Raw genomic sequence first — 124800 nt, forward strand, 5'->3', positions numbered from 1 at the left:
CCAGGGACCCACCACACAAGACCATGGACAACGAAGAGCCCCGGAAAGTTGAAAGAATTACGAGAATTACCCTGCTGCGGTGTTGGAGATCATAGTGCCCTCGCCGATGAGAAAGCCACCGCGCGTGGATCGCTGCGCGTAGTACTCTGCCAACGCCGGCCCCGGAACTCCGTTCAGAGCTCGGCACCTCGTCATCGGTGCCAGCACCACTCTGCACCCAGCCCGTAATTAAACCACTCCCTCAAGGTTATTTTCGTCCAGATCCGTTTACAGGGAAGTAATGGAAAGAGAAAACAAACACACACAGAAAGGAAAGGAGTAGAAGAGAGACTGACCTGTGTGAGAGATCAAACTTTCCCATCTTGTATGGAGTGAATAAAGTAACGCCTTCTGATGAGCTCGTCTTATCCATGGCTTTTTTTTTTTTTTTTTTTTATATAAATGATAATTCTTCGCTAAGATCCTCCCTTGTCTATTAGGCACGGACTGTATGCTATTTATTCTCCCGAAAGCGCTTCAATTATTTTATTGGTCGGTTTGGTAATTTGGAGGAATATTATCTGTATACGCTGTACGATATCTATTTTTTTCTAAATGTTTTTGTTGTGGTCAGCAAGTTAAATACCACGTGAGGATTGTGTTCTTTTACAGAGGGAATGAATTTATGTTGACGACATTAGTCAACTTAGACCGTGTTGACCATATTGAATTAGTTCATACCTTGCCATTTACAAAGACTAAAATAATAGATGATGTTTATGCGATTTTTAGTATAATATTCATAGCACACGTGTCGGAGCGTGAACTTGCAACGTGTCTCGTTCTTAGATAGTTGGGATCACGTTTCTGTGGGTGTCGGAGAGAGTGACGAAGTTTTACTTCCTTTTGAGAGTCATTTGGATCGGTGATATCTTTTCTTCGTCTTCTTCGTTGTGTTGTTCTTGTAGTACTCGTCTCCTCTTGTCTTCTTTGTTGTGCTTATCACACTTGTCTCATCTTTGTCTTCTCTTTGTCTTCTTCGTTGTCCCGTCAGAATAATCTCTTCCTTATCTTCTCTTTGTCTTCTTCGTCATCCTCGTCGGACTTGTCTTCGTCCTTCACCTAAATAAAGTGGTTAAGATGAGCTAAAGGGGCGCAGAGGGTTTTACCCCGTCGCGCGCTGTGACACTGAACATTAGTTCTATTTTTAGTAAGTATGTATTTTGTGTGTTTTGTGTTGCTTTGAGATGAAAGAAAATAAAGAATTAATTTGGTAGCCTTTTAAAAAAAAAAAATGAGTGAAGTATTTATAGGAGTTGATTGAAAAAAAAAATCATTAATGGGGTCAAAATGCTTGTTTGGGGTCGAGAATCTCTTTAAGGAGTTGAGAATCTCTTGAGGGGGTTGACAATCTCTTCGGAGGGTTAAGAATCTCTTTTTCTGGGGGGGGGGGGGGGGGGGGGGGGGGGGGGGTTCGAGAATCTCTTGCTGGGACCGAGAATCTCTTTGAAGGGGTTGAGAATCTTTTAGTGGGTATTTGAGCCATATTTGTTTCTTTGGGGCATGATTTATGGTCTTTTTTTGTCGAGAGGGTGTCGTTTTCTCTTTGAGAAAGTGACGACATAACATATGCTAATAAAGGATTATCCCCAAAGTATGATTAATTAAAATATTTGTTTTCTTATCATATCCAAAGAGAAGGTTTTGTTTCACTTTTATGATCATGATTGTCATTAAATGTAGTTTTTCATAACACATTTTATCGCTAAATGTTATTGAATATATTTTTCATGTTATTCTTTTGAAATAAATGACTCTATTAGAAAATAGGGAAAAACACTACCAAATAATCATAATTTTGAAATAATCCCAACAATCAAACTAAGATAATTTTAAAGTCCCACATTATAGTAACCAAATAAGTCTTCTGCTTTTGTTCATCACATCAGTAGACATTGTTACCTTAATTAGGAACGAAATCTGAGTTTTTTCATGTTATGATGTTTTTGTTGTTTCAGATGAAAACGTCAATTTTTTATATCTTTTAAAACGAACATAAAGTGGGAATTTTATCATTATCTCACGTCAATATTAAAAACTCATTAAACCATTGTCATGTTTTTGGGCGGAAAACTAGCTAGAAATGCTGGGGTTGAATTTGGTCTCGTTGTAATTGTGCTTGTATAAAGCATGTTTTAAAGAAACAATTTCCGGAACTATTTTTTTTTTTTTAAGAAACGTGGTACCACAAATTTTTTAATAATGGTGGAAAAATATCTTGGATATCACTTTATTTATAAATATATATATATATATATATATATATATATATATATATATATATATATATATAATCAAAAGAAGGCTAAAAGGTGTAAATTGAAAGAACATAAGCCGGCGGCACTATTCACGAAATAATAATAAAAACAAACTTAAAATACATCTTATTATGTAATGTGAAAATATCATGGGGTTCCATTTCAAAACCAATTGGTAATGAGAGGAGTAACCCAATCACCCTTTTAAAGCTCTTGTTAGTTCTCATTCACTTTCGATGTGGGATTCCTAACACGCTCCCTCAAAATGGCGGCTCTTTACGTTCGCTCATCTTGGACCGAATCCCAACGATTGGATCGGATACCCGTTTGGGCTTAATGGGCTCTGATACCATATAGAAATTATAGGATCAATAAAAATGAATGGTGAACAGCTCTGCTTATTCTTTCATTGATACTTTCCTTATATAAGCCAAAAATAAGGACTGCTAGGGTTACAAGAAAATATATGAAAAGATAATGTAAAAGGTAATTCTATTTTACAGCTGTCTATTTTCCTAAGATTCCTTTTCTATTCTAACGGTATCATTCTGATGCAGATAGGATTGCCACATCATCAAGGAGGCTTTAAGATAAAATGACAATCACTCATGTATGTCGTTTATTTTAACATTCTCCCTTGATTCGAACTCCCCCGAGATGTTACACCTAGTCGATATATGAGATCGGAGAAGAAGGTCTGAGATAGCGGTTTCGTTAGGATGTCAGCAATTTGATCAGTGGCAGGGATATGGCGTACTTGGAGAGTCTTATCAAGAACTTTCTCCCTCACAAAATAAAGATCCAATTCCATGTGTTTGGTTCTTGAGTTTTGAATCGGATTTGCAGAGAGGAGGACCGTGCTGAGGTTGTCGACCCAGATGATGGGGCTTCTGGAAGTGTTGACGCGTAGTTCTCGGAGGAGCAATTTCAGCCACAAGATTTCCGCGGTGGTGCTGGCAAGACTCCGATACTCTGCTTCCGTCGATGACCTAGACACGGTCGGTTGTTTCTTCGAGCTCCAAGTTACCAGATTTCTACCCAAATAGACATACATACCACTTGTGGATCGACGGTCGTCTACATCAGTTGCCCAATCCGAGTCTGAGAATCCAGTGATATCTAGGGATTTGGAGTGGTGTAAGGAGAGGCCAAACTCTTGCGTGCCTTGAAGGTACCGAAGAATCCGCTTTACTGCTTTCCAGTGTGGCTCACGAGGTAAGTGCATAAATTGACTTATTTTGTTCACGCTGAAGCAGATTTCTGGTCTCGTTATTGTAGTGTATTGCAAAGCTCCCACTACACTACGATATAGAGTTGCGTCAATCACCGGATCTCCATCGTGAGCCGACAATCGCAGACCACTCAGCATTGGCGTAGGAAGAGGATTTGCCTCTACCATTTTTGTTCGTTGGAGGAGTTCTGTTATGTATCTCTGTTGGCACAGGTGAATCCCTTTCTCCGAGTATCGAACTTCGACTCCAAGGAAATAACTCAAAGGTCCCAAATCCTTCAATGAGAAGATGTGATTCAACATTGAGATTAGATATTGAATTTCCTTAGTGTTGCTTCCTGTGATGATAATATCGTCGACGTAGACGAGCAGGTGAATTGTCGAAGACTTCATGAACTTTACAAACAACGAAGTGTCTGCTTTTGAGCCAATGAACTCGAGCTGGATGAGAGTTGAGCTGAGCTTATCGAACCATGCGCGTGGTGCTTGCTTAAGCCCATAGATGGCTTTGTGGAGCCGACAGACTTGGAGAGGGTTGGTGGAGACCTCAAAACCTGATGGCTGCGCCATGTACACTTCTTCGGTAAGCTCTCCATTTAAGAATGCGTTATTTATATCCAGTTGATTTATTTTCCATCCTCGCGCCAGAGCAATTGTCAGAACCACTCTTATCGTGACAAGCTTGACGACCGGTGAGAAAGTGTCGGTGTAGTCAAATCCCGCTACTTGGTCAAAGCCCTTTGCGACGAGCCTAGCTTTGTACCGAGCCACTGTCCCACACGGGTGTCTTTTCACTTTGAGCACCCATTTTGAGCCCACAATCTTTCTGTTGACGGGTGGCGCTGTCAAAGACCAGGTGTTGTTGACTTTCAAAGCTTCAAGTTCAGCAAGCATGGCTGACCTCCACTGTGGTGCTGATAGGGCAGCTTCTACCGAGGATGGTTCTGTTTCAAACAGGTTAGGTACAACAATATTATAGATTTTTGGTTTCTTTATTCTTGATTTCCCTCTTGTCACCATGGGGTGTTGATTTTGGGATTCAGGTTGGTTAATTGGTCTACTTGTTTCTATTATTGGCTGTTCTATTTCATGAGAAGGTGTACTTGATTGAGGTGTTTGTGGTGCATTTTCTGTGTTATCAGGTGTAGTATGAGAGTTTGCAAGGTGAAAGGATGAAGAGGAGACTGGTGTGTGTTCATGAATAGGGAGAGTATGAATGTTTGTTACCTTCACCGAGGGTTGGAGCTCCATCAAGGGCCGCTGAGCCAGGTTTGTATCTGCTTCTTTATTCACCAAAGATGACCTGTTTTGAGTTAGTTCATAGGGAAAACTGACTCATTGAACGACACATCCCTAGAAATGTAAATTCTCCCATCTAAGGCCAAGCACTTATACCCTTTGTGTTGTGGTGTGTATCCGATGAAAGTACATGGCTGGGACCTAAATTCCAGTTTATGCTTATTATAAGGCCGTAGGTTGGGAAAGCATTGACATCCAAAAATCTTAAGCATATTGTAGTTTGGTTTCCTAGCCATGAGTTTCTCATAGGGGCTGATGAATTGTAGAACACTCGAGGGTAATCGGTTTATGAGGTAAGTGCCCGAGAAAAAAACATCGTCCCAGAATTTTGAGGCATGTGAGCTTGTGCAAGAAGGGTAAGCCCAGTTTCTACTATGTGTCGGTGTTTTCGCTCGGCAAGGCCATTTTGTTCGGGTGTGTGTGGACATGAAAGAAAATGTTCTATTCTTAGGGTATCAAAAAACTTTGTAAGTGCTCTATATTCTCCCCCCCCCCCCCCCCCCCCCCCCCCCAATCTGATTGAACTCTCTTGATTTTTTGACCTAATTGAAGCTCAACTTTGGTTTTAAACTTTGAGAAAACTTCATAGACCTCTGATTTTGTTTTCAGGAAGTAGATCCAGGTGTACCTAGTGTAGGCATCAATGAAGCTTACATAGTAGCGATAACCATTTCTGGAAGTGATGGGTGAGGGTCCCCACAGGTCAGAGTGGATTATTTCAAGGGGTTTTGAGACATTGGTTTCTCTTTTTGAGTAAGGTAATTTGTGAGATTTTCCCTGTTGGCAAGCTGAGCAGAAATAAGAATTCATTGAAATAGAAAAGTTACATAGAGATGCAATTTTTTTGATAATTTGAGTTGTAGGGTGGCCAAGACGTTTATGTCACTCAATTACATCATGTCTATTGTAACTAGAAACTGACTCAGATTTTTTAACCATGTAAACAGTGGGTTCATTGACATTTAGGGAATTTAAAGACAAACTACTAGACTTGGTGTTAGTGAGGACGTTGCGAAAGTGTTGGAGATGATGAACTGGTGAAAGGTCGAGCTGATACAAACACTGACTAACCGTCCCTCGAAGAAGTACATGCCCTGTTATTGAATCCTTCACAAGACAGTAAGTTGAATGAAACTCAAAGAAAACATTATTTTCTTTAGCAAACTGTGATACACTGATAAGATTTTTAGTAATGGAAGCAACATGAAGCAAGTTTCGAAGGATAAATAATTTTGGGGTTTTTGAATTTTTTTTTGTTTGTGTAAGGGTAGAACAACCAATATTAGAAATGAGTAGACCTTTTCCATTCCCGATCTGAACCTTGTTGTTTCCTCTGTACTCGGATCCCATATTCAGGTTGTTGAGATCGCTTGTGACGTGGTTCGTTGCTCCCGAGTCAGGGTACCAAGCTTCATCAGCAGCTTGATCATTTGAGGAGAACATGGCAGCCATGGCAGATGGGTTGTGCGCCGAGAAGGTATTGTTGGTGTTGTTGTTGTTTCCACTGTTGTTGGTGTAGTTTTCTCCTCCGTTGTTACCCATGTATGAGCTGTTGTAGCGATTGTAGCATCTGTTCGCTGAATGACCTTGCTTACCACAGATCTGGCATTGAAGGCGATTGTTTGGATTGAAACGTCTACCTCTGCTGGTTCTACGTCCGCCACGCCCTGAGTTAAAATTGTTGCCAAAGCTTTGGTTGACAGTGTTTGGCTTCCTCTGATTTGTTGTGAGATGGACACTGGGAAGAGATGAATCTTGAGTTGTTGCAGAGGACCTATCAAGCCGAGCTTCAAAGCTGAGAAGGAGCGAGCCAAGATCATTGGTGGTGAACGCCTCAGATCTGGTGGTGATAGAGACTACAACTGGGTCATAGTCACTCCCAAGGCCGGCAAGGATGTAGAGGACTTGATCTTCTTCTTGGAGCTTGTGACCTGCAGATGCCAGAAAATCCATACAGGTCTTCATCTTGGTAAGGTATTCTCTCATTGTCATGGCTCATTTTTTCATTGTTTGGACCTGCAGTTTGTACTGCAGTATTTTTGCCTTTGATTGACCTGCAAAAGCCTGTTCAAGGGCTGACCATACTTCGTGAGAAGTGTTCAGGCCAACAGTGGTGACCAGAACACCTTCACTGATGGAGGCAAGAAGCCAAGAGACTAGGAGTTGATCCTGTCTTTCCCAGTGATCAAAGACAGGGTTTGGGAGCCCATTTAGGGTCTCTGGTGGTCATCTTGCAGAGCCTGTGCGGAAGGCAGTGAGGCCATGGCCTCTAACTGCAGCTGAGACTTGCTGACGCCACAGCAGGTCATTTGAATCAGAGAGTCTGATTGTGAGGACCTGATGGCCAGGGTTTATGACTGGTTGATTTTGCTGGGGTATTTCTGGTAGGTTTTCTGGATTGTTTTATGGGATAGGGTCCAGGACTTCTTGGTTGATTTCTGGGTTTTGTTCTGCCATTTCTGTTGAGCTGTATTCAGCTCTGATACCATGTGAAAGTATCATGGGGTTCCATCTCAAAACCAATTGGTAATGAGAGGAGTAACTCATGAGCTTTATAAGCTCTTGTTAGTTCTCATTCACTTTCGATGTGGGATTCCTAACATCCAAAAATAAGAAAAACCAAATTAAAATAAATTGCAATGAATATTACTAGAGGTATCGGAAATTTTAATTTCGTGAACTTCCAAGACGAAATTTATGATTTTGTGAACAATGTCGAAAATTCTGGATTTCTTCCATTTTGTTTGCTCAAAATTAGATCAGACCCGCATCTTTATAATTAGTTCTTTTCATTAATTTGGAGAGGGTAATTTCTTAGTAATTCAAATCTATATTAATTAGTTCTTTATAATTACGCAACTACTTCGCTGAAAACTGTTTTGCTTAGTAGCAGACTATCCAGTTTGAACATTTTCTATTGAATAATTTATTGTAGTAACAACTTCGAACTTCATCGCATTTTCCTCTAGGCTCTAAATGCAACAATGCATTATAGAACATAAGCATGCACTAACTGGTATTATTTATCAGCGCATTTAGCGACAATACACTAAATTTTTATAGGAATATACTAAGACTTTTTCATCAGAAAAATCATATAATACTAAGGTACATATATACATCTTCAAACAAAAACAAAAAATATGATAGCATGTCGTGTGTACGCTTCATGCAAACGGAAGATAAGACAGCACTAAATTTAGAACAACATCATAGCTCTTTTACAATACTTTCGAATGTTAATGGATGAATCAAAATGTTCGAAGAGTACGCATCATGAAGAAAGACGTTTGAGAACATGTATCCCCTAAAACTCTAACAAATAATAAAACATGAGACAAAAAAAAAAGACCACAATAAAAATGTGACACTAACAAACCAAAACCAAACTAAGAATCAACAAAATTTTTCTAAAAGAAATAACCAAAAAAAAAAACAACAAAATAAAACACAACTCATCCCTCCAATGCCAAACACCCGAACAGCCTGCATCAGTGAATAGTCATGCAACCAGGGACAAAGTCCACTATGGGATCCTAAAAAAAAAAAATTAAACTTTTTGCCAATTTTATTTCATGTTTTTAGCTTAAAAATTTACAAATTAGCTTTTTGAACATTTTTTTTTTCATATTAGCCCCCTTAATTCAGGTTCATGGCTCCGTCCTTCTACGCCCAACCTAAATGCGAAGAAAACCTGCCCGTCGAAACGAAGCACGTAATGAAGCCGTTGGACGAGATGAAACTTTCACCGTTGGATTTTGATCCCACCGAGATCCAGACAGAGCGCCCACTTTAATAAAAAGGATTTATAAGAGGACGGCGAAAATAACCCGATAAGGTTGAAACAACCACCGAAACTCAACATATCGGGCTTCAGAGGAGAAGCTTTCAGGCGGTGATCAGGTTGAGAGCAAGAGAAGGAATATTTACTAGAGAGAAAACGTTAGTGGAGAAGAGAAAAGGTATTTAGTTGAAAATTGAAATTAGCAATACCCCTATATAACGAGGACAAATTATTTTAATCCATAGCTTATAATTAAGTACATATTTACTGTTTTTTATAATTACCACTCCATACTTTTTCAGCGTGAGACGCAGAAACGTGATACATTTTCTTTAATGCGAACAGTCACATATATATATACTTATTAAAGAAAATCACATATGATAAATTTATTGACACTACTAGTTGATAGATAGACTTTCTGGTCATCAAAAACAAACAACCTATGACCCTGAGGATAACAGATTTGACCGCCGCGGAGAAGAGAAAGACATGGAATAGAGCCACCCACCCACTCAACAATATATCACCTCAACAATATTTGGTGCAATAGTGTCTTTTTTTTATCCACCCAAAGTGGTTTTGGATTAGATCTGGCCATTTAAAACGGAATTTCAGTTTTTTTTTTTCACTGTACACTTTCATAGAACTTCCAATTCCGTGATGATTAAATGTGAAAATTTCATTTTCGTGTGGGGTGCAAAAATATTATTTCCATTCTAATTTTAGTTCCTTTCAAGTTTCAACACTATTTTTTCTCATGTTATTTACTTTTTAATTTTTTTTAAATATATCTGACATTAGAAGTTTAATTTGTTAGGTATTACCTGCCAAAAAATTAGAAATTTCAGCAATTCTAGTGAAATAACTATGAAAATGAAGAAATAAAAATTGCTCAAATTCTTAAATTTATTTACGGAACATAAACAAATTTTTCTTGAAATTGCAACAAATTTTCAAATGATTATGTTAACTTGTATGTTGGGGTAGTAACTCAAGTCCCATATCGAAAGAGTAGGCAATAATTACTTTGGATATAAGAGTCACACCAACTCCATTAGTATGAGTTCTTTTGGGAAAGTGCTCAAAGACAAAACCGTGCGGACTTGGGCCCAAATCGGAGCCCAACACGGTGGAGAACGGAGATCCTACAAGTGATATCAGAGCTAAAAGTTCAAGAGCACTGAGAGTTTGGGCTGTATTTGCAATGTGGAAGGAGAAGCCCTCGATGTGATGACCTCGCGATGGGAATGCCTTGTGTCGAAAGTCTTCCTGATAATGATGATGGTCGGGCAACGTGTCCCGTTGGTGCCAAAAGATGGTAGAAGATGATTTCGCTAGATGGGAGACCACGTGTATGTGATTCTTGGTTTGAGGGGAGGATTGTTATAGCAGCCCAAGTCCCACATCGAAAGAGTAGGTAATAATTGCATTGGATATAAGAGCCACACAATGATGATGGTCGGACGACGTGTCCCGTAGGTGCCTTGTGTCGAAAGTCTTCCTGACAATGATGATGGTCGGGCGACGTGTCCCGTTGGTGCCAAAAGACGGTAGAAAATGATTTCGTTGGATGGGAGACCACGTGTATGTGATTCTTGGTTTGATGGGAGGATTGTTGGGGTAGCAGCCCAAGTCCCACATCGAAAGAGTATGCAAGAATTGCCTTGGATATAAGAGTCACACAAAATCCATTAGTATGAGCCTTTTTGGGAAAGTACCCAAAGACAAAACCGTGTTGGTTTGGACTCAAAACAGATAATATCATACTAATGTGGAGTTATAATAGGGGGCAGCCCGACACAGTGGAGAACGGGCCCTACATTATATTAGTCCAGTTCATTACGCTTTGAAATTTTGGAATCTTAAAAAAAAAAAAAAAAAAAGAGATAAGCATGATCAAGCAAATCCTAATAACTTATTGATATATAATAACTCATTTTTAACTTATTGAGAAAAATAAAACCAAACCTTTAACTCAAAGACACGTACAAGAGGAAGGATACACAAACAACTACGTCACTGTTTTATTTTTTAAAGACAACAAGCCCAAGGGACCTTCGAAGAGTAATTATTATAGTCTAAACAAAGTAGCCAACAAAGCTTGTTGAGTTTATCATGGTGTCATGTTGGTCATCGACCCATAGCTAACGATAGTGGACCCTCCCATTCCCATGCTTATGTGAGAAAGGAGAGGACAATTTGGAAGGAAAAAAGCGTCACTTTTTTGTCACCCACCATCATCCACACAACTATGCGCCTTAATAGATTACATTGAAACAAAATATCTTATTTGATTAATCATGATTTTACTATCCAATGTGATTTACTATCAGCCAGTTTGTCGATCATTCTTTATCCATGGGAAAGTCAGAAGTGAAACCCAAACGCAAAGGGGAAAAAAGTGATTTTTTTCAAAAGAGGAATCAAAATAAACTTCAAAAAGGTTAAATTTTGAATTGCTAAAGAATTTTTACATATACCACTATACGAGTGTATAAGAGCATCCACAATGGTAAGCTAATGTCAAATTAGCTTACCATGCCACATAAGCCATAGCAAAATATAATTTATTTAAGCTAAATCATCCACAATGGTAAACTAATTTATCATCTTGCTTAAGTTTATCCCACTTGTCATTTTCTATTTTTGTTTATTTTTTTATTCAATTTCCACTTGTAAAAACAATAAAATAATTACTAAAATATTGTATTGGGTCCCATGTAGTTTGCTTAAGCAATTAGCTCTATAGAGCTAATTTCACTAGCCAAACACATAGCTAAAATGCCAAATAATAGTTAAGCAAATAGCTTAACATTTTTCCTAATTGCAAGCAAGTCCTTAAATTGTTAAGCTAGGAACCATTAATGTTGCTCTAACCGCTTTGGAATCAGCTAAGATTACTGTTAAGTGTCAATGACAACTTCAAATGGTTAAAAATATACATTATCATTTGAATATTTTTGTGTAATCTTCTCTTCATTTTGTATTTTTAATTACTAAAGTATAATTTTTTTTTGGTGCAGTAGCTAAATAACCATAATAAAATATAGAAATTGCATACTAGCCGAAGTTTGGTTAATAATTATAAATTAGTCACTACTCATTATAAACTAGCCAAAAACAAAGATTATGTATGCCATTTAACCAATTAAATTTTAAAAAATTAAATTAAAAAATTAACAATCTTTTAGTTATATAGCCATTTGATTTATAGCGTTTGTATATTAGTCAACTTTTTTGTAAATTTTTCTGTAAATAGCATTCTCAACTTATTTACGACGCTCAAAAACACAAAAAAAACCCCAAATAAGTGGAAATATTTTTGGGTATTTTTGTCTTTATGAGTGCCGTAAATAAGTTGAGCCGACTATTTACAAAATGTTAACTATCTAACAATTATTAGACTTTCGGTGACTTATTTGACTAATTAATTGCATGGTCATTTATTTTAGAAATAATATTCTCTTTTTCTCTCATGCAGTTACTTGATAATATTTGACTTTATTTTCCATGATTTTCTCCATTTATCTCTCTCACTTCCGAACATCTATTTTCGTTCCTTAATCATATATCGATTTATAATTGTTTATATTCATATATCAACTTCATCAAACACTAAATTTGTTTCTATAAAACGATAATTTACCAAACACCTATCTAGTTTTAGCTACAATTTTTTCGTTTAGCGAATTTTTAAACACTTATTTTAAAAGCACATCAATGTCAAACTAACATAATAATATGAAAAATTCTTATTTTTCTTTTTTATTAATTTTTTGGTGGAATATCATCAATAACGAAGTATAATTTTCATTTCAATAATAAAAATAAAATTAATGCTAAATTTTTTTTTATATATAATTAGTGACCAATTATTGTAATAAATTTAATTATAGTTTGATGTAGTTTTTATTTATTATAAATTTAAAAAAGAATCTCGGGAAGTCGTCAATGCTAACTTTTTTTTTTTTTTGAATAGAACGGATTTTCCATTAAAATTGGGTAAAAAAACCCATCAAAACAGGAGAAAGACACCTCAGTACATGAGTCAACAAGACCTAAGTCAAGTGAATCTAACACTAAGTTCCGGTAAAAGTACGTTATGTGCAAACTTCCGACAACGGGAAGAATTACAAGCACAAATAGAGCACATAAGAGGCTCGTTCAAAAACCCAAAGATTGGCGATGGAGAAATCCAACCAACCTTGGTCCGATGGCCACGAATAAGATGACTCTTCAACCTGCATAGATCAAAACCTAACAGGAAATCCACTACGGGAGATGAGACTACGGCTAATCCGAGTCCAAAACAAACCAAAAGTGCTAATCCGAGTCCAAAACAAACCAAAAGAGACCAAACAGAAAAATAAATAAGTTTCACACGCCGATTAAAACTGAAACTAAAAAGAAAAACTAGCATCAAAACCAGGGTTCGACACACGAGATTCAACACCGAACCGATGGGAGGATGTTGACCACGAGGAGCCACGTAGCACTGTTGTTGCCGAAGAGCCATGTAGCACCACTGTTGCTGAGGAGCTGAGCCCTTCCGTAGTCGTCGAGGCACCGAGTCGCCCTGTTGTCGTCGAGGGAGGAGCTGCATCACCGTCGAGGCTCCGAGGCGCACCGTTGACGACGCAGGGGAGACGAGCCGCACCGTCGTCGCCGAGGGAACGAAGCTCCATCGACGAGAAACCGAGCCGCCACGCCTCAGCCACCGAGAACCCGCGACACAAAACCAAGCAACAGAAAGGTGGGGCATACCTCCCATCTTCCAGGATCGACGCCGCGAAGAGCCCAATCGCAGCCAAATCCCCAAAACGAGTGGCGGAGAAGGACAACCGTCGTCGGAGAAAGAGACCACAAAAAGCCACCCAAAGACGGAAGCCCGAGGAGAGCGCCGGAAAGACGGAAGCAAGACCGTGAGACGCCGACCAAGACGAAGAAGAAAGTCGGAGCAAGGACCCCAAAAGATGCAAAGAAAATCTGAAAAAACAAACAAGCAAAAACTGAAAAATAAAAGAAGAGAAATTTTGTAAGCTCCCTCCAGGAACACACCACCGCAGCGGCGGCCGGGTCCTGGAGGGGCGGCGGCGGCGGCGCCTTCAACAACTAGGGTTTGCTGTTTTATTTTTTTTACAGAGAGGCGAAACGCGTCGTCAATGCTAACTAAACGATGTCTCTATGATGCCTCATTTATAACAAAAATCCACCAACCTCATAATTAAAGGTATTTACAATGATTCAATGACTATTATTTACATCAAATAAGTAAAAAAAATATATGATTTGTATGATAACTCATTATCCTCAAAATTAAAACAACCGTTTTTTTTAAACAACCGCTTTGACTAATTTTTAGTAAATTCATAAACATTTGGACAAAAGAAAAAAAAATGAATGGGACTGTTTAATAATTAAAAGGTGTTAACTGGTATGTCTAAAAGTAAGGGAAGTAAAATGTCAGGAGTAATAAATGTGAATTAGGGATGAATTAATAGTATCTTAGGATTTTTATATTGTAGAAGTATGATTGTACTTTGTATTTGCTTATCTCATAATGCTAGAGAGAGCCGCATACAATAATATTAGTACACTCCTCCATCAGTCTAAAAGTGACTATGAATAAACTGTTGGTTATTGTATTAAGAAAAATGTCAACCAATAAGTTTTTTTTTTTATAACTTTAATTATGAATAAAATTAGATTAAAAAGAATCATTTATGTAAACAAATTGAATTAAACTAGTAGAGAATCGTATCATTTTGGTGAAATTGATATATAAAAAAAATCATTTAAAAACTGTTATATAACATTTTGTGGGTCTCACGCCCTCTCTCTCATTATCTTTATTCGAGAATTTGCAAGTGGGTCCCACTCTCTCTCTCTCTCAGGCATCAACAACGACCGTTGATTAATATCATTTTCGAAATCATTTACATATTTTTGTTCGCTCTCTTCCAGCAAAAAAAAAAAAAAAAAAAAAAAGTCCAAAAGCCTATGCATAAATCTAAAGAGTTCATTTTTGGAGTGTTTTTTTTTTACTTCTAATAAGTTTGGGCTTCATTTAACTAATCTTCAGTAATGTTAATATATTTTTTTTCACTAAAAACTACTTATATAGTTTTTGTTGTTGCTGCTGCTTGAATACCTATTTAGTTATTTAAGCGGAATAGAAGGGTGCCCAAGTAAATTTAACAAAAATATTTCAATAAAATAACTCGGTCAAAAATAACGAAATGAGAGAGAGAGAACTAGGGTGGGGTCTGTTAGAGGTTTTTTTTCTTTCCCAAACTCTCTTCTAATCTCAAACGTAATAAAAACTCCGATCCAAACAAACACGAACCAAGAAAGAAGGAATAAATTAACTGAAACCAAAGCATTTCTTTTTCTTCCCATATCTCTCTCTGTTTCTCCGGCGACTCGCACGAGGGTTTCGTTTTTTTATCTATAAACCCTTCCTTAATTATTATTAAGTTTAATCGTTTTCCGTGCTCTTCGCTTTTTGGGAGGACCTTTTTCCTAAACCATCACTACAGACGAGCTTTTTCGCTGTCGCTTAAGCTTTTCTCTCTCTCTCTCTCTCTATATATATATATATACATACACACACACTCGCATATATATATATATATATATATATATATATATATATATATATATATATATATATATATATATATATATACACACACATACATACGACCTTGTTTCGTTTGAGAAGTGCCTGGCTTTTGTTTCAAAAGTGAGTTTTTCATATCATTTGTGTTTTCCTATTTTTTCTTCTATTAAATCATTTCGACGAGGTTCTCTTTCTGTACAATTATGTGATCTGAATATTACTTCGTCTTTGATACTATCTCTCTCGACTGCTTCAGTTGCGAAGTCCTTGCTTTGAAGAGTTTTCATAGTTCATGATCTGTTTGGGTAAAAAGAAAAAAATCAGACATCGATTTCGCGCTGAAAATTTGCTTGAATCTACTACTCCTGGATTGTTACCAATAGCTGTAGGTAGGAATCGGAAACCTTCAAAAAAAAAGTTAAGAAACCGAGAAAATAAGTGTAACTCTGTCTCCGTGTGCTTATATTTATATTTTATATTTCTGGCTGGTAGGTAGATTTGGGGCGTATTGAATTGAATTTTGATAGCATCTGTTTTGTTTTTTTGATTGATAATTCTAGTTTATTAAGAGTGTCCCACTGGTTGGCTATATGCAGAAATAAATTGTTTAGGGGGGTAGGTGGGGAGATTAGAAAATGGCTAAGAGCGAGGGGACGGGAAGCCCGGGTTGGGGGGCTTCGTTTTTCATGCAGACGACGGAGGATGTTGCGAGGGCAATGGCGGCGGCGGCGGCCGCGGCCACCACGCCTTCGAATTCGCCAAAGGACGACGCTTCCGGCGGTCAAATTCAGAAATTGCACCGCCAATTCACGAGGTTCCTGAAGGGCTTTTCTCAATCGGAGGAGGTGAAAAATATTGCGTACAACCCCGAGGTTCTGACCAGCCTGAAGCGTCAATGGGCGAGCTTTCAGCTTCAGCACTTGGTAAAGCTAAAAGACCTTTTTGGATGTCGTTGAGTTTGAAGGAATTTTTTTTTTTAATTAACCTTTAAGCATACTTTAATCTTGTCTGTGATATTCGCACTTGTCTCTGTAAATGCAAAGGACCATAGGTCTTTAAAGAAGCCAACGAAGCTTTTCGAGAGCATGGTAGTTGTTGGACTACACCCGAATTGTGACATTCAGATGCTGGAGCGGCAATATATCGGTAGAAAGTCTGAAGGGTCTGGCAAATTGCGGAGCACGCTCAGTCAAAATCAATCTCGTGTAGAGCCCAATATTGAACCCCAGGTTGGTTGTTGTCAATTTTATTGTTAACTCATGTGAATATGATTGATTGTTTTGGAATTGTTTTGGGTGGTATGTATGAACAATGAATGCATTTATTTGGGTCCAGGTCTTGTTTGTTTATCCCCCGGAAAAGCAGCTGCCACTTAAATATAAGGATCTTCTTTCGTTTTGTCTCCCCGGAGGAGTGGAGGTTTGCTTTTTCTTTTATCTCCTTACCATTTCTATTTATAATTATATAGAAACCAGAGACCTACATAATAGAATTGATATTCCACAAATCGTTCCTTCAGATTATGGCAGCCAGCGATTGAAAATGTGCAGATAGTCCTGAAACTTTTTTTTATTCAATTCCAGGTTAATGCCGTCGAAAGAACTCCTTCAATGAGCGAATTGAATGAGATTCTTCTTGGGCAGGTATTACTTTCCAGCATCTGCTTATAATTTCAAATGAAAAGGGCTTTGAAAAATGGAAAAAAAATCTTCTTCTTCCATCTCTTTGGGGGGTCTATTCATGGCCATTCCCTGTTTCATCAAATTTACCATTAATCTCGAAGTGCCAGTTATGGATTTTAGTGGGTTCAAAGGCTTCTGAATATGCTATGCTTGCCAAAGAAACTTCAATTATAAAAAAAATAAAAAAATAAAAAAAGTTGGGATCTAGATTTTTTTTCTTCGCGAATTAATTTTGTTATCAGTTGTCTTGAATCCATAGTACTGATTCATGTATTGCATACAAAACTGACCTCAATGGCAATGTGATAATGCAGGAACACCTTAAACAAAGTGACCTGTCCTTTGTATTCAGATTACAGGTAAGATACAAGAAGATATATTTCATTTCTTTTACCTTTAAAGTATCAATACCTTTTGACATGGCTCTATGCGTCCACATTTATAGGTTGCTGATGATTCAACACTATATGGTTGTTGCGTGTTGGTTGAAGAACTTGTACACAAGCCGTCGGGGTTACTTTCCATGATTTCGGATAAACAACCATCATATCCTACTTTGAGCCGACATATGCTAACCACTCGAAGATGTTATTGCATACTGTCAAGACTCCCCTTTTTTGAGCTACACTTTGGTGTATTGAACAAGTGAGGAAATTTCTGAAATGTGTTAAAGAGTTGTACACGTTCTTGATGTTAACTTTTCCATGAATTTCACTCTCTTTCTCTCTCTCCCTCTCTCACATATTTGGCTAATTTACTGCAGCATATTCACGGAGGAAAGGTTAGAACGACTTACAAAAGGTGTTTCTGCTTTGGATTTAGAATTTCCTGAGGAGTATGGAACAGAGGAAAATTTAGATGAAAGTGCAGAAGAAACATCAGACAGTGCTTCACTGGATGACAAGAGTGCAGAGGACACGACCAACGGTTCACTCAGATTTTCTCAAATAAAAGAGGCTGATCTTGGCGCGTATATGGATGAAGGAAATAGCTTAGAGCATCAAACACCAGACAAGGTCGTTGACTTGTTGAAGAAACAAGCTGACGACGTTGACTTGTTGAAGAAACAAGTTGACGACGTTGTGACTCCACTTGATAATGGAAGCGAGGTTGCTTCAGAAAAAAGAGATTCTGGTGCTGATAATGAGGAAAATTATGATGTCTGTGTTGATGATGTTGTCGCAAATAAGGAATCAGTAGAAAGGCCTTTACCCAATGCTGTTTTGCCCCTCCTGCGGTACTATCAGTATGAAAGCTCAGAATCCTCCTCCAGGTAAATCAGTGAATCTTTAGCTTACTTCAACTTCAATTACAACTTTAGTACTTAGAATGTTGTGTGATTTCTTGATTGCTATCATGTTCATATGTTTTTTTTTCCATTGCCATCCCTTTGTGGAACTGCACTAAGGAGTGTCGGAGAGTGAATATATGTAACCAGGCAGTCCAAAACTGTTTTATGCAGTCTTCAGGATTCTCCGTGTGAGGATAGGTATTTCCGGATTGATGTTGATGATACTGAGACGGAAGAAGCATCTATTTCTGGCCAAGATGACTCTAATGATCTCTTAGATATTCTAGAATGGGCAAAGGTACCTTTCTTTTGGTCTATCTGCTTGGTTTTTGTCCTAATGCTTTTTTTTTCTTTTTTTTTTTTTAACTTGTGTTACTTCTTGAAAGTTAATTTTATATTTGTACACCAATACAGGCCAATAATCGTGGATCTCTGCAAATTATAAGCGAGTATTATCGCTTACCTTGTCCCAAAAGGGGTTCCACGCTTAGATTTCATCCTCTGGACCACTTGCACCCTTTAGATTATCATAGACATGAAGAAACTGTAATGCATGATATAGCAGGTTCAACTATTGATTTGAGGTCATGCAGTACAAGTTTAGAATATGCGGAGGTAACTTGTGATTGATTACAATTACTCTTTTTCTTTCGTCGACATTTAGTTTTTTTTTTATCCATGATTCTTATGATATATTTCTTCAATGTAAGACTTAGCATCATGCTACTGTTGTTCTCCCAGGCACGTAATGAACTATTGGTTGAAGAGGAAGCAACTGCACTATCTATATGGGCTATTGCCAGCATATGTGGTTCTTTACGACTTGACCATGTAAGTCATTAGTTATAGCTAGTAAAGAATCCATTTTTACGATTTTAATGCAGAACACCATATGATAAATTTCCAAGGATTTATTGAATAAAAAACTTTGTTTCTCCTTAAAAAAAATTAATAATAAAATCTAAGGATTAATTGCCCTTGTTTGCAGATTTGAATTATACAGACTAGTTGCATTTCTGATAATAGGAATGTTTTTCCCTACAATTATATCTCCTGCTATGTGGATTTTCATGACTAATTCTTGTGCAATTTTGCAGATACTAACGCTGTTTGCTGGAGCACTTTTGGAGAAGCAGATTGTGGTGATCTGTTCCAATTTGGTATGTTTAAATCTGCCTGGAGTCTATATCACTATGTTAAAATTATGTCTCGATGGATTGTCAGTTTTTTGCAAATTAATTCAATGGGAACCGTGTATGATAACAAGATGCTGCATGTTTGTAGACTATTATTAGATCATCGTCTCTGAGTGATACCTTTTTTTTTTTCTCTCGTTGGCTAAAGTCTGCAATTATATTATTTTCTTTCTTTTCGAATGATTAACCAGCTTTGGCATTAAAATACAATGCAGGGTATCTTATCCGCAATAGTATTGTCAATTATACCTCTTATTCGCCCATACCAGTGGCAAAGCCTTCTGATGCCGGTATGTATTCCAATCCGTGTATTAAGCATCTCGAGTTACTATTGTAAGTGCAATCTTGATATTGACCGTTTTTGTGATATTCCAGGTTTTACCAAATGACATGCTAGACTTTTTGGACGCGCCAGTTCCTTACATTGTGAGTTCAAAAACCTTTATTATCTTGCAACTATTCATTTATTGATAGTAATGCTTTTCCTGTTTCCACATTTCTGCTTCTGTAGGTTGGTGTAAAGAACAAAACCTCTGAAGTTCAGTCCAAGTTATCCAATTTAATAATGGTTGATGCCAATAAGAACCAGGTAAGAAAGCATCTTTAATGGAGACACAATCAAAACATTTCTCATCTTTCTTTGGGTATTTGGATTTTAACTGAGATGTGTGTGATTGCTCAGGTGAAGTCACCTACGATACCGCTGCTTCCGCAACAAAGGGAATTACTTTCATCTCTAAGCCCTTATCATTCAAAGCTTGTTGGAGAAAGTTATTTGGGGAAGAAGAGGCCTATATATGAGTGCACGGATGTACAGGTTTGATCTTTCTTGCTTTCGGTAGAAAGTCATTGCTGTTGCTTATTGCATAACTAATGTCCATATGAACTTGATATTTTTCATTATATAATGATGTGAGATCCTTGGAATGCGACTTTTTGAGTTCACTCATCTTGGGCCGGATCTCAGTATCTTTTTTTTTTTCATGTTGCTCGTTTGAGTTCGTGGGCGCTCTGATACCATGTGAAGTAACATATAGTTCCATCTCAAAATATTCACAATTAGAGAACCTTACCCATCATCTTATAAGTAGTAGTCCGATCCATTCTTTCAATGATGTTATTGGCTCTTGAAAAAAGTAGCTCCTTGCTAAATTTTTTGTTCATGGAAACGTAGAATTTGATAATTTCCATGGTTTTTATGTGGCGTAGGTTGAAGCTGCCAAGGGATTCCTTTCAGTGTTGAGAGCGTATTTGGATTCACTTTGTTCGAACCTCCGTTCCCACACTATTACAAATGTACAGTCCAATGATGATAAGGTTGGTTCGCCTTTGCATGTTTTGCAGCAGAATATTCTGTAGAAACTGGACACTGATCAGTCACGTTTTCATGGTAAATCCGGACTTTGCTTATGAAATCTATTATGCCTTTTCTTGAAAATGTTTAGGTATCTTTGCTTTTGAAGGAAAGCTTTATCGACTCCTACCCAAGTCGTGATCGACCGTTTATGAAGGTAAGTTCTGTCATTTCTGTTAGGTTTATAATTTACATTTGCTAACTATGGACCTTGTACTGTGAGCCTTTGAATACATACAATGGAATTTCTTCCGCAATATATAAATTGTTTGTTTTTTGCCCGCAAAAGATTAAAAATGTTAATCCATTACTCAAGTGCGTAGAATTGTAGGATATGCATGTTCATCTTGAAGTGTCTTAGTAACAAGAAGCTGATACCGATATTTACTTGCAGCTTTTCGTAGACACGCAACTCTTTTCCGTACATACAGATCTCGTGCTCTCTTTCATTCAAAAGGAATAATTATAAGATTTCGCTCCAGGTAGTAGCATCGAATGTAAGTTCATTGTTACGAGTTTCTCTGCAAAAGTTTTAGGACTCAGTTCAGCAATTATAACATTTCTGAACATTATTGTATATTTATAATGTGGAATCAAACATAGTCGTCCAGTTTTTGTAATTTTTTTTGTTTACACGATGCAAAGATGCGTTGTAACAAAATGAAAGAAAAAAAAACAATTACTGTTGCCCCTTTCGGTTTTGCGTAAAATTGATTACCTGGGACGACTGCATATATGAAGCAACAGAAAATGCTTAAGCAAGACCATTGGCATATGTTTTCTTCCGACCTTCCTCTAGTGAGGTTATATACTAAATGGAATATTCTTACTTGAATACCTCAAAACAATGTGTGACGTATCTGGACCGTAATAGAAGTTTATTTCGGTTTCATTTCAAACAAGAACATTTCGGTTATGGAAACAGTGGCTCACGTTCCTTCCAAACTATTTTTATTTTTTGTTAAGATTGTTCTGATTTTGGCTAGAATTCAGGCCATTTTTTCAATTATTGAGTAATCAAAATTTTGGTTCGCTCTCTTGCCCTAATTTACTCATATTGTTACCACGATCTACTTTTATTAAGATGTCAACTACAGAGTGTTATACTGGTAGAAACTTCAGAAGCAACTGATATTCTATAAAATAGTATTAAGTACTGATTTTGGGTCTTTTTATTATTAAAAAAAAAAAATAGCATTCTTGACGCTGATAGATACTAGGTCTACAAGTTTATTCAATTGAATGAGATCCGCTTTGATTAAAATGTGGTCTCCTACGTCCTAAGTATAGAGAAGAGACGACCAAGGTCTTGATGAGGTAAGTGGGCTCGTACTGTGTTTGAGAACTTGAGTTTGGCAGTGTGGGCTTCCTCAGCCATTCGTTTGGTGCCATACGAACAAGCCAAGCATAATGTTAGTCCGTCGTTTGCAGTTCATGCGTGGATGCTCTCCCATAGTTGCTTTCAAGATCGGGTAGTTGTTTGAGTTGTGCACTCGGGATTGAACCCGGGCAAACGTCTTGGTCGAGCGAAGTGTGGATCTAACCCATCCCACGGACCAATTATCCTCGGACGTGTCTAATGTTGGATGGAAAAATTACATAATTAGACTAAAACGTGCGTCACTTTTCATATCTCACTCATGTTTTTAAAATGTTTTGGAAGTAACCGTTTCTTTTTATTTTTTGCGAACAAAAATATCATATTAGTTCCAAATTTGATCAACAATTACTAATATCTGGTCAACGGTTATTGAACTCTAGTCAACAGTTATTGAAATATGATTAACAGCTTTTGAAATATAGTTAACAACTATTGAAATTTGGTTAGCAGTTATTAAAGACAAAAAATGGACACTTCAAAAATAATGATTATTTATGAAAACTAAAAAGCTCAACGGATAATATTGAAAAAAAAATACGAAAAACGGTTATTGAAGACTATTTTCACATGTTGGATTATATGTCGGTCATGTCCTGAGACGGCCTAAATCAGGGCCAAGCCGGTTGTGCCATTGGCTGATTTAATGAGCCTTACGATAGACTGTTGGCTTTAGGCGCTTCCTACTCCGGGCCTAGCGTGAGACTTTACAAGAAAAAAGATGATTGAAGCTAAACTAATGACATGTACTGCTTATTATTTACTGTAGGAAACTTTAGCCCTAAAACTGATAACCTAATCAACAAACTATCAAGATAACAAACACCACGAAAACAGAACTGTGCAAGAAAGTAAACAACACAACAAGATTACCGAGGTTCAGACCCAAATCAACAACGTGTGGACCTGCATCCTAATCCTCGTTGAGCTCCAATCAGAGAAACTCAGTCACTATCTTCAGTTCTTCGATTACACCCTCCGAATCTCTTCTCACAAACAATCTCTCACTCTCACAAGCAATATTCACTCAGTGTTTACAACGAACCAATTACAACAACTCACACAAGGAGCTCACGATCAAGGCGATCGAACAGGCTCTATTACACACTCAGAATATTCAGAGATGAAGAGAAGAATCACTCAAACCCTAGCCGAGCAAACATAGAAGAGATTAGGTCTAATGAATGAAGACCTCGGTCAAAGCTTCTTTTATAACACTCAGCATTGCTTGGATGAGTCTCATTCGTCGGATTAGACCAGATCCAACGGCAATCAACAATTCGCTCATAACACACTCGTCTCAACAGACTTAGTGTCGTTTATGTGACGACTTGTTACTACACGTCGTATCTGATCTAATGGGCTGGGCCTCCGGCAAATGATGTTGGGCTTCAAATCCAACAATCTCCACCTTGAAGTCCAACAGCCCATGCAATCGAAGTCTTCATATAGTGTCTGGCTTCTTCAACGATTATCATCACTCGGTACCTGCAAAACAATCATTCAATAAAGAGTAAGTCCAGGCAGTGCTTGAACTTAGCAACAGTCACAACTTTAGTTCCCATATCAGCTGGATTATCCTCAGTATCAACTTTACACAATTTCACAACATCAGTGGATATCAAGTCCCTGATGAAATGGAACTTGACATCCACATGTTTAGTTCTTTCATGATACACATGATTTTTGCTCAAGTGTATTGCAGACTGACTATCTGAATAGACCACAACATTATTCTCAATCAACTTAGCCTCTTTCAGAAGGCCTTGGAGCCACACTGCCTCCTTAAAGGCATCACAAACTGTAATGTACTCTGACTCTGTGGTTGACAATGCAACTAGAGATTGCAAATTGGATTTCCAAGAAATGCAATTCCTGCTCAAAGTAAAGCAGAAAGCAGTGGTTGACTTCCTTGAATCTCTGTCACCTGCAAAATAAGCATCTACATATCCAGTGAGATCAAAAGGTCCAGGTCTTTTGCAATAACACAGTCCAAGATCAACTGTGCTACTGACATAGGCAATAACCCACTTAAGGGCTTGCCAATGTTCAGGACCTGGGTTAGACATAAAACGGCTAAGCAATGATATAGCAAAGGACAAATCAGGTCTAGTGCTTATCATGGCATACATCAAAGAACCAATAGCATTAGCATAGGGAACACTTTCCATTCTGAGTATCTTAGCTCTAGAAGCTGGACACTGAGTCTTACTCAGAATGAAATGTGGAGCAAGAGGCATAGGTACACGCTTACAGTCCAAACTTCCAAACTTGGACACAACCTTTTCCAAGTAGGATTTCTGATGAACTTTAAGCCAAAAGTTCTTTCTTTTTCTTTCAATCAACATTCCAAGAATCCTCCGGGCTTGACCCAAGTCTTTCATATCAAAGACAGTGTTCAGCTCCTGCTTTAACCTGTTGATCTTCTCCACATACTTGCTTATAATTAGCATATCATCAACATATAAAAGTACATAAATAGGATCAACAGACAAGGATGAGTAATAAAAACAACTATCATAATTACTCCTGGTAAAGCCAATACTTAGAATGAAAGAATCAAACTTTTTATACCATTGCCTTGGGCTTTGTTTGAGCCCATACAGAGATTTTTTCAGAAGGCACACTTTTTCTGGGTGAGCTTTGTCAGTGAAGCCCTCAGGTTGTCTCATATAAATCTCTTCTTCCAAGTCACCATGTAAGAAAGCAGTTTTCACATCTAACTGCTCGAGTTCAAGATCCATACTTGCAACAAGGGACATCATGACCCTGATAGTCTTGAACTTTACCACAAGAGAGAAGATTTCTGTAAAATCTATACCTTCTCTCTGAGTATAGCCCTTTGCAACCAACCTGGCTTTAAATCTGGGAGGGTCTGTGTCAGATAGACCCTCTTTGATTTTGAAAAGCCATCTGCACTCCACCAGTTTCTGAGTGCTAGGTTTCTCAACCAGAATCCAGGTCTTGTTAACATTCAGAGAATTCATCTCCTCAACCATGGCTCCATGCCACTTAACCCTCTCCTTAGAACTCATGGCATCCAGGTAGGTTTCAGGTTCAGAGTTCTGGGTTTCATGAGCTGCAACTAGGGCTGTAAACACAAGGTCAGCATAAGAGAATCTAGAGGGTGTCTGATATCTCTCCTAGTTCGGTCTCTAGTCAGCTGGTAGGTTTCTAGACCCTCTTGAGCAGACCTCTCAAGCTGCTCCACCTGATCAGTGTGCTCAGCATTATCATCAGGCTCCTGATCAGGTGGGGCCTGGTGGCCTTGCTCAATAGGATCAGGCTCAGGGTGAGGGTCAGGGTCATGGTTTTCTGGATTGGTAAGCTCCACCTCAACAGGGTTGCCTAGGGTTTCAGGTTCAGGAGGAACACTAGGCTCGGTGTTGGTCTTACAAGGGAAAAAACTCTCATAAAAAACAACATCTCTGCTGATTATGATTTTAACCCCTTGAGAGCTCTTATCCCAAAGCCTATACCCCTTAGTACCACTCTGTTGCTGGTAACCTAGAAAGACACATCTCAGAGATCTAGGGTCCAACTTCCCATCCCTAGTGTGAGCATAAGCAGCACAGCCAAAGATCCTAAGGTGCCCTAACTGGGGTTTTCTGCCACTCCAGATTTCTATGGGACACTTAAGGTCAAGGTTCCTATTTGGGCTCCTATTGATAAGGTAGGTAGCTGTGGCTAAGGCTTCCCCCCAAAAGGATTTACTGAGACCCGAGGTGAACAGCAAGCTTCTAACTCTCTCTAGAAGGGTCCTATTCATTCTTTCAGCAACACCATTCTGCTGAGGGGTTGACCTAACGGTTCTATGTCTAAGGATGCCATGGTCCTTACAGAAAAGGTCAAATTCAGCATTACAGAATTCCAAGCCATTATCAGTTCTTAGAGCTTTCAGAGTTTTGTTCATCTGATTCTCTTCAAGGGTTTGCCACTCTTTGAATTTTGAAAAAGTTTCATCTTTTGTTTTTAAAAGAAAAGTCCAAACCCTTCTAGAGAAATCATCAGCAATACTCAGAAAGTATCTTTTCCCACCGTGAGACTCATGTGACTCAGGACCCCATAGATCAGCATGAGCATAATCCAGGATTTCCTTAGACAGATGAGTCCCAGTTGGGAAACTCTGCCTGTGTTGTTTTGCCATAACACAAGGCTCACAAAAAGGTAGATCAGAGATAAAGTCATTACCTAACAAACCTTGTTTGTGTAGGGCAGTGAGACCCTTTTGGCTCATATGGCCAAGCCTCAGGTGCCACTTCTGAGTGCTTGACAGATTTCCTTGAGCCACTGCTGCACAACTTTCCTGCATGTCAAGGGTAATGCCATCCAGAATATACAGACCAGCAACCTTAGTGCTGCTCAAGATTTTCTTACCTTCCCTGTAGACCATTAACTTACCCTTTTGAGCAGAATAAGTGCACCCCTCATCATCCAGGACTCCAAGTGATATCAGATTCCTCTTGAGTCCAGGGATGTACCTTACCTTGGTCATGGTGACCAGCTTACCATCTGCCATCTTCAGGGTGATTGACCCGATACCTGCAGCATCACAAGCATTATTGTTACCCATGTACACTATCTCATTAGAGACCTCAGAAAGATTGGTAAACCATTCTTTCTGAGGGCTCATGTGAAACGAGCAGCCTGTGTCAAGAATCCACTGATCAATCCTGGACTTGGTGGTCACATTCAGGACTTCAGAGGTTTCTTGAGCTCCACCAGAACTGGAGGCTAGATTGGTCTCAGGGTTCCCCGGGGGCTTGTTCTTCTCAAGCCACTTGAAGCAGTTCTTCCTCAGGTGTCCGGTCTTTCCACATTGATAGCATTTCCTGGTCTCAGCCTGGGTCTTGTTGTCCTTCCCCTTTCCTTTCTTTCCCTTTTCTTGATTTCCTGTCTTAGACTTAACAAACAGGTTAGATCCAGACTTAGACTTATGATTCTTGAGTTCTTGTTCTCGAGTCTTGAGAGCAGAACTGTCACGACCCGCGAGCGTCGTCACCTCGCCCGCAAGCCGCGACTCGACGGAACCAACATCACGTAGCGGGAGTATATCACATATGAATAATATAATGTAAACAAAACATTTAAAGTAAATACATAATTTACAAAACATATAATATACGAAATACGATATTATTAAAAGTGCGGAAACGTTTACAACAAAAGTGGTTATCGGAAAATCTCGGGAAATTTTTCGTTTTTCTTTTAGAACTAGAAGTCGTATATCGACCCTTATACATACATATATATGTACATAGAAGCTCCCGACTTTACATATATACACGGGATATTATTTAAGGAAGAGTCGATATTATTCAAAACATTATATATATAGAGGTCTACTTCCCGAGCCAGAACCCATAGCCCGTAGGTCAAGAGATACGCGTTCCGTCTCAGTTTCCTTCTCGGTCGTCTACATTGCCGCCTTGCCCTTATCTACATTACCAAGGGACATAAAACTATGAGTCGAATGACGCAGCAAGCGGGAGTCTAGCCTATGAAAGAAAAGCAGCTAATGCAAAGCATATGACGTGCGAACAAGCAAACAAGAATGCAGGATGCAGCTATCACCTAAAAGTGACTAATGAGCGCGCATCCTAGAATACTAGCCGTCCCGCAAGGTTATACACTCCACACTGCTATAACCTCTGGTCCGACTAGAGACCAGTTTTCAACTTCGAGCAGCAGTCGTCAACTGATCTAAGTTTTAACACATGTCTGGGATCCACTAGTGGTACTTCCTTCATCATGACGTCAGCGCCACTGGTCTCTGGCATAGTGAGCTCGCGAATCGCGACCATCACCCACTACGCCCCGGTGTGCTCAAGGCAGCTTCCGGTGAGTCTTCCAGCAAGCAATGAGCTCGCGATGCGCGACCTTCACCCATTGCTTCGAGTACTCGGCGCACGGACCGACATGGCCCGCCAAGCGCAAGTCAGGGACTTGTGAGTACCACCGACACGAGTTTAAAGTTTGGGTGCACTGCAGCTAGCAGCATACACGTTAAACTTATATACGGAAGAGCGTGACGGGATAAACCCCGAAAGAAATTATTGTTTCCCTTTGAAGCTCGTTTAGTGTTTTAAGTTGAAAGCTCGAAATGTGACTTTCGAACTCTCTACTCTCGATTGAATTTGAGAGTCTATCGCTCTTCCGTCCTCTCGATTCTAACCTACTTCCTAGAGTTAGAAGAGAAGTCTAACCACACACAAAGCAAACAAGGCTGGTTCAAGTTAGCGTTTGAACCTAACGGGCGAACCCGAGCTAAGGTTTCAAGCAAGAGTGGCCGAAGCCTTAATCTTCGAGTTTATTCATTTTTAGGCCTTTACCTACTCTTGTTTACTAGCAAGCATATGCACAATCAAGCAGGATTATACCCTTGGTAAGTAGTTGACTTATGTCTCCACACTTACCCGGAATTGTTCGATGGAACGCTTGACAAGTCCTGAAGACGTCTTGCTTCACACGTTCTTTGAGGCACCTGGCGCTTGTCGAAACGTCGGAAGAACTAGCATCCGGAGTTGAACATTCATTAGTTATTGGATTCGAGTTTACTTAAAGAGAGTAGGGTTCGTTGTCGGGATTAGAGTCGGTTCGGAATTCGAGAATTTAATTTATTATTCCCCGGTTTTTCGGAGGTTTATTCAAGACTCGCGTATCCCATATCGAGAGTGATACGAGATAATGTTCAACGAGTAATCACGAGTCTTAAATAAATTAAATAATCCGAAATTAAAAATAACCGAGAATTCCAAATGAATAATTAAATTAAATTCATAAACATTATTAAATAAATAATTCTAAATTATTTATTTAAATACTGAGAGTACATATATAAGAGTATTTAAACGCTGTAAGCGATTTAAAACTCACGAGTTAATCGAGCTTTATTTCGATAACTCTATCAACTTGAGATCTTCAGAGGCTAATCTCAACGCTCTCGACTCGTCTGGTTCCCGTCCGTCCGTCAATGTCTGTAAATCAAACCTGGAACCCAACGACGAGTTAACATCTTAAAACCAAATTCCGATATCACATAACTCAAAACCCGAACCCATAACTCAATCAAGCGAACTCAACATAAATCCAACTGACCGGAAACGACCACAAAACTCAAATCGAGGCTCAGAAAAATCACGAGCAGTGAGACCGAGCCAGCCAAAACCAAGCTCACGGTCACAAACAAACATAAGCTTTATGGCCAACACTAATACCAACCAAACAATCGGCCAAACAACATACTCAGCCAAAACAACCACTCAAACCAACATAAACAGGTTCTCAACCTATCATCACAGCCTCTTATTGACAGCAACTATCAGACTTTCAACCAAACAGAATTCCAGATAACAAACACACACGGCCAAGACAAGAATTTCAATGAAAATTCGTCCAAAAATTCAACAAAATTCCAAACAGCTATATTCATCAAAACCCAAGCTTCAAACAGGTTCAAAAACGTCTCAGAAACATCAATTGAAACGCAGAAATTCAAAAACCCCAAAACAAACCCTAGCTCATCACATTTTCGGCCAAATCCATACCAAACCAATGAAATTCAAATCCAATCCTTAAACTCGAACCATAAACATCAACAATCGAGTTCAAACATCGATTAAAAACAAACAATTTCACTGAATTCAATCCGGATCCAAAATCCCCAATTTTGAATCTAAGAACCCTAGCTCATGAGATTTTCATTCAAGGAAACGAAATTCTCACCTTAACCCGTGAGATTAGCTTCCTCGGAGGGTTCTCGCGTCCTTCCCGGTGTTTTTTCCTTGCTCCGGCGTCACGGCGGTCCTCGGCGGCGTCGTTCTTCTTCGACCCGGAGCGCGCGCAGAGGCTCGGTGCTCAGTGACGCGCGAAGGAGAGGGAGAGAGAGGAAGGCGAGTGAGAGGTGGCGGTGGCGACGTCGGGGGCTCGGCGGTGCTGTGCTTCCTCGAGCCGGAGCGCGCGGTGGAGCTCGGTGCTGGGTGATGGCGCGCGAAGGAGAAGAAGAAGAAGAGAAGGAGAAGAACGAGGGTGATGGCGGTGATGATGGTTGTCGGCGACGAGCAGAGGAGCGGCCGAGAGAGAGTTCTTTTTTTTTCCTGGTTTGCTTGGTGTGGGTTTCGGCCGATTGAAGCGTGAGGAAGAAGAAGAAAATAGAGAAGAGAGAGAGAAGGGTGAGGTGGCAAGGATTTGAGGAGGAAGTGGCCATGTGACACCCTCATTCATTGCCACGCGTGCATACGTGGACCAATCCCATCCTGCCACAACTCTCTCAAATCAACCCCAGCTTCTCTTTTTCTTTCACTTTCGTCCTTCAAAATATTGCATATAAGTCCTTTCAAAATAAACTCTCACAATTCTGTCCTTAATTAATTAAAAATAATCCTGAAAAATAACCGAGAAAATTATTATTATTTCTCGTTATTTTGAATATATTTAAGGGATTTCGGAATTCATTCTTTACTCTTGAGATTTTTAAATCTCCGAGTATGTTTCGAATAATAATATTGGATTACTCGAATATTCTCATTCCGAAATTTCATCGACCTTAAATATTATCATATTCCAAGATATTTAAAATTTAAGAACGTCTCATATGCAACAAGAATTTGAATTAAAACTCGTCCATTTTATTCAAATTCACAAGTCGAGCGGTTACAAAAGTTTATACATTACAAGAACAAAAGAGATCATAAGTTGGTACAGTGCCAGTATATTGAAAAGCATCTTTGACAACTTGGAAATTGTCTGGCATAGAGTTCATAAAGATCATAACGGTACTGACATCATCTAACGCATGGTCAGTTCCTTTAAGCACCAGGGTAAGCTTAAGGAACTCATCAAGGTTTTCATCGACAGATTTGCCAGCATCCATTTTATAAGAGAAAAGAGAGGCCTTAAGATATGCAAGATTAGGTGCAGACTGATTAGAATAGAGGGATTCGAGTTTACTCCATAGGGTGAGGGGAGTAGTACACCCAAAAACCTTTCTGATTACCCCATCGGCAAGATTGAGAATGAGGAGATTGTGCGCCTCTTCATCGATCTCCGCCTTTCGTTTCTTGTTCTCCTCAGACCAGAGCTCGTCTTTGGGCTCTAATGCTATAAGCACTTTGTGGTGAGACAACAGGGCACGGATTTTGGTACTCCAAACACCAAAATCTGACTTTCCATCGAACGCAGTGACTTCAACTCGTCTGACCCCCATCGTATCCTGTCAAGAGAACAAACACGTGTGCGAGTATCAAATAGTTCGAGAAACGATTAACAAGAAAGAAAAGAATTAGGTTTAGGGCAAGGATCTGAAGCAAAAACAACCAAGAAACAAGGCTCTGATACCACTGTAGGAAACTTTAGCCCTAAAACTGATAACCTAATCAACGAACTATCAAGATAACAAACACCACGAAAACAGAACTGTGCAAGAAAGTAAACAACACAACAAGATTACCGAGGTTCAGACCCAAATCAACAACGTGTGGACCTGAATCCTAATCCTCGTTGAGCTCCAATCAGAGAAACTCAGTCACTATCTTCAGTTCTTCGATTACACCCTCCGAATCTCTTCTCACAAACAATCTCTCACTCTCACAAGCAATATTCACTCAGTGTTTACAACGAACCAATTACAACAACTCACACAAGGAGCTCACGATCAAGGCGATCGAACAGGCTCTATTACACACTCAGAATATTCAGAGATGAAGAGAAGAATCACTCAAACCCTAGCCGAGCAAACATAGAAGAGATTAGGTCTAATGAATGAAGACCTCAGTCAAAGCTTCTTTTATAACACTCAGCATTGCTTGGATGAGTCTCATTCGTCGGATTAGACCAGATCCAACGGCAATCAACAATTCGCTCATAACACACTCGTCTCAACAGACTTAGTGTCGTTTGTGTGACGACTTGTTACTACACGTCGTATCTGATCTAATGGGCTGGGCCTCCGGCAAATGATGTTGGGCTTCAAATCCAACATTTATATTACATAATCTTTGTTATGTTTCTCAACGAGTTAAAGGGCTATAACAATTTAAGAAAGAGGACAATTATGTCGGGCTTGAATACTCCAGCATGCCACGTCAACAAATGTACATAAGCAACAAAGTAAGCCCAAAAGAGAAGCAGTTTTGTAATTAGACTGAGATATCGCATTAGTCTAATTTTATGATCCTTATTGTATAATGGATCTCTCTCCATACATACAATCAAGTTCTTTTTTTTTTTCAACCTAATCAAAGAAAAAAGAGCAAGTTAGTCATCCCGTTTTATTGTTTGTTCGGAAGTTCATCTTTGTGCACAAACAATACTATAAATATAATACTATAATGTTGTACTTGTACTTATATGCTGGTGGGGGCATAAAAAACAGATTTTATAGAAAGGAGGGTGAAGATGAAGCTAAATAGTATTTTACTATTAAGACCCCCCACGCTAAAGTGGGACCTTTTGTTGCCCAAAAAAACAAAAGTCAGTTTGCATGTGTTAACGCCTGTCAATGGAATACCAACAGTTCCCACACAGTGCACTGCTTTTGTACAACTGCCAAAAGTTTGCATCACTTAATTAGTTACCGCAATATATTTTACTTACATAATTTCACAAAAATAATATTTATCATATTCATCGCCACCATTAAAATATATGTACTATATCAAAATAGAAAGTACTCTGCATACAACCAGGTTTTAACGTGATAAACCTGAAATTTTGACAAATAATAGAGAAGCAACCTAATACACAAGACTGTCACATTTGATTCCCATAATTAGTTTTTCTTTTTTTCTTTTTTCTTGCCCACCACACGATGAATAAAAAACTTTACATGCTCATCCACTCCCTTTTTTTTTTTTTTTTACTCTCTGGTCGAGCTCACTAATTAGATTGTATAACTTACATAAATTCGTCACGTGCAAACTCACTATTTAGATTGTCTAACTTGGAAGGAAAAGTATCAATCTTTACCTGAAAAGAAAAGAAAAAAAAAGAGATATATATATATATATATATATATATATATATATATATATATGATAATTTTTCCATCCACACATGCTTGAAGAATAAACAAAAGTTATTATATAATATATTTATCTCGTGGTTGAATCTTTCGAAATTCTTCCCAAAATTCAAGGACGGTGGTACTTTGCGTTTGTTAAGTGACAATCTTATTAGATGAACAAAGACACTAATCAATAAATTATGAGGCCCAATTTATGTGTCATGTAATTATTCTTTTTCCTTTTAATTTTTTTATATGTTCCTTCAAAAACAAAAACAAAAAGATTAAACATGTTAGTACAAAATGGTATGTGTGAAAGTATCATGAGGTTCCATCTTAAAACCAATTGGTAATGAGAGGAGTAACCAATGACCTTTATAAGCTCTTGTTAGTTCTCATTCACTTTCGATGTGGGATTCCTAACATGCCCCCTCAAGATGGCGGCTCTTTGCGTTCGCTCATCTTGGGCCGAATCCCAACGATTGGATCGGATACCCGTTTGGGCTTAATGGGCTCTGATACCATGTGAAAGTATCATGGGGTTCCATCTTAAAACCAATTGGTAATGAGAGGAGTAACCAATGACTGTTAGTTCCCATTCACTTTCGATGTGGAATTCCTAACAGTATGAACTCTATTTAAAAAAAAAATTAAAAAGAAGATAAGAACATCCGAATTGTGAACCATGACATTAGACAGTTCAACTTTAATTTAAGCAAATTAATACACATATCAAATTAAACTATTAAATGAGAAGCGTTTTGACTTCATACCACAAAATCGCTTTAAAAAACCATATATTTTCATATTCGTGTTGAAACCACATGATGTACTTAAGTCAAAACAGTTATGATGAGAAAGCCCTATGAAATGACAATGGAAGTAAGTATATACATATATATATATATATATATATATATATATATATATATAGAGAGAGAGAGAGGGAGAGAGAGCGCTAAATTGCCATGAATGCATGGTCTCTCGTCTCGTGGAGCAAAAAGTTGCCACGATCATATGACCACAAAGATTGAAAAATGTGTCTTATTCTTATAACTATTTTGCGGGGTGATAAAATTAACGTTTCAGTCAAAGTTACAATGTGGATGGTTTGGTTCACATAAAAAGACAAACAAAGCAACGAGCCAATATCAGTTTCACACAGGCATAGCACAACCATTGAAAGCCAAACTGTGGAAAGGAGAAAAAGATAAATAAAAGCAAATCTGCAATAATTAACAAGACAGTAAATAAGGAAGCAAAAGTCTGAGACTTGTGAGGGGTCCGCTTATTTTAGTGCTCAAGACATTTCATCAGAACTCCCTGAAACAGCACATACCTGCTCTGAAAGTCTCTGGATTTGCATTTTATAAATTTCCCAAATCGTAAAAAGGTAAAATTGTAAGTGAGCCGAGCTCTACTGGCTACTGAGGTAAAGGCAACAAAAAAAAAAAAAAAAAAAAAAAGAAGCAAAAGGGTACGAGATGAGAAAGAGTTAGTAAGTAGTAATAGTGCTATTGTGAGTTGTGACTGATGCAAAAAAGAAAAAAAAAAAAGAAAGAAAGTAAGCAGTAGTAAAAGCCTCAGAACCGTACCGCTCTCACACAGACCAACTCTTGTAGTCTGATATATATATATATAGTACACAACCACCCAACATAATACATGATAGATAGATATATGAGTGATGCTATTCGGCCCGATTCACGAGCCCGAACGATCTTCTCACGTGATGACACGTGACAATTTGTTGTCACGTGTCATCACGTGAGTGGATCGTTCGGGACTCGTGAATCGGGCCGAAAATCAATTTCTATCTATTGCATTTGTATTGCAAAAGGGAACAACTGAATTAGTTATTAAAAAATAATTATCGAAATATTTACAAAAAAAAAAAATTAATATAATTTGTAGGGTAATTATTTAATTTTTATTTTATTTTTTTTTACCAATCCATTTAGTAAATGTTAAAAAGAAATGATATAGTTTTATGGGTTTCCGTAGAGGTGTCAGGGACAAGAACTGCTTAGAGTGCAGAATGTGGCAGAAGGGAACCAGAGGCGTCAGAGATGGTTCAGAGTCATCACAATATATGAGAGCAGAGAGGGACAGACAGAAATATATAATAAAATAATAATAAAAAATATTTAAAATTTGAGAGAGAGAGAGAGAGAAGTGGGCACTGGGCATGCAAGCAGTATATGATATGATCAGAACCATTAGTTCCATCCATGTACACACACACAAGATTCTGCAGCTGAATGGTCCCTGAAATAAATATACCTATTCTACTCTAAAACCCTTCTCTTTCTCTCTCCGTAGATGTAATAATCACAACACACATACACGGAAACACTCTACTGTTTTCCTCTGTTTCATTTCAGCAAGTACCAAGCCTTGTCTTCTTATCTCTCTTTTCCTTTGCCTTTAAATCAAAGCCTTCTTCTCCTCTGCTTCTTCCTTCTGCATTGTATAAGCTTTACAATTTACATATCAAAAGTTGAAAAAAAAATAAAGAAGAAGAAGAAGAAGAGAAGAGCATGAACAACAAGTTCCCATTCACATCGACGCAATGGCAAGAGCTTGAGCACCAAGCTCTGATCTTCAAGTACATGGTCTCAGGGATTCCCATCCCTCCAGACCTTCTCTTCGCCATCAAAAGAAGCTTCTTGGACCCAAACAACAACAAGCTCCTTCTTTCTCACCACCCTAACCCTCAACATGGTATAACAACTAACCCACTCAACTCAAGACTCTTTTAACTGTCTTATATGATACGATGATACGATTTAGTAATATTATTCTGTGGTTGTGTGCTCAACAGTTGGGTGGAACTGCTTTCAGATGGGTTTGGGAAGGAAAGTAGATCCTGAGCCAGGACGGTGCAGAAGAACAGACGGCAAAAAATGGAGGTGTTCGAAAGAGGCGTTTCCCGAGTCAAAGTACTGCGAGAGACACATGCACAGAGGCAAAAACCGTTCAAGAAAGCCTGTGGAAGTTTTCAAAACTACGACCAATACCAGTACTAATACTCCTCCTCCAATGCCATCCAGCAAAAGTAATAGCAACAGTTTCCATTATTACCCTTGCAACAACAGCAACGGAGAAGTCAACGCCCATGTCGTTGACCAAAGCCCTTCTTTTGCTTACCAATACCACACTTCTTCTTCTTCTTCTTCCTCTTCCGCGTCGCGGCCGAGCGGGGTGAGCAATAATAATAGTACGTCCTTGCTTTTCGACTCCGATGTTGGTATGAGGTGAGTGAGTGAGATTATTACAATGTTAATGTCTCTGATAGTTTGTTTGTTTGTTTGTTTGTGGTGATTGTTACGTTGTGTTTATTTATTATTTTATTTTTTTTGTTGGTCGGAAAAAGGAGGAATAGATACGTGTACAACAATGGTGGGGTGAAAGAGGAGGTTGACGAGCACGCGTTTTTCTCGGAAGAGCCTTCGAGAGATCATCGGAATATTATTGACGATTCTTGGCAGCTCACACCGCTCACGATGAGCTGTTCTTCTTCGACTCAGATCCGCGATCACGGAAGAGAAGACCATTCTCAGAGGACCATCCACTTCTTCGATGACTGTCCGGTCAAGGAAAAGGGCTCGTGGCTTGACTTAGACGACAAGTCGTCTAACAATACCACCACACAGCTCTCTATCTCCATGCCCAAGTCCTCCTACGACTTCCCTATCTTTTCTAGCGCTCGTAATGGTAAATCATTTGTGATTTAACTCACCTTTCTTCTACTCTTTTTGGGCCCTTTGTTTGCGTTGGACGGAGAATCATGGCTAAATGTATTTTTTTTTTTTTGGGTGCAGGTGATTGATTGAGTTATGCTGTACTGGTTTGTCTCCGAGGGATTCCAAAATTGTACTTAAAGACTGGTCGTGGTTTTTTTTTTTTTTTTTTTTTTTTTTTGGCTGTGAGAGGTTCGGGGGAGTACTTGGTCTCTCCTCCTTGTCTTTTCCTTCTTTTGTGTTTCGCTTATCTTCTTTTTAAGTCTAATGCATATGTTTTTGCGTTCTTTTTTTAAATTTAAATTTAAATTATGTTTAGTGAAGAATCCAATGTGGTCAATATCTATGTATGTTTATGTTCCACTGTTATTTCATTACAATATATTTTGTCTTCCCTAGTCTTATCAAAGCTTTCCGTCTATTATTCTTATAGCTAGAGCCACATTTGAGGGTTCCTATAGCCCCACGACTTTGCTAGTATGTCAGTTCTGACCCCTACTGGGCTCAATGAAGTTATGTTGACAATATATATATATATATAAGATCTAAACTCGCTTCTTTAAAAAAAAAAAAAAAAAAAGAGAGAGAGAGAGAAGACTCAAACTCGCTTTTGAAATTAGGCATTAAATTCTCTTTTATCGATTCTACATATCCTAAACAAGAGGACTGTGATCCAAAAATACATGGGGATAGCCTCTATGGTTCGTGTGAAGTCATTTAACTCTTTTGTACGAAGTATTGCAGCGTCTCATAGATGCCATAAGAAAGTACATTATACAATACATTTCACAATGAACTTGCTTATGGAGGTTTGATGAGTAGAAGTAGAACTAGAAGTAAAAAAAATCTCATTTCGGTGATAGTGATAAATAAGCATTTAAAATATAAAATTTATGTCAAAGGAAGAAAAGGGTAGATAATAACTAGGGAACATATCTAGAGTACCACTCGTGTTTAATCGAAATGCGAGATTTATCCCCTCTATTTCTAGAAATATCAGACATATCCCTTCAGTTTAATATAAATGACATATACATCCCTTAAAAAAATGTTATATTATAAATATCACATTTTTCGTTTATTTTTTACAAAAATAATTTGAACTCCTCAAAATACCCTTAATAAAATAAATATTTATTTACTATTTTCTTTAAAAAAAAATCAAAATCTCTTTTTATAAAAAAAAACCTTAACTTTTTATAAAGAAATTTTTTTAATTTAATTTTTTTGTATATATAATAGAAGATAAAAAATTATTTCATTAAGGGTATTTAGGGGATTTCAAATTATTTTTTTGTAAAAAATAAACGAAAATGCTTATATTTCTAATATAACATTTTTTTAGGGGATATATTTGTCATTTATATTAAACTGAAGGGATATGTCTGATATTTCTAAAAATAGAGGGGATAAATCTCGCATTTCAATTAAAAACAAGGGATAGTCTTGATCCCTAATAACTATTAGAAAAAGTAGGTATGAAGTTACAAGACTATACATGTGGTGCAATAAATCTAGACTGCAAAAATCAGTAGTAGTACAGTAGAGTGCACGACAATTATTCGGTCACTAACAGCGCAGAGGAGATGTGTCTGACACAAAAGCAGACAGTCCAAAATGGTATCAGACTCAGAGAGAGCAAAGTGAGTGGGTCTGTCATCTGTCATCTGTCATTTGTCATCTGAGTGGTTGCGTTAATCCGAAAAGAGCAAAGAAGTGATGGCAGACTTCAGACTTGCACAGCCTTTGCAGCTTCAAAAGACTTCCACTTTAGTCAGTCACCAGAGAACTAATCTGCTTTCCTTGTCCTCAGCCTCACTCACTCACCCACCCAACATGCCTCCTCTTGTCAACACTAACAATAAAGACACAGATTAATTTGAATTTTCAAGTCCAGTTTTTTTTCTTTTGCCCAAGGAAATGAAACCCTTTGCTGACATGATAAACCCCAGTTACACAATATCCTGCTTTTAGGTAAACAGTCTCTAGAGAAAATGAAGTGTAATAAAATCCAGAACGGTGAATGACTCGCTCATTCGTCGTCGCCATTGATGGCACCTTCTTGGTCCTGATTTGCGAAATTTTCCGTAATCTCACCGGGCTCCGTCTGCTGGGGCCCTACTTGGTCCTCGTCATCGGACTCTGACCATGCACGTTTCCGTCGATTTGCTGGCGCGGCCGCCTTCATTACAAAATCAAGGATTTGTAAAACACACCACAAAGTTCGGATGGGAATAAACAGACCCAGTTACAAAATTATGCATTAACCCACTTATTTAACCGAGTATTGAATTGAATTGAATCCTCTTTCTGTTTTAATCAATTAACTATATATATTGTGGGTTAAAAATGAAAGCAGTTTAAGCAAGAAACGAAAGAGTGTATTTGTCTGGTTCAGGCATCTCAGATTTCTATGTATAATTTATTGCCTTTATTAAGCAAGAAACGAAAGAGAATATGTACCGGGTTATTTTTATGTATGTATTTATTGCCTTTATTAAAACTTTAAATAAAAAAATAAGGATTTCTCACCTCTTCCTCTGCATCTGAATCTTCTAATCCAGTTGCTGCAAGAGGATCAGGGGCATTTTCTTCGGCAAAATCGTCTTGATCATTGAGCCGACCATCGGACTCCCCGTAATTTAACTTGGCGTCTTCATCTTCTTGTTCATACTGGTCGTCCATCGTCTCAGCTTCGGCGTCCTCTGGCTCGTACCGTGACCGTTTGTCCTTCTTTCTCCTCTTTCCACCTTTTCTCCTCCTCTTTTCACTTTGCCCACCTTCTTCATCATCGCCTTCTGCTCTATCCCTGCGCTTAGACCCAGATGTGCTGCTCTTCCATTGCTCCTGGTGAAATTAACAAATTAATTATAAAAAAACGTCAGAATGGATGACCTCGAACGTATCTTGTCAACCACCTTGAACGATACAAAATTTCCAGCAAACATCTCATTACATCTTTAGACTTGTCAAAGCAAAGTGAAGTGAAATGCGCATGCGATTAAGATATATCACCATTCAGGAAGAGCTAACATAAGTGCAAATTATACAATAAGCAAGGATCAGTGACTACAGTTCAGTTGAGATTTTACCTTTATTCGTTCAAAATGTTCCTCTTGCTGCCTCACCTGCTTCAGCTCATCCTCTCGCAATCTCCTTTCCAACTGATTCCGACAAAGTAGTCATTTTTCTAAAATACTTAGTCAATTGCACATTTATCATATAAAAAAATTACGGGTAAGAGCTTGATCGAAAGACCTGAAATTTTCTTTGTTCTTCAGCTTTACGACGGGCTTCTTCAGCCAATGCCATCTGACGGAGAGCTTCTTGTTTGTGCCTGTTTTTCTGCTCTTCGTGTTCAGCATTTTTCAGATGAACTCTTGCGGCTTCCAGTAAGTGCTTGCAGTAATCGACATGAGTTTCAATTTTCTTCTCATCAAACCCATAAAAGTGAAGGTTTGAAGCAGCAAAGGCAGACAACTGTTTAAATACACGAACAGCATTCCCCAACTCCGACACTGTTAGACGCACCTATAAATTTTCATACACAGAAAGTAGAAGAAAAAAATATAAATAATTTAGAAATAAATTCTTCAAACCCAAAATATAAAAGATTGCCCATATACAAGTTAACAAACATTCAATGGCCACCCCTAAAGACAACGAAGCTTTGTTTCTTAGAACTATCTGTTAAGATGACTATCACTTTTCTATTGTCTAACATTGCCCACGGTATCTTTTGACCATCGTCAACTGTATTCTCTTTTCTTTAGCATCTCCAATTTACCTCTGCCTGAATTAACCATATAACCTCTTCATGAACGACGCACCTCATTTTTAGTTTCATTTAAGAGTCGATAGCCACAAACTCTAGCATGATTTTTTTTTTTTTTTTTTACTAAGCCCACATCCAAGCATTCCTACCCGCTAGTCCAACCCATTGGGGTTATATTATAACAGTCCCTAACTATTCTGTGGAAAACGGTGTGTAGCTGCTCCAATCTTAATGTAGCATAAATCATCTAAATTAACAAGATCTCAACTTAAATTATAATCAATGGCAGGGTCGCATAGCCCGCAAGTCCCTAGCTACGTGGGTCGAGCTTTATACGAACTAGAAATCATGAATAGAAATTTTGAAAAGCATTATTTGAACAAATAGGCAGTTCAAATCCCCCTCTATAATTTATTTCCGCTTCTTAGGTCACTGCTTAAAGCACATTTGAGCATGTGTATGGGAAATCTGGTAGAAAGTGAGGAATGTTTTTGGACAAGAAAATCTATCACAAGCAAAGAAGAGGAAGATAAACCTCATCCGCAGTCCTCTTTTCCTTTTGCAAGGTTAAAGCTGAGAACTTCTGCATCACAACACCGGCATCAAACCTCAGTGCATAATTTGATGGATTCAAATGGATTGCTCTCAGCAAAGTCTTTTTGCACTCTTGCCATTGTTCAGCTTCGTAATGTGTACGAGCTAGATAGAGAAAAATCTGAGAGTCCGTGTTGTAAAAAAATTTCCTGAGGCAGTTTTGATACTGCAGTAGCATCAACACACCCAAATGGTTACGAAAGAGAACAAAGTAAAAAACATTGAGATGTACAATGTAAATACAAATGACCAACCATTTTGACAGCCAATGCGAAATTTCCTTGAGCGAAATAAACATGGGCCAAATTTATCCAAACATCTGGCATTTGGACAAAAATGCTTCCACTGGCAGCTTCTTGAACCTAGAGCAGTAAACATAGGTAACGATAACGCCCTTACAAATTAAAATCAAACATTTATCCGATGATAGTTAAAAGAGTGGAGGTTAAAAAAAACATGAAGAAAACTACACGTGCCTGAGTGAAAATATCTTTTGAAACATCAAAGTGACCCTTTTCAGCAAATACAACTCCCGCACCGTTAGCAGCATATAAATTGGCAGAATGTTGGGCCAGAACCTGCAAGCATGTAAAGTTTGAATACCTTACAGACCTTATCCTCTGTTCTTTTAACACAATAGAATACACGAAGAAGAAAAAACTATCCTACTGAGAATTCAGGAATCTGGAGGACACATTCTATATCACCACTAAAAGGCACGACTTGGAATACTTAAGGGAAGAAAATGAAAGAAAAAACGGATACAAAAAGAATGCATCATTTACCTTCGTGTAAAGTTCCTTGGCCTTTTCTAAATGAGTCGCTTCCAACTTGGGATTTCTTTTCTCGTTACGGACAGCAGCAAAGTAGTTCCAGTTACCCTGAATTATAAAAAAAAAAGGATCCAGTGACTATCTAGCCATATGAAACGTTAGAAATTTTGAAATAATCAACGTTTCGTTAATTTTTTGTAAATACCCACGTAAATCTATTTACGCTATAAAAATAATAAAAAACGCAGAGTAAATTTCTAGTAAATATGACTATCTACGAAATATTTACAACAGTTTTTGGCTATTTCCGAGAAATTTACAAAATGTTGGCTAAAACGCAAACGCTTATGTTTATGTGGCTTATATCGCTAATTTTTTGTAAAAAAAATGTGTGAAACAAAGATTATATACTTAACTACAACATATTACAAGTTTCAGAACATTTTTAGCTCTAGGATAGTAAAAGTTCTAAGAGCTCTCGAGCATTGACAGACCAGAGAAAGTGTATCATATGAATCCTTTCCCTCTGTAGCTTCACTAGCCGAACGGAGAGTTTCTTTTGCCTTAACCCAATCATCATTCTTCAACTCCAAGTCCCCAAGCATAGCTAATGCTTTTGGGCACTTTCCATTCACCTTTAGGGCATCATTTACCTATTTAAAGAATTTATTTGAGTGTTTCATTAGAAAGAGAATGAGAAACAGAAAGAGAAACTGAAAACAGGAAGAGTTCTAATGGGTAACCAACCAATTCAATGCTCAGTTGAGTGTTGTTTCGAGCTTTTGCAATAGCAGCGAGCCTCAGGTAAGAGTCTATGTAGTCTGGATACTGCAGAGATATTATAAATGAGTTGAGCAAACAAAACCTCAAAACACAATAGGAGAAATACATTAACTGGAGTACCAATTGAAGCATCCGCAGGAGAAAAAGAAAATATGTGTGGCTACTAAAATCAAGTTAAGATCTGTAGTCTACTTTAAGGTAAGAAAAATCTCTTTGCACTAGACCAAATACAAGGGCATAAGAATACCTTGAATAAAATAAGACGGTACAAAATGCTTGCAGTTTCACTATTATGTAACTGCTCAAACAGTCTTGCCATGTTAAATAGTGCTGTAACTTTATTCCAAGGCAAATCGACAGCATGACCTTCCTTCTCAAGTTGCTGAAACAAATGCATGTGTTTGTGTTGAAGGATAGATGCCCTAGCCTCGACAGGTGGGAAGTTTTCTTTGCCATCAATAAAAGCAAGCCAAATTCCATCACCTAGTGCCTCCCTAAATGTTTGTTGAGCAAGCTGAAACCAAAAGAAGAAGAAAAAAAAATCAAACCAAATTTTAAGAAAAGATGTTCAAACGATATCGCTTTGAGAATCTTGTAAGGAAATTTTAATTCACCAGACTCTACTTCAGTGAGTATTCAAACCTCGAATTCTCCCCTTTCAAAATGGAGAACTCCAATATTATTGAGCACTTCAATGGGTATATCTTCACCTGCCTTTTTTAGAAGCGTACGGGCCTACAACAATTTTCAGAACATTGATATTTCCAAATGAAAAAAAGGGGGTGATAAAATAGAGAAATGAGCCTTGATAAGTAAATGAAGATAAGTCTCTCGTTAGGAAGTAAGAGATAACTTCTTACAGTTTTTAAAGAATCCAGAGCAGCTGCTGCATCTGATGAAATTAATAGCTCCCCTAAGTCAAGGAATGCCTGTATTAATAGAAGTCAAGTCACTAAAATGAACTACAGGAACACAAATTTCAACGAGTCGTCTTTAAACATGTATCACGTACAACCATGATCTATATGCATGGTGCTAGCATAAAGTTTTTTTTCCCCTTTTTGGTGGGGTTATAGAAAAGTTTTTACGTGAGTTTTTCATGACTGAACCCACAACCACATCTAATACAAAGATTCAAAGGCCACCAGATAGCCATTCTTAGAATGACTCTATCGACATGTTTATCAGCTATTCATATGTGTATACCCCAAACACAACAAGAGGAATATATGATCACCCAGAGGAACCTTGATTATCAATAGAAACATATTATCTCATTCATTTAAAACAAGCACCAAAAATACATAAGTGTCAGGACTCCGATAGCATCAGAACAAGTACGGGACTTGAGGGGGGCTTTGATATCGTATGCAAAAACGCTCTAAACATTCCACAATCTGCCCAAAGCAATATAACAACGCGATAGATCACCTGGGCATCACGTGGGTCATTTTTTGTAGCCTTCCTTACATATTCCTGGGCCTTTTCTGTTTGACCCAACTGCATATATATCTGTCCAAGAACCTATTGGGAAAGGGGAAAAAAAAAAAAAAAACAATTAACTGCAGTCTCTTGGATAGTGGGCTCAACTTTAGATTGATAATGCTCTTCAACTTCAAATTCCAATAGGACTCGCTATTGTAAATCACCTTCAAAGTCTCACAATTGTCGGGGTAAGCCTCCAAAACCTTCTCAAAGTTTCCTAATGCACTTTTAGAATCTCCAAGCTCCAATTGTACCTGCCCTAGGCCTGAGGAAAATGCCATCATTATAAAATTAAAATCATCCTAACTGTGCATGTGTGGTTATACAAATATTCTTTTACATAACATATTAGATGTTTCGTGATAGAAAACTAAATAGAGTGATGTTACCAACCATAATAAGGAAATACAAATTCAAGGGGCTTATTGATGCCCTTTACAGATCGCATGTAATAAAATCCAGCCTTTTCATAGTCCCCCTGAAATCCAGCAATAAGAATGTCAGCAGGATAGAAACATGAAATGAAAGGTTCAAGCAAAGGGTAAAAGGAAAAATGAAAAGATATTTTACTCGAAGAAAAAAAAATGAAAAGATATATAGGGAATATGTTAAAGCTGAAAACATAAAGTTCCAAAAAGAAAATATCCTCTACCATCACTTGAAAACAAACTTCGTAGAATTTTATGGCCAGAGACTTGTTGTCGGAAAGCAAATATGAGACCAGCATTCTTATTAATCAATTCACAAAGCTAATTTTGAATGTTATTTCTAGCTGTAAAGAACATAAGCATTTTCTATAATTTATTCAAGGCTGGAGTGGTATGCAAAAGAGAATACAAGAGTATGGGTATTTCTTGTCCCACCTTGCTGTGGTAACACCGCGCTAAATTATAGTAGGAATGTGACTTTATGAGTACATGATTGCTAGCAGCGAGTGCAGTTTCAGTCAATTGCTCCACCACGAAGTGTTGACCCGTGAAGAAAAAATGATTTGCTAAATAATTTAGAGCTATTGCGCAGTATGGATATATCTCAAAAGCTCTCTGCATATATACCATCCCTTTCCTAATTCCAGAAGCTGAAGATATATAGGACTGCATTAGAATCAGACTGAAAGGTTTTTAAGTAAATTATGACTACGGGGCACATTCAATTAACAAAAGGGTCGTTTTCCTAAGTATTGATAAACGGCACCTTCATGTGTGTTTAACTCCATAATCGCCAGTGCAACAAGAGCCTCAACATTTTCTGGATCTAACTGCAAGAATTAACATTAACCATAGCCAATGGGATCAGTTAGAAAGATGCAGAGTATGAGTCATCCTTGCACATCAACAATTGGCTATAAGTGCTTGCCTGCAAAACACGTAGAAATGCCTGCCGGGCTTTTTCATGTTGACCCAATTTATAACGACAGAGACCGATGCCAAGTCTTACAGCAGCTGGACAGCCGGGATTAACTTGCAGTGCCCTCTTTCCAGAATTTAAATGATAAAGTCAGCAAATATCAATTTTCACCATGATAGGGTGTGCATACTTATGCAACGAATTTCGTAGAGAAGTTCACAAGAAGTTGCAATCAATGTTTTCTTTTAGTACTATCAGATGGTAAAAACAATAAATGCAAACCTTGTACAGCTCCAACGACTCGGAAAACTGCCCTCGGTTATACTGAACACATGCCTGCATGATTCGGAACAAGACAAGTTAAAGTAAACAAATAAAGAATTCCACCAAAAACATATCTTCTCTACTCAAGCTAGCTTTAGATTAAGTATACAATACTCTACGCTCTATTTTAACCATAAGTTCCCAGTCCTTCAGTATCACAGAAAGAATTTCCTAATCTAGTGATATTAGAAAGTATCAATTATATTAGAAAGTATCAATTATCAATAATTGGGCATAAATGCACAATTAATAACTATTCGTACAAAAATTCGGTAAAAGTTGGGCTTTATCACCAATGTGACGTACCTGACCCAGTAGCGCAGGTACACTATCACGATCTCCATCTAAAACAATCTTGAATGCAGCAGATGCTTGATCTACTTCACCTTTTGCCAATAAAAGCTGTCCTGTGAATAAAAACAGGCTAAGACCTTTAAAACTCAGACATAACTTGAACGTGTTACCCAATCAAGGGACAAATAAATTATGAGCATTTACTGAAAGTTCAGGAGCATAGGTTTGTAAAGCCAATCAAGAGTTCACTAATAAAATTTGGAGATCAAATGAGACTTATGATGATATATCGATTTTGAATTGATAGTTTATATTGAATGTGTTCAAACATGTAGAAATGAATGAATTCATCTCTGTTTTTCTTTTGTGATAGGAACAACAACAACAAAAATGTATACTTTTAAAATTCAACTCATGGTCAGACCTCCATTTTCAATCTTGTTCGACAGCATTAATTTTTTTAGAACTAGGGTTTAGTCCCTAAGTCCCCCGCCTGATTTCACAACATTTGCTAGGTGGGCACCTATAGAGGGGCTTGAACTCGGGAACTCTTGGAAATAAACCAAACGGTCTCACAACTACACAAACAGCTCTTATGTTTTGGTCTATAACATGAATAGAATCGAGCATAAACTTTTTAATTGGGGTCACCTTTCAAACAACAATTTTGTTAAAATTCGATTCTACATGTACATAATTGAATTGAGGTGAACAAACGGGGAGCTTAGTTTGGCAAAACTAAACAGTTTACAACGCCTAAGTCATAACAATTCCAAAATTCATACTAGTAGACTTCTTTGGGGTCAATAATTTTCTTACATATCTATTCTAATTAGGTTTATTGAGATGCACAGATCAAAGAAACATAAATGAGACAAATTATGGTTGTTAATGGAGCTATAATATGCTTCAAAGTTTGACTACCTTTTCCAACCCAAGTGGAAGGTTCATGCACATCGATTCTTGACGCTTTGTTGTAGTACTTCGTTGCCTGAATAAAATGTTCCTCTTTCTCTCTTTGTTTGGTCTCAATCTTACCAAGATAACTATAGTAAGCCCCTAAAGCGTTTAAAATAGCAATCCTCTCATATCGAATATCAGCATAGTATTCATCGATTTCTGCCAAAGAGATCAAACACAATCGAACCCTCTCAATAATTACAAAAATAACTAGATAATAAAAAAAGGCAAAATAAGACTTTAAGAGATCCAACATTACCAGGACTAGAACCTTCTTCCAAAATTTGGCAAAACTGTTCGCTTTTTCCTTGCTTGAAGTACTCTCTCTGTAGGTTTTATAGTCGCAACTGAGAATTGAACTTAAACGCAAATACTTAATCTGCAATAAATAAATAAATAAATAATAAAAATCGAACCGCGATGATGAGCCAGAGATCGAGAGGAGCTTGCTCAGCCTTGAGGATGTCAAGGATATCGGAAGCGTCTCTGGGAAGCTGATCAAGAGCCACTCTCACTTCCTCCTCCGAGTTCTGCACCGGTATGTACACGCACGTCATTGTTGTACGGTCTTCGGAATCGGAACCCTAGCTCTGTCCAGCTCTCGAACGTAGACGTTGCCAATATTTAAGAAAAACGAAACCAAAGTTAATAATAACAAGAGAGGACTCGTCGGATGCGTGGGCGAAAATTTGGATCTCTTCCGTTCTCACGCTTTCCCCTTTTGTTTTCTAATTTTTTTCATTGTCTTAAACGACGTTATAAATAAATCTATTGTTTTTCAGAAAAATCGTGTCGTTCGCATACATATCGTCGTTTAAGAGCAACATTTATAAGAGATAGCTTCGTCTGTTACCAAATCACTAACTTTTTCCAATTTCCCACTAAAGTCATAATTTGGCCACAAATGCCACTAACTCAAATGTACAACTACCCTTTTACCTTCCACTTAAATTTTTCTTACAACTTACACCAACTCTCCATATCCCGCTCATATCTCACATTAATCTCTCTCTCTCTCTCTCTCTCTCTCTCTCTCTCTCTCTCTCTCTCTCTCTCTCTCTCTTTCTCTCTCCGTCGGTCTCTAAAACCCTCGGTGTCTCTACCCCCACGACACCCAAACGTCACGCAGAGCCAAACGCCTACGAGACCCAAACGTCTACGAGACCCAAACGCCTACGAGTTCGTCGTCCAAGACCAGCCCGCGTAGAAGATCGTCGTCCAAGACCAGCCCGCGCAGAAGATCGTCGTCCAAGACCAGCTTGCACACAAGGTTTGTCTCGCATTTCTTCATTTCCCATAAATTTCGTGATTCAAAAAGTTCAAGTTCTACGTCATTTTGATAGTTTAAAGAGATTCAAATGTTCTCTTTGGTCTGGGTATGTTCACCAGTTAGTATGAAATCGTCAACATGAGTTCATTAATTGTTGACTTCAGATGTCAACAGTGGACGTCAACTGTTGACATCTGAAGTCAACAATTAATGATTTTGTTGACTTCAGATATCAACAATAGACGTCAACTATTGACATCTTAAGTCAACAAATAATTAATAACTCTGCCTATGCTTTTTGTACGCAGTGATGGCGGCTATTTATTTATTATTCAAGCACAGTGGAGCTTGGGTTGAACCTGGTTTTTATCATGAGAATGGATCTTTCGGAATCATGGTGCCGTATGAAGTTAACTTCGCTAGTTTGATGCAAATCATTTACGCGAATTTGGGCAAATCACCATCCACTCATACCATTGGTGTTGCATACGCGATGGCTGGTGCCATGAAACCTGTTGAGATAACCAATGACGCTACGTTAGAAGTTTATTTATATTTGAGGAAGAGGAGAGAATATGACACGGAGAAATTACAATTGATATTGGAAATAAATGAAATTCCATCCGGGCTCGATTCTCCAGGGGTTGGATCCACTCGCAACAGCCGTGATAGTGGTTGCGTTGGAAACCCGCCTAGAAGAGTTTCCGACATGCCATCCATACCCGAGGAGGGGTGTGGTTCGGTTCCAACTCCTGATTTGGTAATTCGTGGTACGTTCAGATTGGATGACATTAAGTTGCCAGACTATGAGACACAACGACAACGACAATGCTCTCCACCACGAAACTCGCCTCCACCTATAAATTCCCGATCCCCTCTTCCACCACGAAACTCTCCTCCTCCACCACGTAACTCCCCTCATCCACCACGCAACTCTCCTCCATCACCACGATCTCCTCCTCCACCACGCAACTCCTCATCCACTACGCAACTCCCCTCCGTCACCACGATCCACTCCTCCACCACGCAACTCCCCTCATCCACCACGATCTCCTCATCAACCCTCACAAAACTCTCTTCCTTCATCACCGTCTACGCCGAATTCACAGAGCGTCCCAAGTTCATCTACTAGGAAAGGCGCAAACATGGATGAGGCTATTATTTTATATGGTCATTCCCCCGTATTTATTGAGCGACATGCATTGTACAAGGATAAAAACTTTACTTGTTTTAATTTTCATGTTTTGGGTTCGACAACGACCACAGTTGTGCCCTGAACGTAAGACAAGGACGTCACCCGCAAGCAACGAGTACTGTAATAGGAGAGGTTGTGAAGCATAAGTGTATTGATCCAAGCGTGGGTATGTGCAAACCGAAAGAGATAATTAACTATATGCAAATGGATTACGGGGTGTCTATGTCTTACAAAAAAGCTTGGCGTTCCAGAGAGCAGGCTCTAAAGTTCCTCTACGGCAATTCCATAGAGTCGTACGCATTCTTACCTAAGCTAAGGTACATGATCGAGACTAAGAATCCATGTTCTTTATTTGACCTCGTCACTGGTGAGGGCGGCGTATTTATTAGTTTTTTCATGTCACTCGGCCCATGGAGAACGGGGTGGAAGTACGTAAGACCCGTGATTATCGTCGATGGTACTCATTTGAAGAACTATTACAAAGGAACGTTGTATACGACCTGTGTGATGGACGGAAACAAACAAATTTTTCCACTAGCCTACTGTATTGGTCTTTCAGAGTCTAACGAAACTTGGATTTACTTCTTCGCCAAATTGAAGGATGCAATTGGGGAACGGGAAGAGCAAGTATTTGTATCTGATAGGCACGCTGGCATAATCAATGGCATCAAGACGGTATTTCTGAACTATGATCATGGTTTTTGCATGTACTATCTTCACGGTAATTTGAAGACTACTTTAAAGGGGATTACGAAGGAGGTGAAGTTGAAATTTTACGGTGCCTCGAAGGCATACACTCAGCGGGAATTTGAAAGTTTCATGATCATGTTGGACGCTGAAAATCCCGAAATACGACGATACTAAGCTAAGGTACATGATCGAGACTAAGAATCCAGGTTCTTTATTTGACCTCGTCACTGGTGAGGGCGGCGTATTTATTAGTTTTTTCATGTCACTCGGCCCATGGAGAACGAGGTGGAAGTACGTAAGACCCGTGATTATCGTCGATGGTACTCATTTGAAGAACTATTACAAAGGAATGCTGTATACGACCTGTGGGATGGACGGAAAAAAACAAATTTTTCCACGAGCCTACTGTATTGGTCCTTCAGAGTCTAACGAAACTTGGATTTACTTCTTCGCCAAATTGAAGGATGCAATTGGGGAACGGGAAGAGCAAGTATTTGTATCTGATAGGCACGCTGGCATAATCAATGGCATCAAGACGGTATTTCTGAACTATGATCATGGTTTTTGCATGTACTATCTTCACGGTAATTTGAAGACTACTTTAAAGGGGATTACGAAAGAGGTGAAGTTGAAATTTTACGGTGCCTCGAAGGCATACACTCAGCGGGAATTTGAAAGTTTCATGGTCATGTTGGACGCTGAAAATCCCGAAATACGACGATACTTAGCTAATGATGTCGGGTATCAAAGGTGGGCACGATGCATGTTCAGGAGAAAGAGGTACGGTATCATGACGAACAACAACGCGGAAACATTGAATGCATTAAATGTAAAAGTCAGACAATTTCCAGTTTCGAAGTTGATGGATTGGCTGAGAGAGAGAAGTATGAAATGGTTTATGAACGTCGAGACGCTGCGGCAAAAACAAACACGCTCCTAACAAAAGTATACCATGCCAAAGCAGACAAGTACATTGCATACGCTGTTCGAATGGAGGTAAATGGTTTCTGACTTGTTTATTTCATACGCTAATTGTGATCTTCGACTTGTATTGACATGTATTGTTGCACATCGTATGGTCAACAACAGATATCAACAGTTGACAGATTTTGTTGACTTCAGATGTCAACAATTGACATCTATTGTTGACATGTAAAGTCTACAATTATTGTATGTTTCATGTTTTGTACAAGATTTTGATGAAATTATGTTTTCTACTAGGTGAGGCCATCATCAGTCGACGAGTTTGAGGTCGTAGACAGAGAGGGGATTGTATATGCTGTTAATTTAGAAGAGAGGACATGCTCATGTGGGCGATGACAGGCTCATAATTTTATTTGTGCACACGCAATCGCAACATGTCGAGTACGTAACCGTTAAGTTGAGAACTACATTTCCGAATTCTACTCTACGGAGTATTTGCGGGAAACCTACGCAGGTGTACATCATCCTCATGGCGACATTTCGAGTTGGAATATTCCCGCCGAGGTGGAGAATATCAAAGTTCTTCCGCCTCAACACAAAACACGTGCCGCCGGTAGGCCAAAAAAGAGAAGAATACCCTATCAAGGTGAAGATATTATTAGGCGCAAGTGTACGCGTTGCGGGCAAATCGGCCACAATCGTCAAACATGCAATAGTGCTACTCCTTTGTCCACGCAATAATTTCAGACTTCTTTATGATTTCCACCATTTCAGTGGTGACTCTTGTTGATTTCTTAGTTTATTGAGAACTTTATTTGTGATCTCCGACTTGTATGCAGATTTCAGACATCTAAAGTAAACAATTGACGGTAACTGTTGACATCAGATGTCAACAATAGACGTCAACTGTTGACATCTATACGTCAACAATTGACGTCAACTATTGACATCTATATGTCAACAATTGACGTCAACTGTTGACGTCTGATGTCAACAATTGTTTGTGATTTCTTATTGTTCTCCATCTAGATGTCAACAATTGATGTCAACTGTTGACATCTAGTGGACGAATTTAAATTTAGTTCTTCACTTAGGCATGCAATTCATAACATTACACATATATAAAACATAGTGTAAATAGACATATTAAGCAGTTTCAGGCATTCAAGTCATACAAAAACTCATACACAAATATAAATATTACGAAGTTTAGACCAATGATGTGGGGAATTCATCGTCAGAGTCATTTCTTGTTAATCTTCATCCTCCTATAGTAGAGGAGTTTCTCTCTCTGGATTTTCAGCATAAACAGTCATGTCCCCTTGGGCACGACTTCCATAAAATCTCATTTTTTCTTCAACTGAGTCTCTCAGTCGTCTCCGAGGATTTCTTTCATAACCCTTTCGAGATACATGATCGGATCCGATTCAGTCTCACTACAAAAAGTATTCAAGTACCATATGTACTCAGCCTGGCTCATTTGAAACTCCGTGAGTTGTGCATCACCGAGTTCCGATCCGCTTGCCTTATTAACATCAATTGACTACAATTTTAGTAATTGTCTACAATTATAGGTATGAATGTCTACAATCATAAAAAATAATAACAAAAAATCAGCTTTGCTTGGCATCAAAATGTACCTCATTTTTAGAACATTTTCTCTTTCGGGGCTCGAAGTCGTCATAGCTTGTCACCGGAGATTCAATGGAGTGTTTTTCTAACATTTCTGCATTTTTTGACAATATTAGAGTCAACAACGTTCATTAGTTGTTGACATCAGATGTCAATAGTTGACGTCCATTGTTGACATCTAATGTCAACAACTGATGAGAGAAAATTACATCTAAACTCTACAGAGTTCATCAGTTGTTGACATTAGATGTCAACAATTGACGTCCATTGTTGACATCTAATGTCAACAACTGATGAGATAAATTGACTTCTAAACTCTACAGAGTGCATCAGTTGTTGACATTAGATGTCAACAGTTGACGTCCATTGTTGGCATCTAATGTCAACAACTGATGAGAGAAATTGACTTCTAAACTCTTCAAAGTTCATCAGTTGTTGACATTAGATGTCAACAATGGACGTCCATTGTTGACATCTAATGTCAATAACTGATGAACTTTTAAGAGTTTAGAAGTCAATTTCTCTCATCACTTGTTGACATTAGATGCCAACAATGGACGTCAACTGTTGACATCTAATGTCAACAACTGATGAACTCTGAAGATTCTTAACATACCCAAACAATATCCTAAAATTTTAACCACAAAATTTAGGGAAAAATCGAAACGAACCTTGTGCGCGACTTGGTCTTGGACTAAATCTGGAGTTTTGAGTTTGGCGTTTGGATCTCGTCGGCGTTTGGGTCTCGTCTGCGTTTAGAGAGCTGGTGCGAGAAAGATAGCTGGTCCTCGGGCTCCTGGGTTTCTTGGGTCTGGTGGCTTTGGGGTAAAGAAAGAGAAAGAGAAAGAGAGATAGATCGGGAAAAAACAGTCTGACGAGGGGACAGATAGAAGAGAGAAGAGAGAGTGAGAGAAAGAGATAGATTGACGGGAAGAGAGAACGAGAAAGATGAGAGATAAGACTGACGCGAAGAGAGAGAGAGAGAGAGAGAGAGAGAGAGAGCCAAATAGAGTGTTGGTGAGAGTGTAAGAATGTAAGAAGTGAATGGTAAATATGTAGTTTTGCATAGATGTTAGTGACATTGGTGTCCAAATTATACTTTGGTGAAAAATAGGAAAAAGTTATCACATAGGTAGTAGATGGGGCAATTTCTCTTTTATTAATGGAATACCATTTTTATATTATTAATGGATAATATTTTTACAAAATACTTTAATACAAGAATCCTTTAAAAATTATCCACTATAAAATTATTTTAATGTATATTATTTTTTTATTTTTTATTTTATATCCACTTTCTAATATTTTTGTATAAAAATACTAATGAACACTAGTGTCATAAATACATATAACTGTAATATATAAGAGAAATTAAGAATATAATTAATTTAATTAACGGAAGAGTTAAATTAATTAACTTCGATATGATTGATTATTCTCCTAATAAAATGAAACTTATGCTAAATCTTTAAAAAGAGGTATATGATGATGGACTATTCTCAACAAGTTTCGCTGCACCAGTCATCGCGTATGCAACACCAACACCAGCGGTATGAGTGGATGATGATTTGCGTGAATTCGCGAAAATAATTTGCATCAAACTAGGGAAATTAACCGCATACGGCACCATAATTCCGAAAGATCCTTATTCTACGTACATACCAGCTTCAACTCAAGTACCACTATGTTTGAACAATAAATAAATCTCCGACATCACTACGTATAAAAAATCATAGGCAAAGTTATTATTTGTTGACTTTAGATGTCAACAAATGTCATCATTTGTTGACATTGAACTCTACAAAGTCCATTATTTGTTAACAATAGTTGCCAACAGTTTATGACATTTGTTGACATCGTTGTCAACAAATAATGAACTTTGTTAAGAAAAAACAAATATCAGGTTTTTCCACAACGTACAAAAAACACGGCACCTTTAAACTACCTTTAAACCACAGAAAAGTTTGAAAGGGAAGAAAACACCGAACATTGATCTTCAACTTGAGAGAGAAAACGCAAATCTAGCCGTCGAATGTTGAACTAGAGCTTGGGCGAGGGTTTCAGAGACAATGATGATTTTAGAGACGTGAGGGTTACAAACAAAGAGAGAGAGAGAGAATAGAGACGCAGGAGTATCAGGAAGGACGCGCGATTTAGATGAGAGCCGATGGTTTCAGAGAAGAGACGCGATTTAGAGGAGATAGAGAAAGGACAATATAAATGCATAGCTGAATTTATTATCTTTGTTAAATGGTATCGCTATTAAATACTCATTAAAAGAGTGGTGGGGGATTGTAAGAAAATATTTCCATGAGGGTAAAAATGGTTACCAAATAGTCTCTCTCCAAAATTTAGTAGTACATTTGTTCAAATTAAGGTTTTAGTGAAAAATATGAAAATGATATGAAATGGTGGTAGATTTGTCAATTCCTCTTAATTTTATATATATATAAAAAAATTACTTACATATTTGTTATTTTGATTAAAACTGTGTGTTTTTTTTTTAATTTTTAAAAATATTTTTATATTTTTTATGATTATAATTTGGGCTTTTTGAGACACAGCTTATGCATTTTTCAAGCCCGGGCCGGGGGTCGGCGTTCGGCTGCGAGAGTCAAGGGCTTGATCCTGATTAGGCCTAAAGTCATATTTCTTAGCCCTTTCTGGCCCTCCAATAAAAGGGTTTGAGTCGGGCTCGAGCCCGAGCCTGGGTCTGGGCCTCGTTTGAGCTTGAAGAAGAAGGACCGAGCCGGCCCGACCATTTTGACATTGTTACTGTAAAGTGACATGTTGGGCTTTTTGCTCCATCATCTGATAATTTTTTTTTTTTTTTAATTATTGGAATGTAACGGAAGGTGGAATGTAAGAGGCCCAGTTAGGGCTTTTTCAAGCTTGGGCCCGGGACCGGTCTTCGGCCCCGAGAGTCGAGGGCTTGGTCCTGGTTTGGGCCTAAGGTCATATTCCATAGGTCTAACCTGGCCCTCTACTAAAAGAGTTTGAGTCGGGTTCGAGCCTGAGCCTGGACCTCGTTTGGGCTTGAAGAAGAAGGACCAAGCCGGTCCGACCCTTTTGACACTTTTACATTGTAAAGTGACATGTTGAGTTTTTTGCTCCATCGTTTGTTAATTATATTTTTTTTAATTATTAGAATGTATCGGAAGGTGGTGTGTGTAGGAGTGAAGTAGATCTCGGAGGGAATCGAATTGCGTTTATGCATGACTTTTTGTCGTTTTTGGATTGCGGGTTCATGTCGGAAGCTTCGAAAAGATGGTGGTTTAATTGGATTGCGAGGTGGTGGTCAATCTCGTTAAGGCGAAGATGGTCCCAACGACCTGATGCGGGTTTTATTATTGCGGATTTATAAACTTTGTTGATTGATTTTGTTGGTGTTATTTTATTTTTAGGAAAATTAGTATGAAAGGGCCAATTCAAACTAATTGTTTAGTAAAATAGCCATAGTTTCATTAGTTTGGTAAAATAGCCTCAGCCCCAACCTCGCTCAGCTCTCGGTCCTCAGCCCCGTCCCCGATCTGAGGAGCCCCAGCCTCGACGAGATCGACAACTCCGACCTCCGCCAGCGCATTGCCGTCATCTGCCGGAGCCACCACACTAGCATCGTCAATCTCCTCGGCGCCTCCGTCTCCGACTTTCTCGCCGGAGTCAGCCTCGCCGATTGCCTCCGAAACCCAAGAAACCCTAACTTCACCGTCCTCGACACTTGGATCTCGCGGATCCAGATAGCCGCCGACCTCGCGCACGGGATCGATCCAGATCCGGCGGAGGAGGTCTCGCATCAGGCGGCGATGGCGGATTTCAGAGCTAGGTTCGGGATCACGGAGGTGAAATCCGCGCTGGAGGAGTCGGACATGGTCGGAGAGAAGCTCAGGGTCCTGCAAGCATCGGCGCAGGCTCGCTCGAACGTGTGGCCTGAGAAGACTATCGCCGGTTCCGCCATTAACGCGTCGGTGTTCATGTTGTTCACGAATTGGATTTCCAAATTATCATTAAATTTAATTATACCTTCATTAATTTTAATCCTACTTTCATTAATTTTAATCGTGCCTTTATTAATTTTAGTCATGTAATCATTGACCATTTTGCATATACTTGACAAATTTGAATTATTTTGCAAATCTTTTAAGTTCTATTTAACCATTTAACCGCTGGACCCTTATTTTTATTCTAAGGTTTGTAATATGTTGGCTCATAAATTTGCTACAAATAGCCTTAGTCGAATGATGAGAGCATCTCATACGCAACGGCAAAACGCCAAATTTGGTGTGAAAACAGCTCCAATCACACGGGATACCCAACACCAAATTTGGTGATTTAAACAGTGGCACGGCATATATGCCGTGCCACTGTACAACACGGCATTGTTTTTTTTTTTATTATTTATTTTAAATTTAACATATTAAATTCAAAGGTTTTTTTTTTTCATATATTAACCTTATAAATGTTTATAAAACACAAAAACTCATAAATTGACTACAAAAATATCAAAACAAAGTTCAATTAAAACATACAAATTTAAATATAGGTTACAAAGTTCCAAATGTTGAAGTTGAGATGTCAGCCGATGAAGATGCTCGATTTCAACAATTCTTAGCTCGACACCGACAAATCAAGAACAGAGACGCTCATATTGAACTTCGAAATGCATTAATTGAGCATTTGTGGAATGAATATACTAATTCTGATAATTAGTACGATGTAATCTATCTTTCAAATGTATGTTTTTATGTTGAATTATTTAAATGTAATATTTTAATTAGTAATGTTATTTTTATTTATCTTTTTTTATTTATCTTAATTTTTGTTAAATATTGGTAAGTACTAATTTTAATCACTTAATTAAAAAATATCACCATTATAATTATTTATTGAAATATTTTTTAATAAAGAGATTGTTTTATTTTAATAATATAATAATGGTGAATAGTATTTTTAGTGTGAAATTTGGTGTTGTGGTTGGAGTTGGAAAAAAATTTGATGTTAAATCAACACAAAAGTTGTGTTGAATTAACACCAAATATAGAAATTGGGTTGGGTTGCCCTGATGCATGTTGGAATTCCACGTTGGCTCGATGGTTACGAGCTACCTGGGGAGCGCTAGAGGCAAAGTTTGTGTTAAATTTGTTATTTTTGCCTTTCGAAATAACTATGGGAAACTGAGTTTTGCACTGAACTCAAACATTGCCTTACGAGTCCCGTCACTCTCACCTCTTTCATCGTCCATTTGTTTTCGTCCTCTCCTTCACTGATTTCATTTTCTCCTTCTCAAGTCTCTGCACATTTTCGCATCTCAAGTCTCGAAATCGAAGACGATGCCAGTCAAATGGTTGGTGAACCTCTTCCATCTTCGAATTTCTTAATGAGTTTAACTTCAGTGTGGCCATGGTTCGTTTTTAATTATTATTATTTTTTTTTTTTTGCTTCTTCTAGGGTTTTGCACTGGCAACCAAATGCGGGAGCAACAGCGAGTGGTCAAATCGTCAACGAAGTTACTCAGTGCGTTGAGAGTTTGAATGGAGTCAAAGACGGACGTTGGAAAGCGACTCTCACATTTTACAGGCCAATCCTTCGAGGTGAAAGCTTTCGCTTTAGTGAATTTAGTCTGAACGATTTCAGCTTTTAGTCAAATTCGTTAATTTTATTTTTTTCCGTTTTCCGTTTGGAACAGACCAGACTTCGGCTGCGGATTACCCTCGCGATTTCACAGGGCTTTCTGTGCCTGAGCAACCGAACAAGTACTATTTCATAATTCGAGGCCAGAGATTGGTTCTTGAGGCTGATTCTTCGATTCAGACTATAATGGACAAGTTGCAGTCTTACAAAATGAGAGTCTCACTTAATTTCGAGGTTTTCAATCTCACAATTCTGACAGGGAATTTTAATTTATGGTGCCGTGGTCAAGTTCTGCGATTAGTTTTGTTGTTCATCATTTTTTTTTTTTGGTATAGGGCTCTCAATACCAACTTGGAGACTTCCAACTGAGGGTTGGGAAAGTTTCTCCCAGTCATTCTGAAACTCTGAGAGGAATAGTCATGGAGGTAACTTCTTTATCTCATAAATGATATCATTTATGCTCACCAGAGTTTTGCCTTTTTTTTTTCTTCTTTTTTAAATAACATTTTTTACACTGCAATATGGAATCTAGAGTTGACTCTCTCTCGAACCATTGAAGTGTGAAGAACATAACAAGTAGCAACTTGTAAGCACTAGGATCCGAGTCAAACCTAAGCCCTGATCAACTACAGAGTTTTTTTTGTTAATACAGTTTAGGCATTCACTTCTCATTTCCAACTTACAAGCATTTTCGCTACATTTGATCTGTTTCTCGGTGTCATGTGCAAAAGAAATAAGTTTTCATCTTGCTTTGATGCGTTTGTTCATGTAAGTATGTGCGTGTGTGTGTGTGTTTTTTTTTAATTTTTTTACTTATCTGTATTCATTGAAGAAAATGTGTGTGGCTATCTCAGGTCGAGTATCGCCCTGTATCTTCAATGGAAAAGTCAAGGCAAGTGATGGAAGAGTTTCTTGATCTGTGGCAAGAGACTGTGTCGAAAAGATCATTACCAGGCCAGTTCATGCATATGGAGCCAAACTTTGCGGATTTCGGCCTCGGCGATCGATACACATCGCAGCATACGGCGGTCCAGTACGCTGTTGTTGTGGCTCAAGTAATGGCAACTGTCCAACAAGGACAAGCCGTGAGAAATTAGAGCACGGATGAGAGGAATTATTTGATCATCTATTTGGATGCTTTGGCTTGTATGACATTAATCAACAGCGTGTATGATTCTGAATATTATTTAATCAAGTATACAGATTCCTAATAACAGTTGGTGTTAACTGGTTTCAGATGTACGTGCTTTAGACCTGACATACTAGAATCAACTTTATAATTTCACACATTCAGTTTAACGGTCCTTTGATCCTATACCTGATCTAATAGGTCTCTCCTAGGTTCACCTAATTGCTGATGTGGCCTGCTGTGACGTGGCCAACCGATGAAGCAGGAGGTAATCTGTGTAATCTAAGGATCCTAAAATGAGACCCTCTTGGGGGTGTGGAAAAGTAACAAAAGGTATCAGAATGTGAGAAACGGTGAAATTAGAGGTATGTAGAATTGTAGCTGTAACCAAATACTGAAAGACCTCCTTACCTTGTGATTCGTTTACTCTTTTTGTAATTACTTATGATTAATTTTGCTTCAAGTTAATAAAGATCACTGCTAGGCTGTATAGAACTTTGTTGCGTGTAAACGAAGTTCCATCGTTTTTTTTCTATATGAATACTTGAGAGCTACAAATGGGAGAGAATGCTAAAATTACACGACACCTCGAGAAGTAGAACGATGGATAGTTTTTTTTTGTTCGTTGGCAAGTAGCTAGAATTTACTGAGCATGAATCAACTCTTGATAAACCATTACGTGGAGCTTGTTACATAGTACTCCACACTCGATAAGCATGAGCAGGCCCTCTGAATCATCGAAGAACACCTACCGGCTCTAGCATTGAAACTCACCTCCGACGACACGAGCGAATCAGAACTGAATATCACAATAATGTCTAGTCTTTTCATCCTCGATGACAAACCGTTTCCACTAAACCCTAAACCAAAAAACTCTAATTCGTACACGCTCCGTTAAATGGTAGATGAATTCTCTTAATATTGCATTGGTTCATGAAGTATAATGTACTTAAAATTATCCTTTGTGACTGCCTCGACAAGATGAATATATAAATTAGAGTTTAACTCTCCCAGTTATTTTTTCTCATCGACTCTTTTTCGTTTGTGAATAAAAAGAAGCGCGGTGTGGGAGGAAAAAAAAAAAAAAAAACATCGGCCTACTCTTATTTTGCCTTTCCTTTTAATACCAATGTGATCGTCAATATCATTATATTGAACCCAGATCGTCTGTCACTAATCTTGTTTTAAGCCATGATATTGATCCCAGATCGTCTGCCACTAATTTTGTTTTAAGCCGGAAATGCCCCGCAGCTCGACGATCTCCGTCCGCTCCACTTTGAAAGACCTCTCTTCTCATATTTCCCATTTTTCCATGCAGAAACAACTAAGCATCTGAACAAAATCGAGTTGTATTCTTAATTAACTAATGAAATCTGGGTTATAAATCTGAGTTTTATTCGTAAATAACTAATGGAATCCGGATAATAAATCGACGCAATCCCCTTGTCTGACCCGATAGCCGCTTCATGGGGCCCACGGTGATGCTTGCCACGCAGCTCGACGACCTCCGCCAAAGTACTGGTTGGACTGATGACATCATTAGTCACAAATAAGGAAATCGAATAAAATAAAATGACTAACAGACCCCTAAAATGGTTGAATTCACACGGTGATTGCTAACAGAGGATAAATACTTGAAATTGGTCGATTAACAAAATATTGAGAGCTTATAATGGTCAATGGCCTTAAATCCTTTGCTGAATTGTAATAAACAAAAATCTCAATTAAGTTCACAAGGCCACTATTTTTATGGGCAACAAGTGATCAGGTGTACAGATATACCACTGATAGTCCGAAGATATCTGTAATAAGGATTTAAAAAATATATTATGAATATAAAAGAGGAATACTTTTTTAGGGAAAAAGAGGAATACTTTTTTAGGGAAAAAGAGGAATCTTGACGACGAAAGAACAAAGATAGACAATCGTTGCTGAGATGGCATCTTTTTTTCTTCTTTCAATAAGACGTGGATCATACTGATCCTTAGACTATGAGCTTTTATAATAAATGAATGTTTTAGCGATAAGACACTACTGAAGTATAGCACAATGATGTTTCTCTATCCTTAAAACAGACTTGTAAAAAAGACACATAGCTGGTTTTTTTTTACCTGGTTGCGATTGATCAATCTAAGTGAACTCTGAAAACTCTTCCAGTTTATCTATAGCCAAAAGAGTTAAACTATAGTTAAATCTTGTCTAAAAGTTTCAAATACACAGCAAGAGATACAACAGATCTTTGCCCATCACCATCTTCCTCTGCTTTCATGCTTGCATTCTATGTAAAATTCCTTTAGTATTTGTGATAGATCAGACAATGGTAACATTTATAGACAGACCTTTGGACACCATAATTGTGAAAATTGAATTCAAACAAACCATCTTTTTCACTTTCACAGGCCAGGAAAGATGAAGTTGTTGAAAACTTAACCTGTTTTGGGCATCGGTAGAAGTGAGCCTCCCAGCCAAATTGAAATCCCGAATCCTGAATAAAAAGGAAACACAAAGCCAGCGTTATAAAAACAGACTTCGTAAACAAGTTACCTTCAAATCCCAAAGAGATTCTCCTCGCGCTCATCAGACGGCCGCAAAAATTCCAAACAAATGGTGAACTTGGATGGTGCTCATGACCAACGAGAAAGTTGGTCTGTTCAACCTAGACCTGAACGTCCATAGTGGAAAACATCTTTTGATTCGCTTCGAGAGAGTAAAAAGAAAAGAACACATTGATAACATTTTGTCAACTCAATAAACCTTTGTCCCAAATTGTGATTCAAAATTTTAATAAGGGTATACGTCCTTTTTATATTTGCAAATTACCTCGCTCTGGCATTGTACTGTGCAGCCATGGATGCCGGATATTAAAACTTCATGAATAATCGAAAGCAAAACCCTCTTGTTGTAGTTCTAACCAAGGGAGGATAGTTATTCCACAACTGGTCCAGCACGGGACCAATAGTTACTTTGCACCTGCAGCAGAAACAAAACATAGTCGAATTAATACAAAACAAACAAAAGCTTCAACATCAGTTTCGATATCATGATTTTTCACATGCCATTTCAAGGTCACGACTCATCGAGCAAGGAGCACATTTCCTAGCAAACTCAAACATTTCAAAGCAAGCCGCGAAGGTGAGAATAGCAGCACTGTTGTCAGATACATAGCAAGAGACCATCATTGCAAACTGTGACGGGAACTCCTTCTCGATCATATCTTCGAGTTCATGATTTTATATAAATAGTTGGGAAATACAAGATAACCAGGCATTGGATCATGAGTTGCCTCAGAGATTCAAGATTTGTTTTGCGGTTGAAGGGCAGCCAATTGGGGTACCGGTCGAGAATCCAGAAGATGGCTACCCAAATCTCACATACGACCAGAGTATAAGAATTATCCACAGGGTTTGTGATCCAATAATAAGAAAAGGATATTGAGCAAGAGCACAATGATCATTCGATAAGAATTTACCCTCGAAGAAGGAATGTACCAGCGGGGATTTCAACTCAAATGGGCCTCCTTTTCTGGGAAGGCCAACCCCAGCTCGAGCCCTGAGTGCCGCCTGGAGCACAAGGTTGAGTTTGCAAAACCGGACTGGTTCTGCAGCCATATGGTTCTGAGTTAAAAAGTATTTGCTGTTGCGAATGGAATGCTCAATCACTACGTTACATACACAAAAAATTAAACACATACCATGGTGGTGTTAAGAAAATCTTCAGATCTACTGATTAACGGAATTGGGGAACCAGTGGCTATATCAGACTTTCACAATCAAATAAAGCTCCAATCTTTCGCCTGTAGCAGAAAGAAAACATAGTCACAATCAAACAGTTAACGAGTCATAGAAAGGAAAATAAAGATTACTTGAATCTCCCATGGCGAGCCTCGGCAGAGGCGAACCTGACCAGTGATGGCGAACATCTCTCTCTCTCTCTCTGTATACCTACACACACACACACACATATATATATATATATATATATATATATATATAATTATACATATAGGTATATATAAGGAGATAGAAAATACACTCTGGATAACAAAAAACCAGAAAGGGAAGAGAGGAGACGAGTACCGTACAGCAGTCAGAGGAGGCCACCCAGTCCATGGCTGGCACAAAGTGATGCCACACATCAGCATGGTATTTCAGTTCTAGTAATTCCCCACGCTTTTGACACTGGGAAGGACGTAATAAAATGATCGGATACAAGACTCTACTCACTAAAACTGCTCATAAGGTCCATAACACTCAAAATCAAAACCAACAAAATATATAAATGAGAAGCTTGCCTTGCTTGCATACTAAGGCACACGGGGTTTCCACATCGGACTCGAGTTATTGTCAAACGCTTGGGAGTTTCAAATGGTGACTCAGCCGCCACTTTCCATGACTCTAGATAGTCGTGAGAATGGTTCCTATAAGAGAATGGAAAACAAGAAAACAAAAGGTAAATGAGTAATGGTACAGATATCAAAACCACCTTGTTTGTCATGAAATAAATACACACGTTTTTAGAAAATAAATACAAACCCTTCCTGAGCCTGCCTCAGGTTGGAAGGCTGAGACCAGTGGGGACATCTTGATGAGCGAGAGGGGTTGGCTGATCCTTGTTAGACCAGCGGGGATTTCACCTCAAATGGGCCTCTCGAGCACAAGGATGAGTTCGCAAAATGGGACTAGTTCTACGGCCATATGGTCAACAGTGGCTATGACAGACTTTCACAATCAAATAAATCTCCAATCTTTCGCCTGTAGCAGAAACAAAACATAGTCACAAACAATCAAACAGTTAACAAGTGATAGAAAGGAAAATAAAGATTACTTGACCAGTGACGACGGTGAACATGTTTCTCACTCTCTCTCTCTCTCCTTTGAAAACTTGCGGGCAACAATCAGTCGGGCTGTTAACTTTGATAAAGCTGTCTCCTAGGGTGATCCTGATTCCTGACAAGCGAAACTGATCGCGCGCGACTTTCTCCCACGGTACCGTCGGAACTGAGACGATTTCTTGAGCCCAGAGACAGGGATTGAGATGAAGGTAAAAAAAAACGCGGCATGAAAGAAAGGAGTTCAAGAACAGGAAGGATTTCAGGAATTATGTTTATCTCTTCGCAAAATGGTCGCTAATTTCCATGAAAGAATGGGTTTCAAGAACAAAACAATAAAAACAAATAAAGAAAAAAGAAAAGGCAAGGGAACGAACAGGAGTTTCATTTCACTTCTTCTCCGATCGCACCGACGAGGCTCGCGAAACCCTAGATCGGAGGAGAAAAAAGAGAGGGAGATAGTGAAATGAAGGAATAAAGTCCCGCCAGTGGTTATATTGTATATTCTCTCTCCTGGGAACTTGCACAATTAGCTGAGCTGTTAACTTACAGCTGTCCAACGGATACAAATCTCATTATAACAAGCCGTTACAATTCTCTGTTTCCTTTTTTATTTCAGATAAAAAAAAATTACTATATTCTTACCAATGAAATTAGCTGAGCTGTTAACTTACAGCTGTCTCGTTAACTAATCGTTACAATTCTTTGTTTCCTTTTTTTTTTACATGGATTAAATTTAAAAGACATCGATTCCCCTTTAACTATTACACTCGTAACGACCTATCCTTCGATGTTTAAATAGTCTAATCTGTGCTTTTGTAGTACGCAACGGTCAAAAATCGTCCTTATGTTGAATATTTTTTTGACGCCATCCAATTTAAAGTCACGTGCGTGATTTGTGTTTGAGAGTGATTTGGTAATATTACGAAAATAAAATAAATTTAATATATAAAATAATTTAAAAATAGAAAATAAAAGAACCGATAAATAGAAGAATACGAAATAGATGATTCAAAGTTTCAACCACACCAGCCACGTAATTATAACCTCCCTACTCTTCTTTCTCCGTGTCGTCTGGCCGAGGAAATCCGACCCATGCAATGGGAACACACCATTGAAGCCCATGTAATGACATTTTAAGGACCAAAAATATATCGACCACATCACTTTAAAAAACAAAAAATTGACCCGCGCGCTCTTTTAGTATAATAAGGGTCCGTAAAAGTTCGTTTGGAACCCAAAAAAAATGTGACCCGACTTTTCATATAGTAAGGCTCCGTTTGGAAACCGGAAAATAGGAGGGAAAGGAAAATGAAAATCCCTCCTATTTTACTTAAGTTGTTTGGATTGAGGAAAATATGGTAGAAAAAAATATGATGGAAAATGCGAGGGAAAGTGTATAACTAAAATGAGGATTTCATTTTCCTTCGAAAATCAAATGGAAAATGAGAATCTCACCACATTTGTCTATGAGGGGATCACATTTGTCTAGGGTAAAAATGTAAAACTTTTTAAAAATGGGCAAAAAATGTAAATAAAAAATTTTTAGGGGGGCTAATAAATAAAAATCATGGTAAAAATGAATTTTTTTTAAAAAAATGGGTCAAAAGTGTAAATTTTTTAGGGTAAAAATGTAAAACTTTTTTAAAATGGGCAAAAAATGTAAATAAAAAAATTTAGGGGGCTAATTAAAAAAAATCATGGTAAAAATGAATTTTTTTTAAAAAAATGGGTCAAAAGTGTAAATTTTTAGGGTAAAAATGTAAAACTTTTTAAAAATGGGTAAAAAACATAAATAAAAAAATTTAGGGGGGCTATAATTAAAAAAAATTCATGGTAAAAATGAAATTTTTTAAAAAAAATGGGTCAAAAGTGTAAATATTTTAGGGTAAAAAAATGTAAATTTTTTTAAAAATGGGCAAAAAATGTAAATAAAAAAAATTTGAGGGGGAGGGGGTTAGAGTCCACCCTGGACTTGAGTTAGCTCCGTCTTTAGTCTCATCGTTACTTTCCCATCAATTTTCTCTCATATTTTCTATGACTTTCAAACACAATTAGAATTTTGACTTTTTCTATTATTTTCTCTTACATTTTCATTTTCTCTATTATTTTCACTTTCTCTCTTATTTTCCGGGTTCCAAACGGAGCCTAAGAGTTCGGTTGAAACCCAGAAAATGTGACCTGCTCTTTTAGTATAGTAAGGGTTTGTGGAAAAAAAAAATGTGATCCGCTCTTTTAGTATAGCAAGGATTCGTTTGAAACCCAAAAAATTGGAGGAAAAAAAATGAAAACCCGTCGTGTTTTTCTAACTTTGTTTGAATTGAGAGGAAAAAAAGGAAAAATTTGATTTTCACAACTTCTAAACACGTAATAAAGAATTTCATTTTTCATGCATTTTCTATTTTTTATTTTCTTTTAAATTTTGATTTTCTCCCACACTATATGGGTTCCAAGCCAACTCTAAAGGATTAAGGAAAAAAAGCCTTTAATATCATCGGATAAACCTTTTATTTATTTACAAAACATCAAGAAAAAAATCCCAAATGCAAGCGTACGTGTAGGCTCTCTTATTCATATGTAGTACTTTGTTTTCTCAGAATTTCTCAAACAAAGGAAACACAACCATATAACACGGTCATTTAAATTAAACACACTATATCGCAAACGCTGAAAAAAAACAAATTAATTGATACTAATATATCGATCAAGTATCACTGTCCACCTAACAAATCAGCTGCCAACCAGTCTGCTTCGCTATCTCCACCAATGATCAACGAGCTTGAGAAATTGAATTCCGGGCCCACAAAAATATTTTTCCCATGCTCTAATTTCAGCGCTCCATCAACGTCGCTATTACTAGTCGAATCAAGTACCGCTGGTTCCTCGGAGAACAACAGACGATCGTGATCACGATCATTCTCCGACGTATTAATATCATTAGTAGTACCACTCGATATAATATCGCCGCAATATTTGGTGACGTCATCGCCACCGTAATCAACTAAAAAATCATCCACGCAAAACTTGTCCGACTCAAAATCTACACCAAAACCCGCGGGCAGATCAGATTCGACGTTGACTGGGTCGACACAATCGGAAATGCCAAAACTGCCCTCAGAATCACCGATGTGGTAATTTACCGCGGCGGTTCGTACCGGTACCGGGCTTTGCAATGGCATTGTGGTAATTTCACTGGAGGATTGTTTTTTGCTGAGGACGTGTACGGCTCTTTTACCTAAATTGGTGTTCCAGTAGTTCTTTATTTCATTGTCTGTTCGCCCTGGAAGTCTTCCTGCTATTAAAGACCATCTATAAAAAAAATAAAAAATAAAAAATGTTAGAAGTAGAACTACTCTTTGAAGAAGAATGATATATTGATGTTGATTACTATTATTATGATATATATTATTGTTATTATTATGACCTGTTTCCCAAAAGCTTGTGAAGCCTTATAATAAGTTCTTCCTCGTCCGGTGTAATGTTCCCTCTTTTGATATCCGGTCTGAGATAATTCAACCACCGAAGCCTACAGCTTTTCCCACACCGTTTCAAACCTGCATATATATTATATATGTACACGTAGTGCTTATAAATATATACGTAATTATTAGTCGTGCATATATATATATATATATATATGCTTGTAAATATACAGACCTGCTTTTTTGGGGAGGTTTGTCCAACGACCCTCACCGTAGGTTTTGATGTAATCCGTGAGAATTTTGTCTTCCATGGCAGTCCAAGCTCCTTTGTTCATGCTCTCCTTTGAGCAGCAAGGGCTTCTTCCCATAAATACTCTCTCTCTCTCTCTCTCTCTCTCTCTCTCTCTCTCTCTAAGGACAGAGAGCTTCAAGTTTCAAGGATCTGTGCTTCATAACTATATCTACTACGAGGTTTATATAAGTGTAGAATATAGCAGAAAGTTAAGAGTCAATTTCGTAAGGGGGAACTAAAGGATATCAGTAGCCAATTTTGAAAATTTAATTATTTAATTTCATTATCATTATTATTATTATATTATATGTATGATTTATTTTTGTCGCTTTCTAACTACTCACCACTCTCCTCGACAAAAAGGAAATGGGAAGTGTGAATATTTTATACATTACAGTCAAATTGATTACGACCGTAAACTGATTCGTAATAACGTGTACTAGAAGTTTATATAAGCGTAGAATAGTTGCAGCAAATTTAGAGGTCAGTTTAGTGAGGGGGGGTTTTGAATCGTTTAATTAGCTTTCTAAATACTTACTACTCTCCTCGACAAAAAGGAAATGGGAAGTGTGAATATTTTATACATTACAGTCAAATTGATTACGACCGCAAACTGTTCAACAGCATTATATATATATATATATATATATATGTATATATATATATATGTATATATATATATATATCTCACAAGATTGGAAGAAAAAGCGAAAACTTATCAACTAAAATAATTTAATAAACAGAATAGAATGGTTGTAATATTACCCGACGAAATAACGCTCACGAAAAAAAAAAGTTGTTAAATCTGTATTTTTCGGTATCTGAATTTTCTTGATTACTTAAGGGTCGTATTTAATAAAAATATGTATATATATATTTTTTTTAAAAATTCAGGACTGTGTAAGAAAAAAATTCAGGGGGAAAATATAAAAATTCATGTAATTTTGAACTAAAATATAAATAAAATAATAATAATAGGAGTGCAAATATAAATTTTTGTCTCCCCGTTCTCAACCTTCCTCTTTCGTTTAAACTATATACACGCTAGAAAGTTAGAAACATATGAAATAATTATATATGTCTATGTTGCTGAGTTTAATGTTTGTTGCCGAGTTTAATGTTATTAATTTATTTTTTTTAAGCAAATACGTGCCTTTTTATTCAATAAAGGTAAAATTACGAGTACATACTACAACACCAAATTATAAAGAAAGTTGGGATCTCAAGCTGTAAAATAGATACAAAATTAGCATTAATTGACAATACCTCGCGTGTAATCTCTAACAGCGTCGAAAGACAATCACACACACTAATTTCGAGCAACTTTATGACTCATTAAAAATTCCTTAGAATATTGATGGATAAATAAAAACGTCCACAAAGTATAAAATATTGAAAGACGGCATTGCCATCTTCAGAATTAAAAACTGTTGTTACTTTGAATTGGTTGTTTTTGTATCTTGATAAAATTGATGTTCTCTACGATGCTTGAACATCTCTACTTTAACATGTGCTGATTAGTAAAATTCAGGTCAATCTCAGTGACGTAGATTTTATGTGTTTGCTCATTTTTGTCTGATTCGCTTCTGTTTTTTCTAATCATCCGATCGATCTTCAGCGATCTGCTGTGAAACTCTAACAAGGCGTCAATCACGAGGTTTAGTCACATATAAAAAGGAGCAACATTGAGTAATGGGTGCATACTTAGGAGTAAGGTTATAAACTTAGCATTTTTGTGAAGTTTGTATGAGCAAAAAACATTGTATGATCCCTTCAGATGTAAACACGATTGACTGAACAGGGTTACCAATTCTTTTTCTCTTTATTTACAGCTTTAATCGTCATATTAATATGCTAAATTTGATTGGTGTTATATAATTCATAAAAACATCATTAAAAGACATCACGAAATAGGGAATACACTTTTTCAAAAATCTACAATAAAAATGTGAAAACATGAAACAAAAATCCAAACACACCATAAAAAAACACCCAAATAAAAAATAAACACAACACCTTGTTTTTTATTTTTAACTTAAAATAAAAACCACCCATAAAAGACCCCAACCTGAGGGCATTCTCTTATTCACCATTCACATGCGAAGGAGAGTACCACCGAAGATCAACTATACAAATCAAATTGCTGAAGATTCATAGACATCAACAGCTATAAACTTGAAACCGAGGTTGTCGGGGTCGTCGCGAGCCTCAATATTTTTACTTTTTTTTTACTTAAATGTAAAGATCAAGGTTAATAACATATATCTTTAAATTATTTCCAAGTAGTTTAATTTAGTTTTTGAAATTTTTTTATAAATAAATAATACTATTTTTGGTGGACAACAAAAATATGTTCAAGTTTTCAAATAATTAACAGGAAATAATAATCTCTAGTGTATCCTTTAATATAGTTTATATATGCAAACGATGTGTTCGTGCGCGTGTGTACATTTGATTTTAGTATAATTACCTAGTAATTGGCTGCTCACAACTTCCTTTCAAATAATACCAATATGCTACGTATTTTGCATGTTTTTATTATAAAGCGATTCTCTATCTTTTGATACTATAATAATAAGCTGTACACTAGTACGTAGATTGGTATGCACATGGGGTTCATAATTCTATACAATTTCACCAAACTAACTTTCAAACTATCATGTTGAAAGTTCGTTGGTCATTTCACTTCCTTATTAGTTATGACCAATTCCAAAATCCAGGTCAACTGTTGAGATCCGGGTATTCCAAATATATACAAACATATTGTATAAAATGTCACTGTTGCATATGTTCATTTCAGTGTCAAATTTCTGTGGTGACATTTTAAGAGTCCATGCAATTGCTTCCATTTATATCCATAAAACCCATACATGTTTATACACCATCCCATTGTCTATATCTCATGAACATACATGACAAAATTAGCTACTTATGTGGCTACTTTTTGAGTCTCCTTATTATCTCTTTCTAAGGAGATAGCAATATAAACAGACAGGATTTTTTAAAAAAAAAAAAAAAAAAAAAAAAAAAAGGGTAAGGTTTGTAAAGATAAGTTAACTACTTCACACTTCTAATATTCAATCGTACCAAAATTGTATCGCACACCATATCCCAGACATATGTATATTAGAACATACTCTCTATTGACCTTACAGTAATATGCACAATTAAGTGATCGTCGGACAGTTTACTAGTTTTACCTTCGTAAAAGGATCTACAAGGCTGTTTGGTCTCTTGATATCTTCATGGCCTATAAACCTTCTACCACGTTGATAATTTCCAACATCTCATTATTGGGAAGGTATACAATAAAATAATAAATGTTAAAAGTATTTGTATGTCAAAATATTCTTGAAAGTGTTGTTCATATCGTTGCTATTGGAGATTCCACGCAATTCATCTTCTAAATTATTACAATCAGGGTGATCTACATAAAAGTTAAATTGTTCATCAACATTTAATTTTATTTACGACTAACACACTAGTACAATAGAACACAACATTCCCAATATTTTCCTCACTTTCTCAAATTCTTCTTGGCCGACGATTTCTTAACGCCCGTTGACTTCTTCACTAAAAACCTTATTTGTCATCAATGGAGTTGATTTTGCCTCCGGATTTGAAACCTTATGCTTTGCCACCGCAAGCTTTGCCTTCATAGTCTCATATGCCATCGGCTTTAGCGGCCACTTCCGACTTGGCCTTTGAGACCACACGCTTAGCCTTTGAAATGAAATTTAAATTCGAAATGAAAGATGAATGAAATAGTTTGAGAGAGAACAAATCGATTTATAGGAGACAAATATTATCAAAAATTGTGAAATTATAAAATGAAACCGCCACAAAGTGTCAAAACTGTACCGCCTAATAAAATTGCCGTGTGTTTTAAAAATAAATATAGACCGATTGTATTAGAAGGGCTGAATCGATACTGATTTTTGGCTAAAATACCATATTGCAAAATTTAGATTATTGAAAAGTTGGCTTAGATTGTGTGATTTTTCTTTTTTAAGAAATACAAAAGCTTATTTTCTATCTAGTTTTGAATTGTTTTAAGAAAGAATATTTACCATCATGCACAAAACTTTTTGAATGATGGTAGGACGGAGTTGCAGTAGGCTGAGGTCAAGCCCCCCTCAATTTTTTTTAATACCACCCTTTGTTAAATTGAACATTTACACTTTTAACTTAATTTTTAAAAAAGTTACAATTTTTACTCTGAAAATTTAGGAATTAGTCCTCTCTGAAACTTTTTTTTCAAATTAGTTCCCCTAGTTAGCTTCTTTGGCTCCGTCCCTGAATGATTGTACTTCGCGAAAATGAGGTCGTCACCGTCTCTCCTCGCAAAAAAAACTTTAACCGTCAGGAATCCCGCTCACATCTTGTTTGTCGATATTTTTTTTTCTTATGAATAATGTTTTCTTTTATCTTTTTTTTTCTTCTAAAACACTGGTTAATAAAAAAAAGGTAGAAAGCCCTCGAATGGAAGAAAATCAAAAGTCGGGTTAAAAAAACAAAAAAATTTGAAAAATAGTCAACTTAAACGTTTGATATTGCTAAATAGCTAAAGTTTGGTAAATATTAGAAAAATAACTATAAATGATAATGTGGCTTAATATAGCAGTGGTTATTTACCTAATATTTACATTTGTAAATATATAAAATTGGCTATTTACCTAATATTTACCAAACCTTGGCTATTTAACAATTCTCAACATTTAAGTTGGTTATTTTACTAAATTACCCTTAAAAACAAAGGTAGGGTTAAATGTCTCAATTTTCATGAATACTCGGCTAAATCAACCATAGAATTTTAATCCATCATCAATAATTTATCCCTGCAAGGATTTGGAGTTTGAACACTCTAAATAATCAAATTACAATGCCAATTTATTTTACACGTTGGATGCTTTAATTGTGTTTGCCACCAACGCACGAAACAATCGGTGCTGCTGACTACATGCCTGGCAGACTTGTTAGGATACACAAATACTTAAAATTCGAAGATGCGAGTTCCCTAAATCATTTAAAATTTAAACCTCACACAGAAATTAACGACCTATCTAAGGTATTAAGTTTTGAAAAAGAATGTACTAGAGATCATTTGCTCGACTTCTTTTTGTTATATACAGAGCTTTGACGTGGTTTTTGTGCAGGCTCAGAATCAAAGGCTCTAGGAATGTACTAGAGATCATTTGCTCGACTTCTTTTTGTTATATACAGAGCTTTGACGTGGTTTTTGTGCAGGCTCAGAATCAAAGGCTCTAGGAATGTACTAGAGATCATTTGCTCGACTTCTTTTTGTTATATACAGAGCTTTGACGTGGTTTTTGTGCAGGCTCAGAATCAAAGGCTCTAGAAACCCATAACACTCCCGAAAAAAGGATGCACGGATGTGGCCTGAGTTGTGAAACCTAATTTATCGACTAAACTATGAAGACTTTACGACGATTATGCCGCGAGTATTCAGGGATTTTCAGGCTGGTATTTATTAGCCTATTTTTTCTTTCTCCATTTAAACTCTATGTGCCGATAGTTCTTTCCAGTGAAATCTGTAACGACAAAGTACAATGGGCTCAAAGAGTCCCAAGCTGCCTCGCCTCACTACATACACACCGGACACAATTGGTTGGACACATACAATGATCGTGGACCAATAAAAGTAGGCATTTTAACCCGATCGATTAATGTACACTTTAATCGTTTGTTTTGGTCAAAATTAATCAAGCGGTTAATTTTAACCGGTTATTTCACGTAAATTGCGGTTTTAGCAACATCTAATAAAAATAATATTGAAACTAACGATTAATGGTTAACCGTTAACTATTCAAATGGTTAAAGGTTTAACCGGTCAACCATTTTGCCAACATTTTATATATGCCAATTTACGTCACAAATATAATCTTCCCCCGCTGCCTTCTCTCTCTCTCTTTTTTTTTTTTTAAGAAATAAAAGATTCATTCAAGCACTTGCTTCAGCAAGCAAAATCCCAAGTCCCAAAGCATGAGAAGCCATATTTCCTGTCTCTATGATCCACCCAAAGGTAAATCCTCTGATACAACCATCTGATACAAAGGCATGTGGACTAAGTCTATTTGAGACTTAAGACTATCAATCCAATAATGATAAGGTCATATCCATCGCGCTTTCAACACCTATCCTCCGTAGCAGGACTGACTTCGGAGCATCGGAAACAAACTATATGTTACTGAGATAATGTCAAACGCTGAATAAATCTATCACTGGCAATTGCAATAAGAGACCAAAATTTCAGATGATAAACCAAAAAGGATAGGTCTAATGCCTTATTCGATTTGTCCTACAAGTTCACAAGAAAAAAATCAACAGCCACAGCATGAAGATAGCTCAAAGACTAGCAGATTTAGGAGAGGATACCAAGTAATCCACCACTATCACGCTCTCCAAGTAATTCCTAACCTTGTCCTTCTTCGAATTCACGAATTCCTCGCTCGATTCCAAGCCCTCCAAATCGCCGGGACCGTCGAAAACAGCCAGCGACGCGATCGAGAAACCCTTGGCTCTCCCCGGAGAGAAGTTCTCCCCGACGGAGAACTGCCGGATCTGGCCCAAACCCTCGCCGACCTCCTTGATCGCCGCCAGGACCTCCGATTTCGCCTCTTCGCTCGAATCCTCCTTCAGCTTGAGGAAGCTGACGCGCACGGCCGAGCCCGGCGGCGGCGCGACGTCGCCGCGGAGGTCTTCGGCGATCCAGTCGACGGCCATGATGTCGTCGCAGATCGGGAGGACCGAGTCGCGGACGACGCTGACGTGGCTGGGGTGCTGAGAGTAGGAGGCGAGATCTTCCTTGGATCTGTAGCGGCTGTGGAGCATGTGGGTGAAGACGAAGGCGGAGGAGCGGTTGTGGAGGAGAGGACCGGCGGTGATGCTGAGGACGGTGTCGAGCGAGGCGAGGTCGTTGAGGCCGTTGACCATGGCGGCGATTTTGGAGTCGTCGGTTTCGGGCTTGACCTTGAAGAGGACGATGTGCTCGATAGCGGAGGCCATGGTGGTTGAGAGACGCCGGGATTTGGAGGCGAAGAGAGGGGATTTGGGGATTGACTTTGAGAGGTGTTTGGGAGACGAGAAAGGGAGAGAGAATCGAGTAGGTAAGTGAGAAGTGGTGAGTTTGAGCCTCACACACATCGCCATGTTCTTATTCTTCCCCTCAACTCAAACAAGTGTGGCGTGTATCGCCTGTCGCTGCTTTTATCGGCTTTTGAAAGTGATTGGTTATATGATGACCCAAAACTCCAAAATCACTGAATACTCCAATTTGTTGGAACTAGTTAAGTCAATTCTCTATTTTCTATATTTTTTTTTTTTTAAGATTACAAAAATAGTTCATAAATTAATTAATTAATTACTAAATTTAATTAATTTTTTACTTAATTAATTTACCGCGGATCTATTGGGCTATTTTTTTTTAATAAAATTAAACTTTGATTATTTTTCAAAAAAAATGTGAACTATTAAGCTACTGATCTAATTTATTAAACTATTGATCTAATTGTCCCTTATTTTTAATTTTTTTATAGCGAAATAATTAAAAATTGTAGAGTTTTAAGTTTCACTATTAATTAACTTTGTAATAGAGCAAAAATATTTTGGATTGTATTACATTTTATTTCATTATAATCTACGTGTAGAGTTAAAAAGGCTCTTAAATTTTAGATTAATGACAAAGAGCATCAATTATTTAGAAGAGTTTGGAGTACATTTTCTAATACTGTAAAATTTAGGGTATGATCATGTTTGTGTTATATATTCCTAAAAGCGGTATAAAAGGATTATAATGAGACAATGGCGAAGCGAGATAAGCTATACAAGAAAATTAAATGCATATATTGTTCATCGTATTAAAGTATCGAAGATAAGATCGAGGATACGGGAGGCACCAAACGATCATCTTGAATGTAGCATCAAAGATGCTCGTAGAGGAAGTGAGATAATGATGGATCGAAGATACTCTATACTGTATTAAGGTATCGAAGATAACGTAGTGAAACACACGTATTGTAGAAAACTATGAGGTATTGAAATGACGGAGTGAGATGAATTCCTCAAGAGAAAAGATACAAGACGTATAATGCAATTTTAGTTAGATAATGACGCATTGAGATAATGAAGTGATACCAGAAAGAGGTGATCGAAGATGACTCTTTTACTTTGACATATTACATATTCATCAACTCATTCTCAACAACAAGGCTCCCAAAGAGTTATCATATTTTTTTGTATTGCACGTAAGAGCCATAATTAAGTTCAATGTCTTTAGTGATTTTCTTTGGTTTAGTGCTTATTTTCTCTTCTAAATGCAACATTCTCTAGGTTGTAGATGCACCCAGCTACGAGTCTTCCGTATCAAACGCAATACGCTGCTTTTTAATTATTACTTGTTATAGACTCAGAAATGCCATCATTTGTAACATGTAAACCCCTCCCCTGAATTTAAATTTTAAAAAAAAAATTAAAGAAAACTAACTAGAGAATTTATGTTAGTGTTAGCTAAGTTAGTTAAGGGGAATATGTGTAAAGAAAACCCGTGGTTCCTATGTTGTCGCATTTCCATGTTCTTTTTCTTTTAGTTTTTTTTACCAACTTTTAATGGTCTCTTCTTTTTTTCCCAAAAAAAAAATATAATTATGTAAGTCGCATAGATACACCCGAGCCACATTTTCCCTACCATTATTATAATGACAACATCAATATTTATTGGGGTTGTATCTACAACCTGAGTCATTTCTCACATGATTTTGTCGATCATCGCCTCGAGCTTGATTTGTCCAACATTTTTTAATTTCTTCAAAAGGTAGAGTGCTCTTGAAATAATTTCTTGATGTCCTTGCATGCATTTTCCTTGAATTCCACAATTCTTGTCATGACGGTTTTTCAAGAGATCTAGTCAGCTAAATTTTCTATTTACAAAAATTTCAAAGTTTGAAGGCACTAGTTGAATCATACCTAGTAAAATTTCCGAAATTCATATGGTATTTCAAACCTTTAAGTGAGAAAAAGAGTTATGCCTTAAGCATAGTTCTTTAGCTATGCCGGACTTTTTTTTTTTTGCATATTAAGAGCCTGAATTTTATTGGATTTTGACAAGCTTAAGCCCATTTACTTGTTGTCTAAATTTTAGAGACAACATGTCCTATTTATTATATAAAATAGAATATACGTTTCGCGTGTTTTCGTTCTTACATATGACTAAAAAAAAATCTAACTATTTTGTTTAATTAAATTTTACTTCTAATTGTCATTATTAACAAGAAAATTACCTTCTAATTGTCATTATAGAATACTCATTCAATAATAATTAATTTGCCAGAAAGTGTAATCTATTAGTATACTTTATGTTTTTTTCCCCTTTAAAATTATCATGTGGGTTGGGATATTCAAAAGCAACACTACCCTATTACTACCCAAGAAAATAAATATAAAAATACATTACAGGTGGATATATAGACATAGATTATACTAAACTAATCGACACACAAATACACTGAGAGAGAGGTCCGAGCGTGACTGTCAAATCTACATATTCTCTCTCTCTCTCTCTCTCTCTCTCCCTCTGAAACTCGTTTTGTTTTCTCTGTAAAAAAAAATCCCAGAATCTAGAGAGAGAGAGAGGACTGTTATTTTCTGTTCCGGGAATTCGATTCGATCGGCGATCCTTTCCTTCTCTGCGCTGTTTCTCCGAATCAATTCATTGCTCTTCCAATCCGTTGTCTCTTCCCAGTCCTAGAATCGTAGAATGTAATGTCTCGCATTTTCAAGGTACAAACAATAATTTAATATCTTAATCCATCTACTTATTTGTCTATTATTGTAGACACGCCACAACTAAGTTTAATAAATAAATAAGTAAGAATGATATCAAAACAAAGTACTTCTTCTTGGTTGTTATTTTGGAGCTTTCGTTTTAGCTTGTGGGGTTTGGTTGCCAAAGACATTGATCTTATCAGCTTCCTTTGTACGCTTTTCCTTCTATGATATTTTTTAAGTCAATTTTCATATTAAATTTTGGTTCTTGAAGAAGATCTTATTAGTGCTAGTGGGTTTGAGATCTTCTTTTGCATTATATGGCCATTTATTTTCTAAAAAAAATTCTTCAATTTTAGTGACAACTTTTCTCTTCGGTCTCTTTCTTCTTAAAGAATTTATGCTTTTGTCTGCAAAACTGGAAAAGCTTTCATGTACTGTCTCACTAACGTTTGAATTACCCATTCGATCCTTGTTTTCTGCTACTCTCGAATTTATAAAGTTTATGAAAAGCGTGCTTGGATTTTCTATATTTACGATTTTTTTTCTTACTAAAATAATGAAAAGCTTAATTTACTATTTGCATTATTGTCTATTTTCATTTATCATTTATTATTTTGTAATTTTGCTTGTAAAGATCAATAATGTTGTCTCTGCTGCAGTACCCTGATGTTCTGATCTTCTCTGCATCATTGACTCCATATATATTTATTTTTTTCCCTTTTTTTTTTGTGTGGTCTTATGAGATTCTTCTTTTGAACTCTGAGCTTTTAAGCCTTTAGGTGGGTATTTTCTGAGTACATTTTAAAAGGTTCCCTTTTATGGAAACGGGGCTGCTTTTTCACATCTCATCATAATCAATAGTAGCACTAAATATATTTTTAACGATAATAGTGTTATTATTAGAACTAATAACGATAGCAATAATCCTCCTTCAAAACAAAAAAAAAATTAAAAATTTCCCCAGACTATCCCAAGATAGGGAAAAAAAAAATGAAGTCACGATTCCTACCACAGAACTTGTCTTTGAAAATAAAAAATTCAAAGAGTTCATGTGCAGATAAGGAGATATGTTTAATTATGGATTTTTTATTTATTTATTTTTGTGTTGCAGAGACTACTAGAAGTGGTGTTGATTTGATACGGAATTCTGATTATAAAAAAAGAAAGGAAAAAAAATGGGTGATGATACATTTTCTGGGCTAGCGAATGGAAGTGGTGAGATCGATGGAAAAGTGTTGCAGACATTTCAGAAGAACTTTGTCCAAGTCCAAAGCATATTCGACCAGAACAGGTTGCTGATAAACCAGATAAACCAGAACCACGAGTCCAAGATCCCAGACAATCTCACCAGGAATGTGGGTCTCATCAGAGAGCTCAACAACAATATCAGGAGGGTCGTTGACCTCTACGCCGATCTCTCGAGCTCCTTCACCAAATCCATGGAGGTCTCTTCCGAAGGAGACTCTAGTGGCGCTTTGAAACCCGGCCTCAAGCGACATCGACCGCTTTAGCCGGAAAATTTGTTTCTCTGCCATCCAAATCAATGAATTGTGTTGAGGATGTGGTGTTATTCCAAAGAGATTAAGAAGAAGAAAGAGAGAGTGTGATTAGATTATTTGGTACTGTTTTTTTTTTTTTTTTTTTTTATCCTTCTTCTTCTCTCTCTCTCTCTATTGTCCCTTTGTTGAAGAAGAAAATAAGTGTACGGTATTTTGCAGTTTATTGTAAGTTTTGTAACTCTTGTGTAATTATGTGGATCTAATTTAAGAAGAGGATGACAAAAGAACTATTTTGTTGGGTATGTTGTGTCCCAAGTTTTTTTTATTTTATTTTATTTTACTTATGATCGACTGATTATTGTGAACTTTACCACTAGCACAATATGATATGATGATCATCATGAAAATATTAAAAATAAATTAAATATAAATATTTTTTTTTCCACTTTTAGGTTTCCATTAAAATGACTCAAATCAGATATGGGTCTACCAATCTTTTTTATGCAAAACTTCATATTTGGGCCTTTCTAGCAGCAATTTTTTTTTTCCCCTTTTCTTAAACATGTTTTGGAAAATCTGGAGATGCTATTATTTTCTGAATCAGATCTTTTTTACTATTTTTATTTTGCTCACTATTTGGTTTTGGCTGAGGAATAAACTGTTCCTGATCCTTGATTGTTCACAAAAGTTTGATGAAGAGAACTAGGGAAGTGAGCATTGAGCATGGTCACACATAGGCACTTACTGTGTCAGTATTAGTGAAGATGCTCTGAAATAATTGGAGGAAAAGCAGCTTTTTGAGGTTAAAATATATATAAAAATATCTGATTCATTAAATTATTCATTTATGGTTCCCAATCACAGGCCACCACAAGAACAGAATCTCAGATAATGAGTTTAGATGAGGCTTTTTGACCATTTCTATATGAGAAAGTTTATTTTCATCAAACATGTGATGTGATGTAATACTATATTATTTATCAAAATACATTATATTTATAATTTATTGCAACGACTATAAAATTTAGGTACAATAATTGTTTTTATCTATCACATATGGGCATTTTCTTCTTTGTATTTAAATTGTTCCTAGCCAATGACAATCCATTAGATGGTGAAATTACAGGAAAAATCAATAAATAAATGAGCACTAATGACGATTTTATTATTAATTATTGTTGTATAGGGGGGTTATGGGTGATTTATTTATATAAAGAAAGAAATACAAGAGCTGCAAGGGACAGAGAAGTATGTATAAACAGTGACACCCAACAACATGACAAAGGGACCCCAAACGAGTTTTTCTTTTCTGGGATGGAACTCAGACTTCTCTATGCTTATCCTTTCTTCTTTACTAATTATTTTAGGATTTCTTATTTTACTGACATAATAGTAGAATACACGTCATTTTTTTTCCTTCCTTTTGTTTTTTTGTTGTTCGGTGACGTGTTTTGTTTTATCACTAATGATGTAATATATGATAATTGTTTTCTGAAATGATTTTCATAAAGTTAAAACTTAAAATTACCGGTTAACATTAGTTAGTCTATATTATAACTTGAAAAAAAAATCGTAATATTATCCTCGGTTTGGTTTTTATTTTTTCATACTTGCTAACATGTATGGTCACTGAAATTTTCATTGCACAGTTTGGTCCACTCAAAGTTGTTGGGTCTTTGAAGATTGATAAATACTCGGATGCATTTATAAATTGCTCGAGAGATTGATCGTCCGAGGGTCTTTATGGACCTTGTTCGTCTGTTTACTTATTTAATTTTTCTATGTGGTTTTATGTCGAGCAGAGCTTTGATCTTCGTGAAATTGGTTTGTATGCCGTCTTCGTTTGACAATGTAGCCCAATAATTTTCCCCTAAATACCAAACATGGATGTTTTATAGATATAATTTTTGGGACGCCGTGGCTATCTAGCCAATTTCCAACTTGATCTTAAGGAACTAGCTAATGTTTCGTTTATTTTTGTAAATTGGCCATTTACCAAAATTAACATGTGAAAATGTTAGGGACAATCATATAAAATACTATCTGATTATTGAGGTGACGTCACTTAATGTGTGACTAGATTTTAAACATGCTTGAAACATTGACTAGATTGCAAATCCAACGTTTCAAGTGGCCTACTCCATGTGATTTTTCTTTAATTTTATCCTATATTGCCTTAGGTTTCAAACAAAAAATTTAAAATATGATCGGCTACAACTCGACGTTTGATTTACAAGTTGTCGATGTATGCTTCCAATTAATATCCCAAGGAGATTAACGAACATTTTATTTGACAATCTTTGGTAAGCTCTTTTGACAATTTTTTTTTTGGCCAAATGACATAACTGTATAAGATTAAAGTCCTCATTTAGTTAGCAATGTCGTGTGAGCTTGGTTGGGCTCATAAATTGGTTATGAACCCCGAGTAGATGTCCATGAAACTGAAGAGAAAAAATACATCTCAACGGTGTCAGGTTGTGTATAAGTATAAATTGATACGCCATTTGATAGAAGAGTATTTGGTTCTAATTTTAAACCTCACTTCATATTCTTCCCAATTTTTAACTCAACCCCATGCTCTCCCTACGCTAATCGCGCGCCCGAAAACACGTACGTGGTCCCCGACGCCACTCCTTGTGGCTCATCGCCAAGGTAGAAAAACAGTTCGCCAAATCTGCATATAGGCCTCAAGTCCAGCTGGAGTCTTCGGCACTCCAAGGCCTCACATCTTGATGCTAAGCCAAGTATGTGGCAATGCATTACCTCTCAAGTCCTCGGCTTTAATAGGTCTTAGTTGCCAAGGAATCCTTGAGACTAGACCTCGTCAAGGCTCCACGAGAAGTTTTCACCCACGCCAAGGAGTCCTTTGCCACTAGTCCTCACCAAGGCCTCACATGCACCAAGGAGTACTCGGCCATTGGTTCTTGTCAAGGCTCCATGTTCTAAACCTAATTAGGTCCTCATCCACCTTGTGCCAAGCCCTTGGCGCAACCTTAATTGAGTCCTTGGCATTGAGAGGTCCTCGGCCCGAGGAATTTTCGACAACTAGTCCTTAACAAGGCCTCACAACAAGTCTTCGTCCGCACCACTGATTCTTCAACCACTATTCCTCACTACGGCCTCATGTTCTCGTCCAAGTCATACCAAGTCCTCGGCGCATCCTTGAAGGAGGCCTCAAGTCCTTGCCTATGCTAATCCTTGGTAATTTTCAATCCTTTGCCAAACCCCCTTGCCAAGGACCCATGCTCAAGAGGCCATTGACCTCATTTTTACTCTCTTGTCCCACATGACTCTAAGGCCAAACCAAGCCCCTCAAGCTTATCAAGCCCGTATGTATATCCTTTCAATACAAGGTGGAGGTCAGTTGTTCTCAACTCGGGATAATCATGTCAAAATGGATTCTCAAACCCCGTAATATGTCTCTATCTCTCTTTTTATCTCTCCAAAATATTGAGACGAGATTAAAAGCCCCCACCTCTAGTTTAGCAATCGACTAAATCGAGCGTTAGAATGCACGTCGGGAAAAATATTTTTTGCTCACTCTCTTTTCTTTTTAAAGTAACGGATGATGAAAAATCACTTTTCGACGAGACCGCCAGGATTGAAGAATCACCACCTTGGATTACCTACGCTTGGTCATAGTATCCGATCCTAAAACAAATCGCGCGGGGTACCGAATGTTAGTCCAAAAAGCGACATTTACAAAAACAATCTATACATAAAGAGAAAAAGTAAACAAAATGTGGTATTTGCGGGAAATGGTGATAGTTAAAGAAATCGATTGTCAGAGTTATGTTTGCATGTGAGTGTGAGTGAGATCCCTTTTTTATTTACTATTTTTCTATTAAAGCATCGGGTTTTATTCATCATGGGTTGATTAGACATATGATTCGACAATTATATGTTGATAACCATTGCATACTTATTTTCATAGATACATGGACAATGGTCACATTTTATCATTTGTTTGGCTATTTTTCAAATAACCGCTAGATTTTAAGATCTTCTTGATTTTATATTTGGTAGTTTTTTTCTCTTTCTGTACTCGATATGGTACGATATAAATTACGTGTGTGTGTGTGCATAATAAATTTTGTTCATTATCTATAAAATGAATGTCGTCCATCAAGACTACCGATTGTGTGAAGGACAAAATATATAAGTATGTTTTTTTTCTTCCGAATTCTAATAATTCCTTAATTCTAATAATTCCTGATAAATCACTTTAAATCATGTGATGGACCTCAGTATTATTAAATTGTTAGTATTATCACAGATTTTCATTTGAATTTTTTTAACTATTTTTTTATTTCTTGAACGAAAAGTTATTTAAATAACTTAGTATCGCATATGAGGGAGAAATATGGAAAGGTCTTCTTTAAAGAATCATAAATGGAATATCTCAAAACTAATATCAATAAATTAGGTGTATATTGAAAACTCTGGACAAAATAAATTATATCTAGATTTTTTTAAGGAATATAAATTATATCTAGATGAAGTTTTATGAAATATACAACGTAGTCATGCAATTTGTGAATGTACAAGGACATTATCCTAAAATTAATGGAGTTTAAGTGATCTTAGGTCGATTTTTTTTTTAATTAGAGTGATAACAAATGTTCATTCGAATCTAGTTGTGACTTGTGAGTCTTTTTTACCTTGACATCTTTATCTTCTTGGTAATAAGATGTGATGTTTGTATTTTTTTTTGGTATCGTACTTATTTTCTAGTAGAAAAGCATTGAGTTATTTAAAAAAAAAAACATTTAGACCATTTTAATGGTACTAGGGTCCAATCTCCCAATCCTATTCTTTCTGATTGTGTAGATGTCTTTATTTTTTGTGGGCCCACTTGTGTGTGGCAGCCTAGTTCTTTTCCTGATATTAGTTGTGGAAGAGGCCTACATTGCTGAAATGAATTGTTTAAATTTTTTTTATTTATTTTTCAATCCCACATATTATTACTTGAAAATGTTAAATTTATAATAGAGTCAACATTTTATATAAGTATAAAATCTAGTCATATTTGATCATGTGACTTATTGTGGCCTCATCAATCAAATAGTATTTTATATGATTTTCCATAGCATTTACATACGTTAATTTTGATAAATGACTAATTTGCTAAAAAAAAATGAAACGTTGACTGGTTTCTTAAAATTAAATTTGAATTTGGTTAGGTAGCTAAAATACTTTTTTTGTGTGTAAAATTACAAAGAGTAAGATATATAATTTCCGTAACTTATTTCTTATAATACTGTATTTCTCATTTTCTTATGAGAATATTGTAAATTACAAAGAGTTTTTATTTTATTTTATTTGATATTTACTTCAAACCAAGGATTAAATATCGATATCGATACCGAAGTTTTAATTTTACTGATATATCGACTACCGATTGGTATATCGAAAATATAAACACTGATTACCGATAATACCAATATTTCGTTGATATATTGCTTACCGACAGGTCTACCGACTAATATCGTATAACAAAATATAATTATTAATATATTGTATATTTATTTTTTTTAAATGTATATAATATGCACAAAGAATTTCGGTCACTTATGTACGCGCGCAAAAAATAAATAACCGCATATACAGGTGAAAGCTTGAATGCAACTGTACATGTAGCAATAATTTTAACAATAGCCCACAACCATGATAAAAAGACAATTTATTTTAGTTAATTAAAAATAAATACTGACATCATTTCAGTATTTAGTGGATTATAAAGGGTTTTTATACTGAGTCTTCCCATTTTTTTATATACCGACGGTATACCGAAGTATAACGTCTGTATTTTAAACCTTGCTTCAAAAATTCGTCTTCGCAGAGGTCATTTTTAGACTCGTCGACGACTAATATAGGGAAGACAACAAAAATGAAGCAGTATTAAAGTTTATGTAGTAAATATTATGTAAATCTCAAGGCTTATTTTGTCAAAATATTTAGATCACGAGATATTTCACTAATGACTTCAAACATGAATAATTTTAGGGCAACGTAGCTAACTAACTATTTTAAAACTTAAAATTACAAAGTAGTCATTGTTTGAATAATTTTGGTTAATTAGCCAGTCAATCTTATTACCTAAGAAAAAAAGACCGTAGTACCCTTTAAATTGCTTCACGCCCATTTCCACAAAATATATGTGATAAAAAAAAAAGAATTAATCGAAACAAAAGATAAACAAGGCAAAAATTAAGCAAAAACTCAACTACTTAACAATTTGAAAAAAGAAAACCTAACGATCAAACCTCTCCTTCTTTTGCTATTTCTTTTATTGCCAAGAAGGAAGCCAAAATATAAAGGGAAAAAAAACGTCGGCTAGAATGAAATTCTCAAGTAAGTTTATAGTGATCTAGTTGGTTACAATTTTCATGATTTTAAACGTGAGGATTTAAAGCAATTATGGGTCCACAAACATCGAACATCGAAATAGTTACGGATTTTACCTTTTAAAATGAGCGTGTATTTCATCTGAAAAATATCAATACTTGCATTGGGAATTTTTTTTTTGGCAAACTTATCTAGCACATAAGACAAATATCAAAAGACTTTTTTTATTTTCTAAGTAGAAACGCATTATTTTTTCGCGGCCACGAAGAATCAATTCAGATCAGTGTGCAGTACGATAATTATAATCCGTCAATAATGGCAGTATGTTGGTGACATGGAAATTTGATAAGCATATGATATATTATTTTAAACGAGAATTATTTATATTCTGTCCATGTAACGATAGCATTTTCTTATCATTAAATAGTATAGTTTGAAAGAGAATTATTTAGTTTCAACCAATACTCAATAAGATTCTTTCCATGTTACGATAGCATTTGGTGAAATAGCAGTTTCATGGAACAACAACAAGAATGTGATAGATGTGATTGCATATGAGATATGCTGTGATCAAGTTTTCCACTAATGATAGTGATACAAAAGCATAATTCAACTTTAACGCTATTATTCAAAATGACTCGTGTATTTTGTTAAAAAAAAAATGACGCGTCTCTTGTTTCCCTTTTCAGCTAAAAAAAAACCTTGAGAATATCTCTACTCTCTAGGACCATTCAAAGATAAGAATACGATACATTTAATTCAGTTTGCATGTCCCTAACAAATAACAATGAGGACTTGTACAGAATGAATGGTGTTCCCTAATTTTAATAATTATGAGAGAGAGGAAAGAAAAGAGAGCAGAAAGTCACGGGTTTATGTGTGCCTTGCTAGTTTGATTTAAGAGTTAAACAAGATTATATGTCTAAATTGGAAGTTGAAGGAGATAAGTGTCCAAGTTAGTATCTAAGTATTATATTCGAAGCAAAAAAGTAAAATAAAAAACTAATTATTACATGTTTGGTTCTAATAGAGAATTCACAAGTTTCAACCAAGCAATACTTTTCTTTGAAAAAAAAAAAAGTGGCAGTTTTAGTTGGTAAGTCCATGCTTGATTCAATTGCAGAAGTTTCATGTCAAATTAACTCCCTCAACCACCTTTGGAAAATATCCACTAAAATGCCACCCTGGTAATTTATTTTTATTTTATTTTATTATTTTCTCGTCTAAAAGTCTAGATGTGAATGTCATAGATGCTTTATGAGCAGTGTATAACTTGCAAGTTGGGCATCAAATTAGTCATAAAAAAAATAAAAAGTACACGAGCATTTTAATTATTTATATGGTCACTTCTTTTTAGGGAACATTATACACCTCTTTATTATTTCATCAGACTATGAATGATAATGAATACGAATAAGATCTGATACACATATCCTATTATATGTACTTGTTTAAAAATTACTCATGTTTTTTATTCAGCACAACCCAATGTTTATTTTAGGCCAAATTCACCAAGTAGTTCATATTTAAACTTCATGTACTTTTTTTTACCTAATTTTGATAAAAGAAAAAACATAACAAAACAAGAGAAAAACGCATTTTTCAAAAAAAAAAAAAAAACTAGTTTCCCAAAAATAAATATAAAATTCAAACAAAAACAAAATAGTAAAAGTGTTGAAAAGAAATAGGAGATTGTTGTATGATACAATAGGCTGCTGAGCCAGAAAACATTGTAGACAATCTTCACCAAGTTTCATGGACAAAAAAAATGCGATATTTGTTTTTATGGATTAAATATACAAAACGCACCTTTTATCTTCACTCGTGTTTTTTTTAAGGATAAATTATATTTTTGGCCCCTCATCTACCACTTTAACAAGTTGAAACCTCATTAAAAAAACTGCCGTTTTGATCCTTTATGATAGTTAAATTTTCATTTACAACCCTTCTGTTATTTTTTATGTCAAAATAAGCGGAAAATGATCATGTGTCTGTCACGTGTTAATTTAAAGAAGGGTATTGCAGTAAATTAGCATTATATTAAAAAAAAAAAAAACTAAAGCCATCTCTCTCTCTCTCTCTCTCTTATTTTCTTTTCTTTTCTTTTTTCATTTTCTTACGATACATATTGTTCCCTTGAATCTAATCCTTATCCTCCATGACTTCACTTGCAAATATCCCATCCCTTTTGTATCACACAATAATAAGGTATATCTAAAATCCACAAAATGCAAAACCAGCAAACAAATTTGGAACCCAAAAACACTCAACTTGCAGATTAGTCCCAAGAATCACTCAAACCCCAACCCAAAAAAAGACCTTTCACAAAACCAGCAAACAAACACAACACAACATACGGCTTCGTTCCTCTCTCTCTCTCTCTAGGATCTGATTTCGCCAAAACCCACACACAGAGAGAGAGACTCGAACGACTCTCTTTCTCAGTACGTTCATTGTACTCCGATCCATATCGAAACATACCAAACCACCATTGATAGATCGCGAGCCCCCCTCCCCCCCCCCCCCCCCCCCCCCAAAAAAAAGCAAAAACTCCTCTGATCGAGCGACCATGGAAACAGGCTGTGGCGATCGAGCATTGTGACTCGGATGGGATGGGGACAGCGGTGGTGCCTTCGCCGTCGCTGATTTCGATGAGATGAGCAAGACTGGAATGGACGAGGACGACGAAGACGAGTGCTTCTACGAATCCCTCGATCACATTGCCTCGTCTTTTTGCTCTTGTTCCACATCCCCCTCCTCCGACGAACAAGAAATAGAAGAAGAAGAAGGAGAATCTAATTCTTCTCGTTTGGTCTCGGATTCACCGAATTATGCCGAGAGGAACCACTTCCCAATCCCATAGTTTCCAATGCGAGTCTCCGAGTACGACGTCTGGATCTCCCAGCCCTCATCCGTCTCGGAGCGCCACTGCCATTTGCTCCGGGAGATGGGACTCAGCGGCGACCCTTCCCTTTCCTGCTCCTCCACCGACGCCGGATTGTGCCGCCGCGGAAACGTGTCGCGCTCAGCTTCAGAGCCTCCACGGAGATCGACCAGAATCCATGATCGGCATCGCTAGGGTTTTTGTTTGGGTTGTTGTATCGGCTGAAGGGATTCGATCTGTATTTGTCTGTATGTGTGTTTGTGTATATATGTAAATGTGTGTGTGTATGTGTGCGGCAAATACTGAACTCTTCCTTTTTTATTTAACAAAACTTAAAATTAAAAACAAATAAATTATATAGATGAGAAGGGCATTTTAATAACTTTACTCTTTTTATTCGACACGTAAGCATTTTCTGTCTATTTTGACACTAAAAGTAACAGAAGGATTATAATTGAAAATTTGATTATCATAAAAGATCAAAATGACAGTTTTTTTTAACAAAGTTTCAACATGTTAAAGTGGTCAAATACGAGGGACAAAAAATGTCATTAATTCATTTTTTAATCAAAGGTCTAGGGACCGAATTCATTACAACAAGTGCCAATAATTGAAAATTTTAGATTTCCAAAATACATCCACATCAAATAGTATAGATTTTTGTTGCTAAATGTATGGGCTAAACTATTACACCACATAGGTGAAACACAATATCATAATGACAAAACTCAAGACTAAACCAGAGGACGACGAAAATTACAATACCTAACTTCATTCGCCGATGTGATCTTTGCCTTGACGAGATTCATCACCTTTCTAGCAATCGGATGAGATCAAGATCTTCGTGCAACCGCCACAACTAGCCTCTTTCAAATCATGTAAAATAGGCAATGCTTTCGCCATTTCGGGGCCGAAAAGGACAAACAAAAGTCAAGGATGTGCTTTCAAATCCTCCGCTTTTTGTAGTTATTTCCATGAGACTTTAATCAATGTTAGATGTTTTTCTTGTAGCTCCCATGCCAATGTAATTTCTCATATTGTACTATTCCCTTTACAACGTCAACTACCGGATTTAGTTGATTCATCAAACTTTTATCTTGTTGCTCGATAGACGAAGTTGCTTGTCATTTGTATTAAATATATCATAGATCTATATCCTCTGATGTAGAAGCATATTTAAAGTCGTAGCTATCCTCAAGAATCCGATCAAAGCAAAAAAAATGTGAATTAATATCTCGGATATTGTTTAGGCAAAAACATTAGATATATCATGAACTCTTAGTCGATGATTACGACACGAAGCCGACAAGGTTGGCTCAGGGTGATGGTCATGAACCGTAGCCTCGATCAAGTCAAACGTATATGACGAGGTGATGGTTATACCTAAGGCTCAATCATTAAATATTGTATCACAACGCTCCACCGTTGCTCAAACTAAAATAATGCACCTTTTATTGTTCAACTAAGGTCTTGAATATGCCTTGATGATATGTGGAGAAGCTGTCAATTGGATTCAGGCCGTCCGTTGGCTAACAGGCCCGACCCTCTTTTTTAGAGGCTTTGGGCCGATCTGACTCTTTTCATAAAAGGGTTGGGCCGAACAGAACTTCATGAAGGGCTTGGGCTGCGCCTAGCGCATAGGCCCCTAAGCCTGACCCGACATGGGCCCTCATAAAAGCTCAACCGGACCCGGCCCGACCCTAATTAGGTCCGGTCGGGCCCAATTGTTTTTAAATAAAATAAATATTTTATTTTTTTCAATTACGTAGAAAAAGTAATTTTGACATATAAATTTAATTTTATATTAATGATTTAAATGTTTTTACTCACTTTTTGTTGTTTTGATTAAAATTGTGTTTTTAAAATTTTTAAAAATATTTATATATTATTTTTTATGATTATAATTTGGACTTTTTGAGGCACAACTTAAGTCTTTTCAAGTTCGATCGAGGATTTGATACTAGGTTGGGCATAAGATCTTATTCTTTAGGCCCGGTCCGATCCGGCTATTTTGACATCTTTATGAGTTTATGTGAGTCACGTGGATCTCTTCCTCCTAGTCCTATATCACTATAATCTTTTGCGATAGTTGTCAATTCATTAGATATATAAAGGTACCAAAATAGTAATTCGAGTTGACTATATAATCTTCCATAGTCTTTTTTTTTTTTTTTTTTTTTTCACAGTTATTTTCTTTTGCCTTTAAATGATACTTACTCTTGAAAGAATTTTTTTTTTTAATCATCTAAGCATTGTGCAGGTCACTTGAATCAAAAGTTTTGCTGACCAATTTTCAAACATCAACAATAAAAGTCGAAAATTGACCAATTTTCTTTTTTCCATGGCAATTTTATTAGTTAACGAGCGGTATGCCCGGACGTTGCCATGTGAAGATTGATGTATTTTTATGATGCTAAATTATGTAAATAATTAATTATCATTGTTAGAAACAATTCACAGTCAAAATATTAATAAAATATATAATCCGTTATATATTAAAAGTTTTGAAAATGAAATAGTTATGTATTTTTCCTTTTAAAAGAAGATAGTTGGGTAAATGAACTCAATTAGTAGTAATTTTGAAAATTTGAACTAAAATAATAATAATTATATTTTTGGACATTTTTACTAATAACTGTAGAATTATATAGCTATAATTGTTGTTAATTGTAGACTAGTAAGTCTACAATTTATGACAACGGTATATTTTCATGTCTATAATTATAAATGAAATTATTAAAAAAACATAATTGCTACTATTCTAGTCAAACTTATCAAAATTGGTATTAGTTAAAGTCATCTCCCCGGGTATTTTCCACGCTATGGGGTCATCTCCCCGGGTATTAGTTGAGGCCCATGCGAGAAATGGTATTGGGCCAAGAACAATCTTCTGTTTTTGGGCTCGAATCTGAAACGGCTCAGTAATGTTAAAGAGTGAGAGCCCAGAAAATCTTGGCCGTCAAATACCTAATCCCAAACTAAATATAAGCCGTCCGATCCCTCTCCACGCAATACATAAAACCAAGATTTTCTCCCACAAATGCCTTTAATTTGAGACCTAGGGTTTGCAGAGTACACTCGCCTTCAGCCACCACCTTGCTTGCTGATCTCGCCTCTTCGGTTTCCTCTTGCAATCATGGCGACTCAGATGAGCAAAAAAAAGAAGGTCGCTTTTTCACCGCGAACACCAAGTCTGAATCCTCGTTGCATTCATTTCATCTTTTGTTGAAGCAGATTGTTCTTTTGATTTCAGTTCGTCGCCGACGGAGTTTTCTTCGCCGAGCTCAACGAGGTTCTGACCAGGGAGCTTGCGGAAGATGGCTACTCTGGTGTCGAGGTTAGGGTTACGCCGATGCGCACCGAGATCATCATCAGAGCCACCAGGACTCAGAACGTCCTCGGTAAACTCTCATACTTAGGGATTTCAATAGTTTATTCGAACCGTTGATCTGTGTTTTGACTTTTGTTGGAATGAATTTGATTTCGCAGGTGAGAAAGGAAGGAGGATTAGGGAACTGACTTCTGTAGTGCAGAAGAGGTTTAGGTTCCCCGAGAACAGCGTTGAGCTTTACGCTGAGAAGGTCAACAACAGAGGTCTCTGTGCCATTGCTCAGGCCGAGTCTCTTCGTTACAAGCTTCTAGGTGGTCTTGCTGTCCGCAGGTATATCATCTTAATCTTAATATTAAATTTACATTTCCTTGTTTTATTGCATTTCTCTTATGAGATTGTTTTAGTGTGATATCTCAGCTCAATTTTTTTTCTTTGCTATGGACTGTAAGTAGTCAGCTTAGGCTGTTATCTGCTTATTGAAAATGTCTGTTAGTGGTTGTGACTCGGTATTTCATAGAGTTTTGGTTTAGGATATATATTGGCTATCATTAGGTTTGCGCTGTTGCACAATGTCATTTACAAAGTTGCTCTACCTTCTTTCTGTCGGAAGATGACGATACTGACATTGCTCCGGCATGATCTACATGAAGTAATTTAAATTTTCATGAAGTAATATATAAGAGGATTATCACCTATTAAGATATTTCTACTATCTCTTATGCTCAGTTTTACTTTATCTAATGTATTCACATAACTTTTTTTTTTCTGATTAATTCTTGAGATGCTACTGTGTTTTTTTTTTGCATGTTTGGATTTAGAGAAAGTTAACTTGTACTTTAACTATGATGTGGTCATAAAAGATCCCTGATAGAAATTTAGATTCCTGATTAATTTTCTCACAAATTTAATCAATGCTACTATCATCTGCCTTGGTACGTTATGCTTTATGACAGTCATCTACAAAGCAAATTGGTGTTCATTACCTATTTTGTGTCGGAAGTTGACTACACGGACATTCTCCTTAATGATCTATGTGAAGTAATTCAAATTTCATGCAGTAATATTTGAGAGGATAGACATTAACTAAGATCCTAGATCAATCTTCTCCGCAATTTTTAACCTATTTAACAATCATTTTCTATATTATGTTATGCTATACAATGTCATCTACAAAGCAAATTGGTGTTCTCTTACCTATTTTGTGTCGGAAGTTGACTATACTGACATTGCTCCTTAATGATCTATGTGAAGTAATTCAACTTTCATGCAGTAACATTTAAGAGAGTAGACATTCATTAAGATCCCTGATCAATCTTCTGCAACTTTTTACTCGTTGTACTATAATTTTGTAATATGTTATGCTATACGATGTCATCTACAAAGCAAGTTGGGGTTCTCTTACCTACTTTGTGTCGGAAGTTGACAATAGTGATGTTGCTCCTAATGATCTATATGAAGTGATTCAAGTTTCATGTAGTAACATTTAAGAGAATAAACATTATGTAAGATGTACCAACTATCTGTTCTCTGATCTTTTACTTTTTTAATTGCAGTATTCTGTGGCATTGCTGTTGTGTTTGTTGAATTGTTTGTATTTCCATGCTGTACCGATACATGTCATCTATAAAGCAAATAGGTTACTTGTGTACCAAATTTGTGTCGGAAGATGACAATATCAATTACGCTACTCCTGACCCAGCTAAAGGATATAAAGACTTGTCTTTACTTTCTTGGTTGGGGTTAGTACAATTGTTAATTAGGTTCCCTTTTACTTGGAAGATGTTTTTATATTTCAATGCTGTTGCCCTTTTTCAGATCAAGCCTGTTGGTGTTTAGAGGTTGTGTCTGACTAAAGATTCTATTTTTTTTTCTCAGGGCTTGCTATGGAGTTCTTAGATTCGTCATGGAAAGCGGAGCTAAGGGTTGTGAGGTGATCGTGAGCGGAAAGCTCAGGGCACAGCGTGCAAAGTCCATGAAATTCAAGGATGGATACATGATCTCCTCCGGTCAGCCTGTTAAGGAGTACATTGACGCTGCAGTTAGACACGTCCTCTTGAGACAGGTTTTGTTACTTTCTTGTTCTTCGTACTTTTGATTCCTAATGGGCGTCTATGTATGCTTTTTGTATTCTGTTAGTGATTTGTTGTGTGTGAATAGGGTGTCCTTGGAATCAAGGTGAAGATAATGCTCGACTGGGACCCGAAGGGAAAGCAAGGGCCGATGACTCCCCTGCCCGATCTTGTCACAATCCACCCTCCTAAGGAAGAGGAAGAGTACCTCGTTCAGGCACCGGTCTTGCCTGCCATTGACACTGAACTTCCGGTTGCCTGAGCTTCCAAGTCCCCTCACCATCTCTGTTCTGTGTACTGAATTATTTTTGTTTATTAGATTCTCTTCAAATTTTGACTGCGTAAAATGCTTAGTTAATTAAGACGACTTGGCAAAATACTTTTCACATCTGGTTAACGGTTATGAAGTTTTTGAAATACAACTTATTTTCTTTAGCTTCCTCGAAGGTGGACTGGTTGGTCGTAATGGTTTTGGGTTTTATTTTTGGTTTACTGTGGTCGTTTATGTAAATCACCTAAGCTAGTAGTGATGTCGTATAAATGGCTAACAACAATGGTGATATATTTCGTTGGAATGGTCTCTCGTTCGAAGCGAAGGAAACTGTATTGACTAGGAGAAATGCCAATTCTTGTAGAGAAGACTCGAGGTACTGTCATGTGATAGCTCATTTAGTTTCCAAGTAATTGATTTTAAGCTTAATCTTGCCGTTGAGATTTCAATAAACTCAACCAGCAAATTCCTGCTAATGCCAACGAATGCCTTTAGTTGAGTGTGAGTGCTATGTCTCAAAATGTGAGTTTCAGTCGCGTTTGCTAATTGGGGCTTCCTATAGCGATGAGGCCAAATAAGGATGTAGAGGTATATAAAGATCGGGTAGCTTGAAAAAAATATTTAGGTATATAAAGGATTAGGTTTGGATCAAGATCCTGTATTAAAAGGGACTTTGTTTTCCATGTGATGTGTTCTTATAAACTTCCAAAAAGTCTTAGATGTCTTATGTCTCCACAAAATGGCGGTTAACTTTTGGTAGAGAAGCAATTAGAAAGATCGGAAAAATTATTATGGGAAACGATAAATTTTTTGCACGTAAAGCGAAATAGGTATGGGCTTTCCGAAACTTTAATGGTTCAATAAAGCTTTCTTGGCTAAGAGTGTGTGGCGAGTGCTTCATTACCCGATTCCTTGGCTTCTCCGATTATCAAAGAAAGCAATTTTCGGGGCTTGTGTATCCTCAAGTCTAGTTATTCATATATAACATAGTCTTTGGAAGGAGCTCTTGTAGGGTCGTATGGTGATTGATGAAGGACCTCAAAGGAGGGCCAATATCCAGAGGTCGGGTCAGGAGATCGATTATATTCTTCAAGGGATGAGGGTTCCGGATTTCAAACTTCAAAGTGACAATTGAAGTGCGAGTCTTTTTTCGGAATTTACTTTGTGATGGTGATTTGAATGAGGTGTTGAAGATCCCCAATTTCTCCTCACCTACGAGTGACGTATAATGTGACATTTTTTTAGGATGGAGAATATCAGTAAAAAATTGTTATCGAGTGATTTACCTTCTCGATGCCAAAACCGTCGTCTACTAGTGTTGTAGAGCGTTGGTGAGAAAGCTCGTGGAAACTCCGAATCCTTCCCAAGTTTTAAGTTTCAGTTGGAAAACAAGGCATGATTGGATTCTCACTTCCAGGAACCTAGCGATAAGAAGGATGAAAGTTTATGCGTAATTTTCTCGTTGTACCATGCCATTTGAGAATACAAAGAGTGTCCATAATTGTTTAAAAGACACTTGAGTGTAGGGGTGAAACTGGATCGGTTCGGTTCGGTTTTTGACATTTTTAGTATCCGAATCCGAATTTTCGGTTTTTAAAAACTCGGTCTAGTATCCGGTACAATTTAGTCTAAAACCGAAATTCGGTTATCCGAATATTCGGTTATCTGGTTTCTTAAATCCAGTATCCAGTCCATTATCCAATTTTTAAAATTCGGTTATCCAGTTTGTAAAATTTCATATTCAGTTTAATATCCAGTTTTATAAAATAGATATCCAGTTTCTAAAATCCAAATCCGGTTTGTAAAAATTCAAAAAACGAGTACAAACGACTCTTATAAAACTCCAAAATGACAATACATAATCTAAAACTGGGTAAACCAAATAAAATTCAAAAGGACACTCGTCTCCAACTACCTCATGTAAATATCATAACGTAAAATTAAAATTACAACCCTAATGATCATAATAAACCATACAGCAATTGAATTTGTATGTTACCTTTATAGATCACATAATCAAGTTGTAGTAGCAGTAGGAGTTGATATATGATAAGTTTGTTCTTCTATGACAACTTGACTATCATCTGTTAATAATAATGACATAAATTTAAAATAAATTTGTTTTAATAAACAAACTACAAATGAATATGTCAAATAAAATATCAAATTAATTATCTTACCCGAAACAACTTGCTTAGAATCATTTAGTGCTTCCACTTCATCCATGTATTCTCGCAATACAACAGGATCTTTGTATGTGCTCAACCAACTTTTAGTGCAAATCAGTGCTTCCACCATTCTCGGAGACAAAGAACTTCGAAAAGGATCTAGAATACGACCACTTGTGGAGAAAGCCGATTCAGAAGCAACTGTTGACATCGGAGCTGCAAGAACATCTCTAGCCATACGCGACAAATTTGGATACTTGATGGAATTAATCTTCCACCTTCCCAAAAGATCAAAGTAGTTGTCCAGATTCAAGTTTTTTTTTTTTTTAATATATACTTATTTTTAATTAAAAAAATCGGTTAAATAATCGATATCCAGATTTTTCCGAAATCAAATCCGATATCCGGTCCAGTTTTGTAAACCGGATCGGTTATCCAAATCCGAATTTCGGTTAGCTGACGTGGCTCCAAATTTTGGTTTCGGTTCGGTTTGGATATCGGTTTTATCCGATTTTCGGTTCGGTTTTGTACAGCCCTACTTGAGTGGTGAAAAATGATAAAGAAAGCTATAACGAGGAGACATTTGATCTCATTATTCACATTAACTCACTTTTATCCTCACATGATATCGAGCTCTTTGTGTTGTTGACGTGAAATGCACATGGATCCAATGCAACAATATGTTCCACACATTTTGGTGGAACTCCGACCAATATCTTTTCTTGTTCGATCGGGTTTGTAGACTATTTCCAAAGAGCGAATGAAGACATGATGCGAGCTAGCCAAAAATTACCTATTGCACTTGGTGGAACCCTTCGATCACGATATGCCAATTATTAGCGTGGATACGGCCATTGTCGAGAATGGGAGGAAATCCAGAGTCGGAGGTATTTTTCACTATTCTTTAGGTATTGTTCTATATGCCTATGAGTAATGCTATTCAACACGACTAACGATGTTGAACGATCCACTCACAACGCGACACGTGGATGTTCAGTGCCACGTGTCGCGTTGTGAGTGGATCGTTCAACATCGTGAGACGTGTTGAAAAGCATTTCCGATATGCCTATATTGCTCCTCTTGGTCCAATTTTAGCTTGTTCGTGGCAGACATTATGGTCATTTTACAAATAAACGAGCTATAGTATTTTTTTAGTCTAGTTTAATCCAAACAGTTAATTTTTATTTATTTATTTAAAGTATGATTTTTACATTTTACAGGTTGGGCACCTATTATCCGTCACGAGTCTCATCATCATGACGATTAACATCGTCCCCGAATGAAAATAGATAAATGAAAAAAAAAGTGGCATATAAAATTCGAAAATTCCCTCATTTTATAACCGGTTATCTTCTACAGCACGGCCCTCACTCGCTCCCCGCCATTTCCAATCCCTAGAGCTTCTAGTTTCGTCCTTATCGTTCAAACTGAATCCGAACCATCCAAACCACAGACGCCTCATAACCAGATCTATTTTTCTGTACCATACATATTGCGGTCTTAGGGTTTCAGCCGGAGGCTAGGACGGAGAATGGCAGTTCACCTGACGCCGAACGCGGTCGCAGCTATACTCGGCGGCGACGTGAACACTAAACCGCTGGTTCAGATCGTCGACATCAGGCTCATCGGAAGTCAGGATAGGTACCGATTTGTGATCTCCGATGGCGAGTCGGCTCAGAGCGCCATGCTTGCGACTCAGCTCAACGACCGAGTCAAGACGGGCCTCGTCAAGAAAGGTTCTATCGTACAGCTCAGCGAGTATATGTGTAGCACCGTCCAGAATCGCAAGTCAGTCTCTCTCTCTCTCTCTCTCTCTCTCTCTCTCGCGCGCGCGCGTATATGGTTTTTGTTTCCAAATTAGCTTGATAAATTTCGAGTACTGCTATAACATCTGGTAAATGCGTAATGGTTTCAGTGTTGTTTGTGTTTGTGGTTCTGGTGATTTACTGTTGATTTTAATTTTCTATTTTGTCTTAGAGAATGTGTGCTTGGAATAAGGATTAAAATGTGAATTTATTTTTAAAGTAAGAAATGATGAGAGTTATGTGTTATTCTGGTTAGCTAAAGTCTCGTAGTCATTGTTGTAATCTAAATTACAGAGAACTTGCATTTTGGACAGAGATCTAGTAAAGTTAATAAGCAAAGCGGTCCATTGAAGTTTTATGTTCTGTGATTGAAACTTTTTAGTACATGTTCAATATCCTCTGATTTATATCTTGTGATTCTCTACTACAAGTCTTGCTTGCAGCGAGTGAAAGGTTCGATTATCTTTTGGACGAATCTATGTGGTTGTTACCGATCGTCGTGTTACTGGTTTTAATTCCTTCATTAAAAGAATCATAACTGTATAGTTAGTTAACGAAATTTAATTTTACAGGATTATTATTGTGCTTCGGTTGGAGACTATTGTACTGGACTGTGACATAATTGGGAATCCAAAGATGCTTTGTGAGAGTGACTTGACGAGTCAGAGTACCAAGCCCAATGCTAGTCTACAGCAACAGCCAACAAGGTTTTCCAACAATAATCACTTGCGAGCACCAGCCCCAAACACCACTGCCAATGTGCAGAGTTTCAGGCCCGTTGTTCAACCTCCGTACCAACCGCCACCGAGTTACAAAAATCATGGAGCTGTTGCGAGGAACGAGGCTCCCTCGCGTATCATTCCCATCTCTGCGCTGAATCCATATCAAGGCAGGTGGGCTATCAAAGCCAGAGTGACAGCAAAAGGCGATCTGCGTCGGTATAATAACGCTCGGGGAGACGGAAAGGTGTTTTCCTTTGACCTCCTCGATTCCGACGGAGGGGAAATTCGGGTGACATGCTTCAACGCGGTTGTTGACCGCTTTTACGAGACTATAGAGGTCGGTGGAGTTTACTTGGTCTCCAAAGGTAGCCTAAAACCTGCTCAGAAGAACTTTAACCATCTTAAGAACGAATGGGAAATATTCCTGGAGGCAACTTCAACCGTGGAGCTTTGTCCTGATGAAGATGGTTCCATACCGAGACAGCATTTTACATTTAGGCCGATCAGTGATATTGAAGCTGCAGAAACCAATTCCATTTTTGATGTCATCGGTATCGTGATATCGGTGAACCCTTCAGTTCCTGTCATGAGAAAGAATGGGATAGAAACTCAGAGAAGAGTTCTGAGTCTTAAGGATTGGTCCGGCAAGAGTGTGGAGCTGACCCTGTGGGGAGAGTTTTGCAACCGGGAAGGTCAAAAGCTGCAAGAAATGTTTGATTCGGGATTTTGTCCAGTGTTAGCTGTTAAAGCCGGGAAGGTTAGCGACTTCAGTGGGAAATCGATAGGTTCGATTTCTGCCACTCAACTCTTCATCAACCCAGATTTCCCTGAGGCTCATAGCCTGAGAGAGTGGTTTGATCGTGTGGGAAAGGACGCTGCTTCGCAGTCCATCTCTAAAGACATGGTACCCGGAGCGCCTAAGAACGAAATTAGAAAAACTCTCTCTCAAATCAAGGATGAAGGTCTCGGGCGGTCGGAGAAGCCAGACTGGATCACCGTGAAGGCGACCATAAGCTTCATCAAAACAGACTCGTTCTGTTACACGGCTTGTCCGCTGATGATCGGAGATAGGCAGTGCAGTAAAAAAGCGACAAGGTCCGGAGATAGGTGGCAGTGTGACAGATGCAATCAGGAATTCGAAGAGTGTGACTACAGATATCTTCTTCAAGCTCAAATCCAAGACCACACTGGATTGACTTGGGTGACGGCTTTTCAAGAATCTGGGGCGGAGATCTTGGGCTGCTCAGCCAAAGAGTTGTACCAGCTGAAGTACGAAGAGCAGGACGAAGCAAGATTCGCTGACATCGTTCGTAGCCGTGTTTTCAACCAGTATCTCTTCAGGCTCAAAATCAAAGAGGAAATATACGGCGACGAGCAGAGAGTGAAGATCACAATAGTGAAGGCCGACAATGTGAACTACACCACAGAAAGCAAGTACATGCTTGATTTGATGACGAAGCCGCCGCCCTCTAAGTAGCCCATTAGTCTTCAGTTATAGTATTATATGAATTTTGTGTTTGCAGGCTCTGTCTGTGTAGAGCATTTTATGAAAGCTGTAACTTCTTTCCAGGTATTTCCTTAAATGTTTAAGAACATTCAATTGTAGAACCATTTTATGAAGTTTGAGCAATAAACGAGACGAGGATAACAGTAAAACACACGAGATAAATTATACACCACCGAAATAGAAGAAAGAAACACCGCCATTACACAACAAGTAGATTACAACAATATTTGGAAGCAAGAAGAGATGGCACATGGTGTGAGTGAGAGGGTTTTAGGCCCTCTTGACGGGGTCGAAGTTGGAGACGCCGATGACGGCTCCGACAATGGCAGTCAAGACGACGCCTCCGGCGACGATGCTGAGCAGGAAGTTCTTGAGGGAAGGTGACAATGCTCCGTCGGCGGCGTCGGCCACCTGAGGGACGAGCACGGAGGCCGTCATAAGCCCCGCGGCCAGCCCCGCCGCCGCCTTCTCCTTGATCGACGACGCCCTGATCTCCACGCTCGGCCCCGATCTCACCGACACCGACCGTCTCACCGGCGACGGCCTCAGGAACGCCTCCGACCCCATCGCGGCGGTCTTCTTCTGCCCCGCGCTCGTCAATGGCATCGCCATACACACCGCCGATGTTGTTGCCGCCATTGTATTGCTTCTCGGCTTATGTGTGTGTGTTTGTGTGTGTGTGTGTGTGTGTTTACGAGTGTCTCGGCGTGTTGGGTTGTGAATGTGGGGAGGGAGGGAATATGGTCTTTTAGATAAGAAAAGGCTGTGAATTGGTGTGGTGGGAGTGATTTAGAGAAGTTAAACGAGAGGTGGGAGATTTCGGATTTCAGGTGACCATTGTCATTTTATCTCTGTCCTACGTGGCTCTCTCTCCTCTAATGAGTGGTGGATAAGCTTATCTTGTTGCTCCAATGCAATCACCATCCCGTTTATGGTTTTCCTTCCTTGCCTCTGTTTTGCGTTGCTGTCTGGGCCGCTACGTAAGGGATCTGATTGGGCCTTTTTTAATAGCCCGAAGTAATGAAAAGAGGGAGACTACACGAATATATATATATATATATATATATATATATATATATATATTTTTTAATGTCTATCTTCATTTATTGGTTTAAAGAAAAATCGTGTTAAAAACTTTTGTGTTGTTTTTTTGCATGTTAATTTATGAGAATGAGCAAATTTGTTTAAACACTATGTACTCAACATTTCTATCGACTTTTGCGTGTTTATTAACAAAATTGGCATACCAAAAGTAGATATTATAATATTAATCTATCTTATTTTAATCTTTTGGTCCCTAACCTCAATACAGTATACTACATACGACAACACCACCTAGTTTTATAATTCCAAAAGGACAAATAATGGATAAAATTTAGACAATATTAACCAAATAGGCCACTTAAGGTAAACTATTGTTGTAGATTAACCAAGTAGACCCTGGGCCCTACGCCGTTTCGCACATAGGACCTACACCTACTTTACATAATCCTAGTTTCCTCGTTTTCCTTTAAGTAGTGCAGGCCATACCAAAACTCTACGGAATTGACTCGGCGCGTTGAGTTAATTTCAATAAAGAAAAATTAATAAATATATTATTCAGAAGCAGCAGGTTAGGAACTAGAACTTGGGCTATTGTTAACAAAAGATCTTGAAAATTATTTATAATCAATGTCGGAAACTAATTTAGTTGATCTATTCACCTAAACTAACTGTTTAAAATACAATAAAAAAATGGTAAAGGATGAATGAATGTATTTATTACTGTGAAATAAGTACAATAAAAAAAATATCAAGCATATTCATTAAAATAACAAATAATTAAATAATCAACCATATTTATCTTTTCACAATGCTATATAGTCAAATTTTTCGTAAATACTAAGTAAATGTCTACAAACATAAAGAACTGAGATATTTACGTCAATTTACGCGTGTAAATACATGGACGTACATTTACCTAGTATTTACGAAAGATTGGTTATATAACAATGTGAAAGTGTAATTATGACTATATTATTAATGGACACTTTGTATGGAAATTCCAAATAAAAGAACTAACAAAGCTATGAAGGTTTTGCATGGAACTTCTTGTTTGCTTTGAAGGGCCAAGCAGCACTATTTCTGAACCTCTAAAGAATGAAGTATCACCAATTGAGTACACAAATCACATTTTGAGATGTAACACTGAAGCTATATCCTTTAATCTCTATTCCCATCACACAGCTAACTGCCCAAAAAAAAAAAAAAAAAATCTTAACAAAAATGGCAATGGCTAGATCATTTAAAAGCAACATCAACATGTCACCAAAATTTCTGCTACTGCTCTGGTAAATTTTTCTCATGAAGCTTGCCAAAAATGGACTTTCCTCCTAAATGAAGTTTATCATAATCTAGTAACTAAAGTATTTATCTTGTTTTGTTGTTGGTGTGCGAAGAGTGAGAACAACGTACTCGAAAAAGATCATGGCCTCGGCGGAGGAAATGTGGAAGGAGGCGAACCGGCGTAGGAAACGCGCACTTCCTGTGGAAGAAGGCGGTACTTAATCCCGAGCTCCTCAAATATCCTCTTGAGCTCCAACACGAGCTCCGATCTCCGATTGTTCTTATCCCCGTAGTTCTGGAAGTTAATGGTGTGTGTGACGTAGAGAGCGATCGAAATCTTGTTCACGTCCTCGATATCCTTCACCACAATGCTGTGCCCGGCCTGCCAGAATTGTGGCTTGCTCTCCAAGTACCTGAAGGTTTCATTTTCAATCTCTTATACTATAATTTGGTATCAGATAAAACAAAGGATAAGAAGGCCAAGCCGTACGTTTTCACTTTGGATTTGAGGGCTGAGATGGTCTCGATCGAGGTGGAGAAATCTACGGCGAACTCGACCGCGTCGCCCATCTCCGGGCTCCGGTAGAAGTTGCTGATGGGTTTCGTCGCGAGGACGGAGTTCGGGTAGAATATTTTCTCGTTGTCGTATCTCAAGAAGATCGTCGTCAATATGTTCATCTCCTCAACAATCATCTGTTTTATAAAAAAAACGTCACAACCCAAGTTTCGATAAAAAATAAAAAAAAAATAAAAACCCGGAAAAGAACAAAGAAAATAAGCGGAATGCGATTCAGACTCTGACCTGAACTCCATCGACGACGCATCGGTCCCCCACATCGAAGGGGTGCATTACGAACACGAAGATGATGGCCTCGAAGACGGTTTTGGCGGTGTTTCCGAACACGAAGACGATGAGCAGAATCTGGGATGAGATGAAGACGAGCACTTGCGTTGTGAGAAGTCCCATCAAGATGAGCCACACTATGAGGATGACGACAATCACAAATGCAGAGGCGAGCTTGTTCAGCTCTTCGATCGCCGTCTTCGTGTCGTTCAGCGAGTGGACCAGCGCTTTTCGCTCCAGATACACGTTCACCTGCATAACAAATATTGTAAACACAGCTCCCGTTTTGGGTTATACAGCGAAATTCTCAGCCGCAAAGTGGACGTAGCTCTCGCATTGAGAGCGTAATAAGAGCCATAAATCAAGTAGGAAAACCCCTTCTTCCTATGTGAGTGCGTGAGTTCAATCCACAGAATGACAAAATGTTTTTATTATTGAAGCTTAAATTATACACTACACGTGTGAATGTATGAAAAAAAAAGCTCACCAGCCAGTTTTTCAAAGACTTCCTCTTGATCTTGCCACTTTCCACGGCTCCTTCAAACATCGGAAGCACGAGATCGACCTCCTCTTTTCTCAGGAATCGCAGGAGGTCGTCTTCCTCGATGCACCTATAATGTTTTGATATCCCATAAACAATCGGAAACACGAAAAAAAAAAAGAAAAAAAGTTATGGGGTTTCGGACTCAGCTAACTCACTTGCTACCCGACTTGGCGACATTCTGAAAAATGGTGTACGCGGCGGCCTTGGCCTCCAACTCGCTGCAGATCTCTTCCTCTTCCTCTTCCTCGTCTTCCAACGCGTTCGATATCGTCGAAAGCCCTGTCCCTCGAATCACGCTGATCAACCCTTTCATGGTCCAAGCCGAGACCTTCTCTTGCCTCGTCCTCCTAAGCTTCTCGACGTCGATGACCTCCTCTTTCCCGCTCCGCTTCTCGTCTCCCTTGACATTCCTAAAGCTCAGCTGCCCCGCGCTCGCGCTCGTCCCGACCTCAGCCGCCGGAGGCCCCGAGAGGACTCGAAGCACGTACTGCCGGAATATCGACTCCTGAATCCGATCGAAGAACCTCGAGCACTGGAACGAGGACGCCAAGAGCTTCACCAGAAAATTCTTCAGGACCCATATCGCTGCCCCGATCAGGCACGAGGCCAGGCCGCGAGTGACGTAGCCGAGGATCTTCGTCGTCTTTCTCGACCGCCTCGGGCCTCGGTGGTGGAACAGCAATGCCCAGGCCGCGAGGATTAGTCCGATCCAGACGAAGACTTGGATGCTTCTTTTCAAGCCGTACACGAAGTAGAGGACTTTCTTCTGCATCAGGTAGTTGCTCTCGACCAGGAAAACGACGACGTTTATGAGCCAGCCTGTGAAAAGTCGGCCGCAGAAGATCACCAGGGCTAGGACGCACCATTTCCATATCTCCAGGCCCCAAATCAGCTTCCCTTGGAACCAGCTCGCGGTGAGGCTGGCGATCAAGACTCCGACGATGCAGACGAAAAGAGCCCACTCGGCGACGAGAGTGCGTTTCAGCTTGGAGCTCTCTCTGCTCTGCTCTTGGCTCATCTTCAGGTTGGCTGTTTTGTAGACCTCTTCGTCCTCGTCCTCTTCGCCGATCAACGGCGTTTTCGGGGTTATCGGCGCCGATTTCCGAGCCTCCCTCGGAGAGTTCGAACTCGACTTGGACTGCGAGCTTTGAGGCTTCGAATCGGACGGCTGTGGCGGTTCGATGAGCCTGGACTTGGGCTTGGAGAGAGTTGAGCGGTGAATCGACGGTGTTCTGTGAGCTGGGCTGTTGGTGGTGTGGAGTGCGAGCTCAATGTTGGGGTCTATAGTGAGCTTCGAGGAAGAAGAAGAAGACTCTCTGTACGCCTCGAACGCTTCTTCTTCTTCCTCTTTTCCATTGCCTGAAATCTGCAAAATGACGTCGTCTTTTCTTGTTCCTTTCTTCTCGGCCACGCCTTTCCCAGTTTCCATAACTAGAAACTTCCGCTATGCTTTTCAGACATGCTCTCTTTCTCTTGGGTTCCTTTCTCTTTAATAATAAAACCTTATTATTATAATTATAACTATCAGTAGCTTACGATTACGATACGAAGAAGAAAAGAGTAGTTCGTTATTATTATTATTTCAGAGGAGCTACCATGTTTATTTGGATGAATTGATGATTGGTTTAATAGTTGACCGCTTTGATTGTAAAGCAGATGGAATGGGTGCGCAAATTGTATTTAAGGTGACAAACGACAATATAGATTTTTCTACCATATTTGGTTGGACACGGGGTTGTGCAATTTTTTTTAGCGGTAAGATTTCTATATATTTTTAGTGTTCAATTATATATAACTGTCAGACATTATTACAAATAACAAGAAAAATACTAAAAAAATATATTTTAACATTTTAAAATTATAAATAAATATATATTTTTATTTATTTACTTATAAGATTCTTCGTTATTTTTTAAAGCATCTCCAACTCACTTTATTATAGAGTGAAAAGTGACAAAATGAGGTTAGATTTGCTCAAACCCAACTTCATTTCTCACTCCATTATAAAATGGATGAATAGAAAAACTCCAAATATGAAGTTTCTCTATTCATTCCAAAATGACTCAAAAATTTAATGTATTTTAATATTTTACATGTAATTATATTAATTTATCACAAAATCATGCTATATTATTTTAATTTGGTATGATCAAAGTCATAAAGTATTTAAATGTTATATGTAATGTGTGTTTATTTTTTTGAAAAAATATATAACTTTGTATTTATTGGAGAGACATAATTATTTTAAATTTATAATATGTATAAAATTGTATATTATGATTGGATACGAAAGATAAAAGCTAAATATATATGGATTATAATGTAATAATTAAGAAGTTAAAATTATTAAAATATTAGAGAAAATATGGATTATCATTTTTAGAGATAAAACACTGTTTGAAGTGATATAAATTGTATTTTGGAGTGTAAAAAATTGTATTTATGAAGTTTTGGGTTGTAGATGATCATAGAGTTGTGAGATGAAGATGATTTGGACCTTGATTATATAGTTATTAGAATATGAAAGAGTTAAAATCGGATAATTATATAAAAATTCTAATTTAATTATATATTAATTAAGAATATAGGTGTGCATGGTCTAGTGGAGTTTAAAAATCAGTCTTACAACCAGACTAGACTAATTTAAATGGTTTTGAAAAGTTTTTAGGCTGGATGGAGTCGAAGCGTATATAAAAAATAAACCAAACCATTTGAATATTTTTTTAATTTTATTTGACAATTTTAATAGGATAATAACAACTTGTTTTTAACATGTTAACAGAAATAGCTATTAATTAAGACGTGGAATCATTAATAGGTTTAAATGTCTTATAATTATATTTATATAAATACAGATATATAAACCTTACAAATTTAGGACAAGTCTGGTCTGCTTCAAACTGCGATCTCAAATTTTGAAATTAGACTGGATTGTAAACTGGATTTGATAAAAACTGGACCAACATTTGATAAAAATCAATTGTCCCACTCCCACCTGATTTACAATTTTTTCGATTTTTTCGCACCCCCCTGGTTGTGATATATTATAAGAGAATCAAGCATAAGCTAAGTTATATTTTTTATATTACATTTTTTGACTAATATTAATTAAATGACCCATTCTTCCTCTTTTTACTGAATCGTTAGAGTAGATATAACGCATATCAAAATGAGTCCGACTGTAACATGTGCTAAGTAACGATAGTTTGCTGATACGACAAAGTAAGTTTTTGAGAGCAATTGTGCAAGGATAAAATTGGAATTGCACGATTTCTTTCGGTGGCCAGACGATGAATGACGGCGAACAGTGCTATTCAACTCCAATGAGCTGGAATATTTGTCTCGAGGGATCATTTTATTTTATAATGAGCTGTTGGATTACGACCAAATTATTTATATATTAGTTGCAGCTGGATTGTAAATGTGACAGAATTTAATTTGGTTTGAGAAAAAGAAAAACAATATTAAATAAAAACATGACTTGCTCAGAAAATAATGCATTGATATATATAATGTTTTACGTAGCTTTAACCTTGTCTGCCTTTCCATGAAAAATGTTAGAACTACTAAAAGCAATTAAAAAAGATCGAAAAATAATAGCATCGTCGTTGACCCGATTTAGCTTGCGTGGGCAGCAAATCATTTTTGATACCCCGGTAACCTGGGTATCAAATAAATAACCCGGGTCAGGTTATTATTATTGTTTTATTTTTTGCCTTCTAACTAATTTGCAAACGCCCGTGCCTAGACAGAGAGGGAAAATTTTATTAAATAAAGTTCTAGTGTCTACTTGATTTGATTTTGTAACTAAAACAATAGTAAAAGCATTAACGAAGAAAAACAATAATGGTATCTAACTTAATCTAGCACTGATTTCATACTATTTTTAAAGTGGATATTGTGAGTTTAAATCTCACCGAAAGTAAATCCCCTTAAAAAATTAAGAAAAAAAAATAGAATAAAGACTAAGTAGAATAGTTAAGAGTAGTGAGTATTTCTTTTAGACGGTCAAATTAATTGAAAATTAGATAAAATAGGGAAGACTTTCACCTTCAACTTCAACGGAAGAGTCGACGTTAATAAAGTCAATTAGCTTATTATCCAGTTGACATAAGTCTAGAAGAAGATGAGCATGTGATGAACTATATGATATTTACAAGTGTCTTAAATCTATATAGCTTCTCATGTTGGTGTGAGGCCCACCCATGGGCTTGGCAAGTAATAAGGGCACTAATCAAAGAAAAGAAAAGAAAATAAAAAAGGAAGTAGTTTTGGCCGAGAGAATCGCACAACAGAATAGTGCAATCGAGAAACAGAGAAGAGAAAAAGACAAAGAAAAGAAAGAAGAAAAAAGTTACGATTTTAGAGGGGTGATTCTTTACGTTGTGTTCGTCATCTATATCCGATTTGAGTATTTCACCGATTAATGAGATTGTGCATCTTTTGTGTCATCTATGATGATGTTAAACTTCAATGTGAATTTTTAGTGGTATTTTCGGAAAAACAGACTTCGTATTCGTAATTTTTTTGGAAAATAAGGTATATTGGGCAGCATCCAAGACTTTTCCATTAGATAAGTCTCTTTCTACAAGGAATTTCAAAAGTGGGGGAGATGGATTTGGTGCACATTATACTCTTAAACGGCCTACGGATCTCGAAGTTTATAATTTTATACTCTTGTGTTGAGGGTTTCCATTCTAAAATTGGTTGTGATGATTTTTGTTTACCATTTTCTTTACTTTATATTTTGATTTAATTGGTCGGCCTTATTGAATTTAATTGTACAGAAAAAAAAAATTAGAGAATTATATTTCGCATTGTTTCAGGTATTTTTTTCCAACGCAAAAAACTTATCAAAACAATTGAGAGACAACTTTCTTATTTATGATTTAGAGAATCACGTTACATTATTAAAAAAAAAAAAAAAACATATGAATTAAACTCTTCCCCTAGCTAGTACATCATCTTATTTCCCATTCTTCTTTTTATGTGGTATACATTATAGGCTAGCTAATAAATAATAACAAATGATTAGATATTATTATTACATACATAATCGCATTAATAACGATTCATTATAATTATTTGGAGTTGAGAATGAATTAGAGATAGTCCTGGCTTCCATAGGGGCTAAAAGCCTCGGCCAACCAGGTCTTCTTCCGATAAGCCGACCATCCCATTTCCTCGCAGATATCGTCGCTATGGTTTATGCTGTAAGTGGAAATACAATGCCTTTTGTAGAACCTCGTCGTTCTCTTCATCACTTCAATCTCCTTTTGTGTGCTCTCCAGCATCGCCGCCACGCCCGGCAGCTTGAACTTCTCGTCCACCAGTCTAGAAAGCCATATCGAACGTATCTCCGACGAGTGAAGATTCGCAACGCTGTCCACGTACCCCACGAAACCCATGTTCGGTATCAATGGATGAATTGTACCCCTGAAAAAGAAAAATTAAATAAAAAGATCATTACTACAAAAACTTTTATAATTAAAACAAAATCATGATCTCAAAATCCAAAATTGCTCATAAAATTTTGTTTATTACATGCTTTAAGGTTGGAATATAATTTAATTTGTTTTTGTTGTGTAATTCAACAAGTCATTAATAAAAAAATTGTATCCTTTAAAAAGGGAAGAAAAAAAATAATTACTCTACTTTTATAATAATTTAAATCAAATCTCTCAAAATTCAATATTGTTCAAATTTTATTTATTTCATGTTTTTAAGGTCGGAATATAATTTATTTTGTTTCTGTTATAAAACAAGAAGTCATTAAAAAAAAATGTACCCCTATAAAAGGGAAAAAAATCATTACCACAACAATTTTTATAATAAAAAAAAAATTAATCTCGAAATTCAAAATTTACATGTTCTTAAGGTGGGAATGCAATTTAATTTTTTTCTGTTATAATATCAACAAGTTATTCAAAAAACAAAAATGTAGTTTTTAAAGATATGACTATAAAATGCTGACTAAAATACAAGGCGTATAGACTATATATATATTGACCAAATTGAGTAAGTAAACGTTAAAATTGAAAGATTTGTTAAATAACCAATATTTTATAAATTTTAAGTACACAGTCATTAGGATGATGTGACATTATTTGAATTTTGTTGGCCTTCTATATATGCGTTTGGAGTCCGATGATTATTTACAAGTATTAACATATGTTTACAATTTTTTTTACTTTGTTGATAAAATTTTGCGATTATTTACTTAAAATTGATTGACTATATGATATGAGTTTTCATATGACTATATTTAAAAACCGTATACGTGTATATATGTGTATATACCTGTATAGTGGCATGAGGCCAGAAGGGTACTGCAAGAGGCTGCAAAAGGGCTCAGGCATGATTTCCTTGATCTTCTTCTTGCCGTCGTAGCCGGTGGCAAGGACAACCACGTCGGCCTCGATCCTGGTCTTGTCCTCGAACTCGACGCCCTTTTCCCAGAACCACCAGCTCGGCGACTTCTTGAAGACGATCTTGCCCTTGTCGGCCTCGGGGAAGAATTTCTCGGGCATTATCGCCATCTGGCACGACGCATAGTCCTCCACGAAAGGGTGGCTCGGCTTCAGCCCGTACTTCTCCAGTGGGAGCTTGTGAAGGATGTACGACTCGATGAACTTCGACACCACGTGTCTCTGTTCGGAAGTGCATGTTATTATTAATATCATTGGAAGTGTAAGCGAGAGAGACATTTTGGAATTCTTTTTGCACCTACCATTGGAGAGAAGAGAGTGCATAGGAGGGCTTTGAGTAAGGTTTGGTTTGGCCTTTCGTGGATGAACTGTGAAGATCTTGTTGAGTAAAACAGGAAAAATGGCAAACCCCAAACCCAGTAATGAGGGACGGTCCAGTGAACAGTCCTTATAACCACGGTGCATGGTTTTCCTTCAGGGCCTGAATTTGAGTTTAAGAAAACAAGGCATGTTAAAGTTAGTTTCAGAAGCAATTTTAAAATACAAATTAGTAATTTTTCAGTCAAACTTTAATTGTTACTGCATTTTCAAATTCCTAATAATATTCTTTGTCCAAGCAAAATAAATGAATAAATCCTAATCTTTGACTTTTTGTATTTGCGGACACGTGGTTGCAGCTAACTGTATATTGAATCTGTAATATATAATTATATATTTTAAGTTATATCAAATGAACTTTTTTTTAGTAAAATTAAATATATAGCGTTGTAAAAAAAAAAAAATTAATATATAGCGTATGATACTTAATCATCCCATTACTTTATTTATTTTTTTCCTTCACATTTTTAAGGGTAAAAAGATCATCACTGAAATACTATTTTTAAAAGAAAAGGATTTGACCACCCACCAATTGATGAGATTTATTAAAATATTGCGGTTAGTTGTGAATTTTTACTTTTAAAATTTCAAACTTAAATAAAAATCAGGGTAAAAGAGACAACTCTAATTATACATATAATGACTCTATTTGGCTAAGTTTATTAAGCCCAATTTTAGCTTTTTCTAAAAGCTTAATCGTTTCGAACTGTTTTATAAAATAGTTTTTAATAAAAGTTTTAAAAGCACTTTTGAAAATTAAACGTAACTTGGAAAAGTTACAAATTGTAGCTTTTGAGAAAGCTACCGACAAAAACTAATTTAAAAACAGTTTATCAAATTATTGTCTGCTTTTGAAAAAAACATTTTTTTCAAAAGCATAATTTAAAAGCACTTTAAAAAAAAAGTTATACCTAACGGTGTCATATTTAATTTTACAAAATATGAGGATTAGATAGAGAACTTTATAAAATAAAATAAAAAAACTTTTTTTTAGTCCTCGCCAAATCAATTATTTGACTTTAAATTTTGGTTGATCCTTGTAGTTGTAGAACAGAGGAATTGGAAGTTTATTTTTCCACAAGGCGTCCACTGAGAAATAATTATATACCATTTTCTTTGTGTTGTTAGTTACGTGAGTAGATTTACCACAAAGTTGAATATATTAAATGATAAATTTGTATCATCATGGAACAATTCGTGAAATATATAGTCAAATATGATATGCATGGTTTGAGAAAAGTGGAATTCTATGATTTTCATGTATTAAAGGGTCGTTGAAAACGTGGTCAGTCATGAATTAAGTCAAAGACACCCACATTTAGAAGAAATTCTTTGGTTTGAACGAAATTTAGACAAAAGCTCGTGGCTGTGGAGAACTGAAAGTTTGCGAAGAAAGCTAACTATGCCACGTGTCTTGGAAAACTTTAATTCCATGCAAAAATAATTTAATAACGTGGAAAAAAAAAGTTTGCATGAACTTATTTATTTTTTAAGTTATTCGATTGAAATTTTCTAGGTGTTTTTTTTTTATTCATAACCATGTAATTAAGTAAAAGAGAAAGTATACGGACGAATTATTATTCAATATAGACTTCTCATATGATGAGTGTATTGTTTACACAAAATTAAAACATTGTTTTACCATACACAGTTATATTAGTAATTTTCTTTCTATTTTTTATGATTTTAAAATTTTTGACGTATTGATTATATAGGTTATTAACGTTTCAGAAGTAGAATATCAAAATAAAAACAAGTCTTCCGATACAACTCTGCGAAATGCGCTAGCTAGTACAAAAATATGATTATCTTTTAGGAAGAAAAGTATGATTATCTTCTAAAGTTCTCAGGGAAAATACAAATACATGCATAGTATTTTAACAAACTAACATGAAATGACTAAGAAACTACGTAGCACATAGAATTGTCTTCGTTTACTTGTCATGCATTATAATATTTTACTTGACCCTACTGATGGCTAAGCCAAATTGAAGTGCAATATTATCAGATTATTTTAAGATAATTTCAGGCGATACTTCAATTATCAGGAACTAACGAAGTAGATATTTGGCATAATAATAATATGTTACAACATTCGTAGACTCAGTTATTGTTTATTAGTACTAATGCGCATATATGTGTATACCTTGATTTGCCTCGGCACATTCCAAGGCCAAGTCGATGGCAGACTTCTTGAAACCAATTACGGCAACTTTTTTATCCTTAAGAAGATCAGTTGTGGAATCCTTATTAAGCTTGCAATAATCAATTGTGTGCAACACTTTTCCTTGGAATATTTCAGGTCCTTTATTTCTTGGAAACTCTGGGATTACAGGAATGTCTCCGTGTTTTCCAATGCAAATCACAACAAACTCGAATGTATACAACTGCGTATTATATATAAAAATTGTTAGTCGTTGTTATAAACAAATTGCTTCAAAAAAAGTCAGCAGCATTATTTTAGGGCGGTACAGTAGTATTTTATGTGTACACGACTGACTTAACTTTTCGCAACAAAATATTTGCGCGAGCATATATATTTATTATTTATATAGATAGATAGACCGTACACGAATATATAATCTAAATAAAATATGCATGCATCACCCAATATATAAACTAATAATTTACATTATCAAAACATTTTTCCTTTGACTATATCTAGACAAAATTACCCAAATTTATCTGTACGAAATTCAGGATAGAAAAACACCGAGGTATTCATTCCGAAGATTTATATATGCATATTAACCCATGCAATTTTCATAACGCATTAATGACTAAAATAGCTTTAAAAAAATTAAGTGTTTAGAAAAATAGTCAAAATTATGTATAAATAATTAAAATTTCGACATCTTCAACATAAAATACCACTTTTAAAAATTTACTGATACGATAAAAAAGATTAGCGACACCTTATACTTACATTTTTTAAAATTTGAATTAGACAAACTTTGATTATTTTGCAGTTTTAATTGGTTAGCATATAACCCGCGCTTTGCTGCGGAATTATATAAAGAAATAAAATTTATGTTTATGATAATTATTATGGTTTTCTTTTTTGCTTCTAATTAAAATTATTATACTTGAATATATATATATATATATATATATATATATATATATATATATATATATACACACACTTTATATATTATGAAAATTGATATGACAAATATTTGTGGGGATGATATTTTGAGATTATGTGTTTGTCTAATGGGCAGACAAGAATATAGATGTCAATATTGACTTATAAATTTATCGATGAAGAGTATAGTGTAATAATTATTATAAACACACAAGACACAACAGAACGGTTAAGCAGTGATATTAGTAAGCTTCATTTAGGTGTAGCAATGACGTACATGAATTACATGTAGTAGCTAAAAAAAGCAATTAAATGTAATATGATTAGTTGTTCTTATGAAAAATAAATCTTCATTATTACTTCTAGTACATAGGTATATATATTATTATTTATATATATATATATATATATATATATATATATATAAAGTAGAGATTTGATGATCTTTAGAAATCAAATCGCTGTTCAATGAACTGTGATTTTTTTTTTTTATGTAAAGTCAGAAAGAAAGAAAAAAAGTGTTTTCAAACAAATTTACATTAATAATAAAAATGTGTATATATACATATATATTATTTGGTGTAATTTGCATGGTAATTATAAAAAAGTATAGAGCGCACCTGAAGGGAATCAGAGCCGTCTGTCTGGACGGAGAGCTCCCAGGCGGGTCGGCCGGAGAGGGGGGTGGGGTAGTCTCCGGCCCCGGGCTCGGAGGAGTGGTGGGGCCCACCGAGGAAGCGGAGAGCGACGACCTTGGAGTTGAAGCGGACGCAGCGGTGGACGCCAAAGTGGAGGGCGTAGGAGGTGAGGTAGTCGAGGACCTGAAGGTGCGTCGGGAACTCGGCGCTGTCCCTCTCCGCCCACGGGAAGTCCGAGAACTCGTAGTCGCTGCGAACCGACTGCAGCTTCGTGGACGCGTACGAGCAGTGCCTCCACACTCCTCCGATCGACCCGCTCGCCTCGAACACCACCGGCTCGTGATGCGCCAGCTGTTTCGCCGCCGCTATCCCGCTCACCCCCGCCCCTATAATCGCTATCTTTGACGCTATCGGAGCCATTATGAATATGTATATGAGAGAGAGAGAGAGAGAGAGATTAGGGTTTTTCTAAAAGCTTATTGTGGTTGTGTGGGTGTAATATGGTTTGAGTTATTGTGAAGTGTCGAGAGGGGTATGTATATATATAGCAGGGGGGGGAGATTGTGTAATGAAATGTTGCATGGTTTAGTTTTTATTTTTATTTTTGGTCAAGATTGAACCACGTGAAAGTAGACTTTGGTGCGGGGGAAAGAAGAATGAAAGAATATGGGAAGTTTTGAATGTGCATAATGTTCAAGTCCATGACCGTTTCTACTATTGCGCAATATGAATTGAGGAATTGTATTATTTTCCTTTATATTAAATTGAATCGATACCATTACTTTAGAAATATAGTTAGTATACGAAATTGACGAGTTAGAGTGGGGAACTTTCCGATACTATACACTACTTGGTTTTATTTTTCTTTTTCTTGAGGAGTGCTCGCGAAGTTCGTTGAATTCCTTTGTGCTTTCAAACCTGAATAATTTATTGGTAGTCTCGATTTCTATATTATAGGATTAGTTAGACGGTTAAATTAATTAGGAATAATATGGATTAAATACGTTTATCCTTAATTAAAAGCATCAAATAGTTCAATTGATAAGGGGATTGACATTTAAACTATAACACGTACCAAAGAACTTACCAAAAAAATAAAATTGAGATAATTCAATTAATATATCACAAGGGTAAAAAAATTGAGCTAATCGACTAGTGTCAACTAGATGTCCCCCTGCCAAAAGGAAACCGAATGAAAAGACAAACACGACAAATCTATAAGGGGAGAGGGGGCGGAAACTACCAACCCAAACCGAAAAAAATCAGATAAGCAGACGATTATATAGAGACTAGTAAAAATATGTCTAAACATGATCACCTATTCATAGAATGACTGTCACTACCACGAAATTCGCGTGGGCCACTTCATATAATTGTCAAGACGTAGGATTGATCAACCCACGACCAACAAAATCCACCATCATAAATAGTATTGAAGTGGGAAATGATTCCCACATTAGTTGTGTGTGTGTGAATGGGCATGTGTTTATATATTGGTTGGGATCATCCACTTGATACCAATTGGTTTTGAGTTGGATTTCCACAAATAGTATATTTAGCATCAAAGAACGGGATGCTCTCATTCATAGTCACATGCAAATGTGCATTTCGAGCATTGATTCATTTGCCTATATCAACACTACTCCCAACTCATATTTTGTTTACCTTTTCCCTTTCCTTTACGTAACTTGTGAAGATAATACGTGTCCCGGAATTGTTTTACTAAGTACAACTGATTTGAATTTGGCGGACTTGAAGATCTAAACTAAAGTGCAATAGTTCAAAGACACATTTAGATGAATGAGGCTACCAGCATTATAGTCCAAGTATAAAATAATTATAAAAAAAAAAAGAGAGAGAGAGAGAGAAAATAATTTATGAGTTTCCTCCAGTTTTCCAAGCTCCGTGACGGATTCACTAGAAATTTAAAGAATAATATAATTTTTGGTGAAAAATTTACAGGTTTGAAGTCTCATGATTGTAACATAATCATGCAAATGTTATTTTCTCTTGGTGTACATCCATTATTGTCAGAAGTTACAAGAGGCAATCGTAGAGCGCTGTAACACTTTTAAACTCACAAGAGCTCTAGGATATTGCATGTGTCTGACCGTGAGATAGAAAGTGCATGACGATATTATAGTGATATTGTGTAAGTTAGAACAAATTTATGTATGGAATAATATAATATCATATAGTACCAAGTGTCAACGTTTGTTTCACATAAAATAATGTTCAAAGCTATAACTAATTAAGATTCCAACAAGGTCTTGTACTTTTTTAGTAAGGCTACGTACAGTTTGAAAGATACATAGTAATATGAAGATTTTAGTAAATTTCCAAGATTTTAAGTAGTAATAAGGGATTAGAACTTTGTTCCAAACAAGTAAAAAAGTCATGATATGTATGTTAGGCTAATGTGGGTGAAGAATCTTGCATAGAAGATAAACAAAATAAGTAAATTTATGATAAGTGGTGTGTCCAAGGAAATCTTAAGTGAAATTTTATTCGAGGTGTCTAGCACAAGCGAGCGCACAATAGCTGTTAAATTTGTAACTCAAACTCATGACCTCAAAGTGGTATGGAGAGAGGTAATTACCATTTGAACTATACGTTTCGCCTGGTTAGTGTCACTAGACTTCAAATGATATTTTAGCTAGAAAATATTGTTTATGAACTATCCAAGCTCAACATATATGTTTAATCTTGGAAGTATTTCAAATGGGTTTGACGAAATTACTAGAAAGCTCGTGTGTGTATATATATATATATATATATATATATATATATATATCATGATAAATTATATATATATATATATATATCATGATAAATTTTCAAATTACATTCAACTTAGATTAGAATAATCCAAAACAAGTTCTGCATTGTGGTATCTAACATAGCTTAATTTGTTTGCACCACTATTTAAATAGAGGTTGTGAGTTCAATCATTGCATTGTGGTACCTATAGTATAATTTAATTGATAATTTTACACCACCTCCAAAATAAAAGTCGTGGATTTAATCATCACTAGCAGCAAAGTTGTAAAAAAAAATATAATAAAAAAACAAGTCCTGCATTTAAATGAATCTCAAGGTTTGAAGACTTCCCGTGCTCAACTAAGAAGCAGCGACGAAATGGTTCGCATGTCAATTAAACACTTTCCTTTATCTATTTCCTCGACTTAATATTGGACTAATAAAATCAACGACTTGTTTATTAATTCCCAGGGGAGGAAAAAGAACCGCGTGGCCACGTTATTAACTTCAAACATTTAGAATAGATAATTTTGAATGAAAGACGTACGTCTTTTGAAAATAAAAAATAGTGTCTTGAAACCAAAATGAATGACTCTATTTTTCATGGCTCGCGTTATATTAATCGCAAGTTATAGTAACTTATATGCTGCTTTCCATGCAACCTTCTTAATTTTAATATTATATATCTAGTACTACATCTATAGTTGTGTATCGTACGATCTGTGTAGGCTGAATAATTCCATAATTAGAAGTTAAAGCTAGTTTAAAATAATGATATAATTAACTTCCCGTTGAGGTGGACGTTACACATTAGTTGAGCTTGAGCCATAAAAGAACAAAGAATCTTTCTGCATCTCCCTGCACAGCCCAAAAAAAATTATATTACAATCACGGATCAAAACGACTATAATTTAATAAATCCAAAGCGAAACTGCAAACTTTCCAAGACTATACAAGTCGTTTAGAGTGTATATATATATATAGATATATATATATATGTATATATATATGTATGCATATAAATGTACGTGTTGGTAGGTTTGATCAAGGATTCCCTCAAAAAAAAAAAAAAAAAAAAATCAAGGATAAAATATAAATAAGAAATTTCTCGTCCAAGTGTGAACCGATAATTAAGTAATGCATGTCAAAGTTTGAGCTGTGACGTTAATAATAGGACTCTAACCATAACCATGTTAGCTTAATGTGTGGAAATTCAAAGTTCCAATATATATGATTCTGTTCTAATCAATATAATCAAGTTCATCGAGCCATTACCAACTAGCTTGAATTTTTTTTTCGTAATCATTCACTAAAAAATTCCTATTAAGTATTTATTTTAATATTTTTCTGAGGAGTGATTTAGTCAAATGCCTAATTTGTAGTTTTTTTTTTTTCGCCTAGTAGTTAGCACTTAGCACACAACGTATCAATTGAGCAACAAAAAAACAAAACCACTAGAAGAATACTATTTTTTATTCCATGTGATCTAATCAGGGAAATAAGTCTTGATATATTTATTTTTTTTATTTACCAGATGGCACCACTAAAAGTTCAGCTTCTGAACTTGTTTTAAAGAAAAATTAATACCTACTTACTCATGACGAATATTTGATTAGACTAAAGATTATAATAGACTTGACTTTATTTATAATAATCCGAGGTATAGAAAAACATCAGTTCTTTGGTTCGGCGACAATCCAATCTCGACTCTTTTCCAAAAAAAAAAAAAAAATGTTATCCCAATCTCGAGTGGTATATTTATTTTAGCTGATTTCCTCCAACCATTTGATGGCAGCAGCCGGACTCCATAACTGTGCATATATACTACTTTGCATGTTTGACAATATGAATTTTTCAAACAGGTATCTTATGATTTATTGAACTAGATTGATATCCAAAATTATTAACAATTGTTTAGCGAAAAACTCACTTATACCGATTCGGAATATTTAAAAGGAAAAATCGTATAAAATAGCCATTTAAAACTTATTGATTAGCAAAATAGTCAAAGTTTCAACTTTTCAGCAAAGTAGTTAAATTTATGTTTTAAAAAAAAAAATTGACAGCCAAGATTAATTTTTTTTACGATTATTATAAGCAATTTATCATTTTCAAAAAAATTACTCTTGGGGTAAAAAAAAAACTTGAAATCAAATTGCTACACGTTTTTGCTATTTCACTAAATTAAGACAAACGTTGTTTATTTTGCAAATTCATAACTTTAAATTGGTTGTTTAGCTACATCATCATATTTAAAAAAGAGAAAGTTTTAAATTATGTTTTAGAGATCGTTAAAGAAAACTGTATGAAATAGTTAAATAGGTATCATCAATTAAAATTATAATCTAAGTATTCAAATATTAAAGATAAATTTCAACTCATGTCTACGTATTTATAATAGAGATTTGTAAGTAACTAGGCCACTTTAAACATGTGATTTTGGATCTAGCCTATGTTTGACAATTTTTAGGGATGTAGCTAAATGACTTATGTGGCAATAATTAAGGTCTGATTTGTCCTTATTTATAAACAAATTCGTCACTTTCTCTCTCTTATTTTTTTTCAAATATTTTTTTTTGCATCAAAACTTCAAAAATTCGTATCTTTCTCATACGAACTCGAAATTGAGTGATTTCAGATCCTACAAATTTGTGGCGTCGAGATCTTCAAAAATAGACCCATTGTGTTTGATGATAAATTATGTTTAATGCATCATAGTTACGTTTCCATTTATTTTTTTGATAATTTCAAAAATTTCCAGTTATTTCCATATTTAAGGTAGTAACGTGATTTTTTTACATCTATGGTATTAAACATGATTTTTCATCAAACACAATGGATCTATTTTTGAAGATCTCGACGTCACGAATCCGTAGGATTTGGAATCACTCAATTTCGAGTTCATATGAGATAGATATGGTTTTTTGAAGTTTTTATGTAAAAAAAAGTGTATGAAAAAAATAGGAGAGAGAAAATTACGAATTTGTTAATAAATAAGGGCAAATTAGACTTTAATTATTGCCACGTAAACCTGTTGTCTATTTTCCTAAAAATTGTGAAACATAGACTAAAAACAAATTTTATAGTTTCATTTTGGCTATTTCGCTACACTGCCCTTTATAATATAATGCATGCGTTTTACTTTACTTTAGATATATTTTTAACTTTCAGATAATTCGATTAAAATTTTAACATATGAAGTTCAGATAGACTATGTCTAATTCTCCCATAATTAAATGAGAGTTGTTCAATATGTGAAACTTCTTCGCAAGTATCTTACTTCGGGTAGTTTCTTTATTTTACTTTGTAGCCACCTTCATTTAAATGTTCGACTAATCTTGGCATCTCGTCAATTTTTTTCTATATTCTCAGTTCTCGTCGGTAAGTTTTTCTCTTTCTTAATGAGCTAGGTGTTTATCATTAATTTTCTCCGAGCTCGTCTGGTTGGAGACCTTTTTGGAGTTGGTCAAACCAACCATGTAAATTGCTGTATACATTTTTATATGTTAGCTTTTGGCAACAAAAATGCTATAATTAATAAACAACATCAAGCATTGATTAATCGTCTGTATTCATCACTCAAATAATATCCTAAATCATTGTTCATGTTTTAAGCTTCTTGATTTTTCTTTTATTTTTCCAATATTGTAAATTTAAAAAATCTACATCTTTTTATTTCAAGACGTATATACTCAAACCTTCCAAAAATACTCATCGATGAAAGTGAACACCAAGTCACCAACGTTACCACCCCTAACAAACCTTGCTTTTTCAACCTATTTTAACTTCTACCACTCACATGACTCAACCTCTTTTAACTTCTACCACCAAGCCATAGACGACGACGGTGTATCTCGCGGCTTCATAACTCCCACCACATCAACAACCGAGGTGCTATCTTAAAGGAATTAGATACGACGCTCTATAACGCTCCTCACGATCACTAGTGATTCTTTAATGACCGTGGTAACTTCGAGACTTGTCACACCTTTATTAAAATTAAATCGATCCCAACGTGCAACTTAATTTGCACTGTATTGCTTTTTGTCACCTAATATTGACTTGTTGTTCACGAGAACTACGTCAGTGTCATATGAAATGAGTATCTGGAGTCCTTGATCCATCGTTCGTCGGTTTAAAATACTGAGACTACAAAAAATCGGCGTTGTCGTCAACAACTTCTTGAACAACTGTCACCTTCCCTTTTCTTTTCTTTTGTATTCTGCTAAAGAGAATTCCTAGCCATGTGTCATTCCTCATGACAATTGATGATATTCATTCAATTTCGAGACTTTTACTGTGACAAGCCTGGTGACCCAAATACTTTGATGGTCCACCGTGTCATTTAACGGCTCAATTTGTCCCAAAAAAACTAAGAAGATCTCTCGAACACGAATGAGGTGGGGATATATATATATATATATATATATATATATATATATATGTTGTTGTCTCGGATATGAGTTCATTCTACCCATTAACCTTGGGGCATTAAGTAATTCAAAAATGCTCACTTTGACCTACATGCTTGTGAGTCCTTTCAAGTTCTATGATTCCGTGGGGAATAAAGCTCGATCGTCTAAGGCACGATCATAAAAATCGTTCCTGGCTTACGATCTATGGCCTATGTAAAGCTCAACGGTATACAAGAAGAAGGATGTTGAATTTCCCTTAAAAGGTCATTGTATTTTCATGATAAAATTATGAGATTTCTCGATTATTCCTTGCTTTTAATATTTGGCAACGTATATCACTATTTATATACAGTTCATAATTATATGTTTATGTGTTGGATTATTTTTTGGGTCCATTAAGTATATAGTCATATTTACAATTTGAGATTGCTATTTAGCCAACGTGATATATATTTGGTAAATAGTCACATCCACGTATTTACATGCTTAAATTGATGTAAATACCCCACTTTTAATTCCAATGAAAAGACAAATCAAGAATATCACGTCATGTTTGTGGCTATTTACCAAATATTTATCAAACGTTGGTTATATAGCAATCTCAAACGTCTAAGCTGAAGTGTTAACTAAATGTTAGTTATTTTTTAGATTATTGATAAGGTGTTGTGCTTACTAGTTAGCCTATAGTTTAGAGATTAGTCCAAAACTATAATTAAGTAGAAGAGTTTTTCTCGTTGTTCATCAGTAACACTTAATTTTAACATTTATAACAACAAATGTCATGATAAACTATATTTAGTGACAAACATGTCATGAAAAAAAATTGTATTTAATGATAATTATAGTAATAAAAGTGGAATAAATGCTTATAGATGGGTAATGACTAATGAGAAAAACAATTTATTTAGTCATATTTTTTTAATAATCCTTATAATTTATGCATAAAAAACGTTTATTCATGGAATTGAATGTGAGTTATGTACATTCAACCTCACGTTCTGACATGAATTTTGGTAATTGCAATAGTATTGCGAAAAAGAAATCACGAATTTGACCGGCATAAAATCACAACATTGATCATAAACGGAGGCTACGAAAAATCAGGAGGATCGTGGCGGTCAAAAATGGAGAAGAAGTTTGAATAGAACTCAAAGACCTCCTGGCGACATCTCCAAGCAGCCCATAAATTGAGATTCATAAGTGCGTGACTCAGCGCGTGTGTTCATAATAATAGATACCATTGGCTTATAAATATTCAATTAAGTGGGTGGCTACCCTATTATGTAATCGCAGTCGTAGACCAACTCATTATTACTTTATTACTACTAGTATGTATAGTGGTTAGTTGTGTATGTTGCCCATTAATGATTTGATTTGATTTAGTCTTTTATGGCTATTAATGTAATTTTCCTTGCTTTAAAAAAAAAAAATATATATATATATATATATATATACACATATATTTCCTTATATAAAAATAAACTTTTCTCGTTCTAAATTACATTGAATTTCTTTTCTTAATTAAATAAAATAAATGTTGTGAGCTTTGAACCATTGTATGAAATATCACCGGTTTTGTTAGGCCGTAAAAAAATAGGAGTAACCGGTGGAAGTTACATAAAATTTTGATTCGAGCATTTATAGATAAATTTGATCGAACTATATATAATTTGAGATTTTTTTTTTGTAGTCTTAAAAAAATTAGTAGAAATTCGAAATCCTAGTAAATTTTTAAAATTTGAGGCAGTATGTTTTCGTTGATAGGCAATCATGTCAGAAACAAAATTTTCAAATTTCCACAATTTTTTTTGTCAATAGTCTGATATCTCCATGAACTCTAACCATTAAAATATGTAGTATCATGTAACAATTTGAAACATTCCTATGAGTATCCATTGGTGTTTTTTACTTCGATCTAGTACATCATGATCTCTACCTCCTTACATAGTTAGACGAATATGTCTATCAACATTGCTAAAAAAACAACGTTGACTGATTCTTCACCCTATATTTTAATCGACATTGATAATGACAACATTAATGATTTTCACATTGCTTTTCTAAAAAGCTCGTTTTTTTTCGTTTTTAATCACTCGGAAGATGAGCGACATTCATTCCATTGTGCGCCAAGCATATTAGATGTTGTTTTATGTGTGAGTGAAGCCAATTTTTAGTTATTTAAAAGCTTTAAGCAAAATAATTTCTTAAAAACAATAGAAACAAAATGTAAATTAAACATCAAAATTTTCGCAAACTAAATTCACTTAAATTCCAACACATTTCATGATCATGAACTATTTTTAACATCTACACAACTATGCTACCATGTACATATCATTTTTAAGTTTATCAGGAATACCTTCTAGCATGATTTGCGAGTCAAGCTCATTCTTCACATCTTCACATACTATTCAATAGCCACATCTACACAACTATATACATATCAATTCTACAATTGATCACATACACCTCATAGTACGAGTCGAGCTCATTCTTCCCACGTTACTCTTCAATAATAGTTGTGTCTTTGTAGGCTGGTCCCAAAAAAACAAAGGAAAAATTCGACAACCTTTAAAGATAATGAAAAGACACTTTGAGAAATTTGGTTGTTTAAAATAACCAAAAACTAGACAAAACACTCGAGTGTATTCAAATAATATTTAGATACAAGAGAGAGAAGATTTTAGCTAGAAGAAAGAAATCCCGAGATTATGAGCCCAATTTAGAATAATAATCGAGTAAAGGTGTCTCTTATGCTTAGATAAG

General features: G+C 36.6%; 14 protein-coding genes and 2 long non-coding RNA genes across 19 annotated transcripts in view; 7 read left to right on the forward strand and 9 right to left on the reverse strand.

Moving 5' to 3' along the window:
* OPR3 (oxophytodienoate-reductase 3) overlaps nucleotides 1–576 on the reverse strand; it is a 3012-nt gene extending 2436 nt beyond the window's left edge. Inside the window, exons 1-2 of the mRNA XM_089612371.1 lie at nucleotides 336–576; nucleotides 71–211 (exon numbers count right to left, since the gene is read on the reverse strand). Coding sequence (XP_089468497.1) covers nucleotides 71–211; nucleotides 336–412 — 218 coding nt within the window. The 5' untranslated portion in view covers nucleotides 413–576. The remainder of the gene's footprint in view (nucleotides 1–70; nucleotides 212–335) is intronic.
* A 14280-nt stretch (nucleotides 577–14856) lies between these two features.
* On the forward strand, nucleotides 14857–21510 carry LOC149400101 (DENN (AEX-3) domain-containing protein). 2 transcript variants are annotated; one of them, XM_089611928.1, is made up of 19 exons: nucleotides 14857–15359; nucleotides 15833–16159; nucleotides 16280–16465; nucleotides 16572–16655; nucleotides 16820–16879; nucleotides 17233–17277; nucleotides 17364–17563; nucleotides 17682–18191; nucleotides 18381–18507; nucleotides 18624–18824; nucleotides 18951–19040; nucleotides 19307–19369; nucleotides 19621–19695; nucleotides 19781–19831; nucleotides 19917–19994; nucleotides 20088–20222; nucleotides 20615–20722; nucleotides 20851–20916; nucleotides 21154–21510. In XM_089611928.1, exons 2-19 carry the CDS (start codon nucleotides 15872–15874, stop codon nucleotides 21220–21222), a joined length of 2436 nt encoding a protein of 811 aa, XP_089468054.1. In that variant the 5' UTR covers nucleotides 14857–15359; nucleotides 15833–15871; the 3' UTR covers nucleotides 21223–21510. The 2 variants fall into 2 exon arrangements, with proteins under 2 accessions (XP_089468054.1, XP_089468055.1); XM_089611929.1 differs by lacking the exon at nucleotides 14857–15359 and adding an exon at nucleotides 15481–15625.
* Nucleotides 21511–27329: 5819 nt separating this feature from the next.
* Nucleotides 27330–30048, reverse strand: LOC149400102 (uncharacterized). The gene is made up of 3 exons (XR_016296756.1): nucleotides 29863–30048; nucleotides 29014–29127; nucleotides 27330–27576 (listed from the first exon to the last, which is right to left on the reverse strand). It is a non-coding gene; the product is annotated as an uncharacterized LOC149400102 (long non-coding RNA).
* Nucleotides 30049–35135: 5087 nt separating this feature from the next.
* Nucleotides 35136–37332, forward strand: GRF6 (growth-regulating factor 6). The gene is made up of 4 exons (XM_089612469.1): nucleotides 35136–35863; nucleotides 35964–36396; nucleotides 36516–36856; nucleotides 36964–37332. Exons 1-4 carry the CDS (start codon nucleotides 35680–35682, stop codon nucleotides 36969–36971), a joined length of 966 nt encoding a protein of 321 aa, XP_089468595.1. The 5' UTR covers nucleotides 35136–35679; the 3' UTR covers nucleotides 36972–37332.
* Nucleotides 37333–38336: 1004 nt separating this feature from the next.
* Nucleotides 38337–47897, reverse strand: ELF8 (binding protein). The gene is made up of 24 exons (XM_089611676.1): nucleotides 47634–47897; nucleotides 47477–47543; nucleotides 47182–47376; nucleotides 46270–46370; nucleotides 45922–45975; nucleotides 45649–45765; nucleotides 45487–45550; nucleotides 45156–45370; nucleotides 44686–44770; nucleotides 44457–44557; nucleotides 44239–44331; nucleotides 43668–43736; nucleotides 43450–43542; nucleotides 43055–43321; nucleotides 42772–42852; nucleotides 42519–42677; nucleotides 42037–42132; nucleotides 41728–41829; nucleotides 41506–41613; nucleotides 41193–41417; nucleotides 40141–40413; nucleotides 39975–40046; nucleotides 39415–39729; nucleotides 38337–39064 (listed from the first exon to the last, which is right to left on the reverse strand). The coding sequence occupies exons 1-24, from the start codon at nucleotides 47772–47774 to the stop codon at nucleotides 38915–38917; spliced, it is 3243 nt and encodes a 1080-aa protein (XP_089467802.1). The 5' UTR covers nucleotides 47775–47897; the 3' UTR covers nucleotides 38337–38914.
* A 1989-nt stretch (nucleotides 47898–49886) lies between these two features.
* LOC149400105 (uncharacterized) lies at nucleotides 49887–50546 on the forward strand. The gene has a single exon (XM_089610387.1). The coding sequence runs from the start codon at nucleotides 49887–49889 to the stop codon at nucleotides 50544–50546; it is 660 nt and encodes a 219-aa protein (XP_089466513.1).
* A 7650-nt stretch (nucleotides 50547–58196) lies between these two features.
* LOC149400106 (mediator of RNA polymerase II transcription subunit 20a-like) lies at nucleotides 58197–59886 on the forward strand. The gene is made up of 5 exons (XM_089612102.1): nucleotides 58197–58269; nucleotides 58374–58516; nucleotides 58612–58790; nucleotides 58892–58981; nucleotides 59411–59886. The coding sequence occupies exons 1-5, from the start codon at nucleotides 58256–58258 to the stop codon at nucleotides 59651–59653; spliced, it is 669 nt and encodes a 222-aa protein (XP_089468228.1). The 5' UTR covers nucleotides 58197–58255; the 3' UTR covers nucleotides 59654–59886.
* A 716-nt stretch (nucleotides 59887–60602) lies between these two features.
* On the reverse strand, nucleotides 60603–64998 carry LOC149400107 (uncharacterized). Its single transcript, XR_016296529.1, has 10 exons — nucleotides 64510–64998; nucleotides 64218–64436; nucleotides 63977–64102; nucleotides 63762–63863; nucleotides 63377–63626; nucleotides 62506–63283; nucleotides 62117–62347; nucleotides 61797–61847; nucleotides 61138–61203; nucleotides 60603–61017 (listed from the first exon to the last, which is right to left on the reverse strand). It is a non-coding gene; the product is annotated as an uncharacterized LOC149400107 (long non-coding RNA).
* Nucleotides 64999–67057: 2059 nt separating this feature from the next.
* Nucleotides 67058–68342, reverse strand: LOC149400108 (transcription factor MYB1-like). Its single transcript, XM_089612100.1, has 3 exons — nucleotides 68171–68342; nucleotides 67938–68067; nucleotides 67058–67822 (listed from the first exon to the last, which is right to left on the reverse strand). Exons 1-3 carry the CDS (start codon nucleotides 68301–68303, stop codon nucleotides 67225–67227), a joined length of 861 nt encoding a protein of 286 aa, XP_089468226.1. The 5' UTR covers nucleotides 68304–68342; the 3' UTR covers nucleotides 67058–67224.
* A 6163-nt stretch (nucleotides 68343–74505) lies between these two features.
* On the reverse strand, nucleotides 74506–75506 carry LOC149400109 (Stress responsive alpha-beta barrel domain protein). The gene has a single exon (XM_089612101.1). The coding sequence runs from the start codon at nucleotides 75395–75397 to the stop codon at nucleotides 74594–74596; it is 804 nt and encodes a 267-aa protein (XP_089468227.1). The 5' UTR covers nucleotides 75398–75506; the 3' UTR covers nucleotides 74506–74593.
* A 2204-nt stretch (nucleotides 75507–77710) lies between these two features.
* ELF4-L3 (ELF4-like 3) lies at nucleotides 77711–79811 on the forward strand. 2 transcript variants are annotated; one of them, XM_089610946.1, is made up of 2 exons: nucleotides 77711–78022; nucleotides 79122–79811. In XM_089610946.1, the coding sequence occupies exon 2, from the start codon at nucleotides 79186–79188 to the stop codon at nucleotides 79519–79521; it is 336 nt and encodes a 111-aa protein (XP_089467072.1). In that variant the 5' UTR covers nucleotides 77711–78022; nucleotides 79122–79185; the 3' UTR covers nucleotides 79522–79811. The 2 variants fall into 2 exon arrangements, with proteins under 2 accessions (XP_089467072.1, XP_089467073.1); XM_089610947.1 differs by lacking the exon at nucleotides 77711–78022 and adding an exon at nucleotides 78184–78218.
* Nucleotides 79812–91760: 11949 nt separating this feature from the next.
* On the forward strand, nucleotides 91761–94576 carry LOC149400111 (small ribosomal subunit protein uS3x). Its single transcript, XM_089612085.1, has 5 exons — nucleotides 91761–91907; nucleotides 91995–92142; nucleotides 92231–92402; nucleotides 93948–94134; nucleotides 94230–94576. Exons 1-5 carry the CDS (start codon nucleotides 91878–91880, stop codon nucleotides 94401–94403), a joined length of 711 nt encoding a protein of 236 aa, XP_089468211.1. The 5' UTR covers nucleotides 91761–91877; the 3' UTR covers nucleotides 94404–94576.
* Nucleotides 94577–97881: 3305 nt separating this feature from the next.
* On the forward strand, nucleotides 97882–100763 carry RPA1A (replication protein A 1A). The gene is made up of 2 exons (XM_089611464.1): nucleotides 97882–98368; nucleotides 98958–100763. Exons 1-2 carry the CDS (start codon nucleotides 98112–98114, stop codon nucleotides 100582–100584), a joined length of 1884 nt encoding a protein of 627 aa, XP_089467590.1. The 5' UTR covers nucleotides 97882–98111; the 3' UTR covers nucleotides 100585–100763.
* On the reverse strand, nucleotides 100753–101459 carry PSBX (photosystem II subunit X). The gene has a single exon (XM_089611465.1). The coding sequence runs from the start codon at nucleotides 101251–101253 to the stop codon at nucleotides 100885–100887; it is 369 nt and encodes a 122-aa protein (XP_089467591.1). The 5' UTR covers nucleotides 101254–101459; the 3' UTR covers nucleotides 100753–100884.
* Nucleotides 101460–102435: 976 nt separating this feature from the next.
* On the reverse strand, nucleotides 102436–105972 carry LOC149400114 (mechanosensitive ion channel protein 10-like). Of its 2 annotated transcripts, XR_016296534.1 has the most exons (7): nucleotides 104483–105972; nucleotides 104271–104394; nucleotides 103742–104035; nucleotides 103430–103632; nucleotides 103069–103352; nucleotides 102787–102844; nucleotides 102436–102736 (listed from the first exon to the last, which is right to left on the reverse strand). XR_016296534.1 is itself a non-coding variant. In XM_089612178.1 (6 exons), exons 1-5 carry the CDS (start codon nucleotides 105754–105756, stop codon nucleotides 103079–103081), a joined length of 2169 nt encoding a protein of 722 aa, XP_089468304.1. In that variant the 5' UTR covers nucleotides 105757–105972; the 3' UTR covers nucleotides 102436–102844; nucleotides 103069–103078. The 2 variants fall into 2 exon arrangements, 1 of the variants encoding a protein (XP_089468304.1); XM_089612178.1 differs by having other exon boundaries at nucleotides 102436–102844.
* Nucleotides 105973–109072: 3100 nt separating this feature from the next.
* On the reverse strand, nucleotides 109073–115304 carry LOC149400115 (putative flavin-containing monooxygenase 1). Its single transcript, XM_089612179.1, has 5 exons — nucleotides 114842–115304; nucleotides 113280–113520; nucleotides 111058–111236; nucleotides 110628–110977; nucleotides 109073–109763 (listed from the first exon to the last, which is right to left on the reverse strand). Exons 1-5 carry the CDS (start codon nucleotides 115277–115279, stop codon nucleotides 109430–109432), a joined length of 1542 nt encoding a protein of 513 aa, XP_089468305.1. The 5' UTR covers nucleotides 115280–115304; the 3' UTR covers nucleotides 109073–109429.
* Nucleotides 115305–124800: the final 9496 nt, after the last annotated feature.

Source organism: Urtica dioica, chromosome 4, assembly GCF_054948205.1.
Source record: "Urtica dioica subsp. dioica isolate 48M chromosome 4, U.dioica_male_clone48M_v1_H2, whole genome shotgun sequence".
In the NCBI taxonomy this organism is placed as follows: Eukaryota; Viridiplantae; Streptophyta; class Magnoliopsida; order Rosales; family Urticaceae; genus Urtica; species Urtica dioica.

Coding starts and splice junctions, on each gene's coding strand:
- LOC149400101 (XM_089611928.1), top strand. CDS start 15,872: ATGGCTAAGAGCGAGGGGACGGGAAGCCCGGGTTGGGGGGCTTCGTTT. Junction 19,041..19,306: donor GTTCTTTACGACTTGACCAT/GTAAGTCATTAG, acceptor GCAATTTTGCAG/ATACTAACGCTGTTTGCTGG. Junction 19,370..19,620: donor TGGTGATCTGTTCCAATTTG/GTATGTTTAAAT, acceptor AATACAATGCAG/GGTATCTTATCCGCAATAGT.
- GRF6 (XM_089612469.1), top strand. CDS start 35,680: ATGAACAACAAGTTCCCATTCACATCGACGCAATGGCAAGAGCTTGAG. Junction 35,864..35,963: donor CCACCCTAACCCTCAACATG/GTATAACAACTA, acceptor TGTGCTCAACAG/TTGGGTGGAACTGCTTTCAG. Junction 36,397..36,515: donor GACTCCGATGTTGGTATGAG/GTGAGTGAGTGA, acceptor GGTCGGAAAAAG/GAGGAATAGATACGTGTACA.
- ELF8 (XM_089611676.1), bottom strand. CDS start 47,774: ATGACGTGCGTGTACATACCGGTGCAGAACTCGGAGGAGGAAGTGAGA. Junction 44,558..44,685: donor ATTTGTATTTCCTTATTATG/GTTGGTAACATC, acceptor CATTTTCCTCAG/GCCTAGGGCAGGTACAATTG. Junction 42,133..42,518: donor CATATGATACACTTTCTCTG/GTCTGTCAATGC, acceptor TTTATAATTCAG/GGTAACTGGAACTACTTTGC.
- LOC149400105 (XM_089610387.1), top strand. CDS start 49,887: ATGGATTACGGGGTGTCTATGTCTTACAAAAAAGCTTGGCGTTCCAGA.
- LOC149400106 (XM_089612102.1), top strand. Junction 58,517..58,611: donor TTACAGGCCAATCCTTCGAG/GTGAAAGCTTTC, acceptor CGTTTGGAACAG/ACCAGACTTCGGCTGCGGAT. Junction 58,982..59,410: donor TGAGAGGAATAGTCATGGAG/GTAACTTCTTTA, acceptor TGGCTATCTCAG/GTCGAGTATCGCCCTGTATC.
- LOC149400108 (XM_089612100.1), bottom strand. CDS start 68,303: ATGGGAAGAAGCCCTTGCTGCTCAAAGGAGAGCATGAACAAAGGAGCT. Junction 68,068..68,170: donor AAACCTCCCCAAAAAAGCAG/GTCTGTATATTT, acceptor ATATATATGCAG/GTTTGAAACGGTGTGGGAAA. Junction 67,823..67,937: donor CACAAGCTTTTGGGAAACAG/GTCATAATAATA, acceptor TTTTTTTTATAG/ATGGTCTTTAATAGCAGGAA.
- LOC149400109 (XM_089612101.1), bottom strand. CDS start 75,397: ATGGCGATGTGTGTGAGGCTCAAACTCACCACTTCTCACTTACCTACT.
- ELF4-L3 (XM_089610946.1), top strand. CDS start 79,186: ATGGGTGATGATACATTTTCTGGGCTAGCGAATGGAAGTGGTGAGATC.
- LOC149400111 (XM_089612085.1), top strand. CDS start 91,878: ATGGCGACTCAGATGAGCAAAAAAAAGAAG. Junction 91,908..91,994: donor AGATGAGCAAAAAAAAGAAG/GTCGCTTTTTCA, acceptor TTTTGATTTCAG/TTCGTCGCCGACGGAGTTTT. Junction 92,403..93,947: donor GGTGGTCTTGCTGTCCGCAG/GTATATCATCTT, acceptor TTTTTTTCTCAG/GGCTTGCTATGGAGTTCTTA.
- RPA1A (XM_089611464.1), top strand. CDS start 98,112: ATGGCAGTTCACCTGACGCCGAACGCGGTCGCAGCTATACTCGGCGGC. Junction 98,369..98,957: donor AGCACCGTCCAGAATCGCAA/GTCAGTCTCTCT, acceptor TTAATTTTACAG/GATTATTATTGTGCTTCGGT.
- PSBX (XM_089611465.1), bottom strand. CDS start 101,253: ATGGCGGCAACAACATCGGCGGTGTGTATGGCGATGCCATTGACGAGC.
- LOC149400114 (XM_089612178.1), bottom strand. CDS start 105,756: ATGGAAACTGGGAAAGGCGTGGCCGAGAAGAAAGGAACAAGAAAAGAC. Junction 104,395..104,482: donor GTCGCCAAGTCGGGTAGCAA/GTGAGTTAGCTG, acceptor AAAACATTATAG/GTGCATCGAGGAAGACGACC. Junction 103,633..103,741: donor GCGTCGTCGATGGAGTTCAG/GTCAGAGTCTGA, acceptor TTTATAAAACAG/ATGATTGTTGAGGAGATGAA.
- LOC149400115 (XM_089612179.1), bottom strand. CDS start 115,279: ATGGCTCCGATAGCGTCAAAGATAGCGATTATAGGGGCGGGGGTGAGC. Junction 113,521..114,841: donor ACGGCTCTGATTCCCTTCAG/GTGCGCTCTATA, acceptor TATAATACGCAG/TTGTATACATTCGAGTTTGT. Junction 111,237..113,279: donor ATGTGCCGAGGCAAATCAAG/GTATACACATAT, acceptor ACTCAAATTCAG/GCCCTGAAGGAAAACCATGC.